Below are 144,179 nucleotides of genomic sequence, written 5' to 3' on the forward strand. Positions count from 1 at the left end.
ACCAAACTCTGTTACACATTCTTTTGCCAAAATTCCTCTTGTTTATTTTGGCTAATTAGAATTTTATAGATATTTAAAGCCAAACTTTATGCAAAAGAAATACATAAGGAAATAATTTATTTTTAAATATACAAAAAGCAAAATATGTTGCAAAATAAATCTCAGGCCTAAGATTTGACAATATCACAACTTCCTCTTAATATTTTAACAAAACCACTATAAAATGTTGTTATCCATTTTTCGCTTTCTTTTGGAAAAAATTTTAATAATTAATGTATTTATTTTTAAGTAAAAGACTGGTCTTTTACTCATTTTTAATTCTGTAATCCTTGTTTATATGAAGCTGATTAATTTCTTTAAAATTATGATACTCTGTGAGATTAAACTTATTGAGATGACATTGATCTTTTCAATGGAAAGCTAAAGTAAGTTCACCAAAAAGGAAAAGATGAATAAGTTTTATATCCGTTGTTCGTGTAAGGCACAAAATGGAAGGATAATTTTATTATAAGACCATCAAAGTTGCCAATGGCATAATGATATATACTCACGACAAGAGAGTCCTGAAAGCCTTCAACAAAAGTTTATGCAAAATAGGGTTTACATAAAAACTATCCTGGGGTTGATGTATGTTGACTGTGGTGTATTGGGTTGAATTGTGGCCTCACAAGAAAGGTCCACTTGCAATCTCAGAATGTGACCATATTTGGAAATGGGGACTTTCCAAACATACTTAGAGCATGGATGTCAAGATGAGATCTTCCTGGAGTAGGGGGCCCCTAAATCCAATGACAAGTGTCCTTGTCAGAGACATAAAGAGAGAAGACCTGGAGACAGAGGGGAAAGCCATGTGGAGATGGACACAGAGAATGAAGTGATGCAGGAACAAACCCTGGAACACCTACATGGCCAACAGCAAGGAGAAGTTAGCAGACGGGCCTGCACAGGATTCTCCCTTGGAGTCTCCTGCCAACACCTTGATTTCAGACTCAGCCTCCTTAAGTGTAAAAGAAATTTCTGTTGTGAAAAAGCTACCAAGTTTGTGATGATTTGTTATGGCAGCCCTGAGAAACTAATAGATTCGATGATTTTCAGTAGTTGGATAAAAGAGTAGATGGTATATAGATTTAAGATTCTATAGCTTTAGGTCTTTGGGTTGCATGGAATATGAACAAAGATGACTAATCACTGCATGTGGAGAGGCCTGCTGGCATTAGCTCATTCTCTTTGTTAATATCTAAAATAAGAGGACGTTCTAAAGGAAATTCCAGTTATCTTAAGGCTAATGCTCATTTGATCAGATGAGTGTTGGGAACCAGAGGGTTCTCTGGACAACCTAAGCTTTTCAATCCTCATGCTAGCTCCCTTTCTGTGTTATGATGAGTAAACTTTGCCTCTCAATACAGTCTTCTGCATGTCTTATGACCTAAAAATTTTCATGGAAACTTGAGATCCTGTACTCTTACAATATTCATCTAATAGAGTCACATTTACTTTCTTATGAAACTCTCTTTTAACAAGAAGAATTACTATTAAATATTTTCCTACATTTAAAGGACTCTGCATCATCTTTTTATTTTGGTTGAGTTAATTAAAAGGAGATTGATGAGTTAATAATCAGCTATATTAATTGTCACAAAATTGGTGAGTAACATTTCCATCTTATAGCAAACATGGTTAATAACTATCAGTGAACAAGTAAAGTTTTTTACAAAAAAGTATGTTCTCAAAATTAGATCGCAATACTCTTGGAAATATTGAAATGATTACCTCATATAATAGAACTTTCTTTGCCTCTTTTAGGGAAAACAATTAAAATGAAACAGCTTTTTGAAATAAAATACAGAATAAATGTAAATTAAAATTGTTACATGAACACAGATACACAAATATTTCCTAGCCTAAACAAAGGGCAATGTTTATACAGTAGTTCACTTCCCTTGTTCTCAAAGAATTAATGTTAATAACTATTTTTCTTCTGTTAAAGGTATCTGTTTTTAAAGTTTAACCCTCTCTTTTCAACCTAGTTTTAATGAAGGTTAAATTATGGGTATTTGAACTAACAGTTTTTATTTTTACTTAATAAAGTTTTCTTTAGCTTTATACAGGCCAATTTCTAGCATAAATGGGAGAAATGAAAGAGAATAGTCTTCAATTTTTCTTTCCATTTTTAGACTATGAACCCATGGAAGACTTTTTTTTTTTGCTCCAACAGTTAGTTTAATAGGCAACTAATAACAAATTATTGAATCAACTGAAAGAATTAATGAACTAATTAATCAGAAGCATTATCATTAATGGCATTAGTTTATCTCATGAAATGGTAAAATACATATGTAATTGTGTGAAATTAATGACTTAATCTGTAACATAGTTGACTGAATTAATGTTCATATTGATCTTGATGTCTGGAACTTTCTTGATTTACCAAACAGCTCATAAGGAAAACTGCCATAGAACTCTTTTTTTTCAGCCTCAACTCCACCTCTCCACAATGCGCTTCTCTAACCTGCTCTTTTTCTAATGTCATCTGTCTGTGTTCCAAACTTCTGGCTAATTAACTCAAGCCTAGTGGGTTTATTTCTTACAACTAAGATGTGCAAATTTAGTTTTCTACAATAAACACATTGTATGGGCTAACTAGACAAAAATACACTTTTAAAATATTTGCAATAATAATTTATTTCAAGCTGTGTTGTTATACCAGAGTTATCAGCTGAGTATCATCCCCACCCCTTTCCATACTCTTTTTTGCAATGTATGTGGAAGCATGGAGACTACAGTTCCCAGAATCCCTCACCAAGAGAGTTTGTTTGGATTCTGAATTCACATGAGATATAGATGACAGAGAAAAGGAGAAGCACTACTCTCCTCTGACAGCAGCAGACACCTGCATATAAAAAGGGACCTGTGTGACTTGTATCACCCACTTGCACACTGCAGGCAGCTGACATCATCAACGGTGCTTTCTTCTGATCCCTACATTCCTCCCTCCTTAAGGTCTTCTGGTAGTTGTCTAAGCATCATTTTCTGTTTGAAATGCATAGATGATTTCTGTTTTCCTGAAGAAAAAAATGTTCTTCAGGAAACATTTTTGATAGAGTGGTTATAATAAAAACATAAGTATATTGTACCTGAGATATTAAAACAACTTATAAGTTGAATAGTTGAACAGTTAATTCCCTCCCCTCCCCCTAAATCCCCACTCACATCATTTTTCTCTGCTTTATTTTTCTCCATAGCACATATCACTATCTGACATCTTATACATCTTATTTGTTCATCTTTTTAATTGTCCATCATGATAGAAGTACCATGACAATAAGGGAGTGTTTCTCATTAAATTCCATTGTGATCTATAGTTTCTTGTAATTTTAAACATGAAGAATTCAATTTAGGGATTAATAATTTTCATATTTCAGGTGAATATTATACATATATACATATATATGAATTAGAAAAAAACACCAATGCCTCAACCAGGGGCAAACAACATAAACTGACATTTCAAAAAATAAGGGGCCGTAGTAATAATAATGACCAAATAAGTATATAAGATATTTAAGACTCCCCATGAAACTAATATAGTTTGAGATTCACTTTTCATGAGAAATGCCTAATAAAATGAATCTCTAATAAAAATAATAGCCAGGATGTGAAATACCCTTTATACAAAATTGAAAAGATTATAAATGGATTAAAACTTACGAGATGATCTGGCAGGTGGCATTAATAACAATAAAACTACTCATTCTCTAGGACCTAAATTCCTGGGAATGTATAAAGGAAAATAAAAACCATGCAAGCAAACCCATTTATTCACAAAGTTGTTTATCTATTTTTAATTAAGTGTTACAAATGACTTCAGTTTGTAGCTTGTTCCTTTACTCTTTTTATAGTGTCTTTGATAAAAGGAAGTTCTCAAATTAAATACAGTCAAAGTTTAACAGTGAATTCCTTAGTTTATATGTACCCTAAACATATTACATGCTTGCTATCTTCTTTGCTCACTCTTCTGTCTTGGCTCTCAGGTCATCTGACTGGAAATACTGTTTTTCCAGTATTTTGTCTAATGAAAATGTAGTATATCTTTAGAAATTCGTTTCTTAAGGATGTGACAGTCACAAAATCTCTAAAATCATCTTCTTTTCACCCCCCCGACAATTGTTAAAAGTTGATTTTGCTGAACATACTATTCTAAATTGACAAGAATTTTTTTAAGCACTTTCTAGCACTTTGAATTTAATAGCCTACTTTCTTCTACCTTCAGTTATTTAAGAAGTCAGCAAAATTGGCAATCAATCTAGTTGTCATTCTGTTATCAAGTTTTATATTCTGGTTCCTTTCTTATACTATGAATACATTTTGCTTTTAAAAACATATTAGACATACATAATTTTATTCTGTTTTGATTAATTTCTACCTTTGTGGTCCTTTTAGGTCTGACTTATAATTTGAATTCTTTCTACCATGTATGGTGGTATTTTTCCTCATATACTGGTGACTTCCTTAATACAGGTTCATTTTTCCTGAGACTTTATCTGTAGAAATTATTTGAAGCCTTTCTTTAAAGTGGATCCCTCCAGTGTAGATTTCTGTTTGCTAATGCCAGGGTCCTGCTGTATTCTCAACACATGACCACTTCAGCATAAGAGTTCTGCTTGTGGATTTTCAAACCACTGAATTTGTATGAATCTCCAATCCAAAGCTGTGGAAGTTCAGGCTTCGGATCGGAAATACTCAGGAGAGAATTGTTTTCTTCCCTGCTTCATGCTGAGTCAATACCTAAGGAGAGAAAGTGGCTAGTGTGAAAATACCAACCTCAAAGATTTCTGTTAAGTGTGTTATCATTTCCTATTTTTATTTGATTCTATCTTCTAGCACCCCACACGTGTTACCCAATGACTGACCTCTTGCCCACAATTAATAGGCAGATGACCTCAAAGCACTTACCCTCTCTATACATCCAGCCTGATTATGTCTTAAGACCATGTTTAAACTTTTATCCAGCATTATCTGGTGTTCTATACTGGTAGGAATTTCTCTGCAGATCTGCCATGGTGTTAGAAAGGGAAAGCCCCTTTTATTACTTGCATTACTTTTATAATCAGACCAAATAGAATACTCTAAAAGTAAGGAGAAAGATTTGCTATGACACTGTTTCCCTTAGGTAATATTGTCAACTGTTTAAACAAATTATTTTATAAATATAAGAGCAGCAGCCATAACTGTCATTTTCATAATGTGAGATTTCACCAACTCTGCCTCTGAATAATTTGCCTTTTCTTTATGTCAAAACAGAGTTCTCTTTACTTTAAAATGTGAATCAGCTTCTTTTTTTAATCCATGGCACAAGATAATGCCTTTTGGTCCTGTCTGGCGAGACTATCATTTAAAAGCATCTCATCTCCTTGGCTGCCTTTAAGAGTTTTGAGATCTATGTGCTTCACTTTTTCCAGATGGAGAAGCATACACAAAACACTCTTATGAGCAAGGCTCAAAGAGAACATTTTGGCTTCGGAAGTAAAGTGAAAGCCTAAAGTGGGATTTCTCTCCATTCATTAGATGTTTCTGGCACACATTCATTAGCTTATTAGTAGAACACATGTGGGTAAAATTACACTATTTCCAGAATCTCTTGCCTGGCCTTAGTGCATCTCCATACCAATAGGTGTTTCCAAGGGGTGGAGAGAAGTAGTCCATCTCCCTATCAGTAGGTAATTACAAGGGCAAGTGAGGGCATATCTGGACCAGAGAGGCTGGGTGGGGCCCCTACTTCTGCAGCCAAGTCGCGAGAGACACGGGAGAGCAGAAGTGGATGACTGCTTGTAAGAAATAAACGGGTTTCTACCACTTTACTTCTCCCTTTGACTAATTTCGGTTTCAAAGATATTCTGCCCCAGGATCTTCCCCCCAGACTTACAACACATCACCAGCTGGTGAGCGTCCTGTATTACAATAGTGAAAACTACTAGGCCATACTTTCACTGGGTGACTTAGTGAAAGACAAATCCTTTTCCTCATACCTTACTTTTCAGCTTTCAATTATAAAAACAAAGGAAGCAGAAGTATCCATTACATTTAAAAGGAGAGAGGGCACTTTACTGACTAAAGTATACTTTTCATTTTTTTTAAAACATTAATTGAAAAATTATAAGCATGTCTTCCCACCCAGATGCGCTTATAGGCTCTCTTCCTATAAGTCAGGATGTCCTGTTGCTGTGGGATGTTTCTCTTCAAATTGAAAGGCTCAGAGATGTTCTCATATTTATATTCACATAGAAAAATTCTTTACAATTTGATTAAATATTTTCCTCTAAAAGTGACATTCTATTAAGGTACTGATTTTTTTCAGCTCAGCTATGCAGAAACCCCTGGAATAGGTGACTGACATCTTGTTGAGGACGATGCTTGGGAGTTTCAGTTACAGGGGCTCTGGGGTTGTTTATGAAGCCAGGACCTAAAGAGACAAGGTGTTAAGGAATGTTCAACTCTCTATAAAAGGCATTTACTTAATCAAAGATTATTTTTAAATATGCTTTGCCATAAAAGGAAGCAGAAGCAAGTCAACCTTTATGACATTTGAAGAACTGGGGGAAAGTTACTTGAGTGTGTTTTCCTTCATATTTTCTTCTACAAGTAGCTCTATTCAATATGCTTCTGGTGCTTTGCCTATTTATTTCAGTAAACTTCCTCTCTCTTCCCCTCCCTCCCTTTCTCTCCTCCTTCCCTCCTTCTTGTTTTTCCTTTATTCCTTCTCTCTGTCCCTCTATTTCTCCATCTATCTTTCTACTTCTCTCTTTCAATAAATGCATAATTAAATGGAAACACAGCACCCCTATTTAGTTAACTGTTCTATTAGGAAGTAAAGCTATTGAAACTCCTGTTCTCCACTGCTTTACTTGGTAACATAAACTAGTGTCAAGCAAAGAAATTTAGAGAATATATAAATAGTTTGAAGTGCAAGTGTTGAAAACCCCAACCTATTACATAAGGTGTCAGGAATGTGCACCTGCCCAAGGACTTGCTCGATAAGATAACTTTGCTACCTTGAAATATTTAGTGTTTCTGAGTGTGATTCTCAACCATCAGAATAATCTGTAGATGCTTGTTAAAATTCAGGTTCCTGGGACCCACCAGTACCCCAAATCTGATTTAATAAGTCTGAACTGGGGCTTTTTATTTGCAAATTGAGAAGCTCTTTGCAGAATGACCAGGAAGATTTATAGCCCAGGATTAGGAGCCAGACAGCCTGCCATTTTCTAGTTGTGTGATTTTCAGAAAGTTACTCAATCTCTCTATCCTTCAATTTTCCCATATGCTATGGAGATATAATAATAGCCCTTACTCAAAGGGCTCCTGGAGGAAATAGAAGACGTAATGGCCCTTAGAACTGTGTTTGGCACATATTTAACATCCTATGATGTTAACTATTATGATTCTTTATTGACAGTTAAAATGCCAGAATTTCAGAAAAGAATTCATTTGTCCTTTTAATACCGTTGGTGATGGCTGTTTTCAGCTCTTGTTTTAAAATAAACTTTACAGACAAAAATTTACATACAATAACATACATCCACTTTGAGAGTACAGCATAATGACTTTTAATAAATGTAACCCAAACCACCCCCCTGATAACCACCACCACAATCATGATAAAGAACATTTCCATCACCCAAAGTCCCCTGTGCTCCTTCGCTGGCAACTCCCTACCCGGGCTCCAGGCAACTGCTGACCTCTTCTCCATCATCACCAGAATAGTTTTGCCTTTTCTAGATTTTCACATAAATGGAATCATGCACTATGTATTCTTTTGTGTCTAATTTTCTTCTTCGGTGTAATGTTTCTTAGATTCATCCATGTTGCTGCATATATTTGTAGTTCCTTCGATCCTGTTGCTGAGTAGTATTCCATTACATGGATGTACCATGATTTGCTCAACCACCCCTCTTTTGGGGGGCATTTTAGTTGTTTCCAGTTTGGGGCTATTATAAATATCTCAAACGATTTTTCCTGGCAGCTGGCATTTGTTTTTCAATTTAAAAAATAATAAAGTCAAAAACTCAGAAAATGGAATCTGTTTTTATATGGAAAGCCTAGATACCTTGTAAAAACAGGGACTAAGCTGGAGAAGAAAAAGCCATATTGAAAACTGTTTAAACTAAGTCAGAATGAGCAATTAGCCCATTAAACTGAGTTAGAATGGACTCTTCTTTTCTAACAGACATTTTATCTCTGTATGGCTGAACTGTTCTTAAACTTGTCAATTTGTACTCATGTGAAATATCTTTTACTGGATAGTGTAAACGTAATGACACTCAATAAATACCTTTGAGCAAGTTTCTCAAATCTTCATTTTGCAGTATCCATTCATCCATTAATCTTAGGAACTTTTGGTGTCACTGTCTCCATCTTATGTTTGCTTTTCAATTTCCTGAAGTCAATACAATTGTAAGTTATTCCAAAGCACATTTTTAAAGCCGTCTTAAATAGATCAAGTTCTGTAGTATGCCATCTTGGCCCTCTTTTGAGGCACAATTTATGGAATACTAGTGCCATGTAATGATATTGGGGCTAAAAGAATATACCTGTCACTTAAGGAGATAAAATTAATATATAGAAACCTGTTGTATCCATATATTTAGCAGAGTTTTCAAATATGAGAATCAATAAAACCTCTCAGCATCGCCAAAGTACAAGGACATTACGTTTACCTGGAAAATGATAGTAGGATGTCTTTTGCAGTCTACTTGAGCTGAGGAATTTCCTAAATCACCAACACCTGGTTCCATTTTTCTTAATAATTCTTTCAATCGATTTCTTTCCTCTCACATCTTACAATAAGCAGCAAGAAGAAGCCAGGCCATGCCTTCACAACCTTGTTGAGAAATGTCTCCTGCTAAATATGCAAATTTATCATATGTCACCCCTGCAGACTAAAATGCAGTGAAGTTCTCTGCTGTGACATAAGGATATTCTTTCCTCCAGTTTCCAATGAGTTCTTCCTGTGCCTTCACTGGCAGCACTTTTAATAGCCGTGTTTCTACCAGCCGTCCATTCATGAGATGTTAGGTATTCTTTGAGATGATACCGGTTTTCTCTACGTGTTTCCACTTTTCTATAATGTTTCGGAATCCTCACTAGCAGAGTCAACATCCACACTTTCTCTAACAGTGCAGTCAAAGCAACTAGGCTTTTTAAAGATCATGCTCCACAGAATTCTTCCAGACTTTGCCGTTGCTCCATTCCAAAGCTGCTTCCACATTTAGGGGTATTTGTTACAGCTGTTCCCCAGTTCCCACTCCCCAAATCTTAGTTTCCATGGCTGCTGTAGCAAATAACCACAAATCTACTTACTTAAAACAACACAAATGTATTATCTTACATTTCTGGAGGTCAGAAGTCTGAAATGAGTCACACTGAGCTAAATCAGAGTGTTAGCAGGCTTACTTCTTTTCTGGAGAAGAAGAAGGAGAATTGGTTTTCTAGCTTTATCCAGCTTCTAGAAGCTGCTTTATTTCCCTTGGTAATAACCCCCTTCCATCTTCAGAGCTAGCAATTACTGGTCAAGTCTTCCTCACATCACATCCCTGACTCTCTCTGACTCTGACCTTGACTCTCTTGCCTCCATTTTTCATTTGTGAAGATCCTTATGATTACAATGGGCCCACCTGGATAATGAGATAATTTCCCATCACAAGATAAGTTGATCAATAATCCTAATTCTATGTGCAACTTTAATTCCCCCTTGCCATGAGACTTGTAACATAACGTACTCACAGATTTTGATTAGAACATGCATATCTTTGGGCCCTGGGGTTGGGGAGAGGGTATTATTCTGCCTACCACTATATTTACTGGTAATAAACACAATCTGTTTTGAGAAAATACAGTGAATGACATACTGTCAGCATTAGAATCTCAAACTCCAAGCTGTCTCATGAATGTGCAGACTAGGAATTTGAAATTTAGGGACTTCAACCTCGTATGGTCTGCTTTTCCTAATTAAAACTTCACATTTCAAAAGAGACATTTTGGAGTGCTAACATGGTCCCAGTAAGTACCAGTGTAAACTTTATCTAAATAGGTGTGTTTAAAACAAAGCAAAAGTAAATAATCTTAAAAGGAAGAGGAAAAGAGATTAATAAGGACAGGGAAGTAAGGGAAGAGAGTGACGTTTATCTTGCCTTTCTCGTATTTGGCAAGTTATATATCTTTTTTCTTTTTTTTTTTTTTTTAGATAATTATTTTTTACTGAAGGGTAGTTGACACACAGTATTACATTAGTTTCAGGTGTACAACACAGTGATTCAACATTTATATACATGATAATTCTAGGTACCAGCTATCACCATACCAAGTTGTTACAATATTTTGACTATATTCCTTGTGCTATACATTACATCCTGGTTACTTATTTATTTTATAATTGGAAGTGTGTATATATATATATTTTTGGGGGTGGAGGGCATCTCTCATATTTATTGATCAAATGGTTGTTAACAACAATAAAATTCTGTATAGGGGGGTCAATGCTCAATGCACAATCATTAATCCACCCCAAGCCTAATTTTCATCAGTCTCCAAACTTCTGAAGCATAACGAACAAGTTCTTACATGGAGAACAAATTCTTACATAGTGAATAAGTTACATAGTGAACATTACAAGGGCAGTCATCACAGAAGCTTTCGGTTTTGCTCATGCATTATGAACTATACACAGTCAGTTCAAATATGAATACTCATTTGATTTTTATACTTGATTTATAAGTTATCTTGATTTGATAAATAGTACAGTTGATGGTTTGCTTGTTTGCAAAAAATGAAGTGGTTTTGCCCTTGACATGTAAAAAAAAAGTGCAATATTCCAAAATGTCTGCCCTCCTGCTGCATTGCACCCTCCGTCTTTCTCTCTCAATTCTCTTTGTTTTGTGAACTTGTGGTTTTGGTTTATGAAACTGGACCAAGAAGACAAATAGAGTTGGATCCTTTAGTCCCATTACTTTATTTGAACTGAGAGGGTACTAATATCCCAGAATACAGGAAACATGCTGGTCCTAAAATTCCCTAGGTTCAAATAGATTCAAACAATCTGATTCCAGGTCTCGCATACTTAATGAAATGTTGGTAGATGAGTGCTTCTCAAACTTTAATATGCACAGGAATCAACTGAGGCTTTTGTCAAATGAGTATTCTGATTCATTAGGTTAAGGATGAGGTCTGAGGTCATGCTGAGGAGGCTGATCACAGACCACACTCTTAAGTAGCAAGGAGTTGATCACATCTCTAGTTGCCAGTGTCATTTGTACAGGTGAAGAATGTGCATTTGAGTACTTTTGTACTGTTATCAATCGTGAGTACAGAAAAAATAAAGCATCTCGAGAAGAAAAACTTGAGCTTTTCTTCCAGAGCTAAGGCTGCCAAGGATTGCTTTGAATGGAATATTATCCTGGTTAATACTTTTATTAAGTTGTCATGACAATTTTCCTTTTCTCATTAAATTGGAGGCAGGTAGGTTTTAACCTACACATCATCTATAAAGAAAGAATAGAAGATGAATATTCTCATTTATGTACATAGTAGTCATTTTACCGAATCCCTATTATGAACCTTGCTTATTGCAGGGCACTCAGGCTACAAAGATTACTTCCTTAATGTCAAGAAACTCTTAGTACTTTTTCAGGGCATTTGGAACATCCAGATTAGAGAATGCCTTTTATTATCACCTTCTGGTGCTTCCAGACTCTAGATTGGTTGTTTTTTTCACACACTCCTTGCTGATATTTGCAAATGATGAGAGAAAGAGATAACAGACTCTTTCTAGCTGAAAGTCTACCTTTGGTAAACCTGGGCAGCCCCTGGCAGAAATTGCTGAGGTTAAATGTGGTACTTAACAAGGACTTTGGTGTGCCTTGGAATTTGAGTACAGTAAAGGCAGAAAAAAACGATTAAGCAAGTCATGTTCCAGGTCGAAAAATATATTGATAAGAGTAATGCTAATAGGGGAAAACAAAAACAAAATAATAGATTTTATAAAAGCTTACAGTGCATGACAACTAGAGAATAGGCAAACGAGGCCATTTGGACCCAACTGATCTTTCCACCTGATCTTCCTGTACTTTTTAATGAGTATTACATTTCTACCAAACGGCACTCTGTTTCTTGAATCCTGGTGTCATGACTTCCAACCATCATGCAAAGGTTCAGAAGTTTTCCTCTGCCTGAAACAAAGCAAAACAGAAATAAAAAACTTCATTTTCTCTTTTCCCAAATATGACTAAACTTGTAAGGCCTAACTCTAACGCTACTCCAGTATGAAGTTTTGTCCTGTCAGAAGAAATCACTTCTTCCTCTAAGCGTTCATATCTTTAGATTTACTTTTTAAAAAATAGTATGAGATCCTCTTTAGTTGTGTGTTACTGGTATTTCTTTATATTTCTTTATAATCTTAAATTCTAAGTACTCTGAGGACAAAATCTCTACTGATCTAAGAGATTACCAGGGATGGGAATAGAGAAAGAGAATGCTTCAGAGATGGCAATGGCAAAACTGCAAATTTATAGCTTTGACCTTTTACCTGATACTAAGGCAAAGTTTATTTAAATGCTTTTTGTCTTTTAAATTTTTTTTTTTTTTTTGGCTTATTCTGACTGATAGAAGACAGCATAGTAGTAGACAAAGCTGGGAGAAGAATTTGCAAATGTGATGATTTTAATATAGGACCAAATTATTTGGTAGGTTTTGGGAGAAATCTAAGAATTGGAGATAACCATGAACAATTTGTCTCAGAGTTCCTGGGTTTGAAGAAAGATCACATAATAATCATGCTTAATTATGAATTCACAAGGAAACACATAATGAGATTTTTTTTTTAAGTCAGAAAGGTGACTCAAAAACAGTATTAGAACTTAACTTTTGTGTGCTGGAACACACACATACAACCAATAACTAGAACTCAGTGTTCTGAACCAAGCAAAATCAGGACTTTACTGGAAAGATATAAATGCTCTTTAACAAAATGAGTTGCATTTGCAAAGGAGAGGATTGACTTTAAACCTGAGAAGCAGGACAAGGTAAGTGCCCGTGCAGATATCAGTATCCCAGCAGAAATGTTAGAGTTTTTAACTATGCAGAACGACAGTTTTTCTGGACTAGTGCATAGTGGATAATCTTTTTTTTTTTTTTTTTAAGTGGGCCAAATTTTCCCTGAGTTCCCTCCCTCTTTTTTCTTTCTCTTCCTGTGTCCCCATCCCTCGCCCTCTAGCCTCTGTCTCTGCTGGGATGGCGATTAGGTGGCTGGAGGGCCAGGACTCAGTTCCCCTGCCCTAGTCCGGGGGTAGTGGGTGGAACTCCACACAGAACTGGTTTTCCACAAGCGGATTTCGTTTATTTTTTGCTGCACTTTCGCTAAGTTAAAGCCGAAGGAAAAAGCGCAGAGCAGGAGCCGCCCCAGGCGGCAGACACCTGCGGGGGAGGAGGGGAGCGCCTCCCGCAGACCCAGGGGACTGGGACCCTGAGTGACCTCACCATGGTGCGTTTTAGCCGCTACTTTCTTTTTCAGCCTTTCTGAGCAAGGAAGGGGAGAGGTTCTGAAAAGAAGTCGCTTGCAGCAAGGAACGGAACTGCAAGGGGTCCTTTGGGGTCAACAGAGAGACAGGTACGGAGACGCAGGGAGAGACCAGGGCCAGAACGGATGGTTTCGGAGCAGCACGGGGAACCGGGTTTGCGAGGCGCCTCGCGTCCCGCGCAGCCTGTTGAGCAGGCAGACAGGAGCGGGCGCCGCGGGCGCGTGTGCGGTGGGTGCTTCGCGCGGGGACCGGCAGGTGCCCAGCCGGGCCCCTCTCCCGCCCCTCGCCTCCCGCCCCTGACGCCCACCCTCCTGCGTTCGCAGTGCGGATTGGCAAGGCGCGCCCTGTCGCTGCCTGAGAGCCGGAAACGCAGCCACGAGGTCTGGGAAGCCGCCGGGTAAGTGGTCGCTGCGCCCCTGCGGGGGTCGGGGCTCCCCACACGACCGGCCCCTTTCCCCGGGCGCCCAGCCTGGGCTTGTCCTCCTTCCCCGCGCCGGGAAGCCCTCCTTGCGCTCCCAGCTGCCCAGCCCCGGGGGACTCGGGACCCGTTCCCACGCTGGGGGGAGGGAGGGAGCAAAGGAGACGGCGCCCGGGGCCCGGATCTGGCCCGGGAGACCTGCGGCGCCCGAGGGAGGAGGACTGAGCGGGGCGGGCGCCTGGCCGCGCGGCGCTCGGGGACCGGGGCGTGAGAACGCGCGGGGTGCGCCGGGGCCGCTGCTCTCCCACGGCCGGGCGCCGGGCAGCACCGTGGCCTCCCGCGGCCGCAAGGACGGGCCGGAGAAGCCAAGGGGCGCCGGGACCCACGCGCCCGCCGGGGTAGGCGGCTGCGCCGCGCTTCACCGCGCCTTCGTGCCGCCAGCTGCTGCGGGAGCGGGCGGTCCGCGGTTCTGCAGCGCCCGCAGCTGGGACCGCGGCGTTGCCTAGAGCAGGCAGCCCGCAAACTTCCAGCGGGGGCTGCTCGGGGCTCGGCCCAGAGTAAGTGTGCGCGTGTGTGTGGGCGCGCGCCTGCTCAGGACCCCGATTTCTCTGTTCGTTTTGACTGCGGCACTTGGGGAAATGGTGAGCAGACGGTCACGCACGACCGGCTCCGCGCGTGTGAATGTGTGTGCAACCCGGGCTTGGTGGGCTAAGCAGCCTCCCTGTGACATCTGTGTAAGGGGCTGTGCGTTGCGGTGTGGTCATGTGACTTAAGGCTGTGGATTTCGTACGTCTTTCATTTTTGCTCACTTGTTTCACGTGTTTGTTCCTTCACCTTGAACTTGATACAACAGTTTGTATTTTCTGAAGTAAACCAGAAGGTTGTAATTTATATGTATATAAATTGTATGTAATTTACACACACACACACACACACACACACACACACATAACTTGAGCTCCATTTATCACGTATCAGTAGTGATATTTGAGGATCAGTCGGCTGTCAGGTTACATATAGATAAATGGTGGAGCACTTGCTAGACTTTCACATTTACGTTCCAAACAGTGTGTATTTTAGTGTAGAATTCTTTTGCTTTCCTAAAATGGCTATATTTTTTCTTCAGGAGTGGCTGTATTATGAAGAGTGATAAAAATCAGTAACAACAATATGGTAGTGTAAAATTCCAAAGCCAACCTTAATTTGTCAAAAAGCTTTTAGTGTTTTAGTGGAGGTTGTCTGTGTAGTCTATGCTGGGTTCAGTTGTTAAACAATTCGTTCTGTGGATCTGTTTCAAAGGGTTATGAAGTCCCTGAAACTGCATTTAAACATTAGAGCAGCTACATTTTTAGGGAGATAGTCCAGGGTTTTCAGATATCCAAAGAAATTTTTTACCCAATAGAAAAATAAGAACAATATAGTTAAAATTCATAAACTATACTTTTTCTTGTCAAAACAATAAGCTTTCTTCATAAAGTCTGCAGAAAGGATAATAGGTAAAATTCAAGAATAGTGTTATAATAATTTAACATTTCATGTATATTTGTGTGTTTTAAATGTATCTGTTAGGAAACTTAGGTCAAATTTTTTTGGTAGAAATTTGTAATGAGTTGTGTGGTGTTTCATAGGGTATGAATATAAAGCACCTCTTAAAGGCACTGTTTCTAGATGTCCAGGTATAAAATAACATGTCTAAGGTAGTTGTCTCTCATTTAGAGAATGTAGAAGGAAGTGTTTAGGTATTTTACTTAAATATGGCAACACCAGAGGGAAAAGATATGTGGAGAACTTAACAAACCTTAGTCCTTGTATCTGTTACAGTTGTGTTTTCTTAAGTAATTTTGTTTTCAGGCATTATTTTGGGAAACTTTTAATTAATATTGTACTAAAAACTAAAGGAGTGATGACTAAAATTATTTCTATTATCAATAAGTCAGTAAAGTATTTTTGTACCTAAATTTCAACGGTTTTGTCATAGCCATTTTTCAAACAAAAAATTTGAATCTTTAATCACTATCACTTTTTTTGATAAATTAAGATTTTCCATAATATTACATCTTATCAGAAACCATACAAGGGAAAATAAATCCTGTATTTACATGTGTGGGCTGCATTTGCTAACAATTAATATGTAAAGGGGATAGAATATCGATTTGTTTACAAGTTAATTTAAAACAATATATGTACCCAAAAAACCCTCTAATCTTTTTCCAGAAATAGGTAAAAATCAAACTAACTCTAAGAATGAATCTTTCTAGGTAAAGAGAAATGGAGAGATAAAGCAATATTTAAATAAATCAAGCCAAAAAGGTGTGCTATTAGAAAAAAAATTGGGAGGAAATTAGTTACCAAGTTATTAAGAATATCTATATGTTATATTTGCTAGGACACACATTTTTTATGGCACTGATTTTTATACCACTTAATTATAAATATTGCCCAAGCAAATGTTCTGAAATGTTACTGTTTGGTACTTTTCTGCGTTATTTGTAGAAATACTTTTCTGTGTAAATTATCAATGATATCAATGGCTTTTATACTCTCTAGGCTATTTAGATTTTCAGAAAGTACGTATTAGGTGCCTGTGCAGTCATTTTGTTTTGGGTATCTCCATCCTGACCTAAATACAAGAAGAGATTTTGACATTTTTAGGTCTTTATATAAACAAATTTAGTTGCCCATAGGCTAGTTGACTTATTTGGGATTGAAGTAATTTTTTAACTGTCCTGAACCACATTTGCTGCTTTTATTTCTCTCAAACAGCTTGGAAGGGTCTGACATTTTAGATTTTTCTCTCTCCTGGGTTCAGGCCAGTAGGCTTTATCCTCCTACAGCCTTGTGGTTTATGGACTATGAATGGAATTATTTGCAAGGAGTGAAGAGCTCTCCCCTCCGCCTACAGCCCGAGAGAATGACTACCTTATAAAACTTGAGAGGCTCTGGGGCATGATCCCCCTTTGCCACAAAAATGTGATTTGTGGCTTAACTTTGCTTACCTGGAATGCTTTCTGGCCATTTTACTAAAGCTAATCTTCTCAGAAAACGCAAAGGCAGCTCAAATTAATTAACTCACATACCACCTCCTCCTCCTCACCATAGCAGGAATTAGCAAGAAGCCAACAGAAGACTACGGCTTTGGGAGTGAACACCCTGGGGGAAGGAAACTGGGCAGATCAAGGAAAACTTAATCCTGAGATAACTTTGCTCCAGGTCTGACTTCTGCATATCCCCTTCACTATGCCGCACTCCATTACAAATACCTGTTTAGATGTCTGCATTCCTCCCAAGCTCAAATCTCCCCCAGGATAGCCTTCGTGGGATTCCCGGTGCCTGGCACATGGTAGGTGTCAAATAAGCTTAATTGTGTGGTCTTTGTAATTCTTGAATTGATCTTTTACACCTTGATGCTATGGGTTATTCCATTCAAGAATACAATTTACGGAGCAATACTTGTTTTGCACTGACCCCCTCCGTGGAATGGAATTGTCTTGGACCTGCAGAGACACTCCTGGGCTCTTCCCTCAGATGTTTGCCAGCCTGCCCAGAACTGCTTATGCACTTATTTCTTGCACCACTGCCCAATCACTCTTCGTCTTTCTAAGTTTATATCCTTTACTTGTGTTACCCTCTCCCCATTGCCAGTGTTTACTGACCTCCTGAATATTCTTCTTTTCTTGGGAATCTAAAATAAGAGAGGTTTTTCATTTTACATTTTAATCAGCTGTCATTGTTCAGGACTTTATTCAGTGTCCACACGTTTGGCCTTCACAGGATCCTGACTGCTCTGCTTCCCTTTGGGATTCCCTTCCCACCTGGGACTTTTCATCATTCAGAATCACCCCTGAAAAAGCTGAGAATTTTGTTCTCTTTCTGACCACAATCTCCTGTCCTTTCAATAATTCCACTTACCACTACCCAACACCCTCTTCTCCCATTATTATTCCTTGTCCCCGTCCCTTAATTATTCATGTTTTTCTCTCTTTACTCATCACTCATCTGAAACAGCAATGTCAACGCTGCTCCAGCCCTCAGATCTCTTGCCACTAGACCCAGCAGAACCTGATTCATTCTGCCTTCAGCTTGAGGGACAGCTGTCAGGACTAGGAAGTTATTTTATCCTTTCTTGGATAATTCCATATCAAATTCTCCAGGTTTTCCAGTCCACTGGAATTACCCTTAACAGATGACCTGCTTTCCAAATTCACAGAAAATGTTAAGGTCAGTTTGGGTAAGCTATCAAGATTCATTTTGAATGTAGGAGACATTTCTTTATTTGACCTGCTCTGAGCATAAGAACTCTTGTATTTAATTGTACCATTTGCCTCACTTTGTATCCCAATTTTTGCCTCAGAGAGAACTTATACAATAGGCTTTCATATATGACAACTCTTGGAGTCTTTATAGTCATTTTTAGGTCCTTCCTCATCCTCAGTTGGTGTGATTTGAAGATCTCATTATTATCAGGGAATTTCTCCTCAGGTTGAATCCTGTTTTTCTCAAAGTTTGATCTCCAAAGCTGGATATATTGGGTAATGTCTGCCATAGAGTACTGTAGAGTAAATTACCCTAAAATCTCTCTGTCCTCCCCTAGCATTTTTTTGCATCCATAGTGTGCTGTTGATGCATCTTTCTGCATACTCTTCTGCAAATATACTTCTTCTCCCTAATTGTACATTTGGCCACTTGATTGGGGACTTAAAAATACTTACTGCAGTTAGATTTAATCTTTACCTTTAGTTAACCTTTTGTTCCAGATGGTCAAGATATTTTTGGATTCTGATTCCATGATACAGATTAGCCATTCTCCCCAACTAAAAGGCATCAACAGATTTGATCAGGATACAATTATATCTTTATCCAAGGAACTGTGTAAAATGCTGAACTGGAAAGACATTGGCATGATCCCAGACACCTTCCTCTTGCTGTAATGAGTCCATGAATTAGTCCTTTTTATAAAGCTGTTCAACTAGTTATATAGTCATGTAACACTTGCCTTGGAGTTTATATTCCTTTGTGTGGCCCAAGAGTATACTGTGACAACTTGGTCAGATTCCTCGCTGAAGTGCATTTCCACTTTCTGCAGAACAGACATTAAGTAACTGTATTAAAAGCAAAAGGAAATAACACTAAGTTAATTTATAATGGTATGTTCCTCATGACCTCTCACTAGCTTGAAGGTCACACCACTTCCCATTTCAAGTGCTCACATACCATCGTTATAAGAATCTCTTGAGAATCATGCTTGAAAATAATGTCAAGTTCTCTAGGCTGGAGTTGGTGGAATCCACCTATTCTATTGAAATTTGAGACAACGGCTGGATTCTTTGTTCTCTATCAACCCCTCTCTTCATCATGATATGTTTAAAGATGATTTTAACTGTTCTTTTCTCTCATTCACAAATGCATTCAGTACTTTGTAATGTGATCAATGTAATCCACATGAATAGATTTAAGCTCATGTAGAATATTTCATATCAGACTGTATCTTGGACTTCAAATTTGTTATTTGATTCTTGCCTAATTTTTGCTGGTATGAATATTATTTTCTTGAGCAATGGAGATGAACCAAAACAAGAATAGACGAGTCTGCCTGCCTTGTCGTGTATCAACATTTGAATTTCCTCGTCCCCCTGTAGTCAGTTTGCTTTCCCTGTATCTAATAAAAGCGTCATTATCATTTCGTCTGGTAATAACATGAATTAAAGGAAACTTTTTTAAATTTGTAATATTTGAAAGCTTCATCTTATATTCTATATCTTATGACACTCAGAGGTTTAGTTACTTCTTTGTACTTCTCACAGTAAAGTTTATTATGGATTATGCTTGTCACTGATGGAGATACAAGGAAAAGTTTATTATGACACAGTCCATGACTTGAGGGACTTTCAAGTGTGCATGGGGAGGTAACAGAACCCAGAAATAGTCTCAGAATTATACATGTCAGCACTTAACGATGAGCTTAGTATTGGTGGTGCCCGTTTTATTAAATTCTAAACAACTTGAAAGAAAGGAGAGTATTCTGCAGGAAGGATATATTTAAAAAGGCTTTCTAGAAAAGATCTAGCAGTTCATGGAGACTTTAGAACGAGACCAAGATGTTGGGCTTTGCAAGACCCGTAGGATTTAAGTACAGAGAAGAGCGAGACTAGGCAGAGCAAAGGAAAGGAGCACCGTAGGAAGCAGCTGTTCGGGTGCAATGTGGTGTGGGGGGTGCGTGGCGTGTGCACGTGGAACCGAGGTGCAGAGGGAGAAACAGCAACACCAAGTCTGCCCAAGCCACAGCTTGTGGAACCTACTCCAGAAGCAGCCTGAGTAATGCTTTGAAGTATTCCTCTGTGGAAAATATCACTACCCACCCTCCTTTTCCAGATTTCCTTTCCTTGCTGGGTCTTTGAGAGGTTCATACCTACTAATGCGTTAAATCTCAAACTCAGAATCTCTCCCTGAATCTTCCCAGTCTGTGTGTTCCTGAAAATCCCTGTACCCCTCCATCACGTTGTGGGACTCTGCTCTAACCACTTGCTGAATTGTCAGTTTTCCCCATTGAGCTGATATTGTAGGGGGCGGTACCATTCCCAGTTAGTTCTCGTTTTATTCACTGACACCTAATAGGAGTGCACTGTGGACTCTAAGTGCTCAGTAACAATGTGTGATGTGATGTGGACCTTCTTAGAGCAGTGAGGCTGTCTTGGGAAGTATTTATAAAAAAGATTTAAGGTAAAGAGGGGTTATGATACAAAACACTAGGATGACAGGCTGAGTCTGGTTTATTAGGCAGTGTGGAACCGTTTGGTTTTTTGAATTTGGGGAAGGGATATGGCATACGCATTACTTTTAACCAGACCTTCGTAAATCATTTCCAACTATTTGAAGTTTAATGTGCATTTCTAGGTTTGACTAGGAAATTATTTGGCTCCTTACCTTGCATCCTGTGTTTCCATCTGTGAGGTTGAGAAATCTTATAACTTTAATACTGCCTTTTTATTAGAGAAATTGTGTTATTTTCCTTTATTTTAGTTTTAGATGTTTATTTTATAGTTTAATTGTATATGTACATACTGAAATTGTTAACTGCTTATTCTCAATTTTGAATCATTCTGCAGCTTCAGATATACCCTAAGGAGTTAAATGATACATGGTTTATATTATTAAGTTAATAAAACTTAGGGCAAGGAATTTCAGTGTTCCATTCATATAATATGAACTTCTAAGTTGTGTGTTTATGAGCATAAACTTTAATTAAATTAACACCATGGGTGAAGTATTTAAAGGATTACAAATGTAACATGGAAGAGATTTGGATAAACACACCAACGCTGTCAGTACTTGCTATGTCCAGATTGAAAACAAAATATTCTTATACTGGATACGTTCTACACATTTGTAACTGTGATTAGCAAAAGAGTCTTCCCAGTGAAAACTCTGGGTAAAATTTCATTTTTTTAATGTTTTAAAATATTTGCAGTGACTAATTGTAAGTAACATTCCTCTTTGTCTACTTCTACCCCTAAGAACAATTTAATACGCCATGGCACCTATTTCCCTTCTTTTCTGTGGTGACTGGCTCAGAGTCCTTAAAACTCTTCTGTCATCTTCTGCTAAAACATAATCAGCACTGGTATGCAGGAGAGCTGTGGTATTTCTTGATAAGAGTCTGTACCTTGGCTGGAAAGAAATTAACCTAACTCAAGTTGCTGTCTACGCCTCTCTCCTCTTTTTCCCCTTCCCTTTGAAGCTAAAAGAATTTAACCTGTCTTAAGGGGGTTACCATTTACAGCTCACCTACTGGCTGTCCAAAAGCAAGAAGGTTGCATATGATGGGTGTCGTAAGGCCATGCTCCACAAGTTTCTCTTCCACTGGTCCTGCCCAAGGGCCAGTCCTCTAGATGGATGCAGTCTTTGGATGTATCTCTAGGAGACCGTGGGAAAACCATTCACCCAGAGGAGCAACACAACCCTGTTTGCTCAATAACAGAAGGCAGTTTTTCCTGCAGTAGTTCTGAATGTGCAGTCTGCAGACTGGGGGGGATGCCTGAGACCTTTCATAAGATCTGCAAGGTCAGAGCTAGTTTCATAACAGAATGTAGGCAGTGTGTGCCCTTTTCATTCTCATTCACTCAGAAGTATACAGCACAGCTTTCCAGAAGCTATGTGACACCTAACACAGTCATCATTCTAATAGCATGTTTTCTTGGATGCAGACTCTTACAGGTAAGAGAAGAAGGAAACTGAAAGCCCCAGCATGTGGAGCATACAAATAAAGTAGATACAAGTGGGGTCCATTGGACAAAAATATGGTACTCAAACAGGAAGGGAAAAGGAATGTGAAAAGATAGTAGAGAAGGTCTTGGGAAGAGCTGTTTCCTCATGAGGTTTGTTCCCGTTAGTTTTGTTAGTTTATTCATTGCTGATGAAGAAGTGTCTTAACTGGGGGTAGTTAGAACATTTTTCCTCACCAGCATGTTGTGGCCCTGATTATCTTTCAGGTCAAACCAGAGTAACATCAGCTTAGTTATTTTGATCTTAATATTGGACTTGTTTCTGTGCATAGTGAAAGTTAATAGCTGTGTGGTGTTACAGTCTGTTTTATGCACAGCAAAATGATGTTTGACTATGATTTTTTATACCATTACCTATGTTTGACAAATAATCATTGGTTATTGTGTGAGTATCAAGAATTTTTGCTTGCATGCCATGTGTTAAAAACTGTTTTAAAGTGTGTAGCAATCATGTAGTGTTCATAATTTCAAGCAGATAATCTGACAGCCATACTTCACTGTGTAACTCAGCAGCTCAGTGTCTTAATCATTCTCTTATTTAAATGCTGTGTTATAGCCATAATGTCTTTGCTGTAATTGTCACCAAGCTCTTTTTTGTTTCCTTGTCTTTTGCACATATTTTCCTGCTCCTTGGAATACTTTTTCTTGTTTTCATTGCCTTGTTATTTCCTACTTATTCTACAAGACTTAGATTATGTCTTTTTTTGAGGAAGCATTACCAATGTACCATGTCAGGGTTAGGTGTAGCTTTTTTGTGTCCCCATAACATGTCATGGTAGATCACGCTTAACAGAATTTGTGTGTTTTGTAAGTCCACATCCTAATCCCTCCATGAGAACCTCCTTAAGAGTCTAGTGGTGGTTGTTTTTTATTTGTTTGTTTTCAGTCTTAATTCCTGAAACCACATCCCTTAGAATTTAATAAATATTTCTAGGATATACAAATGAATGCATGAATGGTTGGATGATTGGATGAATTCAGGAAATGAGGTAGAATAAAGATTAAAGATTTTAAGGGATTTGTAGGTAGAGTAATTATGAAGAAAGGCCCTGGAGAAAGCATGTTGTGATGGAATCCAGAGCAGAATATAAACTTTAATGAGGAAAGACATTGTCTTGTACAACATTGGGCAGAAGGTTGCACTAGTAGATAACAGCATGCGTGACGTTAAGGTAAAGCCTGTGGGAGAGTGACGTGGTATTATGCAAAGGGTTGGTGAAATGTGCACTTAAAATATGTCATTTGTAAGCAATAACTGCATTTGATAAAATAACCCACCATTTTATAACAGTGTAGAGTAAAAAGTAGTATGTTTTTAACATTTAACAAATTCACGTTGCTTTGGTTGAAGTATATGAAAAAATCAGCCTTACACTGATAAATAGTTGAAAAGGGAGGAACGGTTTAATAGTGTAGTCAGATAATTGTGGTTTTCTAGTATAAATATTTCAGAATTTGAGAAGGGATCATTACTTGAAGGTTGCTTGCAGTATGGGACCGGAAATCATTAGAATCCATTGTTCTGTGAGTGGGCACTTTATTAGTGTGTGATTTCGTGATAGCATGCTCATTGGAAAATACAAGAACACTGAGCTTTGCAGATCTTCCCAATGTTGACATGCTTTACACTTTATTATACACTATTAAAAAAAATGACGTTCATTAATATAACCACTGATCTCATCAGAAAGGTTTTCTAAGTACTGGGAAACTGTCAAGATCACCAAGGTAGATGGAGATGGTGCAGTTGTAGACTGAGAAAATTCATCCAATCTCATCTGTTTAAGCCAAGAATCCATCCTTAAATATAAATGAAAGATACAAATAGATTTTTTAATTAGAATAAGTATTATTCAATTCTGAAATAATGAGTTTAAGTGAAACTTTAAAATTTAGAAAAGCTAAAATAACTTAATATGACAGCAAAATGAAACAGCAAAGCATAGTTACTTGTATGTATATGTAGGCTCAAGAAAAACAGGTATTTCAAAATGATGATGCATTGGATCATAATGAGGTTACAGAGATTACAGCAGGTATAACCAGTGATAGCTGGGAAGAACACAGTAGAAGTTTTGAGAATAAACTGAGTTAATCCCTAAGAATACATTTACACCCTAAACAAAGTAAGAACAAACTGAGTTAATCCCTAAAAATACATTTATACCCTAAACACAGGAAGAAAATTCTACACAGACACACATTCTGTGAGCTGTTGGACATTGTTAGATCTCACATAGCTTCTGGAAAGCTGTCTTCTGCAAAGGACAGAACATGTCTGAGTACTGTTATGAAACTAGCTGTGACCTTGCAGACCTTGTGAAAGGTCTTAGGCATCCCCAGTAGCCTGCAGACCGCACTGAGAACTACTGCTTTAGGTCAACCAGGCCTTCAAGAAAGTAACATAAAGGTGCTAAAATAATTTTATGTCGAATTTCAGGCAGTAATAGTCAACATTTATTAAGCACATACTATATTCCAAATATTGTTAAATATTGGAATTACCTTTATTTAACATATAATAAGGGATTACCTTTATTGAACCCGTTGGGAAATGTTCTACTCTTACCACTTAATTTGCAGATGAGGAAACAGTCAAGAGTAGAAAAGTGATATGCTTAATGCCATACATTGAGTTAGTGGTGGAACCAGGGTTTATTGCCAGGGAATGCCCATCTTAAATACTATGCTGTCTCACCTTTTCCACCTATAGACAAGTTTTTCTAATGATTTGGAAGTGATTTTACATATGATCAATAGCATTTGTTCATACAGTAGTCAGATTAGACTCTTTAACATAATGAGTTTTTAGAGTTTGGTTTCAAGGATGTGTGAACTTCCAAATAAAACACATAGAACAAGAAAATGTTAATACATTCAAAAGAATTTTGATAGAAATTCAGTCAAATTAAAATGAACAAGTATCTTTACGTTTTCTACCTGTGTAAAGTTATGATTGTAATGTTTAGGAAACTTTTTTATGTTAATTTTGAAGAATATTTTGCTGGATATATAACTTAACATAGACAGGCTTTTTTTTTTAAGATCAGACCTTACATTTTTATTTCATTATTTGCTAGTCTGCATTGTCCTCTGGCTGTTTTTGTTGTTGTTTTCTTTTTATCTCTGCATTTCACTCATTTGATAACAATATGCCTAGGTGTGATTTTCTTTGTATGTGTCACGTGTGGGATTTGCTAAACTTCTTGGATCTGTAAGTTAGTGTTATCATCAAATATGGAATATTCTCAGCCATTCTGTGTTCAAATATTTCATCTCCTTCCATTCCCTCCTCCATCTTTTTTTACTTTCTGGTACTTTAAATACATGTATGTTAAATCTTTGATATTGTTCTACAGATTTCAGGTGCTCTTCCATATTTCTGTTCTTTATTCGCTTTGTATTTCTGTTGGGGTTATTTCTTTTAACCTGACTTCAAGTTCACTGACCCTTTCTGGTTAAATGGAATTCTTTATTTCTGATATTGTATTTTTCATTTTTAGCTTTTCCAGTTGTTTTCCTTTCTTTATTTCCCATTGATCAATGGCAACTCGCTATTTATGCATGCTGTCCAACAGTGCCTTTGGTTTCTTTAATATACTTACCATGGCTATTTTAAAGTTCTTGTCTGACAACACAACATCTGGGCTATTTCTTGGTCTGTTTCTATTAACTGTTTTTACTTGACCGTGAGTCACTTTTCTTCTGGTTCATGTGTCATGTATCAAGGTGTGTGTGCCTAATACTTGCACAGGGGTTGCAAGTGTGGAAGACTGATTTAATCTAAATTGTGGAGCTCCTCAGGATTTTAATCTGCTGTGCATCAGTTATAAGTTTGGAAACCATTAAGCTGGCTTCTTTTGACCCCTGCCTGTAGGAAATTCTGTACCTTTCACCACTACTTCATAGGGGGTGAAAATAGCCATGCTCTCTCTTAGGGCTTGTTATTTACTTATGTTGGAATCTAGTTCATTTAAGTTTCGTTGACCCTTTGACTGAGGTTCTTTTTTTAACTATTTGATTAAGATATAACATAGATATAATAAACCTCTATAAAATTATATTTGGATAAAACTTGATTAATGTAAACAATGTGAAACCACTACCACAATAGAATAAAAATAACATTTCTGTTACCCCTAAAAGTTTTCTTCTTTACCTTTTCCACTCAATTTCTCCCTCTTCTATCGCCAGGCAATCACTGTGTTTGCAGATTTGTTTTGCAGTATCTAGATTTTATGTAGGATGTTACAGTATGCATGCCTTTATGTGTGGGCTCAGTCACACAGCATAATGATTTAGAGGTTTATCTTCTTTGTTGCATGTATCTGCTGAGTTAATAGTCCTTCACATGTTTGGCTATTTAACATCTTTTTTAGTCGTTCACAGGTTTAAAGACATTTAAATTGTTTTTGACTACTACAAACAAAGTCACTATGAACATTTGCATTCTAGTCTTTTGTTTGAATATATGTACCTTTCTCTTGGGTAAATACCTAGAACTGGAATAGCTGGGTGATATAATAGAGCACTTTTAACATTTTTTAAGAAACCACCAAGCTGTTTTCTAAAGTGGTTGCTCTTTCTACATTCCCACAGTAATAATGAAAAATTCAAGTTATCCCTCATCATCACTAAGTCTTGGTATTGTCAAACTTTTTAGTAGTAGACATTTGAGTAGTTTTTTTTGCCTCACCACTCATATTATTAAACATATGGAGAGTTACTTATTGGCTAGGCATGTATCTGCTTTAGTGAAATATGTTCAGATATTTTGTTCATTTTTTAACTGACTTGCTTCTTTTCTTATTTAGTTATAAAACTTTATATATTCTGGATTTAATTCCTTTGCTGATGTATTTGTGGCAAATGTTTTCTCTCAGTGTGTGATTTATCTTTTTGTTTACTTGGTGACATCTTTTGAAAAGCAAAGTTCAAAAAATTCTGATGAAATCTAGTTTGTCTTCTTTAATGTTTCATGTGTTGATTGACCTTTGTAAACATCTTAGCTTCATACAAGGTTAAAAAGATTTTTCTACTTTCTTCCAGAAGTATTAATTTTTACATTTAATTCTATAGTCCGTATTGAATTCATTTTTGTGTATGGCACAAACTATAGATCAAAGTTCGCTTTTTGCCAGATGGATATCCAGTTATTTCAACATCGTTTATTGAAAAAATTTTTGTTTTCCCATTGAAGCGCCTTGATATGCTTGTTGAATAATTGAGCTCTCAAGTGTGAATCTGTTTTTTGGACCCTCTCATCCATTGGTCTCGACCAAGTGTCAAACTGTCTTGATTACTGTAGTTTTATAATAAGTTTTAAATTAGTTCTGTGTTTCAGTGTTTTTTCTTCTTTATTATTGATTTAGCTATTATATGTTGTCCAATAAATCTTAGATATTTTGTCAATGTCTACTAAAATGCTGGCTCAGATTTTGATTGGACTGTACTGAATCTAAAGATGATTTAGGAAAAATTGATACTTTAACAATGTAGCATGATCTATCTGCTGTATCATGATACATCTAGTATCTCGTTATGTCAGGTTTATGGTATATCATGATATAGTGAATAAGTAACCTTCCTTAATTTATCTTACAAGTGTTTGTATTTTTCAATATAGGAGACTTGTAAGCCTTTGGTTGTATTTATTCATAAAAATTTTATATTTAATGACATTATTATAAATGGAGTTTTAAAAACATACTTCCCAGTTGCTCACTATTCGTGCAGAAATAACAACGGGGTAGACTAGCCTTGTATTCTGCAACCTTGCTAAATTTACTTGTAGTTCTAGTTGTATTTTTATAGATCCCTTGAGGATTCCTACATTAGCAATTATATGTACATACAACAAATGGGAATACTTTCACTTCTTTCTTTTTAATCTTTTTTCCTCATATTTCTTTTTCTTAACTTCTTGCAATGGTTCTGATCTAACTTCAGTACAATGTTGATTAGATATGGTGAGAAGAGGTGTCCTTGCTTATGTTCCTGATCCTAATGGGAAAATGTTAACTCCTTCACTTTTAATTATGACTCTAACTGTAGTTTTTATAGATGTCCGTTGATAGATTCTTTTGAACTATGATTGCATAGCTTATTTAGCTAGTTCATATTATTAGGTCTGGAGTGGGAGTCTCATGGTTTTCTATAACTCAGTCAGAAGTGGAAGACTGTATATTTATTGACTTGGTTTGAGCTAACTTTGTATTCTGTGTAATATTTCTATTTACAGAAAACTACTGCCAATATACATAAAGACAAGAACCGCCCTAGCCTCAAAATCCTTTCTTCAAACTTGTTCCTCAATACATTGGCCTGAATGTAATCTGTAATCAATTACACTGTAGCGTTTTCACACCAAAACTCCTGATTTCATTTTTTCTCCTCCACTATTCTTACTGAAATTTATCTGATTAAAGCTATAAATGTCTTTCTAATCTAAAAGTCAGATGATATGCCTTAGTATTCCTCTATGGACTGAACTGGTCCCTCTCTCCCCTTAATTCGTTATGTTGAAGCCCTAAAATCCCAATGATGGCATTTGGAGGTGACACCGTAGGGAGATAATTAGATTTAGATGATGTGGTCAGGGTGGGATCCTCATGATGGAATTAATGTCCTTGAAGGAAGAACACCAGAGAGCTTGTTTTCTCTCTCTTTCTTTGCATCATTTGAGGGTACAGCAAGAAGGTAACCATCTACAATCCAGGAAGAGAACTTTTTCATCAGAGTTCAACCGTGTTGGCACCCTGACCTTGGACTTCCAAAGGTGTGAGAAAATGAATTTCTATTGTTTCAGCCACCCAGGCTGTGTTAATTTTGCTATGGCAGCCCAAGCTGATTAATATTCCCCTGTACCCACTGTAGTTTGCAACACACATTCTTTTTGAACATGTGTCCTCTTCTGTTTTCATTCTCCTCATATTTTTCTTACTGCTGCTTCTCCATCTTAGTCATAACATCCTTCTCCAATTCTTGTATATGAATATTCCCCCAGAATACTGAATTTGGCCATCTTCTCTCTCTCACAGGCAGCCATTTGATATTGAACAGTTTGAATTAAATTCCTGACTTTAATGGCTTCCTCTATGTAGAGAACCACAAATTCATATCTCTAGTCTGTTATGTACTCCTTAATTAGACTACAGTTCTCAAAAGCATCCCTACCTAGGTGGTTTAAGATCCATGTATGTAAAACAAAACTCAACATCTCTTTTCCCAAGCCTACTGCTCTTACCTCTTTCTATTAATGGCATCGCTTTCCTTCCAGACAAAAACGTCAGAATCATCTTACTCCTCTAGGCTACTCAGTTGCCACATGATGCCAACTTTAATTTCATAATATCTCTAATAACCATCCTTTCCTGCCCCTTCCCACAACTTCCTTCATTCCTCGTGATCACTTACACTGTTTCCCCTCTACAGCATGCCCTTTGCTAACTACTTTTTGTCTAAACCGTAGTCATTTTCAAAAATAAGTTCAAATTCCATGCATTACAAGCTTTCCCTGATCGTCCTTTTGCTGCCACTGCTTGAAACTGATACTTCTTATGAACATCATTCCTTTACTTTACCTGTTCTCCACTTTCTAGTATAGCTATTTAAGAAAATATTTATCACTTATTCTAGATTTTGAAGAAAATTAAAGAAAGGAATAGTTTTATCTTTTTCAGAAGCTCGGCAAACATTGATTAAATTATGGATTGATTTACTGATGATTCATTATAAAACTTGTTTCAAGAGACAAGACAATTTACAGGCTCCATTTTAGCCTCATTTTACTTATATTTTGTAGCTTGTCTGTCTCTATTTGCCCTGTATATTGGGTGTACTTGGTAACCTTCTATTGCATATTTTTGACATTAATTAATATTTATTGGATGCCCAACAATACACGATACTGTGCTTAGTGCTTCTGATAGAGCAGTGATCTATAGGAAGCATGTATGTTTTTTCATTTGCCAATTTAATAGTGAAATGGAAGATTAATGCAGGGGATCAGATGAGCATTGTTAGCTTTTTTTGGCAGACATTGTGAATTTCATAAATTTCTACGTATAATGGGGTTTCTCCCATCCAAAACAGGTAAAAATTAAATAATAAACTAAAAAAATAGAAAACTATAAGTAATAAAAAGTAACAAAAATAAGATAGCAAAAACAAAATAATAAAATAGAAAAGGAAAATATAGAGGAAAGCTTTTTGAAAATTTTTCTTCTCAACTTGTATGTCATTTACACATGTGTATTAGTGTCTGCATTTACAAAAGATCTAGGGAAAATAGTATATGAATTTGATAATAAGAATTTAAGCTATCTGTATCCCTTCCATTATTTATACCAGATGACCTCAAGCCAGTAGTTCTGTCTTTTAATTACAACTTAAAATAATTTACTGAAATCCACAGTTGAATAAATTGTAATCTACATTGGCTAGTTAGATTAAGGCTGGAAACATACCTAATTTTCAATTAAGTGGAAAAGACAGGATAATGAGTAAGGTTATTTAGAAAATATGTTTAGAGAATTGAAAAGGAACTAAAGATAGCTTCTTGAGAAAGTGCAAAAGGTGATGAGAAAATCAGGAAAATGAGTCTAGGGAAATATTTTAGAAACTATAGACAGCCAAAACAATTTCATACTGTGTGTTAATATTCTGTGATGTGTAGATGAGATGTAAGCCTCTGATTGGACTACAATGAAGTATTTATGATAACTCCCCAATGATTTAAGTGTGGGACTTGAGCTGAAAGTAGGTAAGTCTTAACTTGTTTTCAAAGTAGTCCCGGCAGTTGGGGATCCACAAAAGGAGGAGGATTTGTCTGAATCTCACTTGAGGAGATCACAGTTGTATTGGGGTGAACTATGAGCCTGTGGTCAACTGCCTGAGGCTCACCTTACCTCTCCCTCAGGAACTTTGGAGTTTGCGCCAAGTCACTTAAAACCTGGACTTGCATACTGTCATCTCCAGTGGGAAGGATTGCAGAAAATAACTTCTAACACCTCTTTTACATAAACTTCTATTATTGTAAATGCCTGTGTCTTCGTGTTGACTTTCATGTAAGAGATACTAAAACAAAGAAGAGATACTGAATTGGGCTTTACTGTGAACATGAAGGTTTCTTGCAACTCTATTTTGAATCAGTTAGAGGAGAGAAAGTGCTAAAAAAATATGGCTATGGTTTTGGATTTAGTGGGAAAGAACTCAAGCCTTTCTCACATGTAACTTTGTGACGATTCAAGTATATATCTGTAAAGCACATGCTCAGAAACCAAAATTCTTTTCTGGAAATGGTTTATTCTAAATTAATCATACATGAAATTCAGAAAGAATTGACTCTGTGTTGGGATTTGCTGCACATTTTGTTGGCCTGGTCCCAGCGTGAGCACCAAGGATCTGTGTCCCAGTGTCGGTGACAGAAGTCATTTTCTGTCTCAGGAGTAAGAGCTGTGCTGCTGAATCACAGCACAGGAAGGCCCCTGCTGGCCAGCAGGCTCCAACCAGGCCGGGGCCTGTGCCCTCAGGAGCTTCCAGACGAACATTCCCCTGGGCCTCCCGGGTGGAAGTGTCCAGTGATTTGCAGAGCGGGAGGCCTTATTCAAAACACAGCTCTCTCTGTGTCAACATAACTCCAATCTAGCTCTTTTCTTGCACTTTTGTTAGCTTTTTCCCTAGGATTTTTAAAATAAACTTTGTCTGAAAAACATACTTTCCCATAATTTATTGCTCTGCTTTGCCATAAAGATCCTTTAAATGTCGCATACCCAGTCTTTCTAGTTGTCTTCTAATTCTACTTCGATTCCCTCAATCAATATAACCAACAGTCTATCCTTTCATTTTCTTCTGTCTTCTATTCAGCAGATAAACATAATCCTCATTTCCTAGATTATATTTATAGGGGAACTTGAGTAATAATCACTATGGTATATAAAAAGCCCTTCATTTCTCAAGGCTACCCCATAGCATTGACTCTGATCAGTCAGGTCTGGGTTCATTTCCTGTTCCTCCTGCTTCCTAGCAATGACCAAGGACAAGTTACTTTATCTATGTTTCAGACTCTTTTTGTGTAAAAAATACTCAAACACACAAACACCACACATACCTTTCCCCGTAGGAGTGTTCTAAAGGTTAAATGAGAGAATATATGTGATGCCCTAGGTGGCCCTTTAAAGCAGAGGTCAGAAAACCGATTCTATAAAGGACAAGTTAGTAAATACTTTAACCCTTGCTGGCCATGTGGTTTCTTTCACAGTTTCTCGACTCTTCTGCTGTAGTTTAAAAGCAGTAGCCATAGACAATACATAAATGGGAATGAGTCTGCAAAAATAAAAACTCATGTTTTTCCTCTACTCTCAATACTTCACTTCTGACACCAAATGTGTGAGTTTTCCTCACCAAGCAATTCTCCAACAATAGCAGGCAATTCAATTTAATTCAACTCAATTCAATTCAATTCAATTCAATTCAATTCAATTGTGATACTGTTTACTTGTGGAGTTAGTATCATATCCCGTAGGTTAAAGTTTCAGTCCCACAAGACTACCTCCACTTTAGATGCCAGTTAAAAATCTGAGACGCTGGTACTTCTGGCCAATCAGTTATAAATTTGGGGTTCCCACAACCCCTTCCTTGGGTTCAATAATATGCTAGAATAGTTCACAGAAATCAGGAAAACAGTTTACTTACTATGGTGCGGGTTGTCTGTGAGCAAGAGTAACACCATCTTGACAAGTCTGCTGCGATGACCTCAGCTGGACTCATTTTACCCCTTCCCCACATCCGGTATATCTGCAACCAGGGAGCATTCCACAGATTCCATACTAATGACACTGGTAAGACATCAGCCCCTATTTTTACTAAACACATAGATGTTCCCCCTGAACATAGACCCTTTCTCCTTGCTTCTATAAATTAGCTCTCCTAAACACAAAGCAGTGTGGAGATCTAAGCATCCTGCAGCTGCCGGACAAGCTTCTGTAGGTAAGCTCCCCACAGTGAACCTCGATGGTGTACAAGCTGGATTTGTCAGCCTCTTTCTTTGATCTCACAGTCCGTTCAGCCTTCGGGGTCACTTTGCTTATACTTCCCCAAGTGGAACACTAGTTTACTAGGAAAGGGTACAACTCAGGAACAGCCAGATGGAAGAAATGCATAGAGCATGGTATGGGGGATAGGCAGGTCACCCTACCAGCACCTCAATGTGATCACCAATCCAGAAGCTCTCTAAACACCCTCATTTAGGACTTTTTTATGGAAGCCTCATTATATAGGCATGACTGATTAAATCATTGACCATTAGTGATAATCTAACCTCCAGCCCCTCCTCTCTCCAGAGATCAGAGTGGGATGGAAAGTTCTAACCCTCTGAAGATGGTTTGTTCCCCTGACTAGCAGCCCACATCCTGAGGCCATCTAGGATCCCCCAGACACCAGTTACCTCAACAGCTTAAGAAAGACAATTACCGCTTTGGAGATTCCAAGGGTTTTAGGAACTGTGTGCCAGGAAATAGGCAGAGACCAAATACATATTTCGTATTACATTACAATATAGCTGTGTGTTCCAATGAAACTTTGTTTATAAACACTGAAATTTGAATTTCATATAATGTTCACATACCGTGAATAATTCTTCTTCTGATTTTTATTCAACCATTTAATAATGTAAAGATCATTCTTACCTCAAGGACTGGATACAAAGCACTAGCTGGCTGGATTTACCACCCAGGCCAGCCAGCGTTTGCCAGCACTGCTCTAAAGGATCCTGTCCCGTTTTCTCCTCGGTGGTGGTTTAGCTTTGTCTGACTTTCCTGGCCCAGTGTAGGTGTCTCCATTCCCCCTGGCACCTCTACTCTTGATATATTTGTCTACACTTCTTGATTAATTTGTTCCTGATTAGGTTGGATAAGGTTTTATCTCCAGCAGGGCTTACAAGTCTTAAGTTTTCACGGCTCTATTAGGTTGTGACCCTTTCCTCAAGAATGTCAGGAAAAGTTCCAAAGGTTTGATCAGAAAAACCATGAGGGTCACTATTAGTATCTTTTCCAGAATCCTCTTTCCAAATATGACAGGTTAGAGTCAAGATCATTTGACTCTTCTCTACCATGGGGTGAATTCTGTGCTCATCAGGTCGCCCTTTCCCCTCAAAGATGATGCCACCTTAGTATCTCCTCATTGTTCAGAATGTTAATTCAGATGTTCCATAGGCATTTCAAGCAGTCCCAGAATCCATTTCACTCTTGTCAGAAACCCTATTTTAATCATACTTGGGTGACTTCCCTAGATTTCATAAATATACTAAAATTAACATGCCAGTGAGTATCTCACTTGTCCAAGCCCTTAATTTAACCTTGTACAAAATAAACAAACATTTATAAGTTAGGTAGATAAAAAGGGTAACATTGAGTCAATATTGAGAACAGCTAGCTTATGTAAAAGCAATGATTGGAGATAAGATTCTTTGTGTAACAAATACTAACATTTGTCAATCTAGCATTCTAGGGGTAGAAAATCAGCTACCATAGACTTTCTACTCCAGCTTGATTGTTATATGAGTTTATTTTGTTAGAAAATTTTCCACATTGAGAATAATGTGGATATATAGAAAATAGCATGTACTGTAATGACATAAGACTTGCTTGATTTATATAACAGGTTTGGTTTAATGAGTAGAAAAAGAGATTTAAAATCTAGCATAACTCCTTAGTTTTTACTCTAATATTTTATTAAATAAATTTGACATGCAACTTATTAGCTGATATAACTATATGTAAAACCAAAATAGAATCGTATTCCTGTGCCATGCTATAAATACTATTATTTGTGATTCAATAAAAGAAACCCTGACTTTCGACAAAGATATTACTTTCTTGGTATTTATTAATGTTCTTTAAGTGGAGATTGTTTCTGTATTTGTAGGGCACCAGGCACTTCTGTATATCTGAGATCCCGTAAACAGTCTTTGAAAAGTAGCAAGAAAATGTGTCATCGGTATAAAACTTAACTAGATCTTTCGAGAAGATCAATTTGTCAATCATTCATTTTAGTGATTCTTTTAACATGATCCTTTTGTGCAATGCCTTTGCAAATATTTTCTCTAAGCCTTCATACATCCCTGTTTCGTCACCATTTTATCATATTACAGGTAAGGTAACAGAAGCTGAGTGAAGTTAAGAAACTTGTCCATTGTCACATTACTGCTAAGTAGTAATTTAGATACTCAACATGGATTTATCACATATTGGATGCCAGGTACTTTTCTTCATGCTTTATATTTACCTGTTTGTTTACTTTCACAACATATTTGTTAGATAGTTGCTGTTAGTATCCCTATTTTCCAGATGAAGAAAATTGAGGTGAAGTTATGAGTACTAGTGCTCATAGTAAACATTACAAGCACTAACAAAAGCAATAACAATTCTGGAAAAAATGTCAGCTTAGTTAAAAAGGTAGATTGAAGTCTAATGAAAACTGTACTAGAGTGACTGTAAACATAACTTAAAGGGGAAAAAAAAGTGAAAGTAACTTGATGGGAAGGGACTATAAGAAAATGCTGAGCTTGCTGAGTTATGGAGACAAGGAAAAAATAAAGGAAAATTGTAATAAGTACTTCCAAGACAGGACATACAGTCAGACTGAGCTGAAAGGAAGAAAATGGGGTGAACTGGGAACTAGAATGGCTGGTACTTTATACTGATGTTATTTTTTATTGTGTCTGAGCCAGTTCACATCATAGAAATACAGAGTATTTATCTGAAAATAGGTTAAAAAACAACAAAATGGCTTTTAGTGGGGTAAAGAGAATTACATTAAACTCATTTCATAATAATTATTCTTTTCAGTAGATATATTTTTAAGTGACTAAGTCTCTGCAAGGAACCATTTTAGCAAAGTAGCTATGATAGGAATTATAGAAATAGCTGCAGGAAATTGTTCATGTAGTTCAGGAACAAAATATTGAAACTGATTTCGTGACCTGTAAGCTACCATAAGTGATAATGATACTTAAATTGGGGAGATACTAACTGCACATATTCAAATTTCAGTAGTTATCACCCTGGAGAATCTTAAAAACAGATATTTAGGATTTATAGGTTCAAATATTTTGCTATTTAATTATAAAATAAACATATTGATATTAAAAATTGAGAATCACGTAATACTGATTCTTAGAGTTAAAATCTCCCTACTGTAGAGTATACTAAACTTTGCTATTACTTACTAAATCCAATGAACAAGGTTGTGAATCCCACTCACCTTATTTTTAATGAAGAATTCATACTCTCTAGTTACAAAAAATTTAAGATAAGCACCCTCCACTCTTCTTAAAAACAGCTGGAGACACCTCACGCTTGCATACAGTGGACTGCGAATGCAGTGTGGGTAAGGCGGATGCTCTGGCCTGTCATGTGAGCTGGAGGCAGCGTTCTGATGTCTGGGCTTTTGAAGGAGAAATTGCTTTCCAAAAGGATATTTTAGCAGTAAGAGTTGGAGCACTCCAGCTTCCACAAGGCATTATGTAATATTGAAAACCCCAAATCTGGGCTTAGTTATGATTAAATATCCAAAGTAATGGGAATTGTATTATGGACTGTTTTGATTGCTCTCCATGGGCCTGAGAGTCTTACCTTGGTTGTGGTATTGAGAAGTAAAGCCAGGGAACTGTGTCCTCCCTTTTCTTCACCCCCTTATCTGGTCAGTGGCCAAGGCTTGTGGGTTCTCTCACTGAAATACTTCTGGGATTGGTGCACTGTTTGTTCCTCAGGGTCAGTATTTTAGTCCAACCCAGATGAGCCACCTTTCCAACTTTGACTTATTTCTCATTCTGTATTCCCAATAATCTTGTAAAAATATAATCAAATCCATTTACATTCTTACTTCTTAGTCATACAGTTAATTGTCCATAAAACAGAGTCTTAATTGGTTTAACATGGTTTCCAGAGCCCGCCACACCCCTGACCGCTGCCTGTCTTCTCTCACCACCATCACCTGTTGTTCTGGACGCTATGCTCTAGTCAGGCTGGGATTTTCTCAGTTTCTAGAACATGACTAGGTCTGCCTTGGCCTCCAATCATGCTCTTCTCTCTGAAACTCCCTTTACCTGGCTCGGGGACACAGCTTGGCTCAGATGTCCCTCCTCTGGGACCTGGCTTTGGATTCTGGATTTGCGCTCTTGCGTGCCTCCCTCTTTTGAAGCCTGTGTCATGCTTGGAACTGATGCGCTGGGAATAATTTTCCTGCTGGATTGTAAACTCCGTGAAGGAGGCAATCACCTTTAGGCATTGCTCTACCCTTGTATCTAGAAGATTCCCTGACTCATAGAAGACCAATCATAAATATTTGTTGAATAGAATAAAAAGTGAGCAAAGGAACAGAAGAATGAATAAAGTGGAAGGCAACCCCATGTATCAGAGAATCCATGGGAGTGGGAATTATGAAAAAGAAAAAGCAAATGGCATGGAGAATTCAAGTATGTTAAGAACCAAAAGATTGATGAGGATTAACTTTTAGGAGCACATCTTTGAATTTAGCACAGTAACGTAGTAGAAGCAAAAGCCAGAGAGTTTTAGAGTTAGTGATAAATACTACTTAAGGAAGTGAACACAGCATATAAGGCCTGATCTTTCAAGAATTGGGACTGTCGGGAAGCAGAGATAATGGTAAAGCAAAGGAGGAGTGATGGCATGAAGAACTCTTAACATTTGCTTGCTGGTTTTTTTAACTTAGTCCTGGAGAGAGTTGGATGTTCTTACCTGTTTTCCTGCTACTTTGTCTTGCATTTCTGATATATCATAGAGAAAAGTTCTATAAATTTTTCCTACTGCAAAGTGAAAAGAAACACATTTTAAAAGATTAGCTCATGGGATTTTACTTACTTATTTTTTTCAATTTTTAAAGAAGGAAGACTTTCTAGATTTTTAGTCTACTAGATAATTAAGCTGTTTTCTTGATGTTAGTTTATGAAAATGGTTATTACAGTTTGCACTGAAGTTTGCAAACTTCATCCTTACTAAGGCACTTGGTTTTTGAAGTTCTCTCCTCCGCCTTCCATCTGCTCTTAAATATCTCTGGCATTTGATCTTAAAACGCTGCAGGGTTGTTAACCATGGATTTTGGCATGGCCAGGTGCTGGTCTGATGGTAGACATTGGGGATAGACATTTGCTTTAACTATCAAGACTTAGTTCTTCAGCTTTTCCCCTCATTTCTAATTTGAAATCTGCTCTTTAAAACCTTTTGTTGCAGAAGAGGCTTTCTGTGACCAAGAGTACTTTGAGGGTCATCCTCAGATTTTTTTTACATGTAGCAAACAAGGTTTTTGTGCTTAACAACCAGAGTGTAGAGTGGACAGCCCCCTTACCTGGACAATAATGCACCCAGGTTATTAATGTGAGACCAATAGCTGAGTTATTATTCTCACATAGCAGAGTTAATCACTTACTAGTAAAAGGGAGAGAACATTTAATATATTTGGAAGCTGTTTAATCATCAACTTTGGGGATGGCAAATACCTCTTTGAGCTCTGAGAATATATATCCCACTGCTCGCCCAGGCCTTGTCACCAAATTTATTCTTTAATTAATTTATTTTTCCCTTACCATGTTACTGCCACTCCTACAACCAGCTATGTACTGACCTGAGCAACTGACCAAACCATTTCTAAAGTTCCTGCTAATGCTACACATAAAAATCATCGTTTAAGTGAAGAGCATATTCTCTGGCAACACAAGACAAGCATAGGTGTCCAAGGTATAAGCTCTGTGCACATCTGTTTCAGAGTTTAATTTCATCAGTTGAACAGATGAAGAATACTAACTAGCTTGTTTATACATATGTAATTTAATGAGACTAAACACTTAACTGGCCTTGGAGTAAGCGCAACTTGTTTCCTGTTGCTGTTTTTACTTAATAAAAAACAGTGTTAGGCACATTTCCTGGAAATTGGAGTACTGTGCAATATAGAAGGAATAATTTCAAGGTTGATTAGCCATTTGTGCCCTCCTACAGTGAGGCTGAGCAGGACGATGGGTTAGATGAAAACGGTTGAAATCTGATGTTAGTGAGAAGATGAAGCTTAGTGGAAGACTTCGTCATAGCTTATATTATGTCAAACTTCTAAGTCCAAAACTGAAATTCTAATATGTACCAAAATAACTCATTTTAGGAAGAAGTTCTATACATTTATCAGATCCAACTTATAATAATCTGTTTTTGATTGCCTTTTTTTTTTGAATGCCCTCTTCTTCTAGTTATTGTAGTTGTATTTTGATATAGTTGAAGTCCTGGCATGCAGTGAATGGAATTCTCCCTGAAAATTAGTATAAAATAATGGTATTATATTTTTTATAAATACTTTTTAAATGTTTTGTATTGCATTCTCTTTTTATTACTTTCAAGTTGTGCAAAACTGGATCCACACAGACTGCTGTATTTTGGGGGCAGGATGGATAGAGGAGATGAAGAAGTAATTTTGCCCCTATAACCAAAATTATATTTGGATTAAAATGCTTCAGTTAACTTGCCCAGCTTTTTGCAACTAAGGGTCAGCAAACTATGGCCTGCAGGCCAAATTTACAGCCTGTTTCTGCAAATAGCGTTTTATTGGAATTCATCCATACCCACTCCTTTGTATATTACAACTCTGACTACTTTCATGCTGTGATGGAGTTGAGTCATTGATGGAGACTTGTAAAGCTGGAGATAGCTACTCTCTGGCCCTTTACAGAAAGTTTTGCTGACTGCTGATCTAAACCATGCAAGAGGACAAGAATTAGTAAAAGAAGTAGTTATGTTGCGATGCATTAAAGACTGAAACAAATATTTGTGGGATTAAATGTTAAATGAAGCATGTTTGAGAGCCTTAGATTTTTAGGTCTTCCAGAATCCTAGTAACCATTCCCCCATCACCAAATTACCTTTGTTGTCTGCTGAAATAGACCACTCCCTTTTCTATTCTGGCAGAATGTTTTCTGCTCATGTTTGTATAGGCTCTTCCTTGCACCTTCATGAAGACTCATAAATTACACGTGATAACAGATTTTGGGTATGACTTTAAGTGACAGAGAGTGCCAGCAAGCTGCTTCTGGTCTGTCTGCATCCATAACCTCCTATACCTGATAGCCTGGGATGCTTCGAGGGGTGTTGGGTGTTGGATTTATCTTCCTTGTTTGTCCCAGTTCAGAACATGACTTGTCCATTGTGCTAAACTTATTGGATAACTTACCTGTGACAAATTGCAAGCTGTTGCTCATACATATTAGGAGGTTATTAAGAGCTTGGAGGTGCATAGAAAAGAAGGAATAATTGTGCTCCAGTTCTAAAGACTGAGCCATCCAGCTTGATACTGGATGATTCAAATACTGCCAGCCAATAACTGGAATTATGTTCTTGTTTGCTTTTTAATGTATCAACCATATCTTTTAAGATAAACTAATCCTAGTTTATTAACTATGTTTGATTATTTAGAAACTACTATAACTTGGTAATAAGTGTTTGGGTTAATAGAAAACACATTGGCTGGAGTCATGTGGACCTACACTTGAATCCGAGCCCTGTCAGTGTCTAGCATTTCAGATAAATGAAAGTGATCTAATCTTTTAAGCATCTGGTTCCCTGGAATAATAATAATACCTGTGTCATATGGTTGCTGTGAAGATTAAATGTTAATACAAAGTTCCCCACAGTATGCCAGTTGCATAGTAGAGGGTATATAAAAACCCATAGTAGTAGAGGGTTCTTTTCCACTCTTTTTTGTGTTTTTTGATTTTCCAAGAATGGAAGTAGTTAATGGACCAAGTTAATCAAGATCATTAGTATTTTTGATAAGCTGAGTTCACAGCCAGATAGTCCAAGCGACAGACAACTAATGATAAACTATGAATTATGTGGGGATTCACAATCACAACAGAAACAAAAGTACGAGGGAAAATATGCTGAGATGGCCACCCATGTGATTTCAGTGGGCCTCTGGGAAGAGGCCTTTTTGGTTTACTGCAGTGCCATCTGGTTCTGATCCTGAGACCCCTGCAAATCCAATGACATGCTTGGCATCAGCAGTTCTTTGAAAAAAATCATTACTTTTCATTTTGATAATATTTTTCAATTATTTTACTATAGAGACAAGTAACTCTTCTGCCATAATCAATTCAAATTTTTCCATCTAAAAGTCAGTGTTTCATATCTGAAAACATGTACTTAGGCATCATTTTATATATATTTCCCTTAGGTATGTTTGGGAGACATTAGATATGCTATTCTGATTTTTCAGAAAGGACAGCATAATGAGACATAGATTTAGACTTGGCTTCTGTCATAAAACCATAGTGTGCCACTCATGTGGAATCAAACTAGACCAAATGGGCTATAAAAATGGAAATCAGTAGCTTGTCCTAACCACATTTTAGAGAAAATTAAATTCCATTTGAAAAATATTAAAATATTAAAAGCAAGTATTTGACTAGTGTACTGAAATAAATGGAGACACATGAAATAAAGATCTTTACCAGATGTTCCATCCATTTTGTAATTAACATGTCCACCCCAATTTTTATGCTTTTTTACTTGAAAATGACATACGACTGTACGGTCTTTGCTTTTTCACACCTGTCTTTTTCTGTTTTGGTGAGAATACACAGTCAGTCTTCCTTCTGTTCTTTCTACTACCCACAGGCACCCCAGTCACCGGTGTCCTTGATCTGAGAGTGGCTACTATTGTGTACTTGTGTACTCTCCCACACAAGAAGTCAGCTTACTAGGCGGTGATCTGCAGCCTGTCAGAGGCCGCCAGCACCATGTTCTGCACGAAGCTGAAGGAACTCAAGATCACAGGGGAGTGCCCTTTGTCCTTACTGGCCCCAGGGCAGGTTCCTAGAGAGCCAGCTGAGGAAGCAGCAGAAAGCTCAGAAAGCTGCAAAGCAACTCTGCCCATCTGTCAGGATGTTCCTGAGAAAAATGTTCAGGGAAGTCTTCCTCAAAGAAAGACCAGTCGGAGTCGAGTCTATCTTCACACTTTGGCTGAGAGTATTTGCAAACTGATTTTCCCAGAGGTGAGTGCTTGCCCTTTCGAGATTTTACTGATATTTTGAAAATTGTAAAAGAATGTTTTTCTAGGGAAAATGTAAACACTGTCTCACTTTCAAGACTGTAACAGATGTAGTACATTTCCTGGAAACATATAAAAAAAATTCCCAAGCAATCATATTATTAAGTTGTGTTTAATTGTAAAATGTTTAAGATTTTGAATTCTTTTCAAAAGGATCCTGCACACTGACAAGCTTTACAACTTTGAACAACTGTTTAACTCCCCTTAGCCTCAGTTTCCTTATCTGTAAAATGGAAATAATAACAATCCATACTTCTTAGGGTTTTAATAATTACTAAGTGAAATAACTCATAGCTCTAACCACACCATAAGTGCCTGGTAGTATTTAATTATTATCTGAAAATTAAATTCCCAAGAGCATCATATGTTCCCTGCCAATATGTTGAGGTGGGAAAATCTCCCTTTTTTTCCCCTAGCTCTGGGTCTGAAGTCTGCTCAAGCCAGGCTTGACTTGCTTCCTTGAATCAGAGTCATAGGCCTGTTTGCCAGTGTCTGTGTGTCATTAGCTGGCCACTTCTTGAGATAGATCTGCGAGCTTTCTGAATTGCTATTTTGAGATCTGGAATATCTTCTGTTAGTCTACCCTTAAGAGAACTCTGGACACAGGGTGTATACCTAATTAGGTCAAATATCTCAGGAATAGCAGAGGCATGTGGCCAGCTCCTCTCCCCTGGTGGGGCTAAAGGAAGAGCAGCTGAAGCCTTCATGCAGTCTTCCTGCCCCAGTCAGTGTTCACAGTTTTATACAAACTCACTTTACCCAGGAGATTGGACACTGATGTAATCAGACTTCCAGCTATCATAACCCATTGGTAGTTTTTAACTGACTCAGCACCAGCCCTCTGCTTTGTGTGAAGCACTGAAGAACCGCAGACCACCAACTTTTAGGACTGACAGGTGCTTCCGAGGTCATCTTGCTTCACTCCCAAAGAGGACTAGGGAAGTTAAGTGATCTGACCAAAGGCACACAACTCTGGAAGGGTAGGTCAGTGATTGCTGCCACCACAAGGGGCTGCAGGATCTAAGAAAGAAGAGACTTGATTTGAAACTTGACGGATAGATAAGTTCGCAACAACAGAAAGTTGAGGGTGTTTATTTCAAATATAATATTAGCAAAGAGTACCTGGCTAATGGCCTTTGGGATGGAACTATTTATGCCCACCTCCCTCCCGTCACAGCCAGCCAGCTTGGCGGCGATGAAGGCTGAGGCCCCTCTCAGGAACTTGGCTCCCATCACAATCTAGGAAGCGGTTGGTACTCTCGTGTCTATGGATGAAGAGAGACGTAGAGACGAATAGATGGTGATGATGGAGAAGCTGGAGAGCTTCCGTGCTTTCCCTGAGTCCTGTCATTACCGTGTGGGCCTCGTTATTTTGTTGGATACATTTTGAATTCCTACAACAGAAGTCACACACATGTTGGAATCTCTTTTAAAAACATTCTGAACACTAAGTACAAATTATATTTTCCTTCTTTCTTTATTTAGAATAATCTGTGTTGTATGTTTACAAAGTCATAAGAATAACCATCAGGATTTGACTAGAGCACCACGTGGACGAGAAGGCAAGGCTACAGGAATTCTAGGAAGCATGAATGACTGGAACTTTTGTCTGACAGCTGAGGCCATTTGCCTTATAACAGTAAAGGCCCAACGCTGAATACATTGAGACTATGTAGAAAGCAACCTAGATTACTTTATCAACTGATCAACTGTCCAAATATCTACATGCCTTTGATTAAGTAGCACCTATTTTTACTGCTGCTTTTTTAAGATTTAAAACTCAGTATACTGTTTAGTTTCAGTTCTATCAGTAACCAAAGAAAGAGAAACAAAATAGCATTCGACAGCATAGTTTTTGTTTTAGATAATCAGACTTAATTCCCCAGTTATGGTTTTCCTTTGGGGTGTGGGGTAAACGTTAAAACTCATTATCCTTGGCAAATGTCATTCCAGTGAAGGAGAATAGTAAGGCTTAAGAAGGTCTTATTGCTCATCTAGTGCAAACTTTTCATTTCTGTTTGAAGAAATCAAGGCACATAAAGTTAGTGCACTTGCTTTAACTAAAAGATAAGTAAGGAGATGGAAAGGTGTGCATTTTATTTACTATCTGTTGCTCTTTCTATTATACTATTGTTAACTCACTTTTCATGATACTGCTCCCCAGTAATCCTGCAAGATCCTCTGGCAAATAAATGTCTTTAAGGAATTTGCAATAATACAGTATTAGCCATCCTTATAGCAAATCAGACCCACTTACTGAACTGAGCTGATTAAATTGGGTATGCTTAAATATTATCCCAACTCGAATACCTCATGAGACTAGACAGATCTGAGGAGAATCATGAAGTCTTTAAATGTGTTTCAAAATATTGGGTAGCAAGAATTAAAAAAGAAACAGTATTTTAATTTATCCTTATGAATTGAAATATTCTTGGTCTACAAAAACATGAAAAACTATAGGAAAGTTACAAAACAACTGAAATAGCTACTTACCCATAAAACATACAAATGAAATTCCATTCAGAGTGTTCATAGCAATGCTGTATCTAATAGCAGTTGTCCCTGAAGTGTTAATATATGGTGTATTTGTGAGAAAAGTACTTGTCTTAACAATAAATACATATGTTTCCTTTATCAAGTCAAAAGATAAAAGTTTAAGAGAAACAAACTCGAGAGCAGCAGTGTATTTACTTTTGGGGACAGGCCCTGCTCTGTGAATCAGAAATTTCCTCACCAAACACAAACACTTCAGGGTTCAACTGTTGTGGAGGTAAGTGGAGCCCAGTCCCCCAAAAAACAAAATGGAGAGTTTCCCAAAAAAGGAGTTTGGGTGCTGGGCAACTGAAAATCTACAGCAGTCTCCTATATAACACTGACGTGTATTGAATAGCGGGGAAGTCATTTGGAAGCAAATAGTGGACCTAGTCTTAAAATACCATACATAGTAAGCTAAAAGTCAGTACAGGATATTTGGGATGTGGAATATCTGACCCTCCTGTGGTTCATTTTATGTCATGAGGCCTCGGGGTCGGACTTACTTAAAGTTGAATCCCGCTAAGGCTTTATTGTGGACTTGCCATGTCCCAGGGGCTAGACTATGTTACGGGAGCTAAAGCACCAGGCTTGGAAGCTATGCACGGGCAGCCTTTACCAACAAATGTTTTGCCTGGAAAGCTTGTGGGTTTTGTTTTCTTTTGAACTTCCAACAGTCTTACAGAGGAGCAATAGTATGTGATGAAAGTAGATACTCACAAAAGTCTGTTAACCCATAGTATTATCAAAGTGCACTTACAAAAGCTTTGCTAGGACTTCAGCACTTTTTTCTTCAGAAAAACAAGTTCTAGTTCAAAATGGAAAGTCAGGATTACACCTGCTTCACTAACCTCAGCAGTGGGCAGAGGGACCATTTCTCCTCCTCTCTTACAACGGCAGCATGTGTGTTAGGAGAAAAGGACTGCAAAAAGAAATTCCTGGTGGCAGTAGGAAGGAAATGAAGACCGAGGAGAATCTTGACCAAATTGGATCTAAGAGTTTACCTGATGCTTTAATCAGAAAGCTGAAGAGGAGGAGAATGGTGTCGCCATTAGCACTTGGGAGGGGGAAGGACAATTCTTCAACGGCAGAATTAGATGGATCTTCTTCCCTCATTACCCATCAAAAGGTTCTAGTCAGAGCAGCAATTCATGTATAAATAGGTATAATTCACATTATCTTAAATTATCTTTGAGATAATTCATAATACCTTAAATTAGAAGCAATCTAAATTTATTTGTTGACTAGCTAAAAGAGTAACACCTCTGTACTTGGCTGTATCACCTCACTGATAAAATTTGTTACAGATTAAGACTTTAAGACTTCTAATAGCTGCCAGTGGGAGTGTTTTTCATTCATTCATTAATTCCACTGATATATGTTGAGCATCACCTATGGCCAGGTATTGTTTTGGGTGCTGGGCATACGGTACTGAATAACACAACTAATCCTTGCCCTTTTGGACCTTCTATTCTAATAGGAGAAACAGATAATTAATAATTAAAAAGTCAGGTAGCCGAATTCATGAAGGAAAACTGAGAGCTCATGCACAAAGACAATGACCCTCACTTTTTTGATGACCCCTTTGCCCCTAGGAATATGTTTCACAGGAAGAAAGGACTCATAGCAACCCATTAATTCATGGGATTTAATCCTTACTAAAATTCTAGTAATTCCTAAGTGACTTTCTACCAAGTAAAAGGTCCCTGAGAATTTAAAGCTTTTTCAAGAATCTTAGCTGATCTACCTCATTTAGAGTCTCCAATTTAATATTAACTTATTCTTTCCTTGATCTGAGAGACTGCTAAGTAACATACCCATATGTTCCTTCCTGAACATGTTCCTCACCTGCCAGGCTTCCTGCGCTTTGCCATTATACAGGTCATCAGGACCTTATGTAGAATCTGCCCACTGGGTAATTTGCCTGCCAAGCTTTCTTTCATCCTGAAGTGGATGCATCCTCTCTCCTTATTAGAACAATCAGAAAAAATTGCTCTACACTGTAAATTGGGGCTTCTTTACAGCACTTGTGTCTTCTTTCAATCAATTTCAAATTTCTTTTCTAAGTTATATATACACTTTAAAACTGGAAGTCCTTTGTAGTTAAACAGAAAGCTTGCACAATTTTCCTTAACTCTACTGTCTCACTTGACCAGTGGAAACTCTTGAGAGAGGTATAAATAGTTCTTAAGGAAAAAGGAATTTCCCAACTTGGAACATAAACAGAAAATCCTTCACTTTCCTGGTAAACTACAGAAAGGATCAGTGGTTAAATATATACATACAGATAATGCAATTTTTATGTGGAACGCAGAAAACTCGGCAGCACTCTTACAGATGCTCTACTTCCTACTTACCAACTAGTTACAGACAAGCTGTTAAGTGAGGCTGAAAGTCAACAAGTATTTTTGTCATTTGGAAGCTGACATACAAATATCTTGCAACATAGGAAAACTCACAAAATACTCAGAAATCCATAAAAGAGAGTAACTATATGCACTTGGCAAAGATTATTAGTTCAAAGAGAAGAATTAGCATCAGTTGGGGTAAATCCAAGGTTAGTTTCAAATCAACAGTCAACTGACATTGGCGACAGATTGGATTTAAATGATACAAAAAAAGTGGAAAGACAGAGGTAGCTTCAAGGTTTTCCAGACGAGGAGAAATAAATGGTATATAGGATATAAATTTGCATTTGTAGTTAAGGGTGGAGAGTCACTGAGGAATCTGGGGGTAGAGTTTGTGAAAGGAACAGATCTTTGCTTGGCTTGAGCTGTGCTGCGATTGAAGTACTGGCAGCCTGCCCAGGGGTTCTTCCTGACCCACAGGAAGGGATGCCCACAGTTCCCTCATGGAAGACCAGACTTTACCAAACTAGTCTCCTGTTTGTATTCCAGCTCAGCTTGACCTTGTTTTGTGGCTGGCAGTTAGACCACCCACCAAGGCCATAACCCACATCCAAACTCAAAATAGTTTGAGTTCACTGTTTCTTCTTAAATTTTAAAATGTTATGGAAAATCAGTCCCCATTTCCAAACTGTAGATTCACCACCCTTATTAGTAAAGTAGTAGTATTTCTGCTTTTCATACAAAACTTTCAGGATGAATTTTTAAGATATGTATATCCTCAAGTAAATGATTGTTTAATGCAATGTTTAAAACTTTTCACTTTTCTTAGTTGGAGCGGCTGAATCTTGCTCTTCAGAGAACACTGGCAAAACACAAAATAAAAGAAAGCAGGTAAATGGAACCACTTTTGCTGTGTGAACCTCTTATCACAATTACTGATAATGTTTTCAATAGCCACCACTTATTGAGTGCTAGAACACTTTTGAATCATTGTGGTAATGCCAGAAACTGAGTATGTGTTTTAGCTGCTACTTATCTAAAAGTAAGTGGATTTATTTTTCACATTTTATAAATCACTAAGTGCAGGCTTATATAAAATGTTTAGGATTTTTACAGCGGTTTAGGAAAAGGCAGAACCGAGTTTTGAGCCTGTTTTTTTCACACCCCATGATTTTAACCATGTCACCATATATTGCTGCTTCTAACAAGCTCCCGTAAGGCCTATTTTTTCCTACCAAGGGGTAGCTTCTAAAATACTTAACAGTAAGGATGGACCCTAAGCAGTCAGCACAGACTCGCTGCCTGAAGAATGCTGTGCCAGAAGGGTAGAGCAGGGGCCCAGTGCTGCCGCGCACTCCACATGTTAAACCTTTAGCTGCTGCTTCGGGAGGAGGTGGAGAAAGGATCAAGGATCTAGGAGGGCTGTGGCTTAGGGGCTTAGTGCAGCTGCAATTTATTAAACCTCGGGGAAGTGTTTCAGTGTTTTCATAACCAGTTTAGTTATACTGGGGCGTGCACTGGCTGGCTGTCAGTTACCTTTATACTTTTTCTTGTACTTCTCAACATTTTCTTTCAGAAAGCTTTCAGTAAAGGCTCACTATATAAGGTGATTTTTCAAAAATATGACCTTTATAGCTGATTTTTCCAGTTTATCTTGGCATATTAGCTGCTGGTGGGTGCATAACTTGATTGGCTTTGTTTTTGATTCCCTGAAATCCGAAGGATTTTTTCATTTGCAAATAATGTAAAAAGCACTTGTGTTCAGATTTGCAGAATTGATTGTTGAAGTTTTGCAAATTAATGCTACTGACAGGAATATTTTATGAATTCATTCATCTGTCTATTTCTCATGAGTGGATAATCTGCTCTGTGGATTATCTGTACATAATTTTCTTTGCTGACTAACTGGTCCCAGACTTCAGGCAGTAAGCAAGCCAAGAAGAGGTCACAGACTCGCCCAGAAGGAGAGTGTGAATCTATGTGTCTGACAGAAGCTTTGTTTACATGAGTGATACAAAAAGCATTCCAGAATGCGTCTGACCTTAATTCGCAGGCAGACTGATAAGATAGCCACAAGTCATTGTAGCTTTGCTACTGTGTCTGTCTCCTTCAGTCCTTGGCAGCCAGTTTACTCAAAATTTATTCTCAAGGCTTTGTGCTCTGAAATATCCCTAAGCCAGATGCAGACACTCGGTTAGGATGTGTTCCCGGCAGTCTATCTCTTTAAAAGAAAAGAGTCTCAGAACTGAAAAAGTCGTTTTATTTGGAAATCTTAAAAAATATTTTGCCACTTTCTTGATTTCTTAAGGAGCTGATCGTACTCTTCAATTGTCCTAATAATAATTATTCAGTTATTCAGTTGAAATAAGATAACAGATGTTTTTTCTCATAACTGCCTGCCGATATGATAAATGGCTTCTCTCTACTTTGCTTTTTCAGTTCTTGGGTATATGCTTTGTTTCTCTTTTTCCCCCCAGTTTCTTTTGGAAAGTCAGCTGCCATTTCTACTGCTCTCGGTTTGTCAGCTGCTGAACACGCCTTAATTCCTTTCTGTGGACTGTTGATTAAGTGACTTGAAAAGCAGAACAACAATATATTAGATAATAAACTGCCCCTAAATGAGAGACGGGAGCCTTGCACCTGTTATAAGGGAATGACTTTTAGTGCAGACATCAGGAAATATGATAGCTCTCTGGGAAGGTTGCACAGAGAGCTTTTGCTTTGTTTATTTTTATGGTATGTTTTGATCACATCATTGTGTCTGAACTCGTGGCTGGGGTGTGTGTGTGTGCGTGTGTGTGTGTGTGTGTGTGCAGTGTGCACACATTTGCTGGTACATACACCAGCTTACGCCTCTTTTTCTTTTCTTTTTTTTTAAAGGTGAAGATAGGCAACTTATTTTGAATTGCACATTCCATGCTGGGCGTTGGCAGAACTAGAGTTCTCTGAGCAGATTTGTTCCATTCTTCAGAAAAAAAAAAAAAAGAAATTGCTTAAATGAGAAAAAGAAGCAAATATAAAGACTGAGTAACATAAAATAATAACAACAAGAGGTTTAGATTCAAACTAGATGTAATATTATGTGGTGATCCTCAACCAATTTAGATAATAAATTATTTTACATAGTATTTTAAATAATTTGAAGCAGCATAACTTTTTGTGCTAAAGTAATAGACTGAGCAATTTTCCTCCTTGAAAATATTTCCTTTTGAAACTTGTCTATATGTATCATGTTTTATTAAAATCTGCTTAAAATTTTAGATTTTTGCCTGTTTGTAAACTTGGCATGCCTAATGGCCAATTGAACTATGAATAGACCCTTTGGTATCCTTTAATATCCTTTTTCAGTTCAGCAAATTAGTCATAATCAAATTAGGTCATCACTATCTGAAATTACCAAAAAACAATTAGACAAACATGAATCAACAAGTTGTCCAGTTGAAATTACCAAAACCTTCTGTTAATTAAAATGTATGCTATTAGATTAGCAACTTCTGTGCTAAAGAATAAACAATGTATTTCTTTAGTTGCTAAGTTTTATACAATGATAGAGTTAAATGTCATGATGCCTGAGAAGCTTAAACTCAAAAATAAGATACACTATGAATTTGCTTTAAAAAAAAAATGGTGATACTTAAAAAGGGAAATCTGTCAGAATGCATATTTTTCTTCTTGGTTGGGTAATCAGAAAAACCCTGGGCTGATTTATTACCATCTCTTTCTTGGTCATGTCATACTCCTGGTTCCCTGCAAATACAAACCTCTGTAGTATTAGCTTATGTAAAGTTAAATTAAAAGGTAAATATGCTTCATAAAAAATTACAAAACACTGTATATCAGTATATTTTGGGGTTTTGCAACACTGTTTTGAGTTGTACATGTCTTTGCTCCTTTGCTGTAAACTTGAAGTCAAGATTTACCTCTACAGAAAAGGCAATTTAAATTATTCTCAATCATCATTTCTGTATGTGACATTCTGAAGTATTAGCATTCATTTATCAGCTTATAATTTAAGATATTGAAATATTTTCAGGAAATCTTTGGAAAGAGAAGATGTTGAAAAAATAATTGCAGATCAAGCAATTGCAGCAGGTAATAGAATTGTTGTAAATATATGTAATTAGGAATTAATTATAGAGGTAATTTTACTTGTGAACAAGTATTTTCTATGAGCAGAAAATATTTACCTGTAGAACTGATATTTTGTCCTAAAATATTTGTATTTATTTGTTGGTGACTTCCATTGTGAAGTGTTCAGAATTATGTATTGTGTTAATATAAAGAATAACTCTTTCTTACTATGTATTTTGGCTTGACCCAAATCATTTCCTCATGTTATAGTGTTTATTTGCTGAGAAGTAGATAAGGCTGCATAGGAAGCTGACTCATAGACATGTACATGCTTTGCTATTGAACTAAACTAAGCATTCCACGTTCATGCATGAAAAATTCTACTCAACAAAGTAACATAATTAATTTTTTCCCAGGTTGGAAGTCTTCATGGGAAAAAGGGCTAACAGTGTTCTCATATTAATAACAAGTAGATGGGTAATTTTGTCATTTCCAAATACTGTCTTTTCCAAAGTGTGAGTACATGGACCAATAGACTTAATCTTTCTATAAGTATAATATACTAAGAATTTAATAGTGATGATGATGATGGTGATAGCTAACTTATATTGAGCCCTTCCTAGGAGCCAAGTACTATTCTAAACATAACCTCCACACCTCATAACAATGCCCTGAAGAGGTATGAACAGTGCTATGAACAGGACTGTTGTTTTTCGTGAGTCATCAGTGAGAAAAATGTCTTACAAAAGTTTAAAGAATAAAGGAAGCTAGGGAAAGAGAAGTTGTAGAAAGTAAATAATATTTTCCAAAGAAATATTCATTCAGGTGACATTAAACAGCAAGAATGCTGTTTTGCTCAGAAAAAAAAGTTTACTTTGAATCATCTTTATAGAAAAATCACAAAATTCAGTTTCACAATCAGTGATGTTAAATTCATTCTTGTCTCTGACACTCATACAGCTGGAGGCCCTCCAAGTGGGATGGTGCCTCTTCATCAAGATGTACAGTTTTTCTTGTGAACTAAAAGGTGGGAGAGCTTTCTCTGAAATGAATTTGATCCCATAATTCCAGTTGTTCTTTTAGAGTTTAAAGGAGACAAAAAGTTATGCATTATACTCCATTGATCATTCTTTTTTAATTAACTAATTTGGAATTTTTATTTGGAGTTACCAGAATTTTAGAAACTAATTGGTGTATAAAATTTGAATATAGGTGGTTAATTTTGGTTGGAAAGAACTCCTGTTAGCAGACAGAAAGGAACAAAATCGTCAGATAAAACAATGTTAAACAGAGCAGTTAGAGCACAGCTCTACCAAGGTGACGTATGTGATACGGCAGAAAACGTGTCCTATGCTTTCAGGAGTTCCGGTGGAGATCATCACAGAATCTCTCGGTGAAGAGCTTTTTCAAATCTGTTACGAGGAAGATGAACACATCCTCGGTGTGGTCGGAGGGACCCTCAAAGATTTTTTGAATAGCTTCAGCACCCTTCTGAAACAAAGCAGCCACTGTCAAGGAGCAGAAAAGAAAGGCAGGTTTGAGGATGCTTCCATTCTATGCCTGGATAAAGATCACGATTTCTTAAACGTTTACTATTTCTTCCCTAAGCGAATCACATCCCTGATTCTTCCCGGCATCATCAAGGCAGCTGCTCACATACTGTACGAAACCGAAGTGGAAGTGTCCTTAACGCCTCCGTGCTTCCGGAGTGACTGCAGCGAGTTTGTTAACCAGCCTTACTTGTTATACTCCCTTCACGTCAAGAGCAGCCGGCCGTCCCTGTCCCCAGGCAAGCCCCAGTCCTCGCTGGTGATCCCCGCTTCCCTCTTCTGCAAGACGTTTCCTTTCCATTTCATGTTTGACAAGGATCTCACGATCCTGCAATTGGGCAATGGCATTAGAAGACTGATGAACAGGAGAGACTTTCAAGGAAAGCTCAACTTTGAAGAGTACTTTGAAATTCTGACTCCCAAAATCAGCCAAACATTTAGTGGCATCATGACCACGTTGAATATGCAGTTTGTTGTCCGAGTGAGGAGATGGGACACCTCTGTGAAGAGATCTTCAAGGGTGAGGAGAACATAAGAGTATTTTGAATGTGAAATAAATGATTTTGTATATAAGGACTAGAGACAAAAAAGGTAAAAATAGGTTTATTGCTTCAAAGGTTTTGATAAAACATTATAAGTTCAAAACAATTCCAATATAATTTTAAGCTGAAATAGATTTAAAACAAAATCATTTCTGGATTTGTTTGCTTGCTTGATTCATTACTTCACAAATACTTATTGAATGCAGTCTATCCTTTAAAATCTTTTAAGAATATCTTATGACTGAATTATATAAATATTTGTATAAAAGCATATTTTCAATCATTATCTAATTGCTGACTCAGTGTGGAGTAATAGGAGGAATCATTCTGGAACAAACAAATCAAAATTACCTGTTTCCTCTAAGAGACACCCAAATGGGTCTTAAAACCAGTGTATAGATACAGAAAGTCAATAACTCGTTTAATTACTAGGGAATGTGGGGGGAAGTGTTCTGTCACCTCATGGTAGAGAACTTTCGTACTTATTTAGCCTAAGGAAAGGAACTTTGCTAAATCAGACTTGATAGTACAAGCGAGGCTAATGAGGGGCTGATGTTGCATGTAACTTTGAGACACGCATGACCTCAGCAGGCATGCAGTTTGTTACCAAAAACTAGAACAGCCTTATTACTTTTTATCATAAAGATAATATAGCTAAATGTTTACAAAATAGGTTAATGCTTAATAATGTTTATTGAAGCAGAAAATCAAAAACATTAGTTACATAGATTTTGTTTTAAAAGAAAAAACACTGTTTACAACTTCATTTTTATCACTGAACAATGTATTTTGTGTATTCGTCCATGTCATTAGCTATGTCTCTTTCCCTTTTTCAGAGGTTGTGTACAATCACACTGTATAGCTGTTCCCTACTTTATTTAACCAGTCCCTTATTGAAGGATATTTGGGTTGCTTTTGACTCTGCCACAGTAAACGCACATATACATGTTTGTGCACATTTGCACAAGTAAATCTTGTGACCCAGGATAATCACCTGAAGCCTCACCTCTTTTGAGGCTCTCTTAGTATGATCCTTTCTGCTAGCAGCTACTGTCAAAGGAGCATAATAACAAAGGCATCAGCATGTCACTTAGTGAGAAAGCCCTGAAACAGGAATTATGCACATTGTTCATTGAAAATCATGATTTCCGTGTAGCGTGTACACCAACATGTCCTTCAAATGCCTGCATGCATCATTAGAATTCATAGTAAATTTGAACTATAAGAAAGCTTGTTGTTCTTTTTCAGCACATAGAAAAAATCAAGTTTAAGTACAAAGGGATTATTACTGTATGTATTTCCTCTCCTTTTGTCTTAGAAAAATGGTGGAAACTTGAGTAAACCACAACTGGTTCACCTTTGCTTCACAGGTCATGGACCTCAAGGGCCAAATGATCTACATAGTTGAGTCCAGTGCAATCTTGTTCTTGGGGTCACCCTGTGTGGACAGATTAGAAGATTTTACAGGACGGGGGCTCTACCTCTCAGACATCCCAATTCACAACGCCCTGAGGGATGTTGTGTTGATAGGCGAACAGGCCAGAGCTCAAGACGGCCTGAAGAAGAGGCTGGGCAAGCTGAAGGCCACCCTTGAACAAGCCCACGGAGCCCTGGAGGAGGAGAAGAAGAAGACCGTCGACCTCCTGTGCTCCATATTCCCCGGCGAGGTGGCGCAGCAGCTGTGGCAAGGGCAGGCTGTGCAAGCCAAGGAGTTCCGCAGCGTGACCATGCTCTTCTCAGACATCGTTGGGTTCACGGCCATCTGCGCCCAGTGCTCACCGCTGCAGGTCATCACCATGCTCAACGCTCTCTACACTCGCTTCGACCGGCAGTGCGGACAGCTGGATGTCTACAAGGTAGGGGGCCGGGAGGGCAAGGCCCCTCTTAACAGGCAAAGTCCCTGAGAAAAAGCACAGCCACTAGGACCGGAGTAATAATGCAGACAAAAAGCTTTCTCTGCAGGGCTATGCAAGCCACATCCTGGGAGCAGGCAGAATGTATTAATCATGTGGGTGTTCTCCAGCCAGAAATAGATCTGAATCTGCTCAGCAAGAGAGATAATTACCCCATGAAAGGACGGCCACATTGTCTTAATAAGTACAGAATGGGGGGTGATAGACTGAGTGGAGGATGGGGTGTAGGACCCATTAAAAGTCAGCCATGTAACTTTGTGATAATTCCAAGTATGTCTTGTACATGGAAAATTTATCCTTTGTATCTGTAAAAGTAAAAAACAAAAAGTGTTTTACAAATGAATTGTCTTTAAATAGATGAAATTCAATACAGAGTTAACGTGATATGTTTCATGGCCAGTAAACAGACGTCCAAGTCACCTATGTGAGGCATTAATGTAGAGGCCCAAGGCAGAGACATCTGAACAAGAGATGTCTTCAAATCTTGTTCTCTACTTGCTTTGGAAGCTGAGAAAGTTAAATAACCTTACTCATGTCTAAAACAGAGAAAAGAATACCTACCCAGAGTTTATATACATGCATAGCATGCATTATGTCCCATTATCTCCATGGACAGCACTCTTATAAAGGTCATGGTGAAAAAAGCTGCATTCACCAGGCAGCAGGCTGCTGAGTTCCTCCAGGAACAGGCGTCATTCTAGGCACTGGGGATACATGGGGGGATTGTCCCTGACACATAACAAAACTTTTTTTTTTAGTGTAACTCTTATCACTAAGAGAACTAATGAAGAGATTTTGTGTTCTGTCCTTTTCTCTAGAATTAAAACATTTTTTACTGATTTAAAGTATTTTGTATTGTTGTAGCTATTGGCATCCAGAATAAAGCATTCTTCTCATCTGTCTGGCTTGAATCATCTTTTAATTTGCCACATAACAACGTGGCATTTCAGAGCTTAACCCAGCATGAAATAAATAAATTTGGGAAGAAGAAACAAATATTATTTATGGGAATACACAAGCTACTGTTCTGTTCCAATCTAAAAGCTAGAAATAAAACCTTCTTTTTAAAAATTACTAACAGGAAATTCCAGACAGAGCCGTGATTCCCCTGGGGAAAAAAAAAGAGGTCCATGTATAATTAGAGATAAAATAATTGGCTTCGGTTAGGTTAAGCTTGATGGCCTTTTGTGGAATTTATTTATTTAGTTTGTAGATAGTTTCTATCTTGAGAATGTCTCCTCTCTCAGAATTGTGAGATCCGGGGAGTCTTGCTTTCCTTTGCAAACTGCTGTGCTGGCTAGCAGAAGAAGTAGCCCTTTTCTACATCAGCTTGTTGAAACTTTAAAAAAACCTGGTTATTCCTATCAAGCATTTAGAATCTATATCCCATATTATAAGGACAGTAGCCACAGAGTTTCCTAACTAACCCAATTACCACTGGAGTTAGATAATGAATCACATTCTCTACCAGTCCTTATTTCCACCTTCTCTTCACTTCTGATTCGGCATGAAAATACCTGGAGACAACTGCAAGTAAATACAGAAGAGTATTAGCTATGGAATCAGTTTAAGATATACAGAACGTATAATCATAGGCTAATCTATGAGTGTGACAGCTTCTAGGGAATAGTCAAACTTTTCCATTTCAGGACCTGTTTGTGCTGGGACTTTATGTAATTTACCTTCTTGATGTCTTTCAGTCTTTTGGTGATTTTTCAGTTTATTTCAGTATCAGCTTATCCAATGTTTTAGGAAATAGTTACTGGTCATCCAGCATTTACCAGCATGAGTGGGCATAAACCTTGTAGGAAATGTTCACAGCTCAGGAGGAGAAGGGAGGCAAGATTGACAATTCCAGATTTCCATATGACCTAACAAATGTCCAATCATACTCACATCAGTATAAGGTGCTACCACGCACAGAGAATAGACATCTTAACACCAAGCAGGGGTGAAGTACCACTTCTCCTAATTAGCAGTGCTTGCGGAGCACCTGTATTATGTTAACCATTACATTCAGCACTTCTGTTTTCACTGCTGAGGAAAAGTGTATAGGAGACATTGGTATCTGGCTCATTCATTAGCAAATATGCCAGGCACTGGTGAAAGCTTATGTTCTACAGGGGAAAAGAAGGACAATAAACAACTGAGTACACTTACAATATTCCAGTTGATGTAACATTCTGGTTAAGCTTAAGGGGGGAGAAGTGCAAAGGGTGAAGGGTGGGTGATAGCTGTTTCATAGAGGGTGGTTGGGGTAGGCCTTTCTCAAATGGTGATGTTTCAGCAGGGCCTGAAGGAAATGAGGGACAAGCCACGTGGTTACCTGCAGGGAGATTGTAAGTAGAAGCATGTTTGGTATCAGGAGCCAGTGGCCTTGGGACAAAGTGACAAGAGGGAAAAATCAGGAAATAAAGTCAGGGATTTATCTTCCTTTCCTTTCTCCTTTCTCACCTCCATTCCCTCCGTGCTAGCTCTGCGTAAGAAGGGGGATATGATGTGATAGCTTACAATAAATATTTAAAAGAAAAGAAAAATGCAACGATCTGGTGGATGATTCATGGACTGAACTGTTAGCTTTCTGTAGTTAGCATCACAGATAGGTGAAAATCACCTGTAACAATAGCAATAATGACAATGATAATAATTATACTTGGAACTTATGTACTAGCTTGATTTCCAAACGTCTTCCAGGTACCACTGTTCCTATCTTCTGGGCTGACATGTTGGTGTCTATACTTTGTGATTAATATTCATGCAGAGACTAACAGTTGCTAAGAGAACCCCAAAATCCTTTTGATAAAACTAAAATATCTTAGTTTTACATTGCATGTTCTACTAAATTCATAAGACATCAATGGATAGTGACTTCAAAACACTCATTTTTCATGGTAAATAAGGGGGAAATGATATGGTAAGTCAGTAGCAAATCTGGGAGCAGAAGCCACCCCCTGACAGTGGGCTCACAGGACTGTACTGAGACTTCTGCTGTAAGATGTATGCTATACGTCTTCCTGAGCTTTTATTTCTAATACAGAAAATCTGTTATGTGTAGGTGGAGACCATCGGTGATGCGTACTGTGTGGCCGGGGGATTACACAAAGAAAGTGATACGCATGCCGTTCAGATAGCGCTGATGGCCCTGAAGATGATGGAGCTCTCCAATGAAGTCGTGTCTCCCCATGGAGAACCTATCAAGGTAAAGCAGATCATACACTGTCCAGGGGCTGTCATGAGACTAAATGCTCATTAGTTATCAAAATAATAGTGTATCAGGCAAGGCTTAGTTGCAGAGAGCAAAATCTCTTTAGCTAGTTTAAGCAGGAAGAAGTTTACACTAGGGTATTAAAGGTTTACTGAATCATTGAAAGGACTGAATTAGCCATCTACAAATTAAACTTTCAAAAAATGGTGCACAAAGCTGCACCTCAGAACCACTGCTTTTTCTGTGACCAGGAAGCTGGTTGCAGAACTACACCACCACAGCCTCAGGCAGGCAACCTTTGTGTTCAGAAAGCTGCTGCCTCTACTACTGGCTACAGAAGGGAACTGCTCCTCCTATAATTTGAATCAGCAGCATGGAAATCTTGCATCGTGACCTTTACAGAAGGAGTGACTAGCAACTGGGCTCTCTTCGCGAACCACAGAAAACCTAAAGGCTTCCGTAGTTGTGGTTCCGCTTGAGAGCCACAAAAAGGCAGTCATGGCAGAAATCCTGGCTTCCTACTCTCAAGTGTGTAATGCAGGTGTAACAAATTTAAATGCATCTAGAAAGTGCAAAAGAGTGTGGAAAATGTACTTTTAGTTTTCCAATCTCTGCAGGAGAGGATGTTACATTTGAATGAAGGTTGCCTGCTAATCCACCAATATTTTCCAAGGCACATAACATTTAAAAATTTTTAGATGGGCCAGATCCCAGAATACTGTCGTATTGCAGATGAGAAAAATAAAATTAACATGCTAGGCATTAGTTTAAAAGATCGAATCTGAGCAGACTACCTTTATTTGTCTCACTTGTAGTAAATATGTCAGTTTTTATAGAACAGTCCTCCATTGATGACCTTCAGAATTGGGCCTTTGAAGTAATATAGAATCCTACCTGGTATGCTGTAAAACATAGTGAAGAAAGAAAATATAGAGAAAAAAATAGAAAAAAGAAAAAATATTTTAAAAAACCAAACTGCAACACTTAAAAGTTTAGTGTAGGCTCTCTTCGTAATGGAAGCCACATGTCTGAGCCTTCACAACTGTTTTCTAAGCAACTATCACCCCTATTGCTTGTTGCTGTGTGACACATTTCCTCAAATTTAGTGGTATAAAACCACAAACCTTTTATCATTCATGGATTCTGTACTCCAGGAATTTGGATGAGGTACAGCAGGGATGCATTGTCTTTGCTGCACAATATCTGGGACCTCAGTTTGGGCATGTGTGGAATACTTGGGACTGCACCCCTTGGAGCTGGAGGACCTCTTCTGAGATGGCTACATCTGTTACATGCCTGGTTCCTTGGTGCAGAGGGCTGAAAGGTCAGGCTCGGCTGGGACTCCTCGCCCACTTGCTGTCATATCATGTCCCAGCACGGCAGCCTCAGAGTAGTCATGCTTCTTTCATGGTGATTCATGTCCCAGTGAGCAAGACTGATGGATGCTATATGGTCTTTTATGATCCTAGCCTCAAGAGACACACAGCAACGCTTCCTTTATATTCCGTTGGTCAAAGCGATCATAACCTTGCCCAGAGGAGTGGAGACCCCACATCCCAAAGGGAAGAGTGTGAAATAATCTGTGACTTGACTGTGTTTTAAAAGCATCATGGCATCTGACTTTTCCAAACTTAATGTCCATAATTGTACCTTTATAGAGGAGAATAGTGTATTTATTTCTCTCTCTCTCTCTTTTTATTTTTATTTTTGTCAAGGAATTCATATCATCAAAGGACATGTTTAAAATGTCCAGATCAACAATAAACCCAGTAATTTCCACATAAATGGATTTTATAATTAAGATGCGTATGTTTAGGGGAGGGAATTTGGTGGTATGATTGTCATTATCTGTAGAAATGTATTTTCAGAGTTTTTCAGTTGGAAGAATTAATTAGAGCTAGTTTCAAAGATAATTTCCTAGGTAATAATAGTTTAATTTTAATGACCTATCAAGTGAGATGTTAAGCATACCTGTACTAACCTGTAATTCTAGAAAATATCCAATGACCTTGGGAGCTACCCATGAAATATCAAAGAAGCAGAAGGGAAGAGTATTTTTAGTAGAGAAAGAAACATTCACGTGTCTCAGAGGTGGCCTATTCTGACTTAAACATTGTCTCATTTGATCTTTGTAACAGCATTATGGGGCAGAACCCCCAGCTCACTGACAGACCAGAGCAGTCAAGTCTCATGCATAAGGATTTCGAGTCGCATCTCTCTGGCTTCAGCGCCCAGACTTGCTATCCTTACCCTGCTTACCCCATGGGGTGGAATCAAGATGAAGGAATAGGAAATAATTTCCTTTCTTTTCAAACTGTATTTTTCTTCAACATAGCATATGTAAAAATCATCTATCCACTCATTTGTACTGATTTCCTTACTAACATCCACCCACTTAGGCTTAGAAGATTGCTGGGCGGGCTGAGGGTGGAGACCAGAAAACTGAATTAGCAGTGGCAGTTAGCAAAATGCGCAGCAAACTTGGAAACCAACTCTGGTACCCCTGTGCCTATGCCCAGATGCCTGTGATGAGAGGTGGGTTCTGTCCACAGTGTCCCCCAAATGGAAGACTCCCCCAGCAAGTTTCTATTTAGAGCACAGCATACATCTTTAACTTTGAGTCACTTTCTCATTTGCGGGTTTGAAAAGGTACCTGATATGAAAGCTTTGATTTGACAGTGAGATTCAGAACTGGAGAAGAGGAGGGAGGGAGAGTGGCCTGGGAAGAGCCAAGGAATGTTTGCTTTATCTCTGTTTGGATATATTTTTATGAGGAAAATGTATTTATTTATTAGCTATGAAATAGAAAAATTAAAATGCTATGTGAAACTTATCAGAGAAAAATCTACAGTAGCTAAACACAAACAAGAAATTGGTTTAACCAAAAGACTGCCCAAAGAGAGCAAACATTTCTCCAACTAAATGTGATAAAATTGTGCCTGATATTTATATACAGCAATGTATATAGTCTTTTGTTCATATTGTTCAGTCATTATATGTGTAAAACTATATTCTCCTAAAGAAGAAAAGACCAGATGGAATCGATACCTAAGTTTCACTACTTGAAGTAAAATTAACAAGGAAGAGACTTTAAAAATAATCCAATCCAGTATTTTACAGATGAAGAAACAGTAAGAGGGAACTAAAGAGACTTACAGAAAGTCGGACTACCATTTATTTGCAGGGTTTGATTTGGAATGCAAATCTCCTGATTCATAGCACAGTACTTCTGTGTGAATATTCTGAAGACTTCATGATTTGACATCTTATAAGCAAATGATTCTGGAAAGGTTTTAGCAGACTTCTGAAAACAACTGTAAAAGCAAAATCGAAGTCCTCTGAATCCTAAATTACATTTAGTTCCTGAGTACTTGGCCTTGGTTTAAAATGTACATATATCTACTAAAACTTTTTTTAAATAGTCACCTGAGCTGGCAAATAATGAACATGAGTTTGATTGCCATTCCAAGTGTCCCTACTTGACCTTGCTTTCTTGTAGCAGTAATTTAAGAACGGTGCATCCTCTAAGGTCATCAAGTGTTCAGATCTTCTAGAAGATCCCACTTCAAAATATTCTTAGTTGTTCAAATCATTGGTGACTTTCAGAATTCCTAAACATTTACCCCAACATATCCCAGACTGTCTCTATATCCAGACCATAGTGCAACTCTGGTTTGCCATGGGTCCAGATGTTTTTAACAAAAGTGTATATGTTCACATAATCTTGGCCTAAGCAACTCTAGCTTGCTGCTTCCTCTGTAATTTTCTGCTTAAATATTACAATTCCTTTATCCAGTTGTTAGTCATTTGAATAGCAGTGTAGTGTTTGGATAAAGTTCTTTTAAAACAAAATGCCTAACAACCCACATTTTCTATTCTGAGACTTGCTTTTTTTCCTCCTTTCTGACAGTATTTTGGGAAACAACTGGAGTCAAGAAATCATGTCTGTCTCACTTGATGGACAGAGCAGGTTCACATAAACATCCCATAGACACTTGGTCCTGTCACTGTGGTGACTGTGACAGGTATGCCTGGAAATTTGTTTCAGATGTTGAAGATAGGTAGAATGAAGATGTTTTGTGTAATAAACTCAAATGCATAAATGGAGAAGAACTAAGAAGTGTGACTGATTTTGCACCAGTAGTTTTTTAATTAAATGTGAGTAGAGGGAAGCTGTCTGAAGGTTTTGAGGAAGGAAGGAGTGGTGTGGTGAGACCGAATGGTAAAATAATTTATAGACTGGGCCTTCAAAAAATTCCGGCAAGTGGGAAGTGTCTTACCAATGATCTGGAATGTTGCATTACTTTTTGCTTTCAGATGCGAATTGGACTGCATTCTGGGTCGGTTTTTGCGGGCGTGGTTGGAGTTAAAATGCCCCGTTACTGTCTTTTTGGGAACAACGTCACCTTGGCTAACAAATTTGAGTCTTGCAGCGTACCACGGAAAATCAATGTCAGTCCCACGACCTACAGGTATGAACTGTGCTCAATACCTGACCTCTAATATTTGTATTTATACACAGTTGTCACTTTTTTTCCCATTGGTTTGTCATTCTCCACAACTCTTTTCTTGCTCAGACAATGTTGAAGGGGAAAACAATAACTTTTATCATTCTCCCTCTAACTTTTTTAAAACTGCTCATTAGTGTCAGGAGAACAACTCCCCTGAGTTATTTGTAGCACAGGTGTAATCCTTGGCACACATCCTATCTTCTCCCCATTATTATTCTTTACGAAAAATGTGTTACTGCTCTCCATATTTGCACAGGCATTCTGACACCAGCTAGTATACTGCACTATGGTTCTGACACTGGCTACCGGGAGTAAGCATCTACCCCACAAGTTATAGGCTGGTCCCCAACATGCCCTTAATTCAGGTGTCAGACACGTTACATTGTACCTCGTTTTAAAAATCTCATTACAGTGGACACCCTAGAATAACAAAGTTTTCCAGATTTATGTGGTAGTTAACTTACACCAAGCAAGTTGTCTTCTCAGAGACAACTGTTTTACAGTATCTTCTTCCTTTTTAAAACTCCAACAGGCTTTTCCTTTTCAGCCCTGACTCTAAGTTATAACCTCATGTCATATTGCACAGGGGAAACAAAGGCAGTCAGGTAAGTGCTACGCCACCTCCATGCCATAGGTGCCAGCAGCATCGCTGCTCTGATGTCCTGGACCCAGGCCTCCGTTTCTGTTCCAGCAGCCTGGTGCCCTTCTTCTTAGAGTTGTCTAGCTCACTGTCTGTGCTTTACCACCCCCCTGTCTGCCCTCCAGCTCTCTGCAGGCAGTGCTTGTCCCTGGCACCCCACTGAGATGCCTCTCTTCGGTCATCGCTGTACCTTGCTCATATCGTGGCCAGTTCTCCCTCAACATCTCAGGACCAGTTGAATAGCTCAGGCACCCTTTCTTGTAACACATTCTTCTTTGGGCTTTCCTGACACCACACCGCCCTGGTCTCCTCACGGCCTCAGCTTCCCCGTGTCTTCCTCGATAGTCTTTCCCAAGCCAACCTTTGAAAGATGTAGCACTCAGAGTTCAGTCACTGTTCACACCTGTATATGAACTTTTAGGATGCATTTTTTTGTAATCTCTAGCCTACCCCATGATTCCCTATTGAGCTACAAACTAGTATATCTTATTCTCTGTTGTACTTGGATGACCAACTTGATTAAAATTAACATGATCCCATTAGAGCAGTGAGTTTCCACACACACCAACCTGATGAAACCTACTTTCCACCCAGCCAAGCTTTATCTTTAAAATGGTGCCACCATCTACCTGACTACTTAGACTCCCAGCCTCAGGGTGAGCACACCTTTCTCCCCCTCGCAGCCCATCACCTCCACCTATGGGTTACCTCCTGAGCACAGCTTTCCTACCTCCCTCAGTCCTGCAGCCCAGAGCAAGCCACACGGCTCTCTCCATCTGAACCACCCCAGCACCGTTCTTCCTCCTCTCCCTGCTCAGCCTTCTCACACGCCTCTCCCACACAACAGCCAGATGACCTGTTTAAGGACAAACAAGACCTGTCCTTGCACTGAAAACTCACCAATAAGTTCCCATTGCAGTCAGACTAAATTTAAACTTGTTACCACAGGCTCAGAGGTGCCCTTTGATCAATGTCCTGCTGGCCTCTGCCATTTCATTTCCTTCCTCTTTCTCCTGCGTTCACTGATTATTATCTTGCCACCCTGGTCTCATTTTTATTCATCAAACTTACTAACCTGATTCCTGAATCAAAGATACTTGTTATCCTATGTATTCCTCCTCACAACTAGACCTTAAGTCAAACACCACCTCTTCAAAGAGAAACTCCTTGAGCATCTTGGCCAGAGGAACACCCTTCCCCTCACACCCACCCACATTTTATTTCTTCATATTCTCAGCTCATACCTGTGTCTGAAATGCTCTTTTGTGTTTGCGGCCTGCCTGCCCTGCAGAATGTCAGCCTCTTGTGGTTCACATGCTGTACCCTCAGTTCTCAGAGTAGGAGAACAATAAGTATTTGATTAACTGTTGACTCTTTGATATGAAAATGACCCACTATAGTATCAAGAGTTGGAAAGGTCCCTGGGGATTGTCATAAGGCTGATCAACCTAATAGACTTTCCACGTATGCCAGGTAGGAATAAGAATAAGTGCTCTCAGAAGACGTGATCCCACTCTCTTTGGAGGATTTGAGCATAATTATCCTATGATAATAGGATATGAACATAATTATTCTATGATAATGTTGCAAAGGAAAAATTTTGCTCTGCCCTTCAAGGTTCCTCTTGCAGGTCTAAGGACTAAATTGATGCAAGACAGATTAACAGGAGGAAATGAAATTTAATTTTGTTTGTGGAGGAACTCCACATACATGAGAGGTTCAAAGACCAAAAGAATGGTAAAATGAGGTCTGTGTGCCCTCCTGAGCTTAAGAATGGGAGAGGGCCCTGGGCCTGGGGCCTTAGAGGGGAGGAGGCAGTGCACAAGGCATAAGAAGAGCGATGTTTGGTAATTAGATACTTGCCCTGCTACACAGATGGGTCATTCAGATAAAGTTATCTCTGGTAATATAGCTCTCTTTCTCTGTTAGGCCCGCATCTAAAGGCTTGTAGGTAGTTAAAGGAGAGGTAAAAGCTTCTCTTTGCCCACAGGATCACAACTGCCTTCAGTTCAAGTAGTCTGCATGCCACACTGGCACTTGTTTTGCACCTCGTTAGTCACGGGAGTCAGTTCTAGGCCTTTCGCGGAACCTGTGCTGCTTTCTCAGGGTTCAATGCATGCTGTCTGCACATGTGAGGAGTCCTGTGTGTTTATCTCTCCTTAAAATAAAACCTTTGCTCACAAAAAGTACATTTTTCTGTTCTTCTCTTTTAACTGTTTTTAATTGATTAGACCTTTCAAAATATTCTTTTGTTCCAATCAGAAAGTTACAAAGTAAGTAAAAATAGCTAATAATCTCACTATCCAGAAACAGTAACTATTCACATTTTTTGTTTATTATTTCTTAGTATGTACTTATAGACACATATATAAATAATAATGAAAATTTAGTTTATATCAAACTTCAGTGCTTTTGCTAAAGTCATTTCTACCTTTTAAAGGCATATATGGTACAGTTTATTATTTTTCTTTTCTTATTGATCAGGGTGTTAATTTACTTCTTAAATAGGAAATATTAAGTCTTATCTAAAGGACAGGTAATAGTTAAAATGTTTTATTTAAGCAAGAAATAAATAATGTGTAATACCTTTAACCATATTTTAAAATGCTTTCTTTTTAGAAATACTTTGTTTCCTGTATGACAGGAAAACTTAAATGGAATAGATAATTTAAACTCAGTCAAAAGCCAATGCTTGTGAAATTGAATTAATTGAATTATAAAATAGAGACAATTTGAGTTTTACTCAAAGTTCAGAACAAACAGTAGACTCTATTAGAAGTTGTACAAATATAAAGGATAATTATGTCTTTGGAAGCTTTATTGGTAGTACATTCTATTCTCGGATGGCATTTCTCAAAGAGTAAAATAACATCAAGTGCAGCTTCCTTGTTATATTTATGAAACACATGGAAATTTAGGACAATATATATCCCCACAAAAAAGTCCTTACCTTCAAAGTTCTACTTCCAATTATAATTAGTAATTTAGAATGAAGTTGCTTACTGACAATAGTATATTCCTTTCTTTTGAATGTCATGAGGAATTTTACTTTAATTTTAGGGGACCATTTTTTGCATTTTTGTTTGCTTTTACTGGAGTGCAGAGAAGAGGTTAGATTAGATATTGTTCAAGTTTCAGGTCAGTAGGTTAATGAGAGAGATTTATGTGGTCATCCAGGGATCAGGAACATCAAAAATGGCAGGTCGGGCATATAAACGGATGCTGCCTAGTGTGAGTGAGTAAGTAGACCAAGGAACCCTTTTTTTGGAAAAGAGGTCTGAGAACATGTAAATTCTATGAGGGCAAAGAACAAAGAGAGTAAAGGGAATATAGGAGACATGACAAAAATAGGATAGTAAATTAATACAGCAATTTGGAGGAAATGTATCTGATCAAGAGGGAGTCAAGAAAAGCTTCCCTATGTGGACATCTACTCTGAGACTGCTTTGCTTTCCATGGGACTTACTATCCTTAAGCTTTCATAGGAATGGCATTATTTTTTCTGACTCATTTTCCTTACAAATTCTGATCTTTTTAACAAGAATGATTTAATCAACATTCCTGACTCCATGACAGTCTAATTGCATTTACCTGTAAATTTCTTTAAAAAGCATAGGATTTGTATTCAGAAGACATGCCCTACAGTCCCAAATAGAGGGCTTACCAGACATGTGATCTTGAGCAAGGCACTTAATAAATTCAAATGATGTACTCCAAAGCCACTTTTAAATGCTGAGTATTTTTATATAAATTTAAATGTAAGATTATGATTGTAATTTACATATTTAATAGGAAATGTTGGGTTGATGTGAACAGGAAGATAAATTTGTTCATTTATCAATCACATATAGTTTTAATACATTTCCACTATTAAACTTTTATGGTTTTCTAGATTTTGATACTTAATTTTTAAGCATTTCAAACATACAGGAAAAATAATCAAAGAAAATATGATACCCATGTACCCAATACTAATATTTAACAAATATCAACGTTCTGCCATGTTTGTTTCAGATCCCTGTTTTATAAAAGAAATAAAATATTACAGGCCTCTGGCCTGTGCTCTCTGACACACTGGACTCCAGTCACCCTTAGGGTTTCTAGGAGCCGCTGAGAACATGTACTTCCTGCGGACAGGCAGCCTTGCAAAGAGAGAAGGCAGGAGGCCCCTGAATAGAGCAAGTTCAACAGTGTCTACCCAAGAAGATTAGCACTTCTCTTAACCAGGAAGGAAAATGGGCAGAGAGAGGACAGAAGTGTACATCTCATTTATCTGGTTCTCCCAGTTAGAAGAGAAAAGCCAGAGACAAATAGGTTCCTGCTCAATCTGGTCTCTATCCTTTTATAACTTGCCTTAAATCCATTCAATATTAAGTTTTTGAGAACTTTTTTATTGATGAATTGTAAATCTAGTTCATTTATTTAAGCTATTACTAAGTCAGTAGTGTGCTGATAAACCAGCTTTGAGGGGTAGAGATGAAGTGAAGAATCCTTGATTTTTAGCATTTTCCAATTTCTATGGTGTAAATATTCCTACCGTGTCAGGATTCAAGCTACCAGTGGTTTGTTTTAACTTCTTACAAAATCCCTGAATGTAAACAATTGCCTCTCATAAGCCAATATGAGCCAGATCTAACAGTTATTATATGTACATGTGAAATAATATATATTCTAAAGTATGAATAAGCCATGTTCTACTACCCATGGTTAAAGTATATCCAGTTCTTTATTATACAAAAAGTGATCTGACCAACATTCTCATACATATGTCTCTAGATAGTATAAACAATAGGTGGTTTTACAGGTTATAGGCTATATCCAGTTTCTGCTTTACTAAGCATTAATTTGCTGTCCAAATTGGTTTTACCAATCTGTATTCCACCAACAGTGTATGAAGGTTTCTGTTCTCCAAAGCCTGATATTATCAGACTTAGTGTTACCAATAAGATGGGTGTTAGTTGAAATTTAATTGATGCTAAATCTATCTTGCTTAGTCAATTTATTTAATCTTCACAACCATCCCAAGAGACAGGTACTGTTAAAAAGCTGGAAAACTGACATCTTTGCTATTTAAACCCAGATCTATCAGACTTTGAAGCTTATACTTTCAATGCAGTGAAATTCTGTAACTTCTCATTCTATATTACCAAATACTATGCCTTATAAATAAAAGGCACTGAAAAATAGTTATGAATTCATGACTACAGCATCATTTCATTAGTTTTATTATTTTGCAGATTATATATTTATTGGTACACTGATCAAAGGTAGTTAATTGAATACTGACATGTATTCTACTCAAAGTCTGCCATTCTGGAGACCAAATTTCTAGTTAGTTGGTTCCTTCAGTACATAAAAGGGTGTCACTGTACCAAAAATGGAATTCAGCACCATCATTCTAGTTCATTTAGACAAGACATTCCAGACTAGTGAGTAGAAGGCCCAGGGTCTAATTGGGCAGTTATGATGAATGTTTTTCTGTAGAAGTTGGTTTAGGCCCCAGAATTATCAACAGTTTCATCCACAACCTGAAAAATAGATTAGAGCGATGTTTATTAAGTTTGCATCTGACAGAGAGCTAGGGAAGCGAATGGAAAGAGGAGCCAGGAATTCAATCAGTAGGATTGGAATTTAATATGAGCTTAGTGTGATGGACAGGTAGTTAGTAGCAAATAATAAAATTTAGTGTAACAAATGAATTTCAGAAGAAAAAAATACCAGATAATAAGCAGAATGTCACTATGTACAATTAAATCTTATTTTAACCTTACTAACCTAGAACTCATAAAAGTACTACTGAGACATCCAAAAGTTATTCTCATGTTATTATATATATACATATCTTATAGAATTTTTCTTTCACAACTTCTTACCCATGATTACTTCTCAATAATATTTATGAAATGAATGAATCAATAAATGGACAATTTCTTACATCTTTGAACTTAGGAAGCCTTATTCTATAACATTGTGTTTATGTATGATTTTTTGACTATTATTATACTTTTGGATTATTTTGAGTTATTTCCCACTACTGTGAATTGCACTGTTATGTATATTATAGATTGTGTCTTTACAAAAATATTTTACAATTATTTTTCTAGTATGAGTGAAACTCATTATTTGGTAGACTTTTTTTATAATTGTGAATGATATTTCATTCTTCTGTGAAGATCTTTGTTAGCATCATTAGGATCTTTTTGTCAGTCACACTGAAAATGACTGGTTGGTTAATGCACACAGTCCCCAAAGTATAATGATTCAACTTAAAGTTTATCAATTTTATGATGATGTGAGAGTGATATGCACTCAATGGAAACCAGACTTGGAATTTTGAATTTTGATCTTTTCTGGGGTATGATAATGTGATACAGTGTTCTTGTGGTTCTGGGCAGCAGCAGTGTGCCACAGCCCCCAGTCAGCTCTGTGATAACGAGGGTTAATAACCGATACACTTACAATCATCCTGTACTCGTGTTGTTTTCAGTGCAGTATTCAATAAATACCATGAGGTATTCAACACTTTATTATAAAATAGGCTTTTTTAGACGATTTTGCCCAAGTATGGGCTGTTGTAAGTGTTCTTAGTATATTTAAGGTAGGCTGGGCTATCCTGTGATGTTTTGGCAGGCTAGGTGTGTTGAATGTATTTTCAATTCATAATGGGTTTATGAGGATGTAACCCCATCGTAAGGCAAGGAAGATCTGTATTCTCAGGAATATTAATTTAGTTATGTTGTCTTCTTGAGTAGACAGTCATATCAGTACTAAATTTTAAAATTAATATTTTAATTTTAATCTTTTCAGATTACTCAAAGACTGCCCTGGTTTTGTATTTACCCCTCGATCAAGGGAGGAACTTCCACCAAACTTCCCCAGTGAAATTCCTGGAATCTGTCATTTTCTGGAAGCTTATCAACAAGGAACAAATTCAAAACCATGGTTCCAAAAGAAAGATGTGGAAGATGGCAGTGCCAATTTTTTAGGCAAAGCATCGGGAATAGATTAGCAAAATAAATACATGATCAGTAGGCTTTGGGGTTTGACTCCTTCGAGTATGTGTGGAACCTCCGAAAGCACTTTAGGTTTGCAGATGGCTACAGAGCAGTATTAAAATTTCAGGAGCTAGTCACCATCTACTTTTCTTCCACTTAACATGACAAAAAAATGCATTCACTTTAACACTCAAACTGTTCGGTGGAAAAAAAAAGAAAGAAATCTGAAAAAGTGACTTTTGGGAGGCTTTGTTAATGTAACAATCACTTATTACCCGTATTCAAAATTCGGCACATTGTACATATGTCAGGCAATTGTAGTGACCTATACAACCTGATGGAGTCACCTGTGCTCTCGTGCCTGGTGGAATGCCATGCTCATTAATGTGTATTTGTGATAGTATGGCCTTAAAAAAGCTGTTTGAATATAAATTATAATGTTTGATGCCAGAAGCTCTTTAAACCTTTCAACTCTACATTTTATTACATTGCCTCATTTAACTGTCTGCTTATATAACAAAATAGATTGTTGTTTCTCTGTTGCACTTTTTTCTTTTTTTAAGAAAATAAGCAATTATGGGTTAGATGCAATATGAATATAAAATAGTTCTATAAATATCAAAGATTATTTTATAACCATGGTCATCATACCAATAAATATTTCCTTTTGTTTGACTTTTTTTATAATTCTGCACATGGTAAAAGCTATTACCATTCATCTTAACAGCTTAATTCTATTAATTCACTTTCATGTCATAACATTCAGGATAAAAGAGGCTTGCAGCCTATAGTAAAATGCAGTATCATTCTAATTAAATTTAACCTGAAGCAGCATAGGAGTGAAGTAAGCATCCATAGAGCATACCATAAAGTCCAGGTAAAACGTTACACACACACACACACACACACACACACACACACACACAGTAACTTGGATTTCTTCCAGCCGTCATCCTTCATTGCCATGCTGAGCCATATAAAGTTCCAATAAGAAAATCTAAGTTCAGAAGTGGGAAATAAGACTTCTTTTTGCTTATAGCTTATTTTTAAGTATGCTGAACACTTTGATGTGTGTACATGTCCTAAGAATCATTAAGATGTTTTTGTCTTATTAAGTACACATCTGTGATTTTTTTTTCTAATTGAAGTATCTCAATGATATTTTTAAAAGAAAATGTTAGTATTGATGAAGCAAACGATGCTGTGATTTCATTTGAAAATTCCTAAACATTTTTCTGAAACTTGAACTTTCATTTCTTAGGATGTTAATTTAATGTCTCTCATGAACTAAAGAACCTGCAGTTTGGTTTGGGATAGGATTTCATTTTTAAAAGAGCTTAACTTCAAAGCAAGAGAAAGATGACCATTAGAATTTTCAAATCCGTATTAACAGAGCCATAGATACACTGAGCTCTTATTTTGGGTTCAAGGAAGTAACTCAGTTTCAAAGTTCCTTAATTATCTTCAATACTCCCCAGGATAGTGCATGGTGACCTCAGGAATAAAAAGTCATTACTGATTGGCCTCTAGACTCCCAAGTGTACTACTACAGATGTGAAAATAACTATTTGCTAAATGATACCTCAATGTTTTGAAAGACTGATTGTGTCTCACTAAATACCAATCCTGTTATTGGAAAGTACCATAGGCTTTGGGAAAATACAGTTTCTCACAATTATATCAAGTTAATAAAAGTATTTAGAATGAAAATAAAGACTTAAATACATTTTTTTCCTTTTGGAGTTGAACCCTTATTTCAGGGAAAATAATAGGAATTAAAGGAAATTTTAAAAATATATAAGAAACTTTATTAAATATTTAAGCAGACCCCAATTTGGTAATATGTGTTCTAAAAGTTCATACATTCATTAGAGTTCAAAAAATACTTTGTGTGTGTATGTGTGTGGAGGAAAATGTAAACAATCTGAGCAAAAGCTAATTTGGGAATTCCTTGTACTACTCCTGCAATCTTTCTATACGTTTGAAATTTCATCTAAATACAAAGTTACCAAAAAATGTATTTTCCTAGAGAAATTAAATTATCTGTGATAAGATTCCCTAGGCCAGCCTACAAAGTCTCATTCAATTGTGGTAGAGTTCATGGACCTTAGGCAAGAAGAACGCACATTTCCATGACAGAATGCACTCAAAATTCACAACTTGGATGCTAAAAAATCTAATGAATTCCTTTTCCTTCTCTGTCTTATCCACTTTGGAGGCTAGAGCTTATGGAGACATTATTAGATTCAGACCATTGATGGTAGCTAGAGTCAGAGAGACCCTACAGGGTAAATTCTCAAGGAAAGTAAGAAACCAAAATAGAAGCTCTGCAGTTAGTAGAACAGAGGATGGAGGAAGGAATGGACAGAGAGGCCCTGTGACAGGATTGAGGCCTAAGGGTTCTGAATCTTATTGCCGGTTTAACTAACCTAAAACATAATGTGATGGCCCAAGGCTGCTTCTCTATCAGCCTGTCTGTTTTGATAATTCTAGTAACTGTTCCTTCTGTTCTGGTTTTATCGTTTCCATTCATGACTTGTTGTCCCCTTATTTTGTGTTCAGTACACAAAATAAATTCACTCTTCATACATATTCTCAAGCAGGCATAGAGTTCCACTGAAGTTTTCATCAAGACGCAATTAAAATATTTTTTCCTATCTCTCCTTATCTTTCTATACCCATCTAGGCTTTTTAAGACTATGCAAAGTTTGAACCTAAATACAAATTGATTCATTTACTAACTTTATCTACTTACTCTCATTTATTGAATGACTAGTATGTGCCAAGAATAATGCTGTTTTTGGAATTTAAAGAGAAAGTATGGCCCATTCTATCAAGAAAGGAAAGTGGAAAATGAAAAGATAAATAACTACAGATTCTCTGGCAACACAGAGTAGGAGACTCAGGGCTCAGAGAAGTCTCCTGGACTTAGGGGGATTCTCAAGCAGAGTAGTAAGGACATGATTCAAGTAAGCTGTACACACAAAGAAGTGGAGTCTTGGAGATGCAGAGTATATTCCGAACAGACAGTTGCCTGGGATGAGTTGGAGGTGAGAATAAAGACAGACTATTTGGACATAAAGAGGGTTGTTTATCATGTGTGATGATGATTATAATCATCATGATTTTGAATTTATTGGAAAACTTTGCTCAAAAGAAATTTTCTATGAAAGAAAGAAAAGCAAAACAAAAAAAAAGATCGTTGATTTCAGCCTTCCTCCCTAGCAGCTTTAAAATGACTAGACAAGGGAGACACCAAATGTTAAAGGAAGAAATGGTATAATCAGATATGTGTTCTTGAAAAGCAATGTGAGAAACAGCATAGTAAGGGTGGATATTTACTTGAACAGATGACTGAATGAACATTTTTGTTTGTCCGAAAGAAAACAACTCATGCTGTATCCCGGGTGTGTTACTACAAGTATGAACATAAAACTGGGATGTCCGGCACTGGCGTTTCATATTACACTCAAAGCCATTAACCTTTCAGATCCTTTGGTAGGAAGGAAGGAAGAGTTGCTTCAGCATTTTACTAACCTTTCCTGCAAATTACTTCTCCCTGATGTTGCCAATCACACCAAAGCAGACCCTGCCAGGCTGTCCTGTTGTTAGGTTAGAAGCCACCATAGAGTGGAACAGGTTGTTCTATGGTAGCCCTGGCAAGAATGAAGGGAATGTCTACTCTCCATTGCAGCTGGGAAAAGACAAGATTCCCTAGCTGAGAAAGTGCCAGAATGGAGCTTTATGTGTAAAACCCCAAGGAAGTCTAAGATATAATAGAAGCCACATTCAAGTCCCTGTTTAAGCAATAGTTAATAGTCCCAAAGAGAATGGGGTAATGAATTATTGTAATTTTAAGTGTACAGATTTTATTTGGATGAATCATTATTAATAAGTGAAAAGGAATCTCATACATATTTGTTGGGGTAGCTTGATCGGTCACTAACCTTCACTGAAACTCTTAACAAAAAGAGTTTCTTTTGTCTGATTATGCACTTTGGTGGTATTTCATTCTGTAGATGGCTGTACTTGAAAAGTTACATGAAGGCAGATTTGGAGCGTGGAAGGACAGGGGATATGACACTTGTCAAGTGGGAGGGCAGAGGGGGTTAGGCTAGAGGTGTCGCAATTCCTGTGAAGAAAGACTTCCCATCTCCCGCAAAACAAAAACTCAGTGCTGCAGAGATGATAGGCAAGTATAATTCCCTGTTTAAACACAGGCTAAAGGCAGGGACAGCTTGCTTGATTAAGTGGAGGACACCAAAATGTAATTTTAAGCCCAAGTTTGCAGTGTTATAATATACATTCTTTGCTGGGATTCTTCCCAAAGTCTGAGAAATCTTTGTATTCCCTGGTGGTCAGGGCAAGAACCCCTCCTGCTGTGAAAGCCAGGAGCCTATGGAATTAATTAGTCCTTTTTGGCCTTTGATTCCCTTCTGCTCTTAGACTGTTTGCTTCTAGATTTTAGATAAAGTATGGCTCCCCTTTAAATACTTGTTTTATTATGTTGATGATGTGCATTCATTTGGTATTCTTTCTGTAAGCCACTTCAAATATTTTGCATTTTATTGTATTTTTCTCATGAAGCAGTTTTGCTCTTAGCCTGTGTGTCACACCTCCATCTGTTATGACTTGCTCACTCCATCCATGCACTTTTTCATCCAAAACTATTCCCTTACTTATGCCCTTTTTTTCCCTATATTCAGTGTGTGAAAAAAAAATAATGACATGGACTTCATAAATACAGAGATTCCAATAAAAAATGCTAAGCATAGGAAAACCAAAAGTGATATTCTAAAAGCCAGGCTTCTTTTACTATCAGTACATAAGAAACTTAGTTTCAAGAGAATGTTAATTGGATTTAAATATTGGGATACAAAGTAGGACAAAATTTAAATGGTGATCTAGAACTTAGAAAGCCTAGTAGAAGGTTTTGGATAAATGTGTGCTGCCTTTTGATTTTGTAATTGTTTAATGTTCAAAATACTAAATTGCAAATAAACCTTGTAGCTTGTGAAGAACATTTCTTGGCAGAAAATATATGCTAAGATGTTTGTTTAGTCTCCACCGTTGCCAAACCCAACTGTATTGAGAAAAGAACTGAGACAGTTGCAGAGAAAATAAGAACCAAACAAAGCAAAACCAAAATGCTCTTACAGAAACTGGACAATCCAGTTTCTAGGCACTTAGAACGAGAGGCGAAACCAGAGGCTTTTGGAAAGTTACAGTGACAAGGGTCACAGAATTCTGTGCCTTTAGAAATGGTGATGCCCAGGGATGGAGGGAAGTACAGCATCCAGACCCTGCTCAGTCACAATGAGCTGCCTTCTTCCCCAAATAAACTGTATCTTAAAAAATTGAAATGAGCAAAAGTATTTTAGTATTTGAGAATAAGGTACTGTTTCTTCACCTCCTCCCATGTGTAAATTAAAAATGCCCTACAAAATCCTGTGACAGAACTTGCAATTCACTGATCTAGAAGAGGGTTCTCCAACCTTTTGGGCTCCTGAACACTATTAGTAAAATAATGTAGTACACCAACAGCACAGTATATATAAAAATTTTATAATATAAATATTCATATTTATGATTATAAATATATGATGCTCCCTGATTTACTGTATATATGATAATCTGATATACTACAATATAGCAGTAAAGCTTAGTTTATATTTCAAGTGAGCATGAATGTAAATAGAAGTTGTAGTATTTTCTTCATTTACCCTAGCAAAGCATTTATCTATTTTACTTGCAAACTGCTACAATCAGCCAGGAGGTCTTCACTTTCACTGAGTTACATATCACTTTGAGAACTGGACAAAAGATAAAAGATATAGATCATCACCCCTCTAAAAATGTTATTTCCTTATTCCTCAAGACTTAGATATACTTCCAGAGGTTGATGACTCCCTGGAGTTTTCTCGTAGACCACTCAGGTGAGGTAGCAAAGGCTCTCAGACTAAGAACTTACTATGTAGAAAGGAAAAAGTAGCAAATAATGTTTGAAATGAGAAGAGAATAAATAACTGGGGTTTATTGCCACCTTTGGTTTAGAGACAACTTTTGATTTTTGAGAATTAAAAGGATTTTGGAATTTTTTGGTCCTATTCTGTGGGAATGACTCATGGGGTTTCAATATAGACAACTCAAGTTTTCTTTTCAGCAAATATTTAACATATCTCTCAATATATTTCTACCTTTTGGTAAATGTTCATTGGTATAGGTATCTCCATTTTTTTCTTCGTCAAATACTTCTTTTCATTTTTTCCTCCATGTAAAGTAGGATAGCTATTGGACCTTGCATTAAAAACCTTCTTTATACTAACAACATTCCTTCTGTTATTACTTTTGCAGTTGCTTTAAATAACACATTTATTTTGAGTTCTGCTTCTGGCAGAGTTGCAAAGTCTATCAAAAAGTTACCCTGTGTCTCAGAAGATTGTTAGAAATCCCTGCCACATCAATATTGTAACAAAAGTGTTAAATAAACCTTTTTTTTAAAAATGTTAAATGGGTTCTTTTTAAAAAGAAAAACGAGCCATTGATTCAAGTAAAAACAGTATTGTTCCACATCATGCAAATACATTTGTTCTGATGTAAGTCTTGCTGCTACAGGTAAAGGAAACCAACACAACAGTCAGGAAAAACAGGACCTACAATTATTATTTCAGGCTTTTGCTGTGTGTAAGCCAATATTTCTAAAATTTCTTTTCAAAAAGTTATTGTTAAGTACAGAACTATAACAAAAATAGATTTGTTTATTTATGTAAAAAACTCATATGCAAGTATTTCAAATCACACAGAAAATTTAAAAAAAATTAACAGAAATTTAAGAATAAAACTGTACTGGGCTTATCCACACGTAATGGTTAGGAACACAAACTCTGGGTTGCATTGTGCTAGGAGACAATTTTCCATCACTCCCTTGTATTTTGTAGAGAAACAGGAGATCCAGATGCTTTTTTTCCTACACCATCTTTCCAAGGATGTTTCCATGGTAAGCAGCCTCAGAAAACAGGTAATTTCTCCCTGCAGAGTAAAAGGGAAGGCATTGTAAAATATTTTTGCTCCCAAGCTCAGGGCTTCTCACCTATGATGCAGCCCAGTGTGTATGCAGGGGTCACGTGGTACTCTTCACACTGTCCCGTGGAAACTGGAGCCCAGGAAACCAGTGCAAGGTAAGGCTGAGCCCTCTGTCTCCTCTCAAAGCTGTGAGTAATGAAGTCTTTTTTTTCTCTGACCCAGGAAGCTTGTATCTTCTGCCAGCATCCGTGAAACTGTCACAGTTTAATTTGTTAAGTTCTAAGTAGAGTAAAGACTTACTCTTCATAGTCACTGACAGTTTTGGCAATGAGAATGGGCTGTTGACAGACATGGCTTCCTGGAAGAAGTGTAAGGGTCTTGTAGGCTGATAAACATGATTTGAGAGAAAGATCCATGGGAATTGGTGGCAATCTTGGTGACCAAACTGTATGTTCAACAGGGTGATAAATGATCTTCCATGTTATTGTCTGCTAGTAAGGAAGAATCAGGACAGGAGTTACATGTCAAGTGTGAGAAAGGAGGTCCAAAGACACTGCCTGAACAGTAGCTTAGTTAAGTTGCTAATACTCCTCTAGGTGAAAAGGCTTTTTCCCCAATAAGGATGTCAGGCTTAGGTCTACCTCGTTGTCATAACTAGTACAGTGAACAGTCCTGGGTTAGAGGAAGGTTCCAAACCTCTTCAGACAGCAGTTACATGGATGTACATTTATATTCAATACAAAGGAAGGAAATCTGCATGCTTTATGAGCAAAACCAAGGTGAATTAATAAACCTTTGTCTAGTTCATTTGGGAGATGAGTATGTTAGATGCATAATGCTTGTTAAGGGAGAATGGTAACAGCTGGGAGGCCTTAAGGCTTTGTCCTTCCAGCAGTTTTTCATGCCAATTTTGATTTTTCAGTGATAAAAGTCAAAAGTCTTGGAGTTTTTTCAGTAGTCGTGGCTACCATAAGGGAGCTTGGTTCTTTAGGACAGACAGAACAACTGTGACAAACTCCCATGGCAAACTGCAGATAAGATACTGTTATAGTTTGAATTATCACTCAAAATTCAAATGTTGAAGCCCTAGTCCCTATGTCAGAGTGTGACCTCATTTAAGAATAGTTTATAGCAGTTGTAATTAGTTAAGATGAGTTTGTACTGGAGTGTATATACCCCTAATCCAATATGACTATTATCCTTATAAAAATGGGAAATTTGGCCACACAGGGAGAAAGTCATATGAAAATGAAGGCAAAGATTGGGGTGATGCTTCTACAAGTCAAGGATTACAAGCTGTTGCCAAGAAACCACCAGAAGCTAGGTAAGAGGCAAGGGGCTAATTCTTTCTCACAGCCCTTAGCAGGAACCAACCCTGCCCACACCTTGATCTTGCACTTCCAGTCTCCTGTACTGGAAGACAATAAGTTTCTGCTATTTAAGCCACCCAGATATTTTGCTTTGGCAACCGTAGCAAACTAATATAGGCATTGACCTGCGTTTGAATATTAAATGCTGTGTTTTGGATTTACAATGCTGATCAAAGTAACTCATTGGAGAGAGACTGACATAAATAAATTACTGAAGCCAGACTCACTACCCTGGAAAACTCCCTTAGACCTTGCATTTAAATTAGACAAGATATTTTCTTAATAATGGGGCAAGAAATGCTCCAGATTAAGGTGATCTTCCTAAAAAGAAGTTACTGCTATGCAAGTCAACCCCTTGCGAGCTAAGGCGAGCAAACCCCACAAACCCAGTTGGAATACAGTTTCTGTGGCTGCCCAGTCAAGGAATCTCCAAAGCTGAAATAGTTGGTGTCAGTGATGAGGACCTTGCCAACTGCTACAGAGTGTTGGACAAGCCAAAGACATTGGAAGTTCATGTGACTAAGCCTTGAACTGCCACCAGGCACTACAAGCTAATTGCTACTTGTTTAGTGCATTAGAGCCATTATCTCCCTCTGTACCCCAGACCCATCCTTCATTCTCTACTCCAATCTCAGCTGTTTTAAAAGACAATTAAGGGTGCGACCAAAGTCTCCCTGCCCACATGGGGAATCAAAGATCATAAGCACCTGCGTGAATATGTGGCGGGGTTGAAGGAAGAGAATCAAAATTTCATGTTTCTGTTGTATACAAATCATCATCGTATTTGGTTCCTTGGTGACATGGGGCACGCAAATTCAATTAAGACATAGAAGAGAAGCAAATGTGCCTTGTGTTTGGGGCCCTTTAGGCTAATTCAATTTATTGTTGTCACATCGATATCTGAATAATTATTAGTTAATTGATGTATCATGTTGCAGTCATTTCTTGTTCCATAAGTGTCAGAGTGGATTCACCTGATGAAAAAGAGCAGGATGCAGATAGGTGCTAGTACCTTTGGGCCCCCACAATTCTAATGAGTCTGCCATCTGATAATTTTGGTGATTAGACACTCTGGTGAGGGATTCATTCTTTTCCTGAAGTCCTCCTTGAGGGTGAGACTGTCGTCTTCCTCACATAGAGGCTGACTAACTCCTATTATATAACCTCTATAAGTTTGCTGCTAGACTTTGTGTCAAAACTGAATGCCTAACCTATGGTACCTTGTAACTCTGTAGCCTGGTATTTTCATTTTGGGGTGCGTTGACTCACATTCAGTGAATAATAAGGTTGGGGGGCCCACAAGCCTCACTTAATAAACGATGTGGGATGTTCAAGCAAGCAGCCAGCCTACCCCAGCAGCATCTCAGCTTCACCTGAGTAAGTGGCAGTTATCACTATGGGGTAAACTGTATCCCCCATTCTTCCAATTACAGAAAAACTACTGGCTCAAGGGAGACTATTAATGATCTTTATCATTCAGATCCACCTCTGGAGCCTTTCTCTTAAAGGAAAATGCCCTCAGATGGCTCCCCAAGCTGTTTTAAATTCCCTAAATTTTACTGACTACTGGGTCTACCATTTCCTGCCCAACAACTGAGCATGATTTAATCACCATTCCCCTTAACCTTACTGATTCTGTCAGACAGCAGGGTATGGTTCCAGTTCATGCATCTCCTACATAAACTGCCTCTCTGTCCCACCCATTCCTGTAGCTGTTGCTCAGTTATTTCATGGGCCTAATGAATGCCATTGGCTGGTAGCATGGATCTATAAAACAGGTTGGGCCAGCTACACTCAGGCAGTGACTCCATGAGTAGAGATTAGACTCATTTAGTCACACTGAACAGGGAACCTTAATGTGTTAACAGCCTGCTGGGAAGCAACCACAGAGGAACTATCAACTTGTGCACCCCAGCTAAAGTAGGTTCCAGTTGGGGGATCCAGAGAATGGTAAACAACCCTTTCTTTCCAGCGGTACCCTGTGCAACCAGGGACTGAACTTCTCCTGTGGAAGCTCAGTATTAATTTTCCCTTGTTCTGAAAACGGTGAATTATACTGTAGGGGAGGGAGGAATGTGGAGGGAATACTGTATCTTCAAGCGTTTAATGCAGCACCACAAGTAGATCACAAGCCCTGCAGACAATCACGGAGATCTCTCTAGAGTGAAGCCATCCTTGATTACCTAGGGACACTGCCTGGAAGAATACCTGACTGATCATCTATGCATACAGTGCAAGCAGTTGTCCCTGTGATGAGAGTCATACAGTAAGAGTGGTGCTGTGACATTTTCCCTGACTTTAGCTGAAGTCAAAGACACCACCTAGGCCTTCAAAGCCATTACACTCAGGCTCATTTCACTGGTCAGAGCATTCATCAAAGGTGATAAAATTGCTCTGGATTTCCTTCTTGCAGACCACGGGGGAGACCGTGCAATCACTAACATGACCATGTGCAGGGGTTCATACAGAAGCTGGAAGAAAGGCACCTGGCTTTCTAAGATAGGCCTGGTGGTTTACGGGACTTGTTCAGTGGGCTGGGTTCAGAGTCCTGGGGGCAGACTACGGGTAAAGTCAGTACTGTAGGGTGGTCCCTTCCTGTTCTTGGAGCCCTGTTGAGAGTGATTATAATTAATACAATATAATGAGCCAAACTGAATAGACTTGGTCCCAGTTCAATGGCTTGAAGCCAAGATGGTATAGAAACTAGGGGTGAATATTGTTGGGAGGCACTTTTCCATGGACCCCTCATATTTGTGCATATCTTATGACCAGAGATTTCGACTGCCTTCGTTCCATACTATCCTTTCAAGGATGTTTGTAGAGCAAACTGCCCTGGAAGTTAGAGATAAAATCTCCCCCAAAGGACCAAAGGGAGGCATGCTTCTATTCAGTGTGAGAAATTCAGGTTCCCTAGGTTCTACTTCCTGTCTTACAATATAGCCCACTGCATGTACATATGCCACCTGGCCCCTTCGTATCATCCAGTGGACACTGGGACTCCGGAAGCTGACTACTCTGGCTACTGCTATTGCTGTGAGAAATACACTCCTTAACACTGACCCAGGAGTCTCATGTCTTCTGCCAGTATATGAAGTCACCTTAGGCTAATTTGTTAGCTTGCAAGTAACATAAGGTTAAGATAGGAGGCCAAAACTTTAAAAAATTGGATGAATTTGTATAGAAATCTAGATCACAGCCCTCACTTAAGGAACTGCAGTATATTGGCATCACTGCGCCCACCATCTGTCCTGTCAATGCATGTCCATCCCTGAGTAGCAGCTGCCTCATTTGGGCTGGCTAAATTGTCACCAGTTCACTGCATTCCCCAATACTCCATTTTATTTTAAACCTACCCAAACTGCCTCACCACTTTCTATTCTCTGCCCAGCCTCATGGGCTTTAGATATTGTGGTTCTCGCTTATCTCACTGGTATGGCAAGTGTGCTCTGTGAAAATCATGACAGAACAGAATGTTTACTGTGTAAAAAGAGTCTTTGACAGAATCCCATTGCTCATATTAGAATCCCATTAAATTTCTTCCCTTGGCACATGTATGTGATTTGGTTCATGGTCCTAAGACCTGCATGTAGTTGTCAAGAATATAGTTTCTGTAAAGTGAGGTTTACTTTAATACTTTAATATATCATGGTAGTGATAAGAGATAGAGTGTATTTATTTTGTAGATTTCCCAATGGCAGTGGGTTTGCATCCTGCAGCTCAGTAGTCCCAACGTTAACAGCTCTGGCTTCAGTCCTCAGAGAGTCATTGAGGTGTTGTGTCAACACCTCAAATATTGTGACTCATTCCAAGCCCTCTGCCTGATGATTTTGAGACCAGATAAAGTGCCAGCTCACACCTTTGTGGAAGAAGTAACTGTTTTGCCTGGAATCTGGATTCTTAACCCAAGGGCAAGGCACAGTCTCACCCTGGTTTGCATGGGCAGAGTGTGAAGGAACTATTTTCTCAGCTTCCTGTCCTGGGAAGGCCGTAGGAGGTACGGCAGGCAGCGGTACCTCTAGGGAAAGTAATCCTCAGCTTGCGAGGTCCTCAGCTGGCCCTGTGTTATTTAAGTAAAGCTTATCTTCAGATTAACAAAACCCCACATTTTGGGGGCCCACACTAGCAGTTTATTCCTCAGGTAACTGGAGGTGGGGAGGGGATCTCCATGGCCACCCAGAGCCAGTCAACAGGGCTCTCTCACCTTCAGTGCCAGTGTGGGCATAGATGCCCACTGGGCCGAAGGAGAAAGAAAGTGAGGAAGTACACGTGGCAGGTTATGTTCATGCCTAGAGGGGACACATGTCCTTTCTGTTCAGACTCTGTTAGCTTGAACAAGTCACATGGCCAGTCTTACTTCAAGGGATGTTAGGAAGACATGGGAATGACTTGGGTGATCAGTGCCGTCTCCAGCACAAACATTTATTGAAGGCTTACTTGGTGCCAGGCGATATTCTATACTCTGTGCCACATGTTATGTAAGAGTTCCATATAATCAAGCAATTCCATGTTTTTGGCCAGCTAAGGCCTATCTTCAGGCCCAAAAGATATGGTATTAAAAGGTGACAACGAAGGAAGACTTTTAATGTGACAACCCAACTAAGCCTCGCAGGGAGAGTGTGATGTTAATGCTTCCCTCTCCCAAATCCAAACAGCCATTGATGGTGCTTCCTGGATTGTATCCATCATTTGCTGAGCCTACTGGACCAGAGGTCAGAACCTTTTATCTCCTGGGAAAGATGAATTAAGAGCAAAAATGTCCTCCTTATTTTAAACCTGGTGGTTCCCTGTTGAAGAGGTAGACACATGCCTGAAAAGACACATCCAAACAAAGAGGCCAGTGTTCATCTAGCATAGACAGAGAAGTGTACCTTAACTGACAGGTTGTTTAGTATGAATAGGGGGGTGTCACCTCTCTTTGGTTGCAGTGCAGGCTGAAAAGGGACCCTGAAAGGGCTCATTTTCTCTTAATCAAGTGCTTTGGTCAATCATTCTTGCAGGCTGGTTGCCTCTCACCTAGTCAGTTGCATACTGAGAGCAGTTTCCTTCCAGGATGAGTTTTGCACTAAGAACAGGACACCTGCCTTGCAACTGCTAAAAGAAGGTCATTACTGTCATTGCTGCAAATAGTACAAAACTTTCAGGTAGCTGATTCAACCTGCTTAAGAATCCCTCACAGTATTGGGTGCTGCATATTGTACTTTCATTCATTTTTCAACCTTGACATCAAGGGAGGAGAGACCAGGAGTACTATGCTTTAGACATTACCTGGGAACCAGACGGTGGGCCTCTAAATGTGGACCAGATTTAGAATCACTGGATGAAGAAGGTGCTTATTAAAGTTGCTTGTTAAAGTTAAGTTTGGAAACAGCCAAGGTCTATCAATTAGAATGGAAGGGTTGGAGACCATGAACCTGCATTTTCAACAAACTCCTCAATAGATTTTTATCAGTTTTCAATCTGAGTTGCTTACTATAGTCCCTTTCAAAGGAATGGGGTAACTCTTATTAGTGTTTATCCACTGGATGGCAAGGTCTGCTAACAGCTAACATTCTTCTAACCCCATGGATTTCTAGGTAAGAATTTCAACCCACAGTTCCCCTACTTTCTGGACCCGTGCTCATATTTTCTTTTTTTTTCTTTTTTTTTTGTAGGTAATTATTTTTTATTGAAGGGTAGTTGACACACAGTATTATATTACATTAGTTTCAGGTGTACAACATAGTGATTCAACATTTATATACATGACAATTCTAGGTACCAGCTATCATCATACCAACTGTTACAATATCTTGACTATATTCCTTATGCTATACATTACATCCCAGTTACTAATTTATTTTACCATTGGAAGAGTGTACTTTTTTTGTTTTTTTTGTGAGGGCATCTCTCATATTTATTGATCAAATGGTTGTTAACAACAAAAAAATTCTGTATAGGGGAGTCAATGCTCAATGCACAATCATTAATCCACCCCAAGCCTAATTTTCATCAGTCTCCAATCTTCTGAGGCATAACGGACAAGTTCTTACATGGAGAACAAATTCTTACATAGTGAACAAGTTACATAGTGAACAGTACAAGGGCAGTCATCACAGAAACTTTCAGTTTTGCTCATGCATTATGAACTATAAACAGTCAGTTCAAATATGAATACTCATTTGATTTTTATACTTGATTTATATGTGGATACCACATTTCTCTCTTTATTATTATTATTTTTAATAAAATGCTGAAGTGGTAGGTAGATACAAGATAAAGGTAGAAAACATAGTTTAGTGTTGTAAGAGAGCAAATGTAGATGATCAGGTGTGTGCCTGTAGACTATGTGTTAATCCAAGCTAGACAAGGGCAATAAAACATCCAAGTATGCAGAAGATTTCTCTCAGAACAGGGGGGGTGAGGTTCTAAGCCTCACCTCTGTTGATCCCCAAATTCTCACCTGATGACCCCCCTGCGACTGTGCCTGTCTTAGGTTGTTCCTCCCTTGAGGAATCTTACCCGTCTCTGGCTAACCAGTCATCTTCCGGGGCCATACAGGGAAATGTAAAGTTGGTAAGTGAGAGAGAAGCCTTATTGTTTGAAATGGTTAGCTTTTTACTTCTTAACATATTTATGCCCTGTGGCTTCTATGCCCAGCATTTGTCTTGAGGTATCTTTACCACTTGGAAGAATTATGATACTCGGTAAATTTGATATGAGGCACGAATTCTATTTAAGGGTTGTAATTAGGAAGGAAGAAGAAAAGCTATAGAAGTAGCAGGCGGAAGAAAACATGGGAAGATTGATTATTTCTTTGACATATCTTCTTGTAGAGTAACTTCAGCATGTATAGGTTTTAAGCTACTACTTAAATTGCGCACACACATTAACATAACAGGAGTATAGTTACATAACCAAAGCATACCTGTAATTACCAGCCATCTCCAGTGAAACCAAGAAAACCAGTTAGGCACCTTAGGCATTTGTGAAAACTTATCTATGATATGGTGGATATTGTCCAACTGAACTTGAACAGTCTGAGAGAAATCTGACAAATTAAAACAACCTATTCCTGGGGGAAAGTTCACATCCCTTATGTTCTTTTAACAGTAAATAGTCTGTAGTTGTAAGATTGTGGAGCGCTACAATTTGCACTTCTCCTAATACTTGGTTGAGTTCCAACAGGATAGATCCAGTCAAATTTGTTGTTTTACTGAATGCACAGGCCAGCTTAGATATCTCCTTCCTCATTCCCATGGCAAGTCCAGGAGCTGGTGGGATGAGTGCATCTACAGCTGTAGCAGTGCGTGGATCTTTGTTGGGGTTTTTTGATGATCATCTTCTGGCATGAGTCTTCCAGAGAGTGCTGATGTTGGAAGTTCTTTTTCATATCGTATCTTAGTTCATTTTCGGGGTAGCCCAATTAGGCTTTGATACTCTGTATAAACACAAACAGACCCTTTGCCTACACTTTTATATGCCCTTTATACCCTTGTGTAGAACTCATTGGAGGTTACCACACAGGAACTGCCCGTTTTTTTCTTTTGTTTTTGTTTGTTTGTTTGTTTGTTTTTTGTTTTTGTTATCACTAATCTACACTTACATGACGAATATTATGTTTACTAGGCTCTCCACTATACCAGGTCTCCCCTATAATCCCCTTTATAGTCACTGTCCATCGGCATAGCAAAATGTTGTAGAATCACTACTTGCCTTCTCTGTGTTGTACAGCCCTCCCTTTTCTCCTACCCACCCCATGAATGCTAATCTTAATACCCCCCTACTTCTCCCCCACCTTATCCCTTCCTATCCACCCATCATCCCCAGTCCCTTTCCCTTTGGTACCTGTTAGTCCATTCTTGAGTTCTGTGATTCTGCTGCTGTTTTGTTCCTTCAGTTTTTCCTTTGTTCTTATATTTCACAGATAAGTGAAATCATTTGGTATTTCTCTTTCTCCACTTGGCTTGTTTCACTGAGCATAATACCCTCCAGCTCCATCCATGTTGCTGCAAATGGTTGGATTTGCCCTTTTCTTATGGCTGAGTAGTATTCCATTGTGTATATGTACCACTTCTTCTTTATCCATTCATCTATCGATGGACATTTAGGTTGCTTCCAATTCTTGGCTATTGTAAATAGTGCTGCGATAAACATAGGGGTGCACTGATCTTTCTCATACTTGATTGCTGCATTCTTAGGGTAAATTCCTAGGAGTGCAATTCCTGGGTCAAATGATAACTCTGTTTTGAGCATTTTGATGTACCTCTATACTGCTTTCCACAATGGTTGAACTAACTTACATTCCCACCAGCAGTGTAGGAGGGTTCCCCTTTCTCCACAGCCTCGCCAACATTTGTTGTTGTTTGTCTTTTGGATGGCAGCCATCCTTATTGGTGTGAGGTGATACCTCATTGTGGTTTTAATTTGCATTTCTCTGATAATTGGTGATGTGGAGCATCTTTTCATGTGTCTGTTGGCCATCTGTATTTCTGTGTTGGAGAACTGTCTGTTCAGTTCCTCTGCCCATTTTTTAATTGGGTTATTTGTTTTTTGTTTGTTGAGGCATGTGAGCTCTTTATATATTCTGGACGTCAAGCCTTTATCGGAAGTGTCATTTTCAAATATATTCTCCCATACTGTAGGGATCCTTCTTGTTCTTTTGATGGTGTCTTCTGCTGTACAGAAGCTTTTCGGCTTAATATAGTCCCACTTACTCATTTTTGCTGTTGTTTTCCTTGCCTGGGGAGATATGTTCAAGAAGAGGTCACTCATGTTTATGTCTAAGAGGTTTTTGCCTATGTTTTCTTCCAAGAGTTTAATGGTTTCATGACTTACATTCAGGTCTTTGATCCATTTTGAGTTTACTTTTGTATATGGGGTTAGACAATGGTCCAGTTTCATTCTCCTACATGTAGCTGTCCAGTTTTGCCAGCACCATCTGTTGAAGAGACTGTCATTTCGCCATTGTATGTTCATGGCTCCTTTATCAATTATTAATTGACCATATATGTTTGGGTTAATGTCTGGATTCTCTAGTCTGTTCCACTGGTCTGTGGCTCTGCTCTTGTGCCAGTACCAAATTGTCTTGATTACTATGGCTTTATAGTAGAGCTTGAAGTTGGGGAGTGAGATCCCCCCTACTTTTTTCTTCTTTCTCAGGATTGCTTTGGCTATTCGGGGTCTTTGGTGTTTCCATATGAATTTTTGAATTATTTGTTCCAGTTCATTGAAGAATGTTGCTGGTAGTTTCATAGGGATTGCATCAAATCTGTATATTGCTTTGGGCAGGATGGCCATTTTGACGATATTAATTCTTCCTAGCCACGAGCATGGGATGAGTTTCCATCTGTTAGTGTCCCCTTTAATTTCTCTTAAGAGTGACCTGTAGTTTTCAGAGTATAAGTCTTTCACTTCTTTGGTTAGGTTTATTCCTAGGTATTTTATTTTTTTTGATGCAATTGTGAATGGAGTTGTTTTCCTGATTTCTCTTTCTGTTGGTTCATTGTTAGTATATAAGAAAGCCACAAATTTCTGTGTATTGATTTTGTATCCTGCAAATTTGCTGTATTCCGATATCAGTTCTAGTAGTTTTGGGGTGGAGTCTTTAGGGATTTTTATGTACAGTATCATGTCATCTGCAAATAGTGACAGTTTAACTTCTTCTTTACCAATCTGGATTCCTTGTATTTCTTTATTTTGTCTGATTGCCGTGGCTAGGACCTCCAGTACTATGTTAAATAACAGTGGAGAGAGTGGGCATCCCTGTCTAGTTCCCGATCTCAGAGGAAATGCTTTCAGCTTCTCGCTGTTCAATATAATGTTGGCTGTGGGTTTATCATAGATGGCCTTTATTATGTTGAGGTACTTGCCCTCTATTCCCATTCTGTTGAGAGTTTTTATCATGAATGGATGCTGAATTTTGTCAAATGCTTTTTCATCATCTTTGGAGATGATTATGTTGTTTTTGTCCTTCTTTTTGTTGATGTGGTGGATGATGTTGATGGACTTTCGAATGTTGTACCATCCTTGCATCCCTGGGATGAATCCCACTTGGTCATGGTGTATGATCCTTTTGATGTATTTTTGAATTCGGTTTGCTAATATTTTGTTGAGTATTTTTGCATCTATGTTCATCAGGGATATTGGTCTGTAGTTTTCTTTTTTGGTGGGATCTTTGCCTGGTTTTGGTATTAGGGTGATGTTAGCTTCGTAGAATGAGTTTGGGAGTATCCCCTCCTCATCTATTTTTTGGAAAACTTTAAGGAGAATGGGTATTATGTCTTCCCTGTATGCCTGATAAAATTCCGAGGTAAATCCATCTGGCCCGGGGGTTTTGTTCTTTGGTAGTTTTTTGATTACCGCTTCAATTTCATTGCTGGTAATTGGTCTGTTTAGATTTTCTGTTTTTTCCTGGGTCAATCTTGGAAGGTTGTATTTTTCTAGGAAGTTGTCCATTTCTCCTAGGTTTCCCAGCTCGTTAGCATATAGGTTTTCATAGTATTCTCTAATAATTCTTTGTATTTCTGTGGGGTCCGTCGTGATTTTTCCCTTCTCGTTTCTGATACTGTTGATTTGTGTTGACTCTCTTTTCTTCTTAATAAGTCTGGCTAGAGGCTTATCTATTTTGTTTATTTTCTCGAAGAACCAGCTCTTGGTTTCATTGATTTTTGCTATTGTTTTATTCTTCTCAATTTTGTTTATTTCTTCTCTGATCTTTATTATGCCCCTCCTTCTGCTGACCTTAGGCCTCATCTGTTCTTCTTTTTCCATTTTTGATAATTGTGACATTAGACCATTTATTTGGGATTGCTCTTCCTTTTTTAAATATGCTTGGATTGCTATATACTTTCCTCTTAAGACTGCTTTTGCTGTGTCCCACAGAAGTTGGGGCTTAGTGTTGTTGTTGTCATTTGTTTCCATATATTGCTGGATCTCCATTTTAATTTGGTCATTGATCCATTGATTATTTAGGAGCATGTAGTTAAGCCTCCATGTGTTTGTGAGCCTCTTTGCTTTCTTTGTACAGTTTATTTCTATTTTAATGCCTTTGTGGTCTGAAAAGTTGGTTGGTAGGATTTCAATCTTTTGGAATTTTCTGAGGCTCTTTTTGTGGCCTAGTATGTGGTCTATTCTGGAGAATGTTCCATATGCACTTGAGAAGAATGTATATCCTGTTGCTTTTGGATGTAGTGTTCTATAGATGTCTATTAGGTCCATCTGCTCTACTGTGTTGTTCAGTGTTTCCGTGTCCTTACTTATTTTCTGCCCAGTGGATCTGTCCTTTGGGGTGAGTGGTGTGTTGAAGTCTCCTAGAATGAATGCATTGCAGTCTATATCCCCCTTTAGTTCTGTTAGTATTTGTTTCACATATGCTGGTGCTCCTGTGTTGGGTGCATATATATTTAGAATGGTTATATCCTCTTGTTTCACTGAGCCCTTTATCATTATGTAGTGTCCTTCTCTATTTCTTGTTACTTTCTTTGTTTTGAAGTCTATTTTGCCTGATATTAGTACTGCAACCCCTGCTTTCTTCTCGCTGTTGTTTGCTTGAAATATGTTTTTCCATCCCTTGACTTTTAGTCTGTACATGTCTTTGGGTTTGAGGTGAGTTTCTTGTAAGCAGCATATAGATGGGTCTTGCTTTTTTATCCATTCTGTTACTCTGTGTCTTTTGATTGGTGCATTCAGCCCATTAACATTTAGGGTGACTATTGAAAGATATGTACTTATTGCCAATGCAGGCTTTAAATTCGTGGTTACCAAAGGTTCAAGGTTAGCCTCTTTAGTATCTTACTGCCTAACTTAGCTCGCTTATTGAGCTGTTATATACACTGTCTGGAGATTCTTTTCTTCTCTCCCTTCTTGTTCCTCCTCCTCGATTCTTCATATGTTGGGTGTTTTGTGCTGTGCTCTTTCTAGGAGTGCTCCCATCTAGAGCAGTCCCTGTAAGATGTTCTGTAGAGGTGGTTTGTGGAAAGCAAATTCCCTCAGCTTTTGTTTGTCTGGGAATTGTTTAATCCCACCGTCATATTTGAATGATAGTCGTGCTGGATACAGTATCCTTGGTTCAAGGCCCTTCTGTTTCATTGTATTAAATATATCATGCCATTCTCTTCTGGCCTGTAGGGTTTCTGTCGAGAAATCTAATGTTAGCCTGATGGGTTTTCCTTTATAGGTGACCTTTTTCTCTCTAGCTGCCTTGAGAACTCTTTCCTTGTCCTTGATCTTTGCCATTTTAATTATTATGTGTGTTGGTGTTGTCCTCCTTGGATCCTTTCTGTTGGGGGTTCTGTGTATTTCCGTGGTCTGTTCGATTATTTCCTCCCCCAGTTTGGGGAAGTTTTCAGCAATTATTTCTTCTAAGATACTTTCCATCTCTTTTCCTCTCTCTTCTTCTTCTGGAACCCCTATAATAAGGATATTGTTCCATTTGAATTGGTCACACAGTTCTCTTAATATTGTTTCATTCCTGGAGATCCTTATTTCTCTCTCTATGTCAGCTTCTATACGTTCCTGTTCTCTGGTTTCAATTCCATCAATGGCCTCTTGCATCCTATCCCTTCTGCTTATAAACTCTTCCAGAGTTTGTTTCATTTCTGTGATCTCCTTTCTGGCATCTGTGATCTCCTTGCGGACTTCATCCCATTTCTCTTGCGTATTTCTCTGCATCTCTGTCAGCATGTTTATGATTCTTATTTTGAATTCTTTTTCAGGAAGACTGGTTAGGTCTGTCTCCTTCTCTGGTGTTGTCTCTGTGATTTTTGTCTGCCTGTAGCTTTGCCTTTTCATGGTGATAGGAATAGTCTGCAGAACTGGGACGAGTGACGGCTGGAAGGACTTCCTTTCTTGTTGGTTTGTGGCCCTCCTCTCCTGGGAGAACAGCGGCCTCTAGTGGCTTGTGCTGCGCAGCTGCGCGCAGACAGGGTTTCTGCTTCCTGCCCGGCTGCTATGGAGTTAATCTCCGCTGTTGCTGTGGGCGTGGCCTGGCTCGGGCAGCTACTCCAAAATGGTGGAGTCGCGTTGGAGCAGGAGCTGCCGGAAGGCTATTCATCTCCGTAAGGGGCCTCCCTGCTCCCTGCAGCCCAGGGGTTAGGGTGCCCAGAGATCCCCGGATTCCCTACCTTTGGATTAAGTGTCCCACCCTGCCCCTTTAAGACTTCCAAAAAGCACCCGCCAAAACAAAACGACCACCAAAAAAAAAAAAAAAAAAAAATTTTTAATTAAAAAAAAAAGAAATTTTTTTAATTAAAAAAAAAAAGAGAAAGGTGGCCACTTGTTTTTCTTTATTCTCCGGTGCCAGCCTCAGGCATCTGCTCACCGGTATTGTTGCCCTGTTTCCCTAGTATTGGGGTCTCTATCCCTTTAAGACTTCCAAAAAGCGCTCGCCAAACAAAACTGCAAAAAAAAAAAAAAAAATTGGTCGCGCGCTTTTCTTATGTCCCCCAGCGCCCGGCCTCCGGTGCCCGCTCACTGTTCTTGCTGCCCTGTTTCCCTAGTATCCAGGGCCCCCTGCGCACACACTGTCTGTGCTCTGGCCCGGATGGCGGGGGCTGGGTGTTCAGCAGTCCTGGGCTCCGTCTCCCTCCCGCTCTGCCTGCTCTTCTCCCGCCGGGAGCTGGGGGGAGGGGCGCTCGGCTCCCGTGGAGCCGGGGCTTGTATCTTACCCCCTTCACGAGGCGCTGGGTTCTCTCAGGTGCGGATGTGGTCTGGATATTGTCGTGTGTCCTCTGGTCTTTATTCTAGGAAAGGTTTTCTTTGTTATATTTTCATAGATATATGTGGTTTTGGAAGGATATTTCCGCTGCTCTACTCATGCCGCCATCTTCCGCCCCTCCCCCCATGCTCATATTTATGGAGGCAGATAAACATCAGGATCTTGGATTCCTCCCATCTGGCTTATTCCTAGCTCTCCCGGACTCAGTGAATTACAGGGATGATAGGCCTAGTCCAGTGCACTAAGTCCAGAGTAGAACAGAGAGGCCTGAAATTGCTAGAGCAAATGCCATTGGGATTTCAAACACGGACCAATAGTAAATGACAGTTACTAAGACTGTGCCAAGGAGTAATAGCTAAGTCATAGAAGAGAAGGGGAAATGATAGAACTGAGACCAGGAAAAGCCAATCCATTGGCTTATAGGGTGTTACTGTATTTAATCTCAACTGTACAGTCAGTATCTTTAGTTCATCCATGTTAAATAACCTCTTGAGTTTCATTCATGGACTCATCACGGAAATGTGACTCCTCTTCTCTTCTGGATATTTCCCCTTCCTCCAAGATGAAAAGTTTTTATATTCCTCCCTTTTTCCTTTCCCAGCCTTCTAGTTTCAGTGTTGGCATTTTCTCAAACCTCATTCTCAACTTTCAAGATGAACTACTTCCTTCTCCATATTCCTGATGTTCAAATGCAATAAACAAAAAAAGGAAGCATTAGAAGTATTGAGATACAGACAAAATATTTGATGGTGGAGGCAAGGAAAGTTTCTATCTGTGAGAGAACAAGCAGGAAAAAACTTTACACCTTGTAATGTACCTACCAGTATAAGAGCAAAGATGCTTTTTAACTCCCCAAATCAAAATACATTAAATAATGCTATCTCCTTGTAAAAAGTCACACCCCACTCCTGCCAGATCTTCATACTCAATTTCATATATGTAATGTAAATGACTCAAATTCATATCTTTTGGACCACTTTTCATGGAGGAATTGAATAGAATTACACATAATTGATGGTTTTCTCATTATTTTGCCAGTCTTCCTCATGATTTTCAGAACTGTCCAATATTCCTAAGTGTCTTTTCTGTTTAAATTGCCACAGCTAATTTCTGTTCTTTGCAACGTGAAACTCTGATAGAAAGACAAACAGTTTCTCTTAACAATCAATCTTGGGGAAATATTCTTCTTTCAAAGAAGGCTGTGGTTGCCCACAGAAGGGGAGTCTTCAGCCCTGCATTGGGTAGATGCACTACCAGTCTGATCATGTTGTCAGTGAATCACAACATGGCCAACAGGGGAACAAGAGGCCAATACATATAGTAAAGCAGGATATGTGTGGAATAGAGTGGGAGTATTTCTATTATTACTGACATCTCTGAAAGACTAGTATATAAATGTAATTTACAGATCTATAGTCATCTTGTGCTGTTATAGGAAAATACCAGAGACTGGATGGCTTAAACAACAGATATTTATTTTTCATGATTTTGTGGACTGGGAAGTCCAAGATCATGTTGCTGGCAGATTAGTCTTGCTTAAGTACGAACAGGACATCTCCCAGGCTTTAGACGGCTGCCTTCCCACTGCATCCTTGGGTGCCTGGGCTCTTTCCTTTCTTATAAGGACACTAATCCCATCCCTACCCTAATCCTCTAGCATCCTTACCCTTATGACCATACCTCCCAAAGGCCCTAGCACTTCCTAATGACATCACTTTGGGGATTAGGTAGGGCTTCAACATGTGGATTCTCAGTCCCTAAGAAAGTCTCTAAGAAACCTTAGCATTTGGTTCAGAAAAGACGCCAAGGACACTGAATTTCCTGTTGATGCTTTAACAAACTACCAGAGACTCGGGGGTTGGAAACAACCCAGACTTATTTCCCTACAGCTCTGGAGGTCAGAAGTCCTAAAATCGAGGGGGCGGCAGGGCTGCATTCCTTCAGGAGGTTCTTGGGAAGAGTCTGTTTCCTCGCCTCATCCAGTACCCAGAGGCCACCTGCATTCCTTGGCTCAGGGATTCTTCCTCCCATTACTCCCATCTCTGCCTCTGTCACATCTCCTCTGACTTTGCATCCCTGTTTCTCTCTTATAAGGACCTTTGTGATTACATTGGACCCATTCAGAAAATGCACCATACTCTCTCCATATCAATACCTTGGACTTAGCTGCATGTACAAAGTCCCTTTTGCCATGTAAGGTAAAATATTCACAGGTTCTGGGAGTTAGGACACGGACATCTTGGGGAGGGGAGTGGGGAGGAAGGGAAGGACATTCCTCTGCCTATCACAGCATGCCTAATGTTACATACGTGGGAAGACCTACATCACAGCCCAGGACTTCCTAACTTAGTTCACAGTTTATTGTGCCATTTTTTTTTCATGTGAGAAAACTCTTGGCTTCACTAAAATCACGCTTACCTAGGTTAGTCTGGAGAAACCACAGATTTCTGTAGTAGGCCAAAGAGTAGGTCTGAGTAGCTGTGGAAGTAATGGCCATTTATTTGTGTGTGTGTGTGTGTGTGTGTGTGTGTGGTTTTTTAATTGGTTTCTTGGCAGAGATGAAAATGAAAGCAACAGAGTACAAAGAAGGAAAATAAGAACAATTCAATAAAGTGAATTCACATTATTTTGGCAGATAAAACCTAAAAAAATACCCCTGGGTGGTTTGATTTTCATTCACTTCGGATAACAGAACAGAACAAATTTAGAGATATTTTATCCTGCTGACTTTAACTCCTATCTGTGGGGCTGGAGTGAAAATAAATAAAGGGATCAGGAAACCATAGCTGTATTCTCCACAACACCACCATGGAATATAAGTATTATCTTAACACAAACATAGTACATGTAAACATGGATTATTTATATTTTTATAAACCACATTTCTTAAATGGATTTGAAGTTCACATTTGATGAGCATTTACTATGTGTCAAGCAAGGTAATATGTCATTTGCATATATTATCATATTTCATCTCCACAATTGCCTTATATTCAGAGGTTCAGAGTTCAGTAACTTGTCCACAATAAAGTCAAATTAAAAGTCTTATAAATCCCATTCTCTTATCTCCTTTGTGGTATTTTCTCACATGGAGAATGTTCAAAGCTCAAATAATTCTAAGAATCACATAATAAGGATAACAAATCCAGTGTGCATTAAATTGTACTTTATGTGAAGTGTGTTCATATATATGTCTTTGTTTTATAGACAAGAAAAATGAAATTGAGGGAAATCATTTGAATTCCCCAATTTACATAGCACACTCACACTCAGGTAACTTCTCTTTTGATTTCTTTCTACTCTATTAGGCATTATAATAAACAAACACCAGCTGTTGATTTCTCCAGACACATAAAATAAAAGAATAATATCATAAAGAAAGCACGATGGGTTTGGAGTCAATGATCTGTAACTGGGTCAAAGAGTCCATCATACCCTTTCTTTATGTGAGTCTCTCATTCCCTGGGTCTCAGCTACTCACATCTAATGACCAAACATCCTCCTCATAGACAAGGAGATAACCTATGCGAAAGTAGTTGGTAAACCACAAAGATTATTTGGAGGGAAGGAATTTTTTTCTAACTAAATAACATTGAAATCATTCCTGTAGAGCAAATCTTATTTGACTCAATAATCTTTTCAATGGGTTATTGATGCTTCTCAAGGGAAGCATTATTAACAGCTTTTGGGTTTCATTAGACCAGTTTAGGTCTTTCTGTGTCTGGATTTCAGTTTGGTGTTCTTTGTCATGCAGGGACACCAGAAATAATGAAGAACCATCAAAGTGTATTCTAAATGACATTAAATATGCATGTTTTGTAAACACATTAGTGATTACATTCAACACAATTGTTTTGCTTCAAATGTCAACAAAAATGACTAAGATTTTATCATATTGACACAGGGCAACTTCACATTTTTATGCTGCTAATAAAGCACCCATTCAGAAAAGAAGCTCATGCTCTTTGTGAATAGATTAATGGACAATTTACTTCTTTTTCATTATTCTTACTCATGTTACATTTGTTAGAAAGTACATCATATGATTGTTATCATCTGGTTAGGTTTGGATTTTATTTTTAACAAAAAAGCAACCTGAATGTGAAAGGTATATGTAAACCAAGAGACTCTCAGACTGTCACATGTCACTCAGTGCTTCCTACGAAATGTCTTGGCTCCTTCACTGATGAATTCCTTACACCTTAAAAATGTATGAGAACTTTTTGAACATGTTGTCTCTGTGGTGGGTCCCTCCCAGTACCTTAATTTAGAAAATTGGACCAGACAGTGTGGTCACCATTATAAAATGGGGGATTCAAGACTCGGGTTAACTTGCTAAGCAAGTAACTGACAAGGCTGATCTAGATCTTCGAATTGTCGTGTTTCAACTCTTTTCACTAAGCACTGTTGTCAGACCTGCATTTCTGTAAGGTGGACACAAAGGCTTAGTCACATTGAAGATTGATTCCAAAAACAGAACAGCCACAACTTCACAATTACTGCTAGCTCATAGTTTCTGAGTACTTAATGGGTGCCACTCATGTTTGAATCATCACAGTTGCATAAAACCATATGTTGTTCACAATAAACCCATGAGGTAGGTAATATTTTTAATTTTCTCAACAGTGGAATGTATTGACCTGTTATTTTTCTCATTTTATAAGTGATGGAACTGTAGCTCAAAGAAATCAAGTCACTTGTCCAGTATTAACCCTCTACTAAGTGGTGAAAAACAGTTTTTCTGACTAAAGAATCTGTGCAGTTAACTATTTACTACACTATACTACTCTCCCCATTGCTAGCTTAGCTCCTTGCTCTTCAGTCAAGAAAATATAAAAAGAGAAGTAACCAAACAATTGAATTCCTGGCTGTTATTCTCCCCTATTTCCTTTGGATTAGCATTAATCAGTTTATAATTGAACACAGACTAGAAAAGAGCAACACTTTAATGTAATATCTAGAGGCTTTTAAGAGCAGTGGATTGTTTTGAAATAGACGCATGTAGCTCAAGAGCTAGATTCCAACTACCACTGGGTGAGACTCTAGGAAAGTACATTTAGCTCTAATTTCATGGCAATCTTAAAATATTCCAGGGCTTCTGAGGACATAATTTTATTACTTTACTAATCATTACTTTTTGGCTAAGATTTTAATTTTTCATTGTTCCCCAACAAAGCAAAGTGCATAAGAGGTTTCCTGACATAGAAAAATAAAGTTTTACTAAGTGACTTTTAAGGTATCTTTCACTTCTCAAAGCAGATGAATCTTTGACACAGTTATTGTAGAACTTCCCTTATAATAAAGTCTGATAGTGTCTCCCAGTCATGTGTAAGTGTGGACTGTGGCCAAGGTAAAACCCCTTAGTTTTTATTTTAATCAGTTAGACTCTGGAAGCATAACATTAGAGCTGACTCCAGTTTTCAGAAGCTTCTCAGAAATAAAACACACTTTTATATAATTACATATATTCTAGTATAAATATAGGTGATGGATTGATTTTCCTTAATGCTTCTAATTATTATGACAGCAATACCAAGCATCCCTCTTAATTCTTTTAATTTTTCTATTTACTTTTAGAGTTCAAGAGTATAGATATATATGCTTGAACATGTTTCTACATGTGAGTATGTATGTGTGTGTGTAACTGCATGTTTTGTTTGTTTATAAATTCTGTTGGCAAGATAAACATTCAAAAGAATTTGGTATAGAAAGAGTAATTTCAAAAAATATTACATAATACTTTTTTCATATCACCAAACTTACTGTTCATCTGCAACTTAAAAGTAAATCTGAATTTCATCTCTTTAAGAATATGAATTATTGAATGTCTTTTTTTCCATTGGTCCAAAACCACATCATATTACATGTCATTTAGAATTCACTTTTTGCTTTACTCATATGCATTCCTTGTTTTAAGTATTGAGTGAAACTGTAGTAGCAAAAATCACAATAAGAGGTGTGGTTATTGTGTGCCTTTCCAACACCAGTACCAGAAGCTTCATGGAGAAACAATAATTGGGCTTTGAGCCATTCAGTTTAAAGAAGCATATGAGTATAAAGCTAATCATTGTATTAGGAATTGTTGAAATTAAAGAACATGCTGCTCCACAAAATGATCCAAAATAGAAGCCCTGGTTCCTTGGTAGAAAAAACTGGCAAAAAAAACACAAAACCCAAAAAACTTTTTAAAAAGCATGCACAGAGCTAAGAACACCCCCAAAAATGTGTTCCTCTTTATTCCCCAACCTAAGATTTGTTATTTTCACATCACTGGAAAAGCCTTGAAAACAATGATTAATAATATGCTTAATAATTAACTTACTCAACTAATTTACTTTTATTAGCTGAAAATGTGAGTCATTTCAGTTGACATTTCTGAAAGCTACATAATGCCTTTTTATTTACTTATTTTTCATACATTGAACTGATCTTCAAATAGTGTTGACTTTAGGGCTGGCTAAGCCATTCTCTATAAACTCCTCTTTTCCTCTTCAACCTATTCTTCACAGCTTAGGACATATGAGGAAAGGGCAATATACTGTTTTCAAGAATATGGAATAGTCCACTTGTGACTCTACTCCTGTGCTCCTTTATCAGCAGAGGCGATAATGGATAGGGTGCTTTCAGAAGCATAATGACCCCATTTTGAGCTCCTCCAAGGCTGGCGGGCATCCTCCTCTCCCTGAACATCATATACTTTGTCGTATCTTCTGGACCAAACAAAAGTCTGCAAAGGTTTAATGAACAGAACTTCCTTTAGATTCCTAGTTAACATAAGACAATTAGGGGAAAAACAGTTTTCTGTATTTACAAATGCAAGTTGGTATTGGGCAAAAGGGCAATAAAAGCGAAAATGTTACTGGACAGAAAGGACAGTGAGTTTGAACTTCAGAGGGAGAAAACAAGGTCGACAGGATGCTCAGCCTTCATTTCCTCTCATGTTTCTCTAGATGAGCTTTCCTCATTTCATCACCACAGAGCAACTTTCTCTCTGTATCTTTTACTAATAGGAAGTCTAAGGTAGAGGACGCCAGCTTACTCTAGATTGAGACATAGCTTGAGCCTGCTGCTGTTCAAAAGACAGGTCAAAATGTGATAAAAAGTCTTTTAATAAAAGTTAAATTTTTATTATGTATACATAATAAAAATCAAAAGGTACAGAAGGTGCATAATACAAAATGTAAAGTCTTTGTTCTTATAGTCACTTGTTTTAACGATAGACAAAAGGTATATCAAAACTTTCCTATGCATATTCCCAGAAGGTTATGCTTATAGCAATGTGTATGTGTTACTATTCTAGCAGCTCCTTATTCTATGCAACCATTAAAAGATTGAGGGTGATTGCATCATGTGTCATTAGTTTAAATAATAATATTACTTCCTGTATTGTTATGTATCTAGTTCTTTCATGGTTGTATAGGGTAGTGGACTATTTTAATGGTTAAAAAGCAATATGTAATATTAAATGATGGTTTAATATTTTAATAAATTGTATAAAGTGCTCCATGGTTTGAAAGACTAATTATTCCACTGTTGATAAAAATTAGCATTTTTATAAGTTATTTGTTTCATTTTTTCCACATGCAATTATTTCTTTATCAATTATACTTCAATACAGGTCTCTGGGAACTGATGCCAAAGCAGTTTTATTGTACTGACATTTTTTTTTTTTTGCAGTTTAACCATATTGCAGTTGTTCTCACAGCAAACTATTCCCATTGTAGAATCCCATCCTGGCTTCTCAGGTCCGCTTGAGACTAGTGACTAAGAGGCAACGCTTGCTTTCTCTTCCTCCCTTTTGACCTAACACTAGTCAACCCTATCTAGGCAACCCAGGCACATAATTTTAATCAATGGATAGTTCCTGTTACTCTCATTTCCTCCCTGTGGAGGGGCTCAGAGCATTTACTAATCTAAGTGCTTGGTGGAATGTAGACTTGGGGACAATTTAATTAAACTCACTTTATACTGGGCTTTCTCTTGTTCATCAGTTACCTCTGAAAAAGAGCACCAGAAGCCAGTTCTGGACAGTTACAAATTCTCTGGACTCATGACTACTGTTTTTGGTGTAGAGTCCAGCGTCCTACCAGGATCAAGCGCAGAGCACAATTCAGATCTCGTAGGGCTCAACTGATTGTGACATGATGTTCACCAAACTGTGTTACTGAAAATTTTAGCTTCACTCAACTACCCTCACTGACTAACTAAAATGTGTTAAGCTCAGCACTATCAGCTTTTCAGCTTGCTAAAAACTGTTGAGGAATCAAGCCACAAGGAAATGTTTATCTGCAAGATGACAATAAACATGAAGGTGCTCACCACGAGGTTGTACTCCTTGTAGCCCTTTGCAAGCTTTTGTCCTTGCGAAATACACACACACACACACACACACACACACACACTTTTTGCTACTCCTGATGGCAGACCTTCCGACAAAAATATGTTCAGTGGGATCACAACAGCTGCATTCTCACTGCCCCAGAATTCGTGTAAGGAGCATGGCTGGGGCTTCTCGGTCGTCATTGTTGTGGCCTCAAATGAAAGCCTTGTCACCGGGGCGGGGGCGGGAAGGCGCTGGAGCACAGCAGCACTGAGAGTATCCGAATTCCCTCCTCTGTCGCTGATTGGTTGAAAGCTAGGAGACAGCAGCCAGCCCCCCGCGGCTCGACTCCCCATTGGCTGCGAAGAGGTGGCAATCAGAACCGGCGGAGGCCGCTCCGTCCGTTCCCCTCTGCGCTGCAGCCGCGATCCTGTGGCTCTGCCGCCGCTGCCGCCGCGCCCGGGTCCCTTCGGTCGTGCCTCTGCGTGGAGGCCGCCTCCCCTGCTCCGGGCGGAGACACCATGGTGAGTGCTCTCGGCCGGGTCAGGCCGGAGCCTCCCGCGCGCCGGGCTGGGCCTGACTGCCCCGGGGAATCGGCCGCGCCTCGAGAGCTTGGCACGGGGACCGAGGCGCTTACCGGGGGTGGCTGGAGCAGCCCCTCAGTTTGCAGCCGGGGAGGCGGGAACGCTGGGGCTCGCTCCGGGGATGGTCGGTACCCTTGCTTCCTAGTGGGGGTGACGCCTCGCCGCAGCGCGCCGCGACTTCCCAGGCTGGGGAAGGGGACGTGCGGCTTAGGCGCGGGGGCTTCCCGGCTCAGGCCGACCCCACCGGCAGCGGGGGAGGCGCGGGGGTCGCGGCCACTCCCCCACGCTTCCCGGGATGCCCAGCCTTCTTCGGAGCGGTGACAGGTGAGCGGGGTGAGAAGGTGGCGTGGCGGTGGGGCGGACGGTGACGGAGAGGATCTGCCCATAATACTAGCGGAGGTTGGGTCCCTGGGGTGCCCTTCTCTGGCACCGACTACCCAGAATGGAGCGAACAAGCGTGCCCTAAAGCCCCCTCCCACCCAGCTGGTCCCTGACGCCGTGGTTTCCTCCTTTCCCCACAGTACGGCTTCGTGAATCACGCCCTGGAGCTGCTAGTGATCCGCAATTACGGCCCCGAGGTGTGGGAGGACATCAAGTAAGTGACCGGCTCCTGCAGCTCGGCCCCCGCGCTGGCGCCGCGAGTGGGGTCCTGGGGCGGCCCCCGGCGCTATTCCCGCGCCTTGCTGGCCGGGTCGCGGGAGCGCATCCTCCCAGATGCCCCCCCCCGCCGCTCGCTGCTGCAGCTGCGCTCCCACGCTCCGGAGCAGGGACCCGGAGAGGAGGGGCGGCCGGGGCGGGGCTGGGAGCGCGAGAGCGTGGGGAAGGACCCCTGGGGTCACCGCGGCCTCCCGACCCGGCCCGAGCGTGGGAACGCTCTGCCAGCGCCTGGCTGCTCCCAGGCTCTACAGGCCTGGCGACTCCCACGCGGAGGGGCCGAGGGGGCGGGGAGGTGGTGGGCCGCAAGGGCCTAGCCGGGTTCAAGCTCTCAGGCGGAAAAACCGTGGCTCCTTTGTAATTTACACACCTTGTAGACGCATAAAATGATTAAGGCTTGTCGGTATGCTAAAACTCACTTCTCTTGAGACAATTTCTTAGCAACTGTGAATCAAGTGCATTTATTACTCATCTGAAATACAGTGAGACTGGAATATTTTCCCTTCCATTCCCCCCAACCACTTTTTTTTTTTTACTTCCAATTTCCACTGTTGTGATGCTGTCAATTTTAAGAAGGCATCCTAATTTTAGTCTAGAACTGGGATTCTAGTACTCTGGATTTGAACAGAAATACCACTGAGTTTAAACCTGTTGGGTCATCTCTGTGGGCATGTTGAATATTTCAGTCTAACAGTTCTCATTTTTTCTCTCCTACTCTGGTGAAATTTGCACTTAGCTTATATAGAACAACAGTGTCACATTTAAATGGGGGTGAGGGAATGGTTACCTGGGTAGGCACGCTGTCATCATTTACCCTCATTTCCTGTACTCCCTGATTTCGTTTTGTGATATCAGATAGTTGATGCTTTCATCCTATGATTTCCTAAACACGTTATTAGCAATCAATTCTAACAGGCCTTGTGGCGCAGCTTCATGATAGTGACTTCTTATAAATATGTTTCCATGGAAATGGCCAGGGTTAACTATTAGTAGAATGCACTTTTTCTTTCTTTGAGTGTGTGCCATCAAGCACTGGTTCATGTTTCATAAGCCATCTTTGTTATCCACAGAGCACAGCTACATATTATAAAGAAAAGTGAAGATTTGTCAATATGTGGTTGAATCAAATAAGAATCGAGGCACTAAAGCTAACTTTGGGATTTGAGTTTTCTGTCCACCTTATTAATAATTCCTATTTTGCCTGGCAGATTTACAGGAAGGAAGACATCAAAAGCATGCTTTTAAACAGTATAATTTAAGTATAGGAATATTTTAAGCTGCTTTCTTTGTGAATTTATGAAAGCATCATGCATACCCCCCACTTCATAAAATAGAGATTACCAAATTTCCTGGAATATATGCTATGAAAATGAATATATTTAGGATTTTGAGAACAATAAAACAGGATGATAAAGTATCATTATGTATTTTAGCCAGATTTAGAATAGATGCCCCACCCATTATCAATTTAGATCACTGTTACATACAGAGATGAACAGTTATGCTTCATAGGGAAATTTATAGAAAATTTTTAGTAATTAAATTATCAAACAATTTGTATTGTCTGTATTTTCCCCAGAGAAGTTCAGAATATCTAAAAATATACAAATTCCACTGATGGGAGAACTTAACTTTGCCAAATTACGCTAAGAAAATTATTGCATTATACTTTAAAAACAACTTATTACTTTTTAATTAAATATCATTATCTTACTGATTTTTTAAAATAGTTTTGAATAGTATTCTTAAACTGTTCAAGTGCTAATAATTTAAGTCATTAAAAACATTTTTTTTTTCCTGGTAAAATGAGACAAATCATAGTAATTTAAATCATTCAAATCACTTTTTTTTTTTTCCTGGTAAAATGAAACAAATAGGTCTTTTTCTTATAAAATTACCTCAAGGATTATGTGCCCCTAGAAGAGGGACACTCTTAGTTAAAAGAGCGTTTGTGATCCAGGTGTTGATTTTTATTTTTTGTCTAAGCATCCTTCTTGGTGGAGCCCAGCTTGTCTTGTACAGTTTAGAATCTGGATTGGAGAACATTCTTCCGCTTTCTGTGTTTAGGCAATTAGCACAGCTCATTGGTTTCCAACCCAGTCAGTACCCTCAGGGATTACTACACACTCCTTAGAAGAGCATTTGTTAGCGCAGAAGAGAGAGTCTCTCACTTCTTGGGATCCGGAGAAGAGAAATTGGGGAAGTCTAAGTTTAAAATGCTCCTTTTTAGAGATTCTGACCTCTTCTCCTGACCTCACTCTCTACTCAAAGGAGCATCAATCACTGCAGACAGTGGTGCAGGATGCTTTCTGTTTTAAATTATTATGATAAACAATACATATGATTTTTTAATTTGTCTCAAGTATGAAACTTCTCCTTTTTGGTCTTTGAGAAACTATCTAAATGAATGTTTATACAATTTTACATAATACTTTTTTGCTTTAGTAGGAAATGGCCATCCATCCTTCCATAGAAAGAATGCCAAACATTTAATCACAAATAAAACCCTAAATAACAGATTCCAAACAGAAAATTCTAAGTGGATAGGAGGCAGAAATGCCTCACTGTAAACTCAGTGTCCATTTACACTCTTACCAATAGTATAACCATTTCACAAAAGCTTTAAATTCCCCTTTTTAAGGAAAAGAAAAATAATCTAGACCAAGAGTTCGCAAACTTTCTCTTAAAAGGCCCAAGTGTGGGTGCTGTGCATCAAGAGTCAATATTGAAGGTATTATGTAGGTACCTATGTGACTATTTAAGTGTAACCACCTGAAAATTTAAAAAGCATTCTTTGCTCTGGACCAGACCAAATAGGTTGTGGGCTGGATTCGACTCACCATCTGGATGGTCTGTAGTTTGACCTTCGACAGGCTGTAGTTTACTGAACTCTTAGGTGTATATAAATACATGTGAAAAAGCAAAATAGACCTCTGAGGCTACTTCTTTTGTTGGTTTCCTTTCAGTTTTCAGATGGTCCTGTGTAGAAGCCATGGTTCCTAAGTGATGAGAAAAATCAATCACCATTTCAGAAGAAATCATGAAGTCAGGATTTATATTAGGAATGAACCTAAATACTTGATTTGCCATCTCTGTTATCCTTCCATTAGCCCTGGCAAAATGAATCATTGCATCATATTACTGGGTTTGATTTTTAGATTTTCCAATTTCACTGGGACATAAAGATGGATTTGAAAAACTGAAAAATTTTAAGATGATTAAAAGTCTATTAAAAATAAAGACACATTCCTGAAAACTAATATTTTTTTTTAGAGTTGAATAGGCCAAGGAACACATTAAAAATAGATTTGAAATTCCAAACTACTACACAGGTTATTGCTTATTAGTCCTTTTCCTGTTTTACAAAAAGATCGGAGGTAAACATTTGGATCAAAATTTTGCTAAGAGATTTGAAAGTGATATAGTGACACTATGTTGATAAATGTTGGAGCAGATTTCTCCAGAAGGCTATCAATCATCTTCACCAAGTAAAGGATACATGTGTTTAGTATGGTTTTATCTAATTTATTTGTAGTAGGGCAGCATATGTTTTCATTCATTAATTCCTTCTTTCATTCTAGTAAGATTTTTAATGAGCCATAGTCTAGTGTGTTAAGCACAAATGATAGAAAAGTGAGTAATACACTCCTTGCCAGCAGATAAAGTCTAGAGAAATCAGGGTATTTTTGTCTTATTTTTTTTTTTCTGCCCTGAACTCAAACATGGAAACATTGCCTGTGGGATGGTGTATTCTGATCTTAACTTTTTATAATTAATGTATCTATCTAGTTGAATTTGCTAATCACAAATTAATCATTATGGTTCTTCTAAGCAAATGCTTTGCCATATGCTAGTTATGTGACTTTTTCAGTTACCTAAAGTTTCCAAGCCTCAACTGTGTAAGGAAAAAACAATGCTTACTTCATGCCATTGTTGTAACATGCTGAATGATGTCTATAAAATGCTTAACACGGTTCTTGAAAATTAACTGCGTCATAAATGGTAGCTATTAATTTTACTCTAGAACCAAAGTTTTTCAACTATCCTCTTCCCCAGCTCACCTGAAAGATAGGAAGTTCTCCTTGAAATAACAGTAGCTCATTGCAGTCTACCTACTAGACCAGTCTAAATATCCCCTTGTCACTCAAGGATAAGTAGTGACTTCACTGTCATTTTCACTCTTTGTTCTCTTTTATCCGTGCAGCTGGTTCTAGTTTTTTGAATTTGAATTGTCTGTTAGATTTTCCTCTTTTGCTTTCCTTTTGCTCTTGGCACTTTCCTTTGTGCTATTCTAACAGCCCCCCTGCTAGGTTCTCAGTGTCTGACTTGTCCTACTCCTCTCCAGTCTGCAGATTATGGGGTGACTTCCAGTAGTCCCCCCTTTTCTGGGATTTCAGTCACCTAAGGTCCCCTGTGGTCTGGAAGCAGATGCTCCTCCTTCTGATGTGTAGTCAGAAGGTCAGCAGTAGCCTAAAGCTTCCATCAGCTGTGTCGTTCACCCCACTCCATCTCATCACATAGGCCTTTACATCTCACGTTATTGCAAGAGGAGTGAGTGCAGTACAATAAGATGTAATGAAAGAGCAAACACATTCATATAAGTTTTATTACAGTATATTGCTATAATTGTTCTATTTTATTATTAGTTAATCTCTTACTGTGGCTACTTTATAAATTAAACTTTATCATAGGTATGTATTCATAGGAAAAAATGTAGTATATATAGATACTAACCATTGTTCAGTTTTCCACTGGGGGTCTTGGAACATGTCTACTATACTTAAATTATATATATGCTGTTTTTCTGCTTAAATTCTCCTTTGGAATCAATCTTAGATTATGTTCTTCTAGCCCTCCCACTTCCAATCCCTATTTCCTATTTGAAAATGAAGCATATGTTTGTTTGTTTGTTTGTTTTAAATGATAAAGCTGAGTTTCCAAGAGGTTAAATGACTGTCCTGTCCTGGGGATTATATACAGGAAGCTGAAGGGTCAAAACTCCAACCAAGCTGTTCTGGTGCCAGGTTTATTGCTTCTTTTAAAGCAAAAATGGGAACTAACAAAATGAAACCATATTAATTTTCATACCAGAAACTTCCTCAGTACAGATAAACAAGGAAATATATATAGTTTCTTAAGAAAAGTAAAGTAGATAATTGTTAGGATCAGGACCTTTATCTGTAGAAAGATCTGCCAGTTAGCCTGAAAGACAGAGGAAGGCCCACTACGTTGGTTGATAAGCTTACTAGTATTTATTCTTGCAGGTGGAAGTAGATGCCCAAGTGTACACCCGTTCACGTATTTGCCATTAAGCCCTTTCCATAGCCAGATTAGAATAATTCCTTGGGGCTTTTTCATGATCTGAAGTATCCCCCAGAAAGCAAGCTGGGCCTTTGTTTTCCTTGCATTCTGAAGTGTTTGAGAATTAAAAAAAATCGTGGGAACACATTACTTAATTAGGTGTGTCTGAGAAGGAGCTTTACATATTAACGTGACCACTAGAGGAGAATTCAGAAAATCGGTGTTTTTCCTCTTATCGTACCCAGACAAGTTATGGCGAACATTAATAGACAGCGCTGCTGTTTGCAAGGAACAATGTCCTTTCGACTCTCTTGCCTCCTTCCAGAAGGAGGGACTCAAGCAAATGTTTCTCTTCAGTGTGCTGGCAAGTGATAATTGTGGGTAAATACTCTGCAGACATCATCAGGAAAACACTTACAGGTCCATATAACTGGCGCAGTCTGGAGGGTGGTAACTCAGAAGACATGAGTACTTGCAGCTCTTTCCATTTGCTTGTTTTGCCTCTTTGTTCATTAAAGAGGAAATGTGGGAAAGTGGTGTTATCATGTCTAGCAGAATGGAGCACCTTTTTCTGTATCAAAAGATACTGAGGTTAAAGAGGTTTCTATTCCAGGTAAAAGGTAAACGTTCTGAAGTACTTATTTGTATCTCTTTGTTACTGTGGCTTTGATTCTACTGCATATTCTGATCTACTTGTCATTCCTTGTTGAATCATGAAATATTAAAAATGTGACAGATAATTTTGATTGAAATTATTTTGCAGTCAATCTTTAGATCATCCAGAGATAGGGACTCTTGGTCCACATGCCCCCCTTGCTCTCAGCACTCTAGCCTCATGCGCCAGTTCTCACTTCCTGAACCACGCTGAACTATGTGTGGGTCAGGGTGACGGCTGGGCTTAGAAGGACCTCCTTTTCTCTCTCCCATCCCCCCAGTCTCCTTAAATGAAAGTATGTCTCAGTTTTGAGGTGGAAAAACAAATGTTACTTCTTAAGGGAAGCCTTCTCTCATCTCTAAAACTGTACTTCTCCTTCATAGTACATGCAATAATTTGTAATTATGTATTTCTATTACATGATCAGTTTCTTGTCTCACTAGATTCTAACCTTTATAGCTAGTGCCTAGGAAAAAAAGAGCCTAGTAGAGTATTCTTTCTCTCTCCCTGAAAAAATTATCTGTCACATTTTTCCTTTCCAGAGAATAGAGCATGTACATATTCATCGATTTCTTTTTTTTTCTGTAACCAGGATTTTTAAGTCAGAATGATGACCTCTTCAACTACTATTTAATAAAATATAAGCTCTGTTGAACTGGACATATATTAGCAAAGGTGGAATATATAGCAATATATTACAGCATCTCATTTTGGGTGGGTCAGAGTTCTTTTGTGTCATCTCTCTTCATATATGGATAAAATGAAAGATTTAAAAACAGTTGTTGGATTGCCAATGTTGTGCACCGAAAGGGAGTTGTGATTGGATTCAGGTTGAGAATCCTTTAGCAAGTATTTAAAAGGCAGGTATATGCATTGCTGTTAAAAAATCGATGCCATAGTCTGTAGATAAATGTTTGCAATACTGAAATTAAGTTTTAAAACCAGGAGAGAATGCTCACCATGTCATTCAGATTTGAATATATAACAACTCATATATATAGGACACTCACCATATGGTTCCTCAATCACAGTCCCAAATGCTTTATACTCTTTATCTCACCTAATCCTCACAATCCACCATAGAAAAAAGAGTTGTTCTTTTATTATTATTTTATAAAAAAAGGAACTGAAGCTTCAAGCTTTAAAACCCTGCCTCAGACCCACTCAGCTATTAATCATCAGAGCAGGGATTTGGACATGGTAGGCTTTAATGGTCATATAATGTGCTTTTCCCCAAAGAGAAGGACCTCTGACCTCCTCCTTTCCAAAGACAACCAATTTAGCATGGACATGGGCAGCACACGTGTGTGTTAGCACTGCCCTTTCTTGTTTTTGTTTTCCTGGACTTTTCAAGCACTTAACCGAGTGATTTGGGCTATCATATTTTTAGAGGTGGTTTTATTCACTAACCAGCACATCTAATAAAGAAAATCAGAGCCTCAGAAGTTTTGAGAAACTTACTTATTTTCAGAAGAGCTGTGACTCATGCTCATGGGCAAGTTCAGGGCTAAGTGCATGCCCAAGAATCTAAGTGGATTCATTTGTCTGATGAAGCTACTGAAAATGGCTGATACGAAATGTTTGTGGATACATCTTCAGGATTCAGGCAGTTGCTAACAGGACTCTGTCATGGCAAGCTGGACACAGTCAGAAAAAAATGAAATTATATATCAAGTGATATTACTTTGCCTAAATTCCGAGCGCTAGTGAGAGTGTTTCCTATTAGTGTTTACAGTATTTGGATGAGTGAACACATTGACTTGAAGGGACTGACCTTTACCTACTGAAAGGGTCTAAACAGGGAGCTGTCTGTCCCCTCAACCTAGAGTCTCTCCTTTAGGGGTTCAGACTTATTGGAAATCATTTGTTTGGGTTTTTGAAAATTGAGGCCATTAATACTTCACAACCAGTCAGAAAAAAGCAACTCAAAATTTTTAGGCTTTAGATATTTTATGTATCTATATCTATATTTATCTATCATCTATCTATCTATCTATCTATCTATCTATCTATCTATCTATCTATCTATCTATCTATCTATCATTATCTCTCTCTCTCTCTCTCTATCGTCTAGCTATCTATGCATTATATAGTGAGAAATTTTAATTTTAGTAATGGTTGGCTACAATCCAGCATTTATGATGTCCTTACAGCTCACTAAAATGGACCACACTAGGACTTATTATCAGGACAACAACTACATATTGTCTCTTCATACAGCATGTGCTCTGATAAAGGTTTTTAAAGAAGCAGTACTCCTTCAAGTTGTCATTGGTCAGGTTGCTTGCTTGATATGTGCTGATCTTTTCTGCCTGAGACCAGATCTTATTTTGAGACTCCATTTTCAAGATGCCTGTAGTCAAGCTCTTCCATTTCAGAAGACATCTCTTCCTACCTCCATGGAAACTCCTTTACCTAATAGTCAGCAGTCCTTGTAGTATACTAAACTTACTTGAAAAGGGTGTAAGAGCTGTTTCAGAATATGAATTCAGTTTTGTGCATTCACATTTTGTAATTAAGGAATATCTGGCCAAGTATGGAGTTAGTATGGAAAAATGCTTCCTGGATATTTCTAACAAATTGTATACCTAATTTAAAAACATAACAAAAAAACATTGCTAAGTTTGTAAAACAAACTGTGGATTTTTGCCGGTAATGTTTGATTATTGGATTTTCAGTAGGGAGTTTGGAAACACGTGGAGGAAATATATTTAATTAATTTATTCACTTCTTTTAAAACCTGCACACACTTATTGAGTGCATGCTCTATTCCAGGCACTTGGATTAGGCACCAGTGATTAAAAAAAAAACAACTAAAAGCCAAAACCACAAAACTGCACAACATGATAATAAAAATACCTCCTACTCTTTTGGGGAAAGGTAATTAATGTAAATGAATTATCAGCTCAAATTCCAACAAATAACCATTTCAAAAAGTAAGTAAGAAAGTAACTACTATTAGGAAAAAGCTTCATGTATACCTACTCAATTTTTAAATACTTATTATGGCTACAAAAACATAGAATATGATTATTTTGTTTTGTTCCTAGGTGAGAGTTTGCTCTTTATTTTTTTTTTTTTGAGAGGGCATCTCTCATATTTATTGATCATATGGTTGTTAACAACAATAAAATTCCGTATAGGGGACTCAATGCACAATCATTAATCAGACCCATGCCTAATTCTCAACAGTCTCCAATCTTCTGAAACATAACGAACAAGTTTCTACATGGTGAACAAGTTCTTACATAGTGAATAAATTCTTACATGGTGAACAGTGCAAGGGCAGTCATCACAGAAACTTTCGGTTTTGATCACGCATCATGAACTATAAACGATCAGGTCAATTATGATTATTCATTTGATTTTTATACTTGATTTATATGTGAATCCTACATTTCTCCCTTATTATTATTATTATTATTATTTTTAAAATAAAATGCTGAAGTGGTAGGTAGACGCAAGATAAAGGTAGAAAACATAGTTTAGTGCTGTAAGAGGGTAAATGTAGATGATCAGGTGTGTGCCTATAGACTAAGTATTAATCCAAGCTAGACAAGGGCAATAAAACATCCACGGATGCAGAAGATTTCTCTCAAAACAGTGGGGGTGAGGTTTTAAGCCTCACCTCTGTTGATCCCCAATTTCTCACCTGATGGCCCCCCTGCGACTGTGCCTGTCTTAGGTTGTTCCTCCCTTGAGGAATCTTACCCGTCTCTGGCTAACCAGTCATCTTCCGGGGCCATAGAGGGAAATATAAAGTTGGCAAGTGAGAGAGAAGCAATATTGTTTGAAAAGGTTAGCTTTTTACTTTTTTGCAGATTTATGCCCTGTGGCTTCTATGCCCAGCATTTGTCTTGAGGTATCTTTACCACTTGGAAGAATTATGATACTCAGTAATTTCGATATGAGGCACGAATTCTACTTAGGGGTTGTAATTATGAAGGAAGAAAAGAAGCTATAGAAGTAGCAGACGGAAGAAAACATGGGAAGATTGATTATTTCTTTGACATATCTTCTTGTGGTGTAACATAAGCGTGTATAGGTTTTAAATTACTAATTAAATTGCGTGCACACATTAACATAATAGAAATACAGCTACATAACCAAAGCAGACCTACAATTACCAGCCATATCCAGTGAAACCAAGAAAACCAGTTAGGCACCCTAGGCATTTGTGAAAACTTATCAATGATATGATGGATATTGTCTAACTGAATTTGAATACTTTGAGAAAAATCAGACAAATTAAAACAACGCATTCCTGGGAACTGTTCACATCCCATATGTTCTTTTAACAGTAGATAGTCTATAGTCGCAAGATTTTGGAGCCCTGCAACTTGCACTTCTCCTAATTCTTGGTTGAGTTCCGACAGTATAGATCCAGTCAAATTTGTTGTTTTACTGTATGCACAGGCCAGCTTAGATGTCTCCTTCTTCATTCCAATGGCAAGTCCAGGAATCGGTGGGATGAATGCAGCTACAACTGCAACAGCACCAGGATCTTTGTTGAAGTTTTTTGATGATCATCTTCTGGAATGACTCTTCCAGAGAATGTTGATGTTGGAAGTTCTTCTTCATATCGTATCTTAATTCGTTTTCTGGGTACCCAAATTAGGCTTCAATCCTCTGTATAAACACAAAGAAACTGCCTGCCCACACTTTGTTATGCCCTTTATACCATTGTGAAGAACCTATTGGAGATCACCACACAGGAACTGCCTTTTTTTCTTTTCTTTTTTAAGAAAAAGGAATATTATCAGAAATATGTACTTCCATAGCTGATCATCTGACACCCTTTAAATGATCAAAATTAAGGATATTTAAAGCATGCATTAATCAGTGATTTGCAGTTAATTTTATCCTATCAGGGAGTACTCCCCCTTTTCTTTCTTTTTTTTTTATCATTAATCTACAATTGCATGAAGAACATTATGTTTACTAGGCTCTCCCCTATACCAGGTCCCCCCGACAAACCCCCTTACAGTCACTGTCCATCAGCATAGCAAAATGTTGTATAATCACTACTTGTCTTCTCTGTGTTGTACAGCCCTTCCCTTTCTCCCCCCCATTATGCATGCTAATCATAATATCCCCTTTCTTCTTCTCCCCCCTTATCCCTCCCTTTCCACCCATCCTCCCCAGTCCCTTTCCCTTTGGTACCTGTTAGGCCATTCTTGGGTTCTGTGATTCTGCTGCTGTTTTGTTCCTTCAGTTTTTCCTTTGTTCTTATACTCCACAGATGAGTGAAATCATTTGGCATTTCTCTTTCTCTGCTTGCCTTATTTCACTGAGCATAATACCGTCTAGCTTCATCCATGTTGTTGCAAATGGTAGGATTTGTTTTCTTCTTATGGCTGAATAATATTCCATTGTGTATATGTACAACATCTTCTTTATCCATTTATCTACTGATGGACACTTAGGTTGCTTCCAATTCTTGGCTATTGTAAATAGTGCTGCGATAAACACAGGGGTGCATCTGTCTTTTTCAAACTTGAGTGCTGCATTCTTAGGGTAAATTCCTAGGAGTGGAATTCCTGGGTCAAATGGTAAGTCCATTTTGAGCGTTTTGAGGAACCTCCATACTGCTTTCCAGAATGGTTGAACTAATTTACATTCCCACCAGCAGTGTAGGAGGGTTCCCCTTTCTCCACAGCCTCGCCAACATTTGTTGTTGTTTGTCTTTTGGATGGCAGCCATCCTTACTGGTGTGAGGTGATACCTCATTGTGGTTTTAATTTGCATTTCTCTGATAATTAACGATGTGGAGCATCTTTTCATGTGTCTGTTGGCCATCTGTATTTCTGTGTTGGAGAACTGTCTGTTCAGTTCCTCTGCCCATTTTTTAATTGGATTATTTGTTTTATGTTTGTTGAGGTGGGTGAGCTCTTTATATATTTTGGATGTCAAGCCTTTATCGGATCTGTTATTTACAAATATATTCTCCCATACCGTATGGTACCTTTTTGTTCTATTGATGGTGTCTTTTGCTGTACAGAAGCTTTTCAGCTTAATATAGTCCCACTTGTTCATTTTTGCTTTTGTTTTCCTTGCCTGGGAAGATATGTTCAAGAAGAGGTCACTCATGCTTATGTCTAAGAGGTTTTTGCCTATGTTTTTTCCTAAGAGTTTTATGGTTTCATGACTTACATTCAGATCTTTGATCCATTTAGAATTTACTTTTGTGTATGGGGTTAGACAATGGTCCAGTTTCATTCTCCTACATGTAGCTGTCCAGTTTTGCCAGCACCATCTGTTGAAGAGACTGTCATTTCGCCATTGTATGTCCATGGCTCCTTTATCAAATATTAATTGACCATATATGTTTGGGTTAATTTCTGGAGTCTCTAATATGTTCCACTGGTCTGTGGCTCTGTTCTTGTGCCAGTACCAAATTGTCTTGATTACTGTGGCTTTGTAGTAGAGCTTGAAGTTGGGGAGTGAGATCCCCCCTACTTTATTCTTCTTTCACAGGATTGCTTTGGCTATTCGGGGTCCTTGGTGTTTCCATATGTATTTTTGAACTATTTGTTCCAGTTTGTTGAAGAATGTTGCTGGTAATTTGATAGGGATTGCATCAAATCTGTATATTGCTTTGGGCAGGATGGCCATTTTGACGATATTAATTCTTCCTAGCCATGAGCATGGGATGAGTTTCCATTTGTTAGTGTCCCCTTTAATTTCTCTTAAGAGTGACTTGTAGTTTTCAGGGTATAGGTCTTTCACTTCTTTGGTTAGGTTTATTCCTGGGTATTTTATTCTTTTTGATGCAATTGTGAATGGAGTTGTTTTCCTTCTATTGGTTCATTGTTAGTGTATAGGAAAGCCACAGATTTCTGTGTGTTAATTTTGTGTCCTGCAACTTTGCTCTATTCTGATACCAGTTCTAGTAGTTTTGGAGTGGAGTCTTTAGGGTTTTTTTATGTACAATATCATGTCATCTGCAAATACTGACAGTTTAACTTCTTCTTTACCAATCTGGATTCCTTGTATTTCTTTGTTTTGTCTGATTGCTGTGGCTAGGACCTCTAGTACTTTGTTACATAACAGTGGGGAGAGTGGGCATCCCTGTCTTGTTCCCGATCTCAGAGGAAAAGCTTTCAGCTTCTTGCTGTTCAGTATAATGTTGGCTGTGGGTTTATCATATATGGCCTTTATTATGTTAAAGTACTTGCCCTCTATACCCATTTTGCTGAGGGTTTTTGTCATGAATGGATGTTGAATTTGTCAAATGCTTTTTCAGCATCTATGGAGATGATCATGTGGTTTTTGTCTTTCTTTTTGTTGATGTGGTGGATGATGTTGATGGACTTTCGAATGTTGTACCATCCTTGCATCCCTGGGATGAATCCCACTTGGTCATGGTGTATGATCCTTTTGATATACTTTTGTTTCCGGTTTGCTAATGTTTTGTTAAGTATTTTTGCATCTACATTCATCAGGGATATTGTTCTGTAATTTTCTTTTTTGCTGGTGTCTTTGCCTGGTTTTGGTATTAGGGTAATGTTGGCTTCATAGAATGAGTTTGTGAGTATTCCCTCCTCTTCTACTTTTTGGAAAACTTTAAGGAGAATGGGTATTATGTCTTCTCTGTGTGTCTGATAAAATTCTGAGGTAAATCCGTCTGGCCCGGGTGTTTTGTTCTTGGTTAGTTTTTTGATTACCATTTCAATTTCTTTGCTTGTAATTGGTTTGTTTAACTTTTGTGTTTCTTCCTTGGTCAGTCTTGGAAGGTTGTATTTTTCTAGGAAGTTGTCCATTTCTTCTAGGTGTTCCAGTTTGTTGGCATATAGGTTTTCATAGTAGTCTTTAATAATTCTTTGTATTTCTGTGGAGTCTGTCTTGATTTTTCCATTCTCATTTGTGATTCTGTTGATTTGTGTTGATTCTCTTTTTCTCTTAATAAGTTTGGCTAGAGGCTTATCTATTTTGTTTATTTTCTCAAAGAACCAGCTCTTGGTTTCATTGCTTTTTGCTATTGCTTTATTCTTCTCAATTTTGTTTATTTCTTCTCTGATCTTTATTATGTCCCTCCTTCTGCTGACCTTAGGCCTCATTTGTTCTTCTTTTTCAATTTCGATAATTGTGATGTTAGACTGTTCATTTGGGATTGTTCTTCCTTCTTTAAGTGTGCCTGGATTGCTATATACTTTCCTCTTAAGACTGCTTTTGCTGAGTCCCACAGAAGTTGGGGCTTTGTGTTGTTGTTGTCATTTGTTTCCATATATCCCTTGATCTCTATTTTAATTTGTCCATTGATCCATTGATTATTTAGGAGCATGTTGTTAAGCCTCCATATGTTTGTGAGCCTTTTTGTTTTCTTTGTAGAATTTATTCCTTGTTTTATACCTTTGTGGTCTGAAAAGTTGGTTGGTAGAATTTCAATATTTTGGAATTTACTGAGGCTCTTTTTGTGGGCTAGTATGTGGTCTATTCTGGAGAATGTTCCATGTGCACTTGAGAAGAATATATATCCTGTTGCTTTTGGATGTAGAGTTCTATAGATGTCTATTAAGTTCATCTTTTCTACTGTGTTGTTCAGTGCCTCCATGTCCTTACTTATTTTCTGCCCGGTGGATCTATCCTTTGGGGTGAGTGGCGTGCTGAAGTCTCCTAAAATGAATGCATTGCAGTCTATTTCCCCCTTTAGTTCTGTTAGTATTTGTTTCACATATGCTGGTGCTCCTGTGTTGGGTGCATATATATGTAGAATGGTTATATCCTCTTGTTGGACTGAGCCCTTTATCATTATGTAGTATCCTTCTTTATCTCTTGTTACTTTCTTTGTTTTGAAGTCTGTTTTGTCTGATATTAGTACTGCAACCCCTGCTTTCTTCTCTCTGTTGTTTGCCTGAAATATGTTCTTCCATCCCTTGACTTTTAGTCTGTGCATGTCTTTGGGTTCTGTTTCATTGCATTAAATATATCATGCCATGCTCAAAAAAGCATATAGATGGGTCTTGCTTTTTTATCCATTCTGTTACTCTGTGTCTTTTGAGTGCTACATTCAGTCCATTTACATTTAGGGTGACTATTGAAAGATATGTACTTATTGCTATTGCAGGCTTTAAATTCGTGGTTACCAAAGGTTCAAGGTTTGTCTCTTTAGTATCTTCCTGCCTAACTTAGCTCGCTTATTGAGCTGTTATATACACGGTCTGATAATTCTTTATTTCTCTCCCTTCTTATTCCTCCTCCTCCATTCTTCATATGTTGGGTGTTTTGTTCTGTGCTCTTTTTTTAGGAGTGCTCCCATCTAGAGCAGTCCCTGTAAGATGCCCTGTAGAGGTGGTTTGTGGGAGGCAAATTCCCTCAACTTTTGCTTGTCTCAGAATTGTTTAATCCCTCCTTCATATTTAAATGGTAATCGTGCTGGATACAGTATCCTTGGTTCAAGGCCCTTCTGTTTCATTGCATTAAATATATCATGCCATTCTCTTCCGACCCATAAGGTTTCTGTTGAGAAGTCTGATGATAGCCTGATGGGTTTTCCTTTGTAGGTGACCTTTTTTCTCTCCCTGGCTGCTTTTTATACTCTGTCCTTGTCTTTGATCTTTGCCATTTTAATTATTATGTGTCTTGGTGTTGTCCTCTTGGGTCCCTTGTGTTGGGAGTTCCATGGACTTCCATGGTCTGAGAGACTATTTCCTCCCCCAGTTTGGGGAAGTTTTCAGCAGTTATTTCTTCAAATACACTTTCTGTCCCTTTTTCTTTCTCTTCTTCTTGTACTCCTATAATGTGAATATTGTTCCATTTGGATTGGTCACACCGTTCTCTTAATATTGTTTCATTCCTGGAGATCCTTTTATCTCTCTCTGCATCAGCTTCTATGCGTTCCTGTTTCCTGGTTTCTATTCCATCAATGGCCTCTTGCATCTTATCCATTCTGCTTATAAATTCTTCCAGAGTTTGTTTCACTTCTGTAATCTCCTTCCTGGCATCTGTGGTCTCCGTCTGGACTTCATTCCATATCTCTTGCATATTTCTCTGCATCTCTGTCAGCATGTTTATGATTTTTATTTTGAATTCTTTTTCAGGAAGACTAGTTAGGTCTGTCTCCTTCTCAGGTGTTGACTCTGTGATCTTTGTCTGCCTGTAATTTTGCCTTTTCATGGTGATAGCGACAGTTTGCAGAGCTGGGACGAGTGACGGCTGGAAGAACTTTCCTTCTTGTTGGTTTGTGGCCCTCCTCTCCTGGGAGAACAGCGACCTCTAGTGGCTTGTGCTGGGCAGCTGCGCACAGACAGGGCTTCTGCTTCCTGCCCGGCTGCTATGGAGTTTATCTCCGCTGTTGCTGTGGGCATGGCTTGCCTCGGGCTGCTTTTCCACTATGGTGGAGCCGTGTTGGAGGGGGAGTGGCCGGGAGGCTATTTATCTCTGTGAGGGGCCTCCGTGCGTCCTGCTGCCCAGGGGGTTAGAGTGCCCAGAGATCCCCAGATTCCCTGCTGCCAGACTAAGTGTCGTGGGACGCTTCCGTCCGGTTTTGGGGTCTCTGTCCCTTTAAGACTTCCAAAAAAGCACTCGCAACCCCTTCGCGAGGTGTTAGGTTCTCGCAGGTGTGGATGTGGTCTGGGTGTTGTCCTGTGTCCTCTGGTGTCTATTCTAGGAAGAGTTGTCTGTGTTATATTTTCATAAATATATGAAATTTCATAAATATATTTCATAAATATATGTGGTTTTGTTAGGAGATTTCAGCTGCTCTACTCACGTCACCATCTTGGCTCCACCTCGTTTGGTCTTTATTTTTAAAGCTCTTAGGTGAGATAAAACTTACTTGGTTTTGGCCATTTGAATTAATAAATTGCACTAGCTAATCAACTAAGTGCACCTTTATTTAAATTATTTTGATGCTGAATGAAAATTTCTGAGATTTTGTTGTCATTCTTCTCCCTCTCTTCTTTTTACCCTTCCCTCTTCATCCACTTCAACTACTAGACTCTTTCTAGTTAGATGTATTGGGTGTCAAGTGTGCGGGGAGCACTGTTTTAGCCCTTTAAAAGGATTAATTCTGCCAACCAGCACAACTCCAGGTAAGTGCTGTATTTTACAGACCAGGACACTGAAACCCTGAGAGGTGACCTTGCCCAAGCTTAGTTCAGTTGTGCAGGGGATTAGCTCTGCTGGTGCCTTTGCACACTGTGTGATGAATACTCGTGATTTATGATATGGATGAAACCAAGTGAGTTTCTCGTTATCTAGATTTACTTGATAGCCAAAGAAAAGTGCACTTTTACTTCATCCAACCTCATTTAAACCCGTTTAAAAATAAACATTCTCTAAATATTTTTTAGTGTGTGCTGATTGCTTTCATTTAGTAATACACCAAGAAATAAAATTTATCTATTTATTTTTTATTTGTATATATTTTTATTGAAGTATAGTTGACAGACAACAGGATATTGAAGTATATAACACAGTGATTCAATAGGTACACACATTATTAAATCCTCACTCCATCTAGTGTAGTTATTAACTGTCACCATAGGAAGATGTTATAGAGCCGTTTGACTATACTCTGCATACTGCACTTCAGTCCCCGTGACCAACTTATATTATGAGTGAGTTTTTGTGCCTCTTTATCCCCCTTACCCACCCTACCACTCACCTGAGCCCCTCCCACATCATAATCACCAGTCACTTCTCAGTGTCTCTGAGTCTACTGCTGTTTTGTTCATTGTGTTTTGTTTTGCTTTTAGGTTCCACATATAAGTGAAATCATATGGTATTTGTCTTTCTCTGCCTGGCTAATTTCACTTAGCATAATACCATCTAGGTCCTTCCATGTTGTCACAAATGGCAGGATTTATTTCTTTTTTATGGCTGAATAATATTCCATTGTGTATATGTACCACCTCTTCTTTATTCATTCATCTATTGATGGACACTTTGTTTGCTTTCATATCTTGACTATTGTACATAACGTGACAATAAACAAAGGGGTGCATATATTTTTTCAAATCAGGTATTTTGCTTTTTTTGTGTAAATTCCTAGGAGTGGAGTTACTGGGTCATATGGTATTTCTATGTTCAGTTTTTTGAGGAACCTCCATACTGCTTTCCATAGTGGCTAGACCAGCTTACATTCCCACCAATAGTGTAGGAGGGTTCCCTTTTCTCCACTTATTATTTCTCATCTTTTGGATAGTGGCCATCTGACTGGTGTGAAGTGATATCTTCTTGTGGTTTTGATTTGCGTTTTCCTGATGACTAGTGATGTGGGGTGGCCTTTCATGTGCCTGTTGACTATTTGTATGTCTTCTTTGGAGAAGTGTCTGTTTAGGTCTTCTGCCCATTTCTTATACAGGGTGTTTGGGTTATACTGGTGTTGAGTTGTATGACTTCTTTATGTATTTTGGATGTTAACCCCTTGTTGGATAAATTGTTTATGAATATATTCTTCCATACTGTAGGATGCCTTTTTGTTTTCTTGATGGTATCCTTTGTTGTACAGAAGCTTTTCAGTTTGATGTAGTTTCACTTGTTCATTTTTGCTTTTGTTTCCCTTGCCCAGGGAGATGTGTTTAAAAAAAATTGCTCATGCTTATGTTCAAGAGATGTTTGCCTATGTTTTCTTCTAAGAGTTTTATAGTTTTATGTCTCACATTTAGGTCTTTAATCCATTTTGAGTTTACTTTTGTGTATGGAGTTAGACAGTGATCCTGTTTCATTCTGTTGTATGTAGCTGTCCAGTTTTCCCAACACTAGTTATTGAAGGGACTTTCTTTTTCCTATTGTGTATTCATTGCTCCTTTATCATATATTAATTGATCATATATGTATGGGTTTATATGTGGGCTCTTTTTTCTGCTCCATTGATCCATGGGTCTGTTTTTTTTTTTTTTTTTGCCAGTACCATACTGTTTTGATTACTGTAGCTTTGTAGTATAGTTTAAAGACAGGGAGTATAATTCCCCCAGGTTTGTTCTTCATTCTCAGGATGGTTTTGACTGTTTGGGTCTTTTTTGGTCACATATAAATTTTAGGATTATTTCCTCTAGTTCCTTGAAAAATGCTCTTGGTATTTTGATAAGGATTGCATTGAATCTGTAAATTATTTAGGCAAGATAGCAATTTTCACAATATTAATTCTTCCTTCCAAGGAGCATGGGATAGCTTTCCATTTATTTGTGTCTTCCTTAATTTTTCTCATCAGTTGTACAGTTTTCAGAGTACACATATTTCACCTCCTTGGTTAGGTTTATGCTTTTTGATGCAATTGTAAATGGAATTGTTTTCCTGAGTTCTCTGTCTGCCAGTTCATTGTGAGTATATAGGAATGCAAGAGATTTATGGGCATTAATTTTGTATCTTGTAACTTTTCTGAATCCATTCACTAGTTTAAATAGTTTTTCATTGGCAGAAATAAAGTTAAGAAATAACCCAAACTCAGTTATTGAGTATATAAGCAAGATTACACAACTACTGTAAGCAATACTATTTGGAAATAGTGGAAGACTATTTTTGTTTAGGGTTATCTAAAGGATATAAAATAATAATAATAGGAAGCAACAGAATATAATAACACAAACCAGGATATATGATGATAGCAATTCTATTGGTTGCACTTTGATAGATGAGCACTGTTGAATACAGTTCAGTCCCATGTACCTGTGGCTTCGTATGATATTTGTTGTCATCTGAAAATGATTTAAGTAAAAAAAGTATGTCCAAATTTTCTCTTTGGGGGAAAATTTTAAATTATGTTTCTCAGAGAATCCTATGGTTTTCCTCACATGTGAACTAAATATAAGTAATAAGGAATTACATAATTGCTTTGTGGTAATGCAAAAATTTAAACAAAGTTGATGCCTAAGAAATGTATTCTCAGAAAAATGAGCAAGTCTAGAAAATTTGGTTAGAGTACATGGCTGAATTTGCGTAATGTAAGCACTAAAGACACTACACAGATCAAGAAAATAAATCTGAAATACTGTTGGAAATGTTATAGCTATATATTTGATTCACTGTTAACAAAGTTTTACTTGACTTTAAAAAAAAGCTTGAAAGTTATGAGATGGCAAAGTGGGGGATGAAGAATGATAAGGTAATATTACCTGAATCTTGTAAATATTTATGTAGTGTGAATATTAGCTTACTTTCCAGCCTTTCTTACATTTGCTGGCCACCCTCTGTGATTTCAGATAGCTGGTAAAAAATATCTCTAAAACTAAGTAGAGAAGGAACAGTATAATGTTGGAAGGGAGGCCCCTAAAGATTTCCTCAAATATATCTTAAGCATGTATCTGAGAGATTGTTATCACATGTCTCTGCTCTCTGGAGGCTACAATATATGACAGCATGCAGTCCAAACAAATATAAATCTGCCTAGAAGTTACAATAAAAGTAGTATAAAGATTGAGAGACACCAGGAGAGCTTTTTTGACTTAATATTTTTACTAGTTTCAATGACCACATTGCCTGAAATGAATCAAGTTGGATATTACTATGTTTGTACTGTAAATTCTCCTGTTCAGTTTAATATGTTAAACCAACACCCACTGAAGTCTTTGTCATATCAAAATTGGCTTTTCTTCTGAAAAGGGAAGAAAATGAAGAAAGGGCTACAGAAAAAGGGAAATGGGTCGAGGAAGAGTAAGTCCTAGAGGTAAATTTTGCCTTCTGAAGTCTGTTCCCAAATGTTAATTTCTCCATGATCACTGTATTTAATTTTGTGTCCTGCCCTTTCCTCCCACATCCCTATTTTCATCCCTTTAAACTGATCTGCTTTCTTTTGTAGCATTTATTGCCCCATAATAGATTATAAAATTTGCGTTTATTTTATGTTTATTACTTATAGTTTGTTTCTGCCAGCTAAAATGTAAGCTGTATGAGGTCAGGGATATTTATCTGTTTTGTTCATTGATATGTTAAAAGTACTTAGAAAAGTGCCTGGGGCATAATAGGTGCTCAGATACTTGTGACATAAGTCCTTTCCCATGGGGGTGGGGTGGGGTGAGGTGGGAAGAATAATTAAAGAGGGATCCAAAGTTCCTAATGTAAAGAAGGAATCCTAAATCTTCAAATAATTCATTAGAATTCAGTGTGAAATTTTTAGGAAAAGATGATTATTTCCTTCCATGTACTACTTTTTAATTTATATTTCAGCCTCTTTCCAGTGAGCATGCGGGGCTGGTCATTTCAGGAAGTAAAGCTTAGAAGATAAGGAAGCTTATTTTATTAAAAGGAGAGAAAGGAAAGAAGGAATGCATTGACTAAGGGCTGGGGAATTTCTAGGGAAATGGCCATTTCTCTTTTATGCAGAGGGAGTGTGTATTCTGTTTGTACTTCATTTTGTTTAACAGTTGTTATGAATTGGTGAGTGTTTCTGAGAAACTGAGTTTATTACAGAAATTTATGTCATTTGATTTATCCCAGTTGGAAGAGAGTCGGACACAGTGAGAGCAGTAATTAATTTATATTTCATTAAACTTTATATTTTATTAGAATGCCCTTAAGCAGAGGTTTCAAAATTCCAACTGCTGATTCTAAAATATGTTCTAAACTGCTGAAACATATATAGTACTAATGATCATACTACTTCCCATGTCAACATATTTAAGAAATCAGAGCGATATATATGATGTGAAATTCTTCTCCCTTTTGCTGTTTCCCAGGAAAATGTTAGTGACAAAATGAGAAAAATCAGGCTATTTATATCCCTTAAATAAGCAATTCCATTTCTAGTAATTCTGTTTTCACATAGAAATAAAATTATTTGCTACAAAGATACTCATACTCATCACAACCCTGTTTATTACTTGTGAAAAACAAGCCATCCAAATATCAACTGAAACTTCAATATGTCCATACACTGCAATCTTCTGCAGTCAAGGTAGAGAAATATATTTATTAACATGAAAAGAAGTTCATCAAATATTAAGTGAAAAGTGTGTGATCTGCTGTGTGTTGATACACAAATATGTTCAAGCATAAACAACTTGAATATAAAGTAGGAATAGTTATCTCAGGGTAGTGGAGGATTTTTTTTAAGTTTCTTCTTTCCTTTGCTTTGTATTGTTATAGTATCAAAAATTAGAATTTGTAGGATATATAATGGCATTTATCAAAACATGGCAGTGTTTGTACGTAACTTTGGGATATTCTTTGACTTTTGGTAAAAGACTTGAGGTTTTGAAGATGAATTCCTTTCATTTAATAGCTGTGTCTGTTCAGCAAAAGGGAGAAGAATTTCACATCATATATATCGCTCTGGTTTCTTAAATATGTTGACATGGGAAGTAGTATGATCATTAGTAATATATATGTTTCAGCAGTTTAGAACATATTTTTGCACTCTTTATTGCTTTACAATTTTGGAAGGTGGGTTATATTATTGCTCCCATTTTATAAAAGAGGGGTTTTAATGCTCATGTGCTTTATGAGATTTGTCCAAGTTTGTTCAACTAGTAGTTCTGGGCTCTGCAATTCAGATCTCCATGCTGACTGAAATGCTGTTTTTCTCACAGGTGCTATTATGTGTATACCATTGCCTGTGGCAAATAATGGTATAATTTAAGATTATCTACACCCCATCTAGACCTAAAACATACTACCATTTGGAATTTTTCCCTTGAGCAGACACGGGTATTATAGCCATGGCAGTAGCTGTGTAAGGAGCTATTCGAGTTACTGTGTTTAAAGTTCACCTTAAGGGCCAATTTCTCTTGTATTCTAGCAGGGCGCAGGGAGCTAGATGAATTGGATTGAATTAAGTCAGAGACTGATATCCACATATTTTTGTGAATTTAACATTGGAAAAGATATCTGGGAACTTGTAAGTTCTCTTTTACAGTTGGCAATATTTTGAACAATGGATTTCCCCTCCTCTTTGGGCACTTCTTCGAGAAAAATAATCAAAATCCTTCCAGTCTGTCTATTATCATGATAACTGTTAAAAGTGATAACTATAATTTCCTTTGATTTAATGCTGTGTATATTTTGAGCTACTACATTTAATAAACTCTGGATATATTGGAAGATTTTGTCAGTCCATTTGCCATCTCAAACTTCAGAATTTTAAAATAGAGCTGTTGAACTTACCCACAGTCCACCTTCAACAGTCTTTCCCCTACTGGTGGCAACATCCTTCCAGGTGCTCAGGCCAGAACCACAGTGTCATCCGTGGTCCTTTCCTTTGCTCACGATCAGTATCAATCCATCAGCAAATTGTGTTAAATCTGCCTTCACATCTGGATTCAGACCACCTCTCCACTGTTCTGACTGTGAATCAGCTCACCAGCACTTCTCACCTGAGTGTTGTCAGTAGCCTCCTAACTAGTCTCCTGGCTCTGTCCTGGGTCCTTTTGGTCCATTTAGTGCAACAGCGGGATTGATCCCTTTAACCTATGCCAGTTGGTCTCACTGCCCATGTCACAAGTGAGAAAACCATCCATCTTTTGCAAGTAAATGCCAGAGTCATCTCAATGACCAGCAGGCCCCTCCTTACAGCTCCTGTGCCCCCCACTGTGTGCCAGCCACACTGGCCTTTGCTCTTCCTCCAACACCCATGCTGCTTCCCTGAGCCTTTGCACATGCTCTTCCCTTTGCCCAGAACACACTTCCCCAGACTGCCCATGACTCACTTTCAGAGCTTATTCAGTCTTTACTCAGTTGCCAGCTTCTCAGTGAGGCTTCCTGGCTGTTGTACATGCATTCCCTCCCCTCCCTAACTGGCTTTATTTTTCTCCAAACCACTCTGTTATATGTCACTTACTAGTTTTATGCCTTGTCTGTCTCCCCTTCTAGAATACATATGTTCCAAGAAGTCAGGTATTTTTGTTTATTTTGCTAAAAGCTCTATCCTTAAATGCCTGGAACAATACCTGGCACATATAGGCCCTCAACGAACATTTGCAGACTGTTTGTTAAACCAAAAGTTACTTCTTGATTATATTTAATCTCAGTTATTTTACTGGGCATTAGGGTACTATATAAATGTTAGTCTTGCTAAAATATACTTACATTATACCATTTTAAATTGGGGAAAGGGATGTGAAATAATTTCTTCTTAATCACTAGACTTTTAGGTACGTGATACTGATTTAAACAAACTTGCTGAAACAAATCCTATTTCAGATATAAATCCATTGTTTATCCAATCATTGTGGATATAGTAGCTCTTCTTTTATTTCAACTTATTCCCCCATCTGTCTCTTGTTTTTGTCTTCTAGAAAAGAGGCACAGTTAGATGAAGAAGGACAGTTTCTCGTCAGAATAATATATGATGATTCTAAAACTTACGATTTGGTTGCCGCTGCCAGTAAAGTCCTCAGTAAGTTGAATGTAAATTTCCTTCCTTGCCTAAGTTACACCTTGAAGCCCAAAGGAAAGCATATTGAGATCATACTGTATAATTATGTAAGCTGTGCTCTGAACAACCTTGGTGGGGAGGATATTCACATAGTAATGTTAGGCTTAGGCTATTCTGAGTCTTACTTTTCTTTTTAAAAGCCTTTTAGAGAATGGAGGTGCTCTCTGCTCCGTCCTACAGAAAGTCATATGTTGGGGAAGGAGAAATAACTTATTGATAATTAATATAATAATAACTTCAGTTATGTTGTAACAATGTAATAATTATAAAAGTATGGTAAGCAGAATATGTTATCCCTATCTTTTTGCAGTCACAAGCTTTGTTAGCTATTGGTAAAAGAAACAGGAAACAGATCTGCATGGGGGAAAGCTCATGCAAAGAACACAAAGTTCAAAAAAAGCTTCATGGGAAAGAAGTTGTTCTCAAAGTAGTATCCTTTATTCTCATGGTGCTTAATTTATAACTAGACTACAGTTTGGATATGATTGTAGGAAGCTTTTTAGCTTTGCCAAATATAATTAGAAGAGGAATACTATCTGCTGCAGAATGCAAGAATTATAAAAACAGAATGGTATATTGTTAATAATAAGAAAAATATCCAGTTTCATTGGCAATCAAAATTGAAACAAATATGAAATAATTTTTTCATGTAAATTTGGTAATTTGTAAAAATTAAATATCAAGTATAGTCAAAAGTAGACTTAAAGGGGAAATCATCATCAAAGTCTTTTAAAAAATGTTCAAACTCTGCAGGAATTTTTCCTAAAGAAATTATTAGATTTACTTGCATTAAGATTTATGTATGTTTTCATCAAAAATTGAAAAAAGCCTACATTTTTAGTAAGAGGGGATTGGTTAAATAAATTATTGAATCCTTTTGTTGAATAAGATAGCAATTAAAATCGGTATTACAGGTAATTAAACATTTTATGAAACATTAATAGTTGAATATTTAAAAAGCACATATTACGACACATACTATATGTAAACAACTTATTAAATATACATATATATAACGAAAAGCATTTTTTGTACTAAGACATTGTTACATGCATTCCTGCATTCTTGATGGTTTTCAAGGTTTTTCTGTATTTTTCAGAAGAAAATAGGTAATATATTGTGTGTTTCAAAAAGCTCAAAATTAAGTAGTTTGTTGTGGAAACTGAGAAACTTATTGTTTTGTTTATAAGTACAAATTTACACTGTTAGCATGCTAAAATGTTGTCTTCTTAGATGTTTTTGTATTGTCCTGGCCAGAATTTTTTCTGGTTGTCTGTGTCCACTCTGCACAAAAATTGAGGATACTTAAAATGTTTTTTATTATACACTCTTCTTCATTCTTCCCACTAATAATATTCTATCTTTAATGTATTTTATTGCTCTTCTCTCAAATCTATAAAATAGATCTCAATGCTGGAGAAATCCTCCAAATGTTTGGGAAGATGTTTTTTGTCTTTTGTCAAGAATCTGGTTATGATACAATCTTGCGCGTCCTGGGATCTAATGTCAGAGAATTTCTACAGGTAAGCAATTTGAGGTTTTGTAGATTAAAGTTGTGATGGTAGTTCTTAAGCATAGACTTTAGACTGCATTTATCCCACTAACTTGAGACTGTGTTGGTACTGAAATGGAATCATAGTGACTTTTTGTAATTCACATACAGTAGTAGTTATTGGATGGTCCTGAGTACATTTTATCACTTTGCTTTGTATTTTTTCTATAACTGTTGGTTGCTGACAATGAAGTTGTGGATTAATGATCTCTGAGAGCCTCAACATGGCCTATTGTGATCTCTTCAATTGTCTTTTTTTTTTTAATAGTTTATAGTGCTGGTAGTTGTGGTTATATGTTTACATATGTAACATAGCCTTACTTTCTCTTTAAGGCATTGTGATTTTATATACCAGAATTAAATAGTCGTGCAGTTTCTATTATGTTCTTCCCCCGCTGGGCTCATTGTTTGGGAGAAAGCCCCCTGGCTTTCAGGTGCTCTGCCACCAAAATAAATTTGAGAACCACTGCTGTGAGTTACATACTAATTAATCTCCTGTAAGAAGAAAAATAGGAGACCTTCTGAAGTCATTTTCAAGAGAAGTAAAAGAAATAATAGCTCCAAAGTCCTTTGTATTCTATTCCTGTTAAAATTACCTTAAAAGTTATTACTAGTAAATTGCACATTAGTTGAGAGACTATTTTTGGATCGACTATCCTATTTTAAGCTCAGGCACTTGTGAGACCCTCTTCTTGAAATGTGTTAACTTTGAAAATTATGTGGCTGTTTGTAAAGGAAATTTCTAAGCTGGCTGCTGAAAGCAGCCAGATCTTGCTGGAAAATGATGTCAGTGCAATACTAGCTGAACCGAAGCCCAGTTTTGACGGAATGTAAACTACTTTCAATCCAGCTGCATTATTGATTCAACAGCCAAAATAAGAACTTCAGTGTTTAATCAAAATGTCTGTTGTTTACATAGTGACATTTTTCTTATAAACTTAAAACAGCATTAAATCTAGATGGGAACCGGTTTGCAATCCCTGCCATGGATTTATCAAACTACTGGTGTCAAAAAAAGCTGCCACTTCCAAATGATATAGCTGCCACTAGATATTTAAATTAAACTTTAACAGGCTGTACTTAAGGAAATTATTTTAAATGCATTAAAGTTTTATATTTAAAGATATCTGGGGGTTTTGTATTTTTGAATACATCTTCCATTTTTTAAATACTTTTGTTGATGTCTGTCACATTATCAGCAAGATTTCAACTTTCAATTGCTGTCTTAATTTAAACCTTCTCTCTCAATGGCCACCTCTACATAACAAAACAACAATCCAAATGGTTTTACAAATCGTTGGATTTTTACTTTTTTAACCTTTTTGTGAACATCTGCTAAATTTGTAGTGCCACAGTAAGAGAGCAAGCAGCCTTTTGGTGTATTTCTCTATGCGCTAGAGCTCAGCCACCTAATAGAATAGCCACTAGCCATATGTGGCCACTAAGCTGTATGTGTCAATTATACACCAGATTTCAAAGACAGTGCGAAAAGAATATAAAATAGTTCACACATATTTTATATTGTTAGCATGTTGAAATGTTAATATTTTGGATGTACTGCATTTTATAAAATACACAGTTAGCATTAATTTCACCTGTTTGTGCTTTTCTAACATGGTTACTAGAAAATTTAACATCTATGTGTCTAGTATCTGTGGCTTGCTTTAGTGGCTTTTATTGCTTTTTATATTCACTAGACAACATTATTTTAAACAGTTCTAAGTTCTCTTTCTTCAAAGTCAATAGGCAGCTTTACATTAATGTTCTTTAATTACATGTAACTTTATTTTTCTTTTGGTGTAAGTGTGAAAAATGAAACTAGAGAGGTAGAATACTGTAAATTTTTCATCAGTATTTTACATTTTTGTCTAATTCTATTTTTTTTTCCAGGTTTTGAAATTGTGTATCTTAACAGCAAATTGAATGTATTGAAATACTGCTTTTCTTTAAAGTAGATATTTATATTATAATTAGGCTAATTACATAGAATTAAATAGACTTTTTACTATATAAGCTATTATAAAATAATTGATTTTCATAAATTGTTTCAAGATCCTAGGTCACATGTAAAGATTAAAATTTGTTTTTATGTAAATCAATAAAACATTCTTCAGGGTAGACTTCAACCCTTCACCAAAGAGTAAGACAAACTGGGCTTCATTTTGAAGAGATTTTAAAGAAAGACTTTTCTTTCATCCCCTGATTTTAATCAGTTTTCAAATTCTTAGAGTCTATTCCCTAAACACTTCATTTTGCGAATTCTACCATTTTTCTTTGTTTCCCCTACACTTCTGTGGGAATCTGCCTTTCCTAGATTTTGGTTGGTTTCTCTGCTTCTCTTCAGTGACTCCTCCAATGGCTTCTCCGTTCTGTATCTTCAGTGAATTTTTCTGAAATGCAGATGTATCTCATCATATCATTTTCTTGCTTCAGTGCTTCAGTGCTTCACAATTGCATATTGGAAAATGTAAGAAGTAATTTAACAGATTGAAAACAATTTATATCCCCTGTCCATCCTGCCTCTTCCTCTCCCCGAGCCCAGACGAACAGAACTTCTTCTAAAATCCCTGAGCTTTGTCCCTGGTCTTCCCTTTGTCTGCAGCACTGTTACTGATCCTTCTTCCCTAAGTAAATCCTGTCCATCCTGCTGGACACACTACTTCTTTCTCCTGGAAAGAAACTCTACTCCTTCCAATCCCCACCCTACCTAAGTCAAGGTAATCGGTGTTTCTACTGTTTTCATGGTATACTATTTCCCAGCCATAGTAGTTCTCACACTATATTTTCATTTCCTGTTTATTGGGCTGAAATGTAAACTTCATTAGGCCAGAAACCATGTATAATCTTTTAATGATAGTATCTCCATAGATATAATATGTGTATCTGAAGATGAATGAATATCTTTTTTTTTTTGAAAGAGGATTTGCTATTTGTAAAAAATAGGAAGCAAATACACCAATAGCACAAGATTAATTCTTTTATTAAGGATAACAAAAACCCATTTTGCATGAAACTGTATAACTTTACTTAGAGAGGAATTACAGAGTGACAACAGAAGAATACACATACACTTGATGAATTTCCTTTTCCTGTTTATTAATTTACAAGTTCTAGTAGTATTTGTATCTATCAAAATTTTTTAAATGTTCGTCCTAATATTTCCATGTGAAGCCCTCAGGTAACAATAAAATAGCTACTGACATCACAACATGGGAGACCGGCCCAGCATGCCTCAGGCAGGGCAGCCCTGACCCTCAGCGGGACTCCAAGGAGGACTTTCCCAGGCGCTGTCTCTCCCCAGCCTTTCAGTTGGGTGTATTACTAAGAATAGCTCTGTATTAAATATACATGTATATTTTTGTGTTTCTTGAAATAATTTTTAAACATATGAGTGCCAGGCACAGCATATAATAAGCAGTCAGTAGAGTCTTTAGATGTTAGAATTAGTTAATTCTTAAATACAAGCAATTTAAAAAATTTGGCTTCGGCTATTTTATCAGAAGAATACTTCTGTTCTTGTTCCTTTATAGAAATTTTATATTCAAGGACACACTGTCTATATATACATATATATATGTATATGTATATATATCTGTGTGTGTATATATATGATCTGTAGTTTAGTTCCAGAGAAAATATTGGTTCCTCACATGATTTTATCATTTCTTTTGATGTTGATTTAAATAATTTAACAATTTAAATGTAGACAGTTTTAATAATGGACAGTCCTCCTTTCAAAGGCTTTGCTGCCAGTATCAAATTCATGACCTTCTTATTCAATTACTGGTGTGCTTCTAAATTTAATTTAAAAAGTTTTCATCATGCTTATTTTGAATCTACCTCAAGACTAACAAAAATAGCTAAAAACTCTAAATGGATGCAGTAATAGAATATAAGAAACATTTTTAGAGGATACTGTTTAGAAACATTATTCTTCCCTCAGTATTATACAGTTTGGGATTAATTTTTTTTCAATTTCATGTGAAACCATCAGTTTGTGGACTATTGATAAAATTAGATGATCTTTGGAATTTGTTGTTATTTTTTAGTTGATTCAGTAAGTAAAAACATGATTGATCAAAAAGAGAGAAAAATAGGGAGAATTTTTTACTTTTATTTTTGGATTTTATACATTTTATCTGGATATTTTGTAAGATATCCATATTTTATCAGGTATGTATATTTTGTAAGATATTAAATAAGACGGTATTTCAAGAACTTTTTCTATATTCTGCCCCTTTCTTATTCTTAAATTAGGAATAAAATGTGTGCTGCCATAGTAAATTTCTGTCTGAAGCTTCTGGTGTATTTATTAAAACACTGAAGACAGTATACAGGATTTGAAAGCTCCATAAAAAGCAGCTAGTAAAGAATGTCCAATATGATGGTATTTCTACCTTAATCCATGCTCATCTCTACTTGCCAATGTCCTATTGCATTGTTGGGGATTGTATTTTCCAAAATTCATTGCGCTGATATCTCCCATCTCACAGGCTCTTCTGGTATTACCTCTCCCCCATCAAGAAGTGGAATTTCCCTTCCCTTGAGTCTGGGGTAGCTTTAGTGATTATTAGGCAAATGGAATATGGCAAAAGTAACATTCTGATACTTCTTAATGCTTGTTTGTAATAAGTCTTGAAGTTTCCACCTGAGTGTCTTGGAACAGTTGCTCTTCAGCCGCTCCTCTAGGATATCAGCTACATGAAATAAGAAGCCCAAGGCACATGGAGAGGTCATGTATCAGCCCTCAGACAACAGCTCCAGCTGATCTCCCAGCAAAGGGCCATCAACAACTGTGAGCCATCTGAGTGATCCATGTTGGGAAAACAGCCTGGTAGAGCATTCTAATGGCTCCAGCCCTGACTTCCATCTCCAACCCAAGAACTTCCTGAGTCCAGACACCCCACAGAACCATGAGAGATAATACTAAATTATTGTTTTAAGCCAGTAAGTTTTGGGGTGCTAGATATGCAGCAACAGATAATTGGAACAGAACTCTGTGTTTTGTTTTCTCTGTTTTTTTTATGTCTGTTAGCATGAATGTGTACACTTGGACACATATGTATGGGTCAGTCAAAAGCTGTGAGTAAGCCATGTCTGATGAGATAACACATGGCCTCTGAGAATAGAACTCAAGTCATTCTACAGCAGGGCTACCAATTCATTTTCAGAGGTATATTGTTATTGCATTATGTTACTTTACCGCCCCCAAAATTTCACAGAGGTAAGATGAAATTTAAAGGAGTATGAAAGGCAGCCAGTTTGACTACTAAAAAATAAATGAGCAATCTTAGAGACAAGTCAGGATTTAAATTATGAGCCTATTTAAATATGCATAGGAATTGCAGTTGAATAATCAAATAGATATTATGTCATAGTTCACTGGAAACACTAGCTCCTTCCACTCATTTTGGTATGATGGCAGTTTCACTCATTCACTCAATTCATGTACATGGGAGTACGGCTACCCACGCCTCTGTTTGGTCTGCAATGGGATTTTCTTCAATTTGTTTTGGCTCCAGGTTTTGGCTTCTAAAACAGAACATTGTGATTTGGCCAGCCCACCAGAAGCAATCTGGGATTGATGATGGATCTAAAATTCTTAAATGTTTGTGCAAAGTGTTATTTTGGGAAATATGAGGATTTTCCTAACAGCTGTGAAATTCTCATACTTCCCTAAATTATTTATAATATTTCTTAGAAAAAAAATGCACCATTCATTTTATTTTTAACTTCTGAATTTCAAAAGGAACTGTTTTCTCAACATCGAAAATGCCAGTTTCTGTAACTGCAATTTTAAAATTGACAAGTGAGGGCTTGGAAGAAAGATAAGTATTTTAGAATTATAAGACTGTTTTCTCTTTGAATGACATATATATTTCCACAATTTTACAAAACATTGATTGTCAAATGTAGTTATAAATAGGGTTTTTTAAAAATATGAATTTAAAAGTAGAATAAATATTTTACAGAGCTAATTTTATGACTCCTTTTTTTCTTTAATGAAAGTATTTATCTGGAGAGAATGGAATGATAACGATATGTAATTAAAAAAGAAAAAAAAAGGAAATGCTTTGTTTCATCCTCCTTCCTTTAAAAAAGGGAGAGGTTTGCAATGACTGATTTTGGAGATATCTTCCCTATCTAAACTTCAGCAATGTTCTTGGATAATGGAGAGAACTCCCTTCTTATCCAGTAGGATAAGGATTCTTGGAGACTGAAAAATTTTGCAAACTTTTAATGCAAGGTATTTCTCCACCCATTTAAATGGGTCATTTAGGAATTTTTAATTAGATGCTCTGCAAATAAGGAAATGAGGTAGTTAATTCCTGGAAACTTTGCCTTTGTAATTATGCATGAGCTTATTTTTGCTGTGCATATTACAAAGAGAAAAATCTGTGCTTAGTTTGAAACATTCTAAGATCTTTGAAAATGTGAAATTTCACAATATTTCTCAAAGGAATAATAAATTCTCTCTTTGTTTTCTAAATCGGTGGCATGTACAAAGTCTAGAACTCCAGGACAGTTTCCCAGGCTGCCAGTGCTAATTTTTCTTCTGTAAATGATAAATGCTAGGTGACAAGATGAACTGGATTTAACATTTGGCAGAATTCCTGAGTGGAAAAAAGTAATTTTGCTTGTCAAGAAAACAGGACAATGATATCAGAACACGAACAAATGAATAGAAAACCTCAAACTAACCTTTTGGCATCTTGAGGCAAAAGAGTTGAATGGAACTGCTCTCCATGCCTTTCTTGTTTTCTAATGTTATAAAGCGAAGCTGAATGAAGTAAAAGCATATTTGTGGTTTGCTTTATTGTTTCCTGGGAATCTACTGTGTTGAAATATATGTGTCCACATTATTTTTCTATGTCTCTTTTATGTATATACAGCTTTGTAATTGGCCATTTAGCTCTTTTCTGGGTATACCTGCTTCCATGGATATAAATAAAACAAAATGCCATTTTTAATATGAAACTCTAATTTCATATTAAGATACGTTGTTATGGCCATGTGTGTGAATAATTAGCTTTGTATATATGGTATAAATGTGGACAAAGTTTTCTCTTGGCTTTTATGATAGTCTTTTTTGTTTGTGGCCTTTGAGTTTGCTCTAAACAATTATACTCTATGAAGAAGACACATTGCTAGCAATACAAGTGTCTTCAAATCAAAATAATTTAATTTTTAATCATGAATTCCATTTCTCATAATAGACTGGCTGTGGTAATCACTTTAATTTTGAGAGACTATAACCAAGTGAAAGAAAAAAAGTAAAAAAAGGAAAACTGTAACTAAAGAAATCCCAAGAGTATTTTTTATGTCACATACCATCTAAAGAAAATCAATATTACGTTAAGTGGTGTTAAATCTTTTAAGCTTCTGGAAAATACTTTACTTGTCTATTTAATTAACTGTAAATTCAATAAAACAAAATCTCTGGAGAGTTGGTTACCACAAAGATTGAAAAGATGAATGTTGTAACAGTGTGTTTTGGTGTTCCATTTGCTTTGCAGTGATACATTGAAGTAATACTTTATCAAGTTTAATACCTTAGTATTATCAATACCTTTATTTAAAATAACATGGCTCTACTTTTAGGGTGTAGTGCCTATCTTTGTGTAACTTATGGCATAGTGTTCTTGGATCATCCTGGCCATCCCTGGCCTTTGTTAATATCAATGGGGTTGCTAATGTAAGTGGTGCCAATTATTATTGCCTCATGCCATCTGTTTAGCCACATACAGAAATGTGTTAATAATACAATATGACACAAGGTGAGAATAGAGATGAATATGAAAGTGAGTGTAGGAACACTGACATGATATATTTAAGTATTTTGTAAAGGAAAATGTTTTAAATTATTACAATACATATTTCAAGTTATTGTTTGACTCAATTTTTTTTCCGTGAAATGAGTCACAACAGTATCTGGGCCTGATTACATTAGGAAATTTCCTCAGAACAAGCTCAATTTTGACTTTGTGGGAAAATGGATATAAGTATAAAACTTTTTTGGTGATTTTTTTTCTTACCAGATTTTCTCTCACAACATTTTTTTCAACATCAGTAGCTGTGTAAAAAATCTGGGAGGGTTAAGAGCAGTCCTCATATCTTCCCTTCTCAGGTCAGGATTTCCATGAGGAGAGCCTATCATAGGAAGAACGCTTTGTTCCACTCAGCCAAGTAGAATAGTTTTAGGCCTTCAGTAGCTTGCAATTTGTATAAACTGCCCAAAACTTAGTGTCTGCCATATTGGATTCCTTTTACATGGCAATAGCAGCCTCTAGAGGCAATCAGGGTGCACATATGTTTTCATCAAGAACTAGACGGATGTGAATATGACAGGTGTAATTTTGGGGAAGAAAACGAAAGCACTGTGCATGAAGGCAATTAAAAAGCAATCCAGATTCACCTAATTGAGGTGCCTATGGAAGCATCATCTGAACATTCATGCCCTAATGCTCATCTTCACTTTGGAGTCTTCAGACCCCACTCTTTACTCCCTAATTTTGCATCACACACCACTGTGCACATTCATTTGTGGTATGAACCATGAGCTGCTTAAATTCAGGGTCTATGACATGCAGATTTGTATCCAACCCCCTACCCTGCTCCCAGCCTGCTCCACATACAATGCATATGAAATTATAGGATGAATGAATGAATGAAAGGAGGAGGCAGAAAATTAAACCACAGTGCCATATGTACCCTGGTGGAATAAATCTTGAATATGAGCCCCCATGGAGTCACCTCATACTCACTCCAGTTTCTTCCTTAGTGGGTATTTTTGCTTCCTTAAATTGGCTTCTTTGAGACATTTAGGACCATAGTTCAATTCTGGCTTACCTTAGCAACTTCTTTTTTAATGCCTTCTTTTATGCCATGGAATTCTGAGACTGCTTTGTCTCCTTAACACGTTTAGCAATAATCACTAGTTATTGATAATTATTTGCTTGATGTATAAGTTTTTATTGCTGTCATAACAAATTACCACAAACTTAAGTGCTCAAGACAATACAAACGTATGATTCTATAGTATTGTAGGTCACATCCATTACAGGTCCCATTGGACTATAATCAGGGTGCCAGCAGGGCTCTGCTCCTTTTGTAGTCACTCAGGGATATTGTTTCTTTTGTTCATTGGGTGTTGACAGTTTAATTCCATGCTGTTACAGGACTGAGGGCCCAGTTTCCTTGCTGTTTGTCAAATGGGGCTGCCCTAAGGTCCTAGAGACCTCGCTCCGGACCTTGCACATTGTCTCCTACATCTCAGGACCAGGCAGCAATTCCTTCTCATGTTACCATCTTTCTGACTGTCGTCATTGCACCTCTCTCTCACTATAGCCAGGCACGGTACTTGGGTTTAAAGGGCGCAGTCACTCATATGATTTGTGGGGCTCTTTGGGAAATCCAGCATAATCTTGGAGTTGGCAATTGAACTCAACATGGATAACCTGAATCACATCTGCAAAATCTCTTTTGCCATGGGAGGTTCCATGCATGAAAGGATTATGGTGTGGAAGTCTTTGGGGCACATTATTTTTGCATCCTACACCTGGAATATGCTAAGTACTTTATATACATTACTAAAGTTATCCTCATTTTGCTAGAAGAAATCAAATCTTAGAAAAGTTGGGAAAACTGGCTACATTGCTACAAAATGACAGTGTCAGGATTTAAATCCAAGTCGGCTTGATTCTGCAGCCACCTTACTATTAATGCCTACACCGCCACGTGCTATGTGTATATCCTAATATGTGCAACACACACACACACACTCACTGAACATATTATAAACTGTAACTTGAAAAGCCATGTGGGACAAAGTAAAAAGTATACTTCGCACCATTCCTTCTGCTGATCTTTAGACAAGTCAGCTTCGTATCCTGGTGAGTAATACAGGATAGTGGGAAATTTGGCATATTCTACATTAATGACAAGGCTGCAGGAATGGAAAATATTTTTGTGAAAATTTATTAGTTTTCTATGACTTCAGTTCCAAAGGTAATTATTTCACAGGTCAGCCATAAAGCTCTGCCTTGATTGGAGGCCACTGATGGGTATGAAGGAATTATACTACTTTAATTTCTAAAATATTATCTCACAAAGTAATATGTTTATATTTTACTATGCTTATAACTCTGATATAATTTTTAGATTAATAGTTCACTTTCTGGGTTGTAGTCTAAATAGAGGATAATAAGTGATCACTTGAGACATTCCATATTGTTTATCATACTATTCATTTACAGCTGCCCAAACACCTGTAAATATGCATATATTTGCTTTAGCCCACAACTGTGTTTCTTTTATCTGCATCAGGATTCTTTTTACATCCCACTTGTTTATCGTTCCTTAATATATATTAACTATTAATAGTCACAGATGTTTTTCTTAGTTATACTACTTCAGTTTCAAGTTCTCTGTGGTTCTTTCCTTAAAGATATCATGGTGCACCAACGGAAGGAGGTGCTGGGTGAATGTTTGCTCAGCCAATTTGTTCAGTAAGCTCAGATTTGAGCCTTGCTTTTTCAAAGTCAGTTGCCAATATGGAAGCATTATTTTTTCATCCCACTTCTTCTTTGTTGCAGAACCTCGATGCCCTGCACGACCACCTTGCTACTATCTACCCAGGTATGCGCGCACCTTCCTTTAGATGCACTGATGCAGAAAAGGGCAAAGGCCTCATTCTGCACTACTATTCGGAGAGAGAAGGACTTCAGGATATTGTCATTGGAATCATCAAAACGGTAGCTCAACAAATACATGGCACTGAAATAGATATGAAGGTAATGATCAGTGATGGACACACTTCTGAATTCAGATGACATGTAGAGCATGAAGAAGATACTCTGTGCATTTGCCTTCAGTTTTATCTCTGATAGTAGATCTCATGAGAAGCATATATAAGCCATAACAGTGACAACACTAGCAGTCTTCTATATTTGGCCTTGGAATGCATTATGAAGGGTATTTTTTCCTTGTGGCAGCAGATTTTTCTTTCTAATTATACATTGCTTAAGGCAACATGAAATTTAGTTTGCATTCCCTGTGAACATGCACCAGCTGGGAAGCAGGAGGATGTGTGACTGGCTAAGCTGTGGCCTTCAGAAAAAACCTATAAAGGGGACAGATTCTATGATAACATGAAATTAGCTAGTTTCATTGATCATTTTTTTCCTTGTAGACTTTTTTTCTTTTCTTGAAATATAGTTGGAATGTCTCACTTTGTGAACTAAAAGTTTTATTCTTTTTTTTTTTTTAAATAGATTACTTGGTGAAAGAAACCAGGTCTTATAATTGGAAAATTGTGTTGCTATTGATGATACACGCCCTTAGTTTTGAGTGATAATATCAGGGTACTGATACAGTAGCTGTGAAATAAAGAGAACCAGTGTTTTTCTGTATTTTTGACCCATATCGTCTCCCTGCCAGCTGCTTTCTGTGAGCTTGGCATGTTCAGCCTCAAGATCTGTTTTTCAGTGGCCCAAAGTTTGAGAAAAGTAGGAAGAGATTCTCTGTTTCAGCGTTCTTTCTTTATGGGTGCATCTTAGATATCAGTGTTCTGTTCTAACACGTGTGAGCAGCCCAAACTCTAAGTATGGTGTTTTATATACTTGCCAATTTATGGATAAAAAATGGCAATGTATGTATGTCATTTTAAATGTGTATTCCTATCATTTCATTTCCCTCTGTTTGTAAATGTCATTTTTTAAATTATATTAAATAGTGCCACTTTGTCTAGTTTGTAGGTCATTCACTGTGCCTGGTGAGGGGCTGAGGCCACCAAAACAGGAGGGTGCTTTTCTCCCATTTCCACCGAAGAGCCCATATTGGCTAATATAGGACAGATACCAGATTTTCAATTTTACTGTGAATAATTATTCAGCCTTCCAATTTCACAAATCAGTGTCTAGAAATAGTTTTCTATTTCTATTTTAGACATGTAGAATATTTACATAAACTAATTTTTTAAAATTAACCCTCTAAATGCAGTTGTCCTAACCAGTTTCTTAGGTATTTAAGTTTATTAACTAAATTGAAATGCAGACAGTTAACACCATTTCCCGCCTTTCCCATCCAGGTTATTCAACAAAGAAATGAAGAATGTGATCATACTCAATTTTTAATTGAAGAAAAAGAGTCAAAGGAAGAGGATTTTTATGAAGATCTTGACAGATTTGAAGAAAATGGTACCCAGGAGTCACGCATCAGCCCATATACCTTCTGCAAAGCTTTTCCTTTTCACATAATATTTGACCGGCGCCTGGTGGTCACGCAGTGTGGCAATGCCATATACCGAGTGCTTCCCCAGGTAAAACGACATCACACTTTTTGGGGGCCTGAGACAAAGAGCCATATAGATGCTGTTGTTACCTGTGGCCACTCATTCACTCAATCCTTTGACTATATTTCAGGTAATGTGCAGCACATATATCACATGAGTTGTTTAAATAGGAGCTGAATTTAGGCAGACTGTCCCTAGGACAGCTATTCATTGTTTTCTATTTTAATCACAGGGCAGTGGGACAATCATGGGGAAATGATAAACTTGTTTTAATGAAAAAATGGGTATCTTTCTAATAAAAATCATCTTTCATTTATTCATTCATTGAATTAATATTCACTGGATATCTACTATCTGAAAATAGCTTTCAAAATTAATCATTGATATTTTCAGGGAAAAGAAGGGAATTTTAAAGAAACATTAAAAGAAAAGATGATAGAGATTATCATGGGTTTCATAGGAAAGGCATCCAAGGGGTGTTGCTGAGAATCTACATTTGACTTGCATTATTCAGAACCAGTTGTTAAATCCTTTCTACTTACTCTTTTCTCTCATCTACTGACTTTGGAATTGGACATGGCATGTGTCTAGAGGTATTTTTTCCTTATAGTTAAAGAGATTTAAAAGTCTAGGATTAGCCGAAATGGGATCTTTCATAAACCTGGAAATATGGAGGTAGGAAAATGTACAGCCGGGGCTCTCTTGCTAGCTCTGCTCTCCCTCGTAAGACTTTAAGTATGTTGCTTGCCTCTCCATGCCTCTTTCTTTCATTATAGAAGACAGAGATCTAATAAAGAACATTTAGTCCAACACTTGGTCCATTGTAAGCAATCATTAACACTTGCTTGTTTTTATTACTAGCCATCTCTTCATAAACTGTGTTTGCTGGTCGTTATTCAAATGTCATTACAAGCTGTACGCATTGGATAAATTTGCATTCTTTAAAAATGCTTCCCTTATTTATTTTAGCTTATATCAGAATTCATATTAGGTCTTATGTTTATGCAATTTGCTTGGTGCCCATTTAACCACTGAGTTGACTTGGTTAAGATAGAGTCTATAGTTGAGGCAACTTTCTTATAAAATAATTACGATTTTTATTTTTAAGTATTATTGAGTTGTTTTGCCTAATATTGAATCATGAAAATTATTTTGACTAATGAAGCATTCTTTTCATCTGCATGTTAGCTCCAGCCTGGGAATTGCAGCCTTTTGTCTGTCTTCTCTCTGGTTCGTCCTCATATTGACATTAGTTTCCATGGGATCCTTTCGCACATCAATACGGTTTTTGTATTGAGAAGCAAGGTAATCAAGATATTATTTCATTAAGTGTGAGCAAGTAAGGAATGTTATAAATGAGAAGTGTTCTGGAGGAAAGAAACAGCTATTATAACACCTATGATATGAAGAAGGTGTAGAGAGGTCTGAATGAAACCTCAGAGGGAGTCCAGTCCTAGAGTATACCTTTCATCCTTCCTCCTGCCCTCCCAATGGTCTCACCTACCCACACTTGACGTATTTGGAGATAACCACTTCCAGCATCTCTGTATGTGCAGGCGTGGGCAGTGAATGGAGAGGTGTGGGCAGTGGAGAGGCTTGGCTTATTCACTGCAAGAGCCTGTTGTTAATATGCTGTGGTCATACTGGGACATCCAGAAATAGGGTTCACAAAGGCTTTGAATAAATATGTGAACAGTGGCACAGCTACTAATCTTTTTGGGTTCAAAGGAAATAATTCACTTTACTGCAGTGTTTAAGGTAGCCACTTTGGTTATTACCTGGCAGAACTCTGGTGAGATGCCCTCCTCTTCTAACTGGTGCCCTGTTCTCCCTTATGGTGGTGGGAAATGAGGTGTGTATGTCCTTCTTTTTGCTTAATTATTAGGCAGGGAGAGAGGCACTGGTTAATGGTTATGTCTTGCCTTTTCAAGGAAGGATTGTTGGATGTAGAGAAATTAGAATGTGAGGATGAACTGACTGAGACTGAGATCAGCTGCTTACGTCTCAAGGGTCAGATGATCTACTTACCTGAAGCAGATAGCATACTATTTCTGTGTTCACCAAGGTAATGATTTTTAGATTAATTATAATGGCTATAAGTACCCATCTTTAGCTAACAAAGGAATTTAATAACACTTTATTCAATTATGTCTACCTATTCTGAAGTGTAATTCGATTTTATAACCCTTGGTATACACTTCTCTATAACAAGGGTCATTTAATCTACCATTTATAATAAACTCAAAAGAAATCATGTATTCTGTTTTATTAGCCACATCTTGATCAATTTGCTAAATGTTTATGCTGTTTGATCCCAGGACACATAATCTGCTAAGAGCTAATTTTATAGCTTTGTGCCTTCCAAAGAGGTGTCATGTAGAAAAGAAATTCTGTAAAGCATTTAATATGGTGGAGTAAATACACGGGCATATTCGGCACTAAGAAATTACTTTTCCAGTTATTTCTGGATTTGAACTGTTTTATATTGAAAATACTTAGCTACTTTAATTGGGATACACTGTTCAAAGTGTACTATTAAATTGAAATTTATGTAAATTACTTTATCTGTAATAAACATGAGAGGAAAGTAAAACTGTAGGTTGGTGTTTTCCTAATTTGACAAAGTATTAACTAAAAGATGGATGAGAATGCAGAATAAGAAAAATGCATCTAAGTTTACCCTAGAACAGGAGAAAAAAGATAACTGTGGAACTTGTTTTATGTGATAGTTTGTGTATTTACAACTTTCTATAACCAAAATATATGCACTTTACTTAGTAACACTCTCAAGAAAGCATCATTTGGTGAGCTTATTGGTTAAAAATTTGAAGTCTGCCATGATTACTTTTAATTTAAAGATACTGCTTTAAAATTTCTGAAAAATCTAATGAACTTTGTAACAACTTCTTTTAATAATAATACAGTATTAAAGACTATATAACATAGTGATCATATTTTTCCTGAGAATATATATCATGAAAATAAGGGACAAAATCTTGGAATATAAACTCTTTCTATGTTTTTTATTAATAACCTACATCAGTCTAACTATATCTTCATCATTTGCTGTCCATAAGTTCTCCTTTTTTTCTTTCTCTTTCCAAGTTGAGCTTCAGTAGAATGACAGCTTCTCAACAGGGACAATTTCTGCCTGTGGAGATAAAGGTTTCTTTGGAAACAGAAACAGAAGATTTGAAATCTGTTGTTAATAATCATATGCAAAAATTGGTCATGTGGTGACACATTCACAGATTGTCATATGGTACCTGTCCATGAGTGTAGAAAGATTTTTACACACATTAAATAAAAGGGGAGATTAAAATTAAAAGCAGTTTTACTTGAAAAATAAATAATTCCAAGATGATTACATTTAAATATAGAAAAAAAAGTTTATAGTTCATGAAAATCATTAATTTTTAGGAAAATTGGACTTACAATTTAAGTTTTTTTAACTCATATGAGCATTTTTAACCATTTTTATTGAAAGCTTATAATCTTTTTTTTCCTCTGGCTTGTCGGCATATCTTGTATGGCAGAGGAGGGCCTCGTTCAGATAGTTCTGTTCCTCAAATGAGCTTTAACTTACAGATCTATCTTAACAAAATGTAAAGAGACCATGTGCTTCATCAGTAAACAAACTCTTTGATCACTTTATTTTTCTATATTGGCATGCTAATTTTTTACTTTGATTTATGGACATTTCTGCTGAGAATATATTACAGAGAGATTGTTTTATTAACCCAG

At 37.7% G+C, this 144,179-nt stretch overlaps 2 protein-coding genes and 1 long non-coding RNA gene across 10 annotated transcripts in view; 2 read left to right on the top strand and 1 right to left on the bottom strand.

The window, feature by feature from the left end:
* Nucleotides 1–13,056: 13,056 nt before the first annotated feature.
* GUCY1A1 (guanylate cyclase 1 soluble subunit alpha 1) lies at nt 13,057–72,483 on the top strand. 6 transcript variants are annotated; one of them, XM_036887727.2, is made up of 11 exons: nt 13,057–13,073; nt 13,562–13,657; nt 13,892–13,965; nt 41,939–42,315; nt 48,081–48,142; nt 51,285–51,343; nt 52,683–53,392; nt 54,785–55,270; nt 58,383–58,526; nt 62,850–63,004; nt 70,491–72,483. In XM_036887727.2, exons 4-11 carry the CDS (start codon nt 42,061–42,063, stop codon nt 70,690–70,692), a joined length of 2,073 nt encoding a protein of 690 aa, XP_036743622.1. In that variant the 5' UTR covers nt 13,057–13,073; nt 13,562–13,657; nt 13,892–13,965; nt 41,939–42,060; the 3' UTR covers nt 70,693–72,483. The 6 variants fall into 6 exon arrangements, with proteins under 6 accessions (XP_036743622.1, XP_036743621.1, XP_036743624.1 ...); XM_036887726.2 differs by lacking the exon at nt 13,057–13,073 and having other exon boundaries at nt 13,257–13,657; XM_036887729.2 differs by lacking the exons at nt 13,057–13,073; nt 13,562–13,657 and adding an exon at nt 13,257–13,531.
* LOC118913638 (uncharacterized) lies at nt 23,585–37,257 on the bottom strand. Its single transcript, XR_008995743.1, has 3 exons — nt 36,528–37,257; nt 32,492–33,062; nt 23,585–24,065 (listed from the first exon to the last, which is right to left on the bottom strand). It is a non-coding gene; the product is annotated as an uncharacterized LOC118913638 (long non-coding RNA).
* Nucleotides 72,484–99,914: 27,431 nt separating the features above from the next.
* GUCY1B1 (guanylate cyclase 1 soluble subunit beta 1) overlaps nt 99,915–144,179 on the top strand; it is a 58,617-nt gene continuing 14,352 nt past the window's right edge. Inside the window, exons 1-8 of one of the 3 annotated variants that reach the window (XM_057496973.1) lie at nt 99,915–101,608; nt 102,190–102,263; nt 126,452–126,552; nt 127,996–128,114; nt 138,739–138,781; nt 140,232–140,462; nt 141,624–141,740; nt 142,367–142,500. In XM_057496973.1, coding sequence (XP_057352956.1) covers nt 126,502–126,552; nt 127,996–128,114; nt 138,739–138,781; nt 140,232–140,462; nt 141,624–141,740; nt 142,367–142,500 — 695 coding nt within the window. In that variant the 5' untranslated portion in view covers nt 99,915–101,608; nt 102,190–102,263; nt 126,452–126,501. Of the gene's footprint in view, nt 101,609–102,189; nt 102,264–126,451; nt 126,553–127,995; nt 128,115–138,738; nt 138,937–140,231; nt 140,463–141,623; nt 141,741–142,366; nt 142,501–144,179 lie in introns of all 3 variants that reach the window. The other 2 variants (XM_057496969.1, XM_036887796.2) reach the window with 2 other exon arrangements.

The sequence above is a fragment of the Manis pentadactyla genome, chromosome 1, assembly GCF_030020395.1.
Source record: "Manis pentadactyla isolate mManPen7 chromosome 1, mManPen7.hap1, whole genome shotgun sequence".
Taxonomy (NCBI): Eukaryota; Metazoa; Chordata; class Mammalia; order Pholidota; family Manidae; genus Manis; species Manis pentadactyla.

Coding starts and splice junctions, on each gene's coding strand:
- GUCY1A1 (XM_036887727.2), top strand. CDS start 42,061: ATGTTCTGCACGAAGCTGAAGGAACTCAAGATCACAGGGGAGTGCCCT. Junction 51,344..52,682: donor AGATCAAGCAATTGCAGCAG/GTAATAGAATTG, acceptor CTATGCTTTCAG/GAGTTCCGGTGGAGATCATC. Junction 63,005..70,490: donor GTCAGTCCCACGACCTACAG/GTATGAACTGTG, acceptor TAATCTTTTCAG/ATTACTCAAAGACTGCCCTG.